This window comes from Ambystoma mexicanum, chromosome 8 (assembly GCF_040938575.1).
Source record: "Ambystoma mexicanum isolate Mex_15411 chromosome 8, UKY_AmexF1_1, whole genome shotgun sequence".
NCBI lineage: Eukaryota > Metazoa > Chordata > Amphibia > Caudata > Ambystomatidae > Ambystoma > Ambystoma mexicanum.
Genome location: NC_090929.1, coordinates 1381550337 through 1381694515, shown reverse-complemented (window position 1 = coordinate 1381694515; position 144179 = coordinate 1381550337). Strand labels below are relative to the sequence as shown.

Sequence of the window (144179 nt, the reverse complement as noted above, 5' to 3'; positions counted from 1 at the left end):
CTAGTCAGCACCACATTGAGCTCCCACGCAGGGGCAGGAGCCTTCACCGGTGGGAATGAGCGGAAAAGTCCTTTCATGAACTCCTTAACCAGGCGGTGTGACCACAGCAACGCCCACCCCGGAGTTCTGGTGTAGTGGGAGGTAGCGCCAGATGAATTTTGATAGAAGCGTGTGCCAGCCCCACCTTGGCCAGTGACAGCAAGTACAGCAGCACTTGAGGGTCCGTAATCCGTAGAGGGTTTATCTTCTGTGCATGGCACCAGATGGTGAACCTCTTCCATTTATGTCTGTAGCACTTAAGAGTCGAAGAAGCCCTGGCCTTGGCAAGTTCCTCATTGCAGTCCGCAGGGATCTCGTATCCTCCGAACTCTAACGCTGCCGGAGCCAGGCCTGCAGGTTCAGTGACCCCGGGTCGTGGTACAGAATCGCGCCTCCTTCCCTGGTGAGAAGATCTGCTTCCGCCGGAAGCTTGACTGGAGGGGACGCTGACATGTCCAGAAGGTCCGGGAACCATATCTGCCTCAGCCATGCCGGTGCGACGAGGATCATCCTGCATCGGGACCGTCTGAGTTGACTGATGAGTCGCAGAAGCAACGGCAACGGGGAGAACGCATAGAGGAACAGGCCGTCCCTGGGGAATGAGAATGCATCCCCCATGCTCCCTGGCTGGGGAAACCTGCTGACGAACCTCCGCCACTTGGTGTTCGTCGCCATCGCAAACAGATCGATCTGGGGATTGCCCCATCGTCGAAACAGTAGGTTCACCTGATCCTGCGGAAGCTCCCCATCGTGGCAAGAGCGCAGCTCCCTGCTGAGTGAGTCAACGACAGTGTTCTTCACTCCTGCCAGATGAAAGGGTACCAGGAACAACCCTTGGGTGACGGCCCAGTGCCATAGGTCCTGCGCTTCCTTGGAGAGAGCTGGGGATCTGGTGCCCCCCCTGCTTCCGAATGTAGGACATCGTGGTGGTGTTGTCTGTGAAGACCCACACCACCTTGCCCTTGAGGGACGGAAGGAAGGACCAGAGGGCCCAAAATACGGCTCTGAGCTCTAGGACGTTGATGTGCAACGACTTCTCCGCTGGGAGCCAAAGGCCTCTTATGTGGAGATTTCTGGTGTGTGCGCCCATGCCTCCAGGGAGGCATCCGTCATCACCATCTCCTGATTTGCTGGGGTCTGAAAGTCCATGCCCGCCACCAGAATGTGCGGGCGTCCCACCACCGAATCGCTCGACAGAATGTCTCATTGAGGACGATCTTGTCCTTGAAGCTTCCCGACACTTGTATCCAACGGGCGTCGAGGAACGCATCCGCAACCTGCACAGCCGAACGAGGTAGATGCATGATGACATCATGCCGAGTAGGGACTTGATGGACCTCACCCTGGCAACTTCCATGGTCAACAGCCGTTGTACCTTGCCCTGGATGGCTTTTATCCTGTCCTCCGATAGAGAAGCCAGGTGCGCCACTGTGTTGAGCCTGGCTCCCAGGAACCGAGCGTCCTGCGATGGCACCAAGCAGAACTTTGCATAGTTTATCGAGAATCCCAGTTCTGTGAGCAGGTGGACGGTCCTCGCTGTGTGTTCGACGGCAAGTTCCCTTGACTTCGCTCGGATGAGCCAATTGTCCAGATAGGGTTAGACGTTGACCCCCTGCAGGCGCAGCCGCGCCGCAACCAGTGCCAGGCACTTGGTGAAGACCCTTGGAGCCGACTTCAAGCCAACGGGAAGGGCCTTGAATTGATAGTGCTGTCCTTGGACCACGAAGCGCAGAAACTTTCGATGTCCCTTGTGTATGGGGATATGGAAGTAAGCATCCTCCAGGTCCAGCAACAACAGGAAGTCTCCCTCGTCCAGCTGTCCCAGCACGCGCTGAATGGTGGCCATCTAGAACTTTTGGGACTTTATATGTTTGTTGAGGCTGCAGAGATCTAGAATGGGCCGCCAACCGCCGGTGGTCTTTCGGATGAGGAAGTACCACGAGTATACTCCGGAGCCCCGGAGCCTCTTTGGGACGAGCTCTATCGCGCCCTTTTTCAACATTGCTCGAACCTCCAGAACTATTTGTCGAATGTGGTTTTCTTTCCTGGCCACAGGTGGAAAACGGGGACACTTCCTTTGGAACACCAGGGTATGTCCGTGGGCCAGGGCATCCAGCACCCAACGGTCGGTGGAGATGGATTCCACGCACCAACGAAGTTCGCCAGCCGGCCTCCCACCGGGGCGCTCGGGTGGGGGCCCAATGTCACGGCCGGTTCAGTCCTGCTTCGCCGAGGCCGTGCCACCTTGGGTCCCTTGGCGACGACGGCGGTTTCCTCCGGCCTTGCTGCGGCCTCTGTAGGCTTCCTGGGATGAAGAAAGGGCTGCTTGACGGTATGAAGAGGAGCTGCCATCGAATCCTTTGGAGGCACCCTGTGATTTGCCTCCGGGAGACTGAAAGGACGGCTGTCGTTGCTGGGTGCCTAAGGCACAGGTCGTCTCGGTGTCTGCATTGATGGCCTGCAGTGACTCGTCCACCGCCTTGCCGAACAAGTTGTCTCTGTCGAAGGGCGTGTCCAGCACCCCCACCTGGACGTCCTGATTGTTAGGCAGAATCCACTGCAGTTCCCTTGGAGAGCACTACAGCAGATTAAGACACACATCAGGACTACAGTACTATGGCACAAGGAAACACTAACCAAAGCTTTGTATTAAAAAGAATATATATATTTATTTTACACACTTCTAGTTCAACACATAAATCTCAATTATCAAAGCAAGTTAAAACAGTCAAGAAAAGTATACACAACTCCCTATTTAAATTATAGACAAGTTTGAGCCAGAGTGAAAACTGAGCAAAATGGCACAGAGTCAAACAAGCAAAAATGGCACTCTAGTCATTTCTCAAAAGGGAGGGAAAGGACAAGTTATACCAAGTTAACCTCTTAAACACACGACCAACACTTCCCAAGTGGATTGAGAACAAGTTAGGCAAGGTAGCACTTTAGCAATAGCAATACTTAAGTGAAAATCCGAGCAAAATGGCACTTCAACAATACTTAAGAGGGAAGGAAGAGTGGTTATAAGAGTTTTTGGTGCACCAAACACAGTTGAGGATGAAAAGCAATCTAGTGAAGGCAGTTGTAACAGATTTTGCCAGAGTCAATAGGCCTGTGCCAGAGTTAGTGGTACAGGGCAATGTGCCCAGGATCAAACTGTTCTAGTAGCTGCAGTCAAGGCTTTGGTTTAATGATTCAAAAGGAGGGTGCAGAAGGTAAAATATAATGTTAGTTGATAGGGGCGGCCAACCCAGGAGGTAAGTAAAGGATTTCAGACACCTTTAGCAGTACCTCGCTAAACAGGAGGCCTGGCGGAACAATGTACCTGAAAAAGTGGAAGCGGCTCCTGCGGTGGTTCCTGGCAGTTCCTGCAGTTCGGGTTGTCCAGCAGAGGAAGAGAGGGTCTCGTTGTGGAGGAAGGTTCGAGTTGCTGCACTGCCCAGGGAAGAAGCCAGCCGCGGTGATGCCGAAACAGATTAAAAGGTACGCTCCTTTAAATCGCGGTCGTGGTGGACGGGTGCCTGGCTATCAAACTAGTTGGCCCCACCAGCTCAAGGGAAGAAGACTCTTGCAGGTGAAGATCTTCTCAAGTCGTTGGAGAAAAGTGGTGAGGATCTGCAGCAAGGCTTCACCGGTGGTTCAGTCGTTGCAGATATCTTCAGCTTCTCTCCTCTTCGTTTCTTAGTTCCAGTGGCGACGTCTTGCTCCTCCAGTCCACAGGTCCCTGCTTTTATGCAGAAAATCCCCCATTCATACAGCCTAGCTGTCACTCACACAGTGGAAGTTGCCCACATAGGTTCCAGGGTGCCTACTCCCACGCAATGGGTCTACCCCAGACTCAGTGGTGCCGCGAGGAAGGCTTCTTGGCAGAAGCCTGCCAAAAGGGTGAACAAAGGATCCCCGATCTGGGTTAGGATTTCAGGGAAAGACACGAGAAAGAAATATTAAATTTCTGGCAAAAAACCCTACCAGATTAAAGTTAATAAAAATATAAACCGGCGGTTCGTTAGAGGCTGTCAGTAAAAGTGGTAGCCTCGACCAATGGGAAAATCCCATAGGAAAATATTTGCGGTCGAATATTTACGGTAGTAACCACTGCCACCAGCCCGAAACTTTTGAGAGAGGGATTGTACGGTACCCTCTCGAAAATGAACATAAGGGAAAAATATTAACCCTTTCCAGTACTTCCATTGTAAGATGGTTTGTACTGGTTTAGTTCAAAACTATTGACTAGCAAAGTCAATGGGGACTTTATATGCCCTGGGAGACAGTAGTCGGTCCCAGGGTATGGAGTCTATGTTTGGGGGTCACTATGACACCCCTGTGTTACTGCACTGAGGGTACTGTGTAACACACATGTATAAAGAGGGTTCCTATGAGTGTGAGAAAAACCCCATAGACATTAAACACAAAAATAGCCTAGAACACACATCAGCAATCTGTATAAGAGTGGGGAAAAAAGAGTCTCACTCTTAGCAGGAGAGAAAAACAAACCCTTCAAATCCAGCAAAGCTGCTGGGGGACTCTATAGGTAAGGGATATTAGCCATAGAATGAGAATTCTCCCTAACACTGATGGAAGTTGGTGGCCTTGAGCCAACCACGCCAGCGAAGGCAAACGCTGTTGCCCATCTGGCGGAACCTGGTGTCGGCGATGTCCGTGGCCACTGTGATGGCATGGTCCGAAGCCACCTCGCCTTCTTGTAGTATCTCAAGGGCCTCTGCCCTCTTTTCGTCTTGGAGGAAGTCCAGGAGGAAGGCGATTTTAAACCACAGCTCCCTATCATAGCGGGCCACAATAGCGAGAGCGTTGGCCGCCTTAATGGTCGTCGGCGCCGACGAGAGAACCCGTCGTCCCATGGCATCCAGCTTCTTCCCCTCGCCGTCAGGTGGGGAAGTGAAAGTCGATGCCGCTGACCCTGCAGATTTCTTCCTTGCCGCCGCGGAGACCACCGAGTCCGGGGACAGTTTAGCTCTGAGGCACATCAGTGCAGAGTCTGGAACACAGTATTTCTTCTCGTACCGGTCTCTCTTCGCCGGGGTCGAGGATGGGTTCTTCAGGAGAGACAGCCCTTCGTCCCAGATGTCGTCCAACAGCGGGACTGAGATTACGGTCTTCCTCTTGGCCTCTCGTCCCTGATAAAGGAAACCCTCCTTCTTTTCTTCGGGTTTGAGCTGGAACATCTCCGAAGCCCTGGAGATCATGGCGTGGAAGGATCCAATCTTATCAGGGGGAGAAGCCCTGGGTACCGACGACGGGGGATCTGTTCCGTCGCTGTCGTCCATACCCGTCGTCGCTGTATCCAGCTCTGTCTCGTCCCTCGACAGAGGGGATGGAGCGGAGGGGTGGTACGTGGAGGAGGATGGACTTGTCTGGGCCCCTTCAACCTTTGAGCAATAGTGAGCCACTGGAGATTTGGTAATCTCCACTGTAGATTACCTATGTTTCAAATGCACACATCACAGCTACCTGCTGTTAAGAGAAATAAACTATTTAAAAGAAACTCCTCTGCAAAGCCTTTAACTCAATGTCATAAAGTGCTACCCTGTATCCAATCTACAAGACTCCATTTCCGAAAGCCTGGCCTAGTTTGCTCTATGATGTCAACCAATAAGTGAGCAAATGACAGATTCAAAAGCTCTATTTCCCTATGTTGTAAGAGTCCCGTTATCGATGCTAGAGCATGCTAGAGAAACATTTTGACACTCATAGCTGCTTAGCTTCATCTTTTTTTTATCGTGAAATGTATTTCAAGGGGTAGAAGTCCCAACTCAGAACCAGGAAGTCCTGGCTGATAGAAAATGACAGGTTCAGTCGCAGGACTATAGCTTTTTAGAAAGTTAGGTGTCTCCTCCATGATGCCCATTTGTCTAGTGAAATATCTCTTCTCTGGAGGTGGCCCTCTTTCCATCGCCAGAACGCTCCACCACCTTGCCCTATATTGCCTGGAATCTTTTGCCCTGGGGCAGTCTCCCTTGCCCAGGTCTGCCACAACTTCAGTCTAGGGTCCACAGAGGGCCTTCTTTAGCAGTCCTGGTCCGTGCATGGCCGAGCTACATAATTGTAGCTCGGGAAAAGCCGCTACCAAGGGTCAGCCAGGATCTTTCTCCCTAGGGTGGTTACCCCTGTCTGGGACTGCCTCCACTGCAGTAAGGATTCCAATGCAGAGATATCCTTTGTAGTCCTGGTTTACATCTTTATTTACATTCTGAAACACTCAACGTTAATGCCATATGTTGTGTACGCCTTACGTCCCGCTACGCGGTGACATAGGTGCCATTAATAAAAGCCCCGCCCCCGCGATGTGAGGGCAGTTCCGGGCATGAAACCAACACCAGCATGTGCGCGTCTCTCTGCTCCAGCGCAGTGGGGCCTAGCTGCCCGGGGCCTGATCTCTCCTGCTTCCCGCCGACGCATCGGCCGGGGAGAAAAATACAACACTTGCGACAAGGTAGCTAATGCGAACGTCACACGCGACGCCCAGGGAATAAAGCCTTCAGCACGGTCATCATTTTTGGAACCACGGTGGGGGCCCATCCCCCACCGAAGAAGAAAGAAAAAAAAACACCATCTTTGGGGTCCACTTCACTACATCTTATGCAAATGCCATCTCCATGAACACCTGGATGCCCACCACAAACTCACAGCTTTCCTGAGCCCCACCATTAGGAGACACACTGGAGCCACGGCCCCACCTCTTTGAAACACGATGGGGAGACAAGCAAGGACGCACACGGCCTACCAAGGTGAGGGGGTATCTTCACATGTGCGCAGGCACAGGCACCAGATCCACTCACAACAGGCATCTCCACTCCCAGGCCCAGCACACCCTCCAGAATGGCTGGCAACTTGTCACCATCCACGCCACACGTGCGCTCGCAAGGAGGGACGGTGATGTCACTCAGCCCTTTCGACCTATACACCGACCCCTCTTCAGTTGGTCCTTGGTGGCAGCTGTGGATATAAAAATTCGAGATGGCCATTATCACTTCTCTCAAAATTAGGTCACACCTCCTACTTAAAGTCGGGGATGAGGTTCTACGCATATTCAACTCGCTGGCAATAGCAGATGGCTCTGACATCTACCAACCAACCAACGACACTGTCACAGCCCATTTTTTTTTACCCCAGTTAAATCCAGACTATGAAACATTCATCTTCTGCAGCACCATCCAATCCAAGGATGAGACACTTGACGCCTATTACATCAGACTACGAAAACTGGCATTCTCCTGCGAATTTGCCAACATTGAAAAAGAAATCCGACGCCAGATCATCAATGGGATACACTCGGAGAAGCTAAGGAGAATGGTGTTAAGTGAAAAAGGCATATCTCTAACCAGGATCTTGGAACTTGGGTGCCAAAGGGAGTTGTCACATGCCAGAGCAGCGCACAAGGGCACGACCCTGCAGAAACTCCAACCGGCACTAATGATGGCGACAGTGGCCCAAATCACAAACCGCCAATACACGAGGGACGAGACCGGCGGCAGCAACGACCCCCCCGGTGACAATCAAGAACCCCGGGACCCACCGAGAGCGGGTGGTGCGGAGGACCTCGCCATGGGAGACAAAATTGCCCGGCCCAAGTCACCACGTGTGGTGCATGTGGAAGAAAAGACCACTATGCAAAAGTATGCAGATCGTCTGCACCACCCCAATACCCCCAAACACCTCAAGACAAAATCACAGGGAAGAAGAAGAAACAAGCCAGTGCCTGCCGAGTGAAGACTGTCAACTTGTCAACTGACAAGGAAGGGGACAACGATGCACAACCTCAAAAAGAAGCAGCAAACGAGCAATGGAGGAAAGGAAAAAAGGTATACCTGGTCTCAGCACTGGACTACGGAGGCACGACGCCCACGAAAAGACTGAGAAGACGGAAATGCCTAGTGGCTATCCAAGGCCAAGAAACGCAGATGACTATAGACACTGGGGCATCCGTCAATGTCATGCCAATGACCGCATTCAAAAAAACTATGACCCACACCAATCCTATAAACGACGGATACGCTGTTGTTTGCATATGGGTGCAAAACTCCACTGCCCATAATAGGACGATTCCGGACGACCCTCAGCAGGGGTGACAAGTCACTGCAATCGAAAATATACGTCGTAAACGCAGCAATTGAGTGTTTACTGAGCAGAGACGCGGCAGAGGACCTGGGACTCATAAGCTTCATCTGTGATGTGACAGATACACAGGACATCAACAGCATTCTGGGGAAATACCCAAACCTCCTAAAGGGCATTGGATGTCTAAAAGGGAAGCCCATCAAACTTCACATTGATGAGTCCGTTCAACCGCAAGCAGTACGCCATCGATTAACTCTGTTCCACATACAAAATCAGGTCGAGAAAGAACTCCATGCACTCGAGAAAGCGGGCATCATTGAAGAGGTGACCGGACCAAAACCCTGGGTGTCACCCATGGTCGTGACCACGAAACCCAAACAACTGGGCAAGGTGAGAATATGCATTGACATGCGCCTCCCCAAAGCAGCAATAAAGCGGGAGAGACACATCACCCCGCCCTCGATGAGATTATAGCAGACCTCACAGGCTCGAAAATCTTCTCAAAAGTCGACAATGCTGGATACCACCAACTGAAACTCCACCGGGACTCCAGGTACATCACGATATTCTCCACACACATAGGGTTGCGCAGATACAAACAACTCAATTTTGGAATTTCCTCTGCGGCTGAAGTGTTTCAGCAGACCATCCAGGAGGTGATACGTGGCCTCCCGGGGGTACTCAATGTCAGTGACAACATTCTCATTCATGCAGGGGACAAGGAACAGCGCATATGATAACTCAACATGCTGCTCAGCAGGCTAGAGAGTGCAGGTTTAACAATCCACAAGGACAATTGTGAGTTCTTAAAGGAAGAGATCTCGTTCTTTGGATATACGTTCAACAGCGCAAGCATCTCTGCAGACCCTCAAAAAGTAGCGGACATCCGTGCTGCCTCACCCCCATCCACGCCGACAGAGGTAGGCAGTTTTTTAAGGATGGCAACATACTGCAGAAGATTCATCCCTAACCTGGCCACATTGTCAGAACCTCTGAGGGAACTCACCAAGGCCAGCACTAAATAGGTCTGGAGCCCCACCTGCCAGGAAATGTCCGAACAGATCAAAGCCTCACTCTCGGCAGACACCACCATGGCCTACTACGATCCCTCACTATCGACCGAACTATACGTCGATGCCAGTCCAGTGGGCCTAGGGGCAATCCTAATCCAAGTAGCTGCCACAGGAGAGTCGATGCCGATCGCATACGCCTCCCGCGCCTTGACACCGACGGAGCAATGGTACTCCCGCATAGAAAAGGAAGCAATCGCAGTACTGTGGGGCTGCCGCCATTTTCACCTGTACCTGTACGGCTGAAAGTTCAAGGCATATACGGACCACAAACCACTCCTCCCCATATTCCCAGGCTCGTCATCACACCCTCCAGCTAGAATAGGAAAGTGGCTAATGCACTTACAACGGTATGACTTTGAGTTGGCATACCAACGTGGCAGCAGGAACCCAGCAGACTTTCTGTCCAGGCACCCAAGAGCAGCCGCACCAGGGGAGATACACGTGGCTGAGGAAATGGAGGTACACATCTGCAACGTCGTTCACACGATGAAACCAAGAGCCATCGGCATCGAAGACATCGTGGAGGCCACGCAAGCCGACCCCTGATGTGATCTGGTAAAAGACACGGTCATCTCGGTTGAATGGAAATCATTCCTACGGAATATTCACAACCGCACGGCCGAAGCCAAAGAGTTCCTCGCTGGCATGTTCGCAGTAAGGCAGGACCTGTCAATCACAGAGGAAGGGCTCATACTGAGAGGGACCCGAATAGTCATCCCCGCAAGGATGCAAGACAGAGTCGTAGCGTTAGCACACGAAGGTCACCAGGGAATGGCAAGGACCAAGGCCCGGATCAGACACCATGTATGGTTCCCCTTTATCGACGAAAAAGTGGAGCAGCTCATCACAACATGCCTCCCATATCAAATCACCAGCGCCCCGCCGAATCCCAAACCGATACTGGCGGCAGAGAGAGGGTCCTCCAGATGGGACGCAATCAGTGTCGATTTCTGCAAAATACAAGAGGGCACGTACCTGTTAGTGGCAATCGATGACCACTCCAGGTACCCAGAGGTTGAAATCGTAGCCTCCACAGCAGCAGAGGCAGTCATACCAGCCATGGAAAAAATGTTCGCCACTCACAGCCTTCCACAGCGGATCCGGAGTGACAATGGACCACCGTTCCAGGGCGAGGAATTTAAGAAGTACCTAGCCGACCTTAACATTCACTACCATCACATAATGCCGAGATGGCCCAAGGCTAACAGAGACGTGGAAAGGTTAATGCGAACCCTCAGTAAAATACTGCGCCTTTCCCGTGTCAACTCAAGCCCTTGGAGGGTGGATTTATACAGGTTCCTAAGGAACTACAGAGTGACACCCCACAGCACCACGGGAATACCACCGGCAGACATAATGCATGGAACCATCATCAATTCATCCATCCCACACCACCCGAGCAGGGGTGCGGACACGTATGACAGGGCACGAACTCAACGAAGACGGACTATGGCGAACGAATGCATGAATATCAAGAGACATGGCAAGAATTCCAAACACTGAGTGGGTGATCAGGTGATAATGGTCAGAAGCCCATCTAAGTTGAAGCTGGACACCCAATACGACTCAGTTCCGTGGACCATAACACAAAGGCGAGGGACCATGATAACGGCCATGAGAGGACACAAGCAGGTGACAAGAAACACCTCATGGTTCAAGACAGTACCAAGAGAACTGTGGACGGACGGAGAGCAACAACCAATTGAACACGCAGTCCTGACGAACCAAGAGAAGCACCACTACCAGGAAGGTGAAGCAGTTTTAGACGGCGCAAGAGAAGAGTTGCCGAGCGCACCAGAGGAGGCTGATTCGAATAACGAAGGTGAGCAAACCAGTCAGAGTCCGGGGACAGCCCCAGGGTTGGACGCTATGCTCTGAGAACTGCTCCCAGGCCCCCTGAAAGACTCCGCTAAAGTCATGTTTTGAAATGCACCATGTTCTTGTTAATGTTTTGTTGGAAAAAAAGAGGAATGTTGTGTACGCTTTACGTCCCGCTACGCGGTGACGTAAGGCGCCATCAATAAAAGCCCCGCCCCTGTGACGCGAGGGCAGTTCCGGGCATGAAACCAACACCAACACCAGCGTGTGCGCGTCTCTCTGCTCCAGCCGGAGCTGAGCAGCAGGGCCTAGCTGCCCGGTGCCTGATCTCTCCTGCTTCCCGCCGACGCATCGGCCAGGGAGCAGAATACAACAGCAAATGTAGCTCCTGGTAACTTTTGGTTTTAAACTAACCAGGCTCTTCTAGGGTAGAAGCAGGATCTAAATAGTTACCAGAAATGTTGAATATTGCACCTATAGGCATCTTGGCACTCTCAACCTATACTATGCTCATTTCCTGCCTCCTTGATCTCCAATTGCAAATTCCCACCAGACACCATGGTTCTCTATTTATGTCAAGATAGGTCCCCATCCAGGTGCTCTTTCCATCCATTGCTAACTCCATTGAACAGTCCTTTCAAGACTTCAACCTGGCACTTGCTATCGCTTTCGAGCAAAACTATACTGCTCGGTCATGTACTCCCTTTTGTCCTCGTGCTCAACCCTGGGACCTGAGAATGAAAACGTTCCTACGCTTTGCTGCTGGCAGAAAATGTTTCCTTTCTCTCCTTTCTACCTACAAGGAATCCAACCACAATCTCTCTTCTGTCCTTGACCCTGCCAAGTCCTCCTCCTGCACCAACCTCATCTCTTCAATTTACTCTCACCCGTGCAAGATATCCAGCACGCACCAGCCCATGCCTCCCCCCACGACCACTCTCCATTCCTTCCACTCTCACAGCCACTGATGTCCTGACTGCCCTCCTCTCCCTCCCTAGCCGCCTTTTCAATCCACCAACTCTGCCCTCCTTGTCTCCATTCTCTCAAATTGTTCCCCCACCAGTCCGGATGGACTGACATACATTCTCCAGCTTGCTAACCCCTATTAAATTCCTGCAGAGCCGTCACACTGCTTACCTATCTCTTCCTAATACCCGCTTGTCATCTGCGATCTACCAAGCATTGCATATGTTTCTCCTTTCATGTACTTTACTTCTTGGCCTTGTGTCATTTATTGACGCAATATAAAAGCTGCTAAATAAAATAAGGTGGCAACCATCAAGCCCCTCAGCAACAGCTAGTGGGTGATCAAGGGGGCCAGAGACCTTGCAAGCTAGCAGATGTTGGACCCAGTAGTAGTATAGGTAGGGTCCCCTGGTAACTCCCAGTTCTAATGTATTCCTCCCCACAGATTCAATGATATCTATCTCCCAGCACAGCTGCTCTTCTGAACCTAGTCCTGCCACCAGGAGGTGCAGCACGGCTCTGCCTGAAGATTTCAGGCAGGTATATATTGATGCCTCTTTACCATGCACTCTGCTTGCTTCAGAAACGCTGCTTCGAACAAGCTTACAGATTTGTGCCATGCTCAGAGGATTTGTCTATAATGTTTGGGGAAGGAGCATGAATTGTAGGATGCACCCTAAAACGCTTCGAGAGCAGGCTGCAAAAGTATTTACCTTTTTCCACAAGGACAAACATTCTAGGCGGGGTCTTTCGAAGGTAACCTGGTGCAGAGCGTAGTATCAAAGGACGCCCCCCTGGCCCGTAAGGACAAAAAGAGGAACAGGCATTCAAGAAGTCTTGTTCACCTGGCGGTTCATACAGGCATAATTTGTCTTCCTTCTTGAATCAAAGAGTAGAAGTCACTGATCCAGGGATTGCTCAGAGAAGAAGGTGCCACAGGTACCAATCTCAACCCAATGCTCCACACCAGAGAAATGGGAGGCCTTTTGGCTTAAGATGCTAGACATCTTTGCCATGGTGGCCATAACTACGGGCTCAGTTCTAGTGGCGCCATCGCAGTCCATCATGCTCTGATGAGCCAGCAGAGACCCTACTAAGGTCCACAACTGTATGCTTGTGGGCCCGGCCATGTTCCCTACAGGGAAAGATCTGTCATTACACCACGCTGCTCAGTCTTCCTTCCACTGTCAGCTCCATCCTCCACGTTGCCACCGGCGTTGGGGATCCTTGAGCATATGACCTGCTCCCTAGGGATGCATTCATGTAAAATATGACCGATTGCAATGTGCTAAATGGCTTCTCAGGGAACGTTGCAAGTATTGTGACCGATATTATGGAGTGCGAGGTACAGCTTGATCCGAAAATGTGGCTTCTCGGCCGGATCGGACGTGACATGGAAACAGAGTCCAGATTCCTGAATATGTTCTCCATCATAGCCAGGCAGTGTCTTGCAGTGCACTCGGGTAGTAACCAGCCCCCAAGAACAAAAATGTGGCTCAAAGATTTGATATATGCCCAGGGCCAAAAGGGCAGATACTCTGTGATGCTCCCACTGGCCAATAGAACCAAGGACATATGGGTGCCACTGAGAAGATATCTGGGAATACAGACAGCAGCAGAGACACAAATGAACAAAGATTAGGGGAAGACAAAATATCTACAACTAATTGGTTACCTACATTTTAAGTATGAGATATAATATATGCAAACAGAGATTATTTTGTTTACCGTTTCAAATTAACTTGAACTACTATTGTTGTTGTTTCAATTATTATATGCAATGTGTAAAAATAAACAGTACACATTGCACGTGCTGGGAGAGGTGCAATCACCCACGACTGGCATTGTTGTTTGCTGTATTCTCCCTGCCAGAGAATGCTGTTGTTATTACTTCTCAAATAAAAGATTCAAGACCTTAAATAAAAAAGAATTCTTTGAGGAGGAGGGTGATCCACCCCCTTTGTCGGTAAACTTTTGTGGCCCAGAGAGGTCAGGGACTTCCCTCTGGAGTTCTATGGGGAGCATGGAGATCTGATGGTCCTTGCAACTGATCTACAGAAGGCAAGAGGGTTAGACATGAATCTACAGGTGGATCTCCAGAGCTGGACGTGCTTCTTTTCAATGCCTGATGGTTGCGGTGGTAGAGACCTTGGGGTTATCTGCCCATTCCACACACAAAGTACAATTTGATTTGCTGGACATTCTTGAAGGGCCACAAAGGGAGACCCTGCTGCCATGTAACCAACCAATCGAGGCCAGTGTCCTGGTATGGAGGACGAAGCGTCACACCATCCGATACAAGTTGTTCACCAGGGATATCGCCTCCCCATTGTTCAACACCAATCCCCCCCTCCACCCACTACTTGCCTCTGGACCCTCTCCTGTTGGAGGAGGTTTGTCAGCTTCTGTGAAAGGGTGCTATGGAACTGGTGCTCTGCTCTGAATGAGGCAAAGACTGGTACTCAATCTCCTTTCTGGTACCAACAGACAGGGGGTGCATCCTATTCTGGATTTGAGGCTCTTGAATCTGTACCTGTGGAAGGTTATGTGCAGGATGGTTAAACTGGCCCAAATCCTACAAGCCCTCAACCTGCAGGACTGGCTGATGTTGGATCCCCAGGATGCCTATTTCCATGTGTCAATCCACCTGAAACCCAGGAAACACCTGAGATTCACAGTGGGCAATTGCCACTGCTACTTCAAAGTTCTGCCGTTCAGTCTGTTAACGCTGATAACCCCTGGGGGCAAGGGGAACAGGATTCATGTTGTAATGATGCCATAAAGTCAGGAGACGACAGTGAACATCTATGGGGGTAATGGTTGATATAGGAGGAGTAAGGGGATATATTTGAATACCTGAAGTGTTATTAGTTACATATAATGCCTGCATGTTTATTATTTTTTTTAAAATCCTGCCGGACATTTGATAGGGAAATGACCACTTATTGGCTTTAGGAAATGCTTGCCCCAATGGCTCCTTAAGACAGACATGCGCTGTAGGACTGCTGAGGCAGCGCTTTCAAGAGCTCTCAGGTCACTGGGTGAAGCCCATGTTTGTTTCCATCTTGTATTCTGTCGGGTGAGACCGACTCAAGCAATGGGATCTTATTCTTGGCAGGAAGTGCGTCAGGTGGCAGTGGCCCCACAACCCTGACCTGAGGAGGGCGACACCGGATATCGTCAGATGGGAGCGACTGACCTGGAAGCAAACGATCACGTGATGATGGGAGACAGGATGGAAACAGAAGACAGACTATGGGACTGCACAAGAAGGGTCATTGTTATGCTTTGGGAGCAGGAGAGATCAAACTGATGTGATTTGTATTATGAGGTGACTATGTGGAGACATAAGGGGAAGGTGAATTGGAGGTGGGTAGGTTGCAGTTTTGTGGCAGGCTAATAGGGTGATGTTTGTTTATGTGGTTTGCAAACCAGTAATAAAGGATGTATTGTTTTGTCCATTTCTGAATTGACTTCTGTGTCCTCTTTCTTTTGATTCTATTTTCATAAGCCTTTCTACGGCACCCAGGGTCTTCACCAAGCTGCTGGCAGTGGAGCAGCTTGCCTCAGCAGAGAAGGTGTTCATGTTTTTCCCCTACCTGGATGACTGGCTCGTCGGAGCTTGCTCTCCCAGAGCAGGCATCAGTACCTCTGTTCCGTATGTGGAGCCTCTTACATAGCTTGGGCTTCTCCTTGAAATTCAAGAAGTCTCAGGTTTCGCCATCCCAGCCCTACTGATTTATTTGTGTGGCCCTGGACACTGGCCTGGGCATCACCTTTCTGCACAAGGACAGAGTGGCAAATGTAAGGTACCAAATCTTGGGAATGCAGTGCCCAGTCAGCCGTATATGCTGAGGTACAGTTTCCCGACAAGTCTCTTCTGCCTATACTAATAAATACAACTAACAAACTGGGTTATGGATTGAAAGAGTAACACGCGTTACAGTTCTTGTGAAACTGGAACACACCAATCAAAAAACGATGACTGGGTTTTTCAGTGTCAGTGCTATGCAATGAAAGCATACATGGCAACATATTGGGCTGGAATGGATTGTATGTTGGTTTGCAGGTAATACTAATTTATGAAATTGGGTTTACAGCCTAAGGAGTGTGTAAAAATGGGAAATGACTTAGAAAGCTTGTATGAATGCTCTTGTGATAAGCAGGGCTGGCATGCCTTGTCAGGGCAGCCAACACATTTCCATCGGACTCAAGTACTTTGTGCTTTGTCCTGGTGCTGAAACTGCTGGAAAATCTAAAGCCACAACTAAAGAAAAGGGGTGGGGGTGTAATACCGCTAGATCTACCCCCAGACTCTTATGACATGTGACGCTCAAAGGTGAACCTAGCTTCCAATGCCCTGATGGTGGCTGTTGTATTTTGAGGCTAGATATCAGTATTTGGGCATTTGAGGTCCTGCAGAGGCTGCATATGGCAGATGAAGGTAGACCCTGGGCATGCAAGTGCCATATCTGACTATAGGATGGCTGTACCTTGGCATACAGAATGCACGTGGCTTTTGATAGCATATGAAGCTGCATTTTGCTTATAATGGCAGTGGCTGGGTAGTCAAAGTTCTAATTGGCATACCATGGGGATCCCTCGTAATAGAAAGCCTGCCCCTAAGTAAATGATGTACTTACTATTTCAGAGTGAAGCAGCAAATCTGACAATGTATACAATGGCAGACAAGAGCAAGTACTAGACAGATCTGAATGATAGTGTACATTAAGAATCCATGACTGATATATGGGATGGGTGAATGGGAGCATTTCCTTAGCATCCTGATTTATTTTGGACCAAATCAAATATCTGCATTTATTGACTGCCCCAACCTGCTTTTTTGGGACCAAATTAGTGCTTTTAGTGAATAAACATGGCAGACATGTATGTGCTGAGAATCAATGTATTTATAGAACATGCTGAACTGCTTAACTTATTGTTTTAATGCTTTATTTATAATTTTCAAATATACTACAGGGCGAAACAAAGAAAGGAAAGAAGTACAATGCAGTTCTATCCAAATCAGAATAAGGCATACTATCAGATGCTGCGAGAACAACAGCAAATCAGTAATACAATAGGAAAAAAGACTGGAAAAATTCAGCAAATACGTTCTACTACAATAGAGGCCTCGAACAATGCAATCCGTACGAGGAAGAAAACAGACAGACAAAACCCCCAGAAACCCCCCCCAGTAAAAACAATGATCACAACTCTCATCTGTACAATTACTCAGCACTTGCTCCTCAGTCGTCAGAGCACCCTCGATATCCTTGGACGCTTTTCTACAACTATTAGTCATGCTCCATTGTCGTACCTCATTTTGGGGTCTTCTCCAGGTCACTGTCGAGGCAAGGCCCAGCCAGTGCTGTGCAGACATGCTTGTATTTATTATTTACACTATAATGTTGCTTACCGCTTGCCGGATGCTGCCCTCCCCCCCCATACCGGCCTGCACCGCACTGGTCTGAGACCACATGTTTGCCTCACCTGCACTGTATGCAGTGTCAGTATACATACACTCATCGCTCTGTGGTGATGAAGTCCAGGTATGGACCCAGCAGGGGGCTAAGTGGAGCAAGTGGGTAATGGGGATAATAAGCCACTTGAACTTTCATAAGCTAGTGCACTATTTTGGATGTGCTAAGGGAATGGAAGGGAAGATAGCAACATGCTTCTTCTCACAGCAACAGCATTAATACTGCATATACCATAGGGACCCCTGGGAGCTCTGGGAGGCAAACACACAACACAAAGGAAAGGAAACTGCAACGGAGCATGGACAGGAGTGTGCACTGGCACGCAGGTCCATGGGGGAAAGAGGCCCACTAACAAGGCCATACAGTACTGTCTCGGGTCACTGTCACCAGGTAAGAAGCACGATGTAAGTGAATGGCCTGTACTTATTTTCGGGGTGTTGAGCTGTGGGGTCAGGTCTTTGTAGCATTTACACATTAGCCTGCAGTGCAGGTCTAAGTAATTTCTCATTTCTGCATTCATGCAATACAGAATATTCTTTGTAGTCGACACGATTTCCAAACAGTCATCTCCCTATTATGGCTTTTTAATTCCCACAAGGCGCAGGTGGCGTGGCGGTGGTGGTGCTCTGACCTCACACTACACTTATTGTTCCTAAATCTGAATTCGAACTCTGCAGAGCCTAAACAAGCCCCACGCCAGTACCCGGTCCAACCGCTCCCTGCGACGCACACCTCCCCCCAGCCACAGCCACCACAGTACCGTAGTTGGGTTCAACTGCTTCAAATGAATCCACAGACGTGTGAGCACATCCCTTTGCTCCGGGTACAGCCTGAGGCAACTTGCATTTCACACCCACTTTTGTGGTCCTCACGAATGCTCTCATTATCGGGAAGACCACACTGCACAATGCTCCCAATTATGAGCTTCAACATAAACAAATAGCTTAATTTTCCAAACAATGGAGACCTTCCTTCCCAGAATAGTGCTCCAGTGTATGTGCTCCTGGTATGTCAGCACAAACCAGTTTGCCTGCGGCGACCTACAAAGAGTTCCACAAGCGGGTAAAAATCGGTAAATATTGAATCCCTCTGAGCTGGGGGCTTTTTTCTGAAGTCGCGTAGGTTTGCGATGCACTCGTGAGCATGTTGCGCAACACAGGGGTCTTGGGTGTTCATTTATCATTTATGTTCTGTAATGGGGCTATGCGAAACGTGAACAGTGCATGCACAACATCAGGGACGTATGTATTTTGCTCATCGTTTAAAAGTGCACATTGCATGCACAGAACAGCCCAATTTAGCACTTGTGTGCTGTTGGGTCACCTGCATGCAATTTGAAACCTTCACGAGGCATGGGACGAAGCCTGTCTTTTCCTGTTATCATGAAATAAAATGAGGGTTCGACCCTCAGGTTTTTCAATTCATGATGAAACATTAAGAGACCAGGATTCCCAAATCAGTGTGCAACACACTACACGTGTTTAGAAATTCTATAAATATGACATCGCACATTCCCCCTAATAAATCCTCCCTATGCTGGCCTGCAATGCACCTGGGAGAGGGGGGGCCATTTGACTTACCTTCAGTACGATAGCTGAGGTTTTAGGAGGTCGAGGAGTCTCACTCTGCCTCCCTCGATATTAACACACGGTGTCAGTCAGTCACTCTCAGAAGGAGCATGCCTCGCTGCCTGGCTTCTCCTTCGTTCTGGAAGCTGATGCTGGGCAGCAGTGCACTGCGCAGGGGCATGTGCAGTTCCCCGGCCTGAGCACGTTCCAAATGCACAGGCGCGGGGCACGCATGAGCAAGCAGCAGAAGTTCTTGTTTTAGCCTGCTGCTGCAGACAGTCTGAAGTTAACTTGTACTTTTGCACGCATGACCAGGGATGTCATTTCACCAAAATGCCAGGGGTAGCGGAAGTGACATCACACAACCCTTGACCTGTGATGACATCACAGGAGGTTATGTCATTTGACCCCACCGCGAAGTGATATCGCGTGAAGCGATAGAACTCAATCTTTCACCACCTTAACAAAACAGGAAGTGGCATCACATAGCATTGTTCCTAAGTACACTATGAAAAATATGTTTACGATCTCACTAGAATGTGATGTACATTTCATACAAGAATGGATCGCCATATGTATCATTAGGATCAGTGTGTATAGACCCATATTACCAAATTACTGTGAATACAAGCAGACGTCCATGGCCAAATGATTATGAAGTGTTATTATAGAGCACTTACGCATAAGCGCTTTATATAGAAAGAATATACACCCAATATCACCCGACCTGTGTTGGTACTCATTTATCGACCTCAGAAGGATGAAAGGCTGAGTTGAGGTGTTTAAGAACGGACTAAATCAGTGACTCACCCCTTGAAGTGTGCCTGAAATGAACCTTTAATGAGTCTAGCAATTATTGTATAGAATTCCAGAAAGACACATTATTTGGTTTTCCTATTCTTTCTTATTTAGGGTCAGTGCTGAAAGTGTTAAGACTTGTGGCACCCCTGTTCCTTGTTTTCTTCTTTTTTTAGAGGCCTGAACAAGAAAGCCAGCCACTCCAGAAGTAAAGAGCCACATGGTTCTGGCCACAGCCCAGGAGCTTGCATTACAAAAAAAGAAAAAGACACTTTTTTTTCTCCATTTCTTTTAGGGGTAGTAAGAGAGACCACAGGGGTAGCAAGGGAGACCTCAGAGGTCGCAGCTACGACCTCTGGCGACCCCTAAATGAAGTCCCTGCGCATGACATCTGCAGCCTGCATTGCAGGCTACAGACGTATTTTACATGCTGAAGTGACACAAATTCTGGGGGGGATAAATGACATTATATCCCCCACTTAAAATTGTGGGGGGGATTTGTCCCCCCCCCCCCATGTGCTATGCCCATGGGTGTCACGCCAGGGTCTTGCTTTGCTAGACAGGTACATTTCTGCATTGTAATGCCGTGCTAGGCTGGGTGGTAATGGGTGGGCAGAAACCATAACATGGGAAGTTAGGTTCTTATCCCAGCCTGACCAGGGAGTTTGAGATGACTTTTTATAATCTCGCTTTACAACCCTTTCCGCAAACCAAAATATTTTTTATCTCTGTTGGATGGTAAATGAGACTTAATGAGGGTCAACGCTTTTGAACCACAGTCCTGAGGCGAAATCTGCAGAGAGAAATATGTCGTGAATCAGTCATGTTCCCTGATGCATGCCTAACAAATCACAAATATAAACATGCTTTTGTAAATGGTCTATCCCATGCCTACATACACAAGGCACTACCATAATCTTACTACCTGGCAATAAGGTGGCAACTGCTGGAAAATGTGATTACATGGGTATATGAAAGCAGTACCTATACAGAAACTAAAACTGTTGGCTTTGACAATGCTTGCTGTGACCAGGACTTCACTGCAAGCAACAACAGATATAAATTAAGTGGCGGAAGGGACATTTGGTTGGGACATTTGTTTATGCACTGTTATGCCATTGCTCATGCATTGATGTCAAAAATATATCACGCCATGTTTTTCCTTACTGCGCCTTGTTATGCCTTGATAAACTATTTTACAGTATGTAATGCTCTCTCAAGTGACTATGCCATGTATTCTGGGCCAGATTCGGTCATTAATTGCCACAGACTGCTTTATGACAACCCTCTGACACTCCAAACCGCATCACAACTCAGACGTACATAGAAGCACAATACAATGCTTTCAGGAACTAGCAGCTGGCATAGCCAATCACACACTGTAAAGCAAGCGAGTGTCCGTTGCTGCCTTTGCTGCCTCCTTTATTCCTCCCTCAACTCCTGCTATTGACTCTCACTCTGACTCAGTCCTTGCTAGCCTTCACCTCTCCATTTCCAACACCCTTGACATCCTTGCCCCTGTCATGAGGATCAGCATGAAGCCTGCCTCCAAGTGTAACAGTTGGTATGATTCTGACCTATCCTCGCTGAAAAGCAAGTGTGGAGTTGCAGAACAGAAATGACTTCCCGCACGTCCTCTTGCAAAGTGGCCTGTCACCTGCTCTAAAGGCACTATTAACTCTCCATCTGGACCAAGAAGCAGGCTCATAATCGAGCATGCATCTCTGGGGTCACCAACAACACGGCTGAACTTAAAAAAATCTGTAAGGAACTTGCCAATCCTGCTGCAGTCTCAACTTCTCCACTTCCTTCACAGGCCCTCTGCATGGCTTTGACCTCCCTCTTCACAACCAAACTCAGGACATCCTGCCCTCACTCTCCTCTACTTCCCTCCCTCCTACACCTGCACTTAGGCCTCCCTTAGCCCCCCTCGCACTTCCTTCTTTCCTACTCTCCTCCTTCTCACCCATAGCACCGGCCAAGGTCACCAAGACTGTTTACTCTATGAAAGTCTCATCTAAACAGTTGTCTCCCTTCTCCTCTAGAACTATCAAGGACAATATTGATGCCCTTGCCCCCTCTTTGGCTGACTTCTCCAATCACTCTTTTGCCACTTGCTCATTCCCTTAACCCCTCAAGCACTCCCTTGTGCCCCGCCTCCAAAGAAAGCGGTCTGCCAAGCCTTCCTGCCTGGCTAACTACAGCCCTATCTCCACTACTCCCTTGTTGGGCAAACCTTTGGAGAAGTTGGCCAGCTCCCAAAACATCCATCACACTGAATCTGTTGGCTGTCTCCACAACCACCAGTCTGGCTTCAGAGCAGCCAGAGGCACAGAAACTACTCTCCTGAACAGCGTGACGACCTGCTCTCTAACCTTGACTCCAACTCACATTCTGCTCTCATCCTCCTTGATCTGTCTTTTGCCTTCGACAAAGTCAAACGTCCCTCGCAGGTTCAAATGGGCCCTTTTATCTCCTCTCCCTCACTTGCTCTACCTGTGGAATCCCTCAGGGCTATATCCTCTCTCTGTGGCTTTTTAACATTTACCTTGCCCCTCTTGCCCACCTGATCTCCACCTTCTCTCCTCACTTCCAGTGTTATATGGATGACACGCAGCTGTCCTTTAAGCTTCCCTCCTCTCTCACTCCCAAATGTCAGACTGCTATTCAGGCATGGTGTGCTGCTAAGGATCTCTGTATTAACGCCAGCAAGGCCGAGATCCCTCTGATTGTAACTCTCCCTCCTCGTTCCCCCTTACTCTCTGGCTGCTCTCCTTGGGCCCCCTCCCCTCACCCTCTTGCGGGGCAAAAAACCTTGGTGTCATCTACAACTTCTCTCTCTCCTTCTCACCTCATATCGCTGACCTTGCCAAGAAGGCTCACTTTCAGCATCATCTCCTCAGAGGCATTCTCCCCTTCCTCACATTCCCCCAGAAACTCAATGTCTCCAGAGCTATGGTTCTCTCCAGGCTGGTCTACTGCAACAGCCTCTTCCTCAATCTACCTCTTTCCTCCCTACACCCTGTTCAGCTAATTCAGAATAGGACTGCAAGACATTTCCTTGAGAGCGATTGGTCTGAAGCCCAGGGACCGCATCTCTCCAGCCCTAAAATCTCTCTACTGGTGTCGTGTGGCTGCAAGAATCAAATTCAAGACCCTCTACATCATCCACAAGGATTTCTGGGGCCTGGATCTTTCAGTGTCCATCTCTGCCAGTCAGAGCGGGGTTACATTTGTCACAGTTACTATTTTATGAATGTTCTGCTGTTGTGTGCAAGAAGTATGACCTTCTCTTGCTGGCTAGAGTTTCTGTGAATCTTTGCCATTTTCCTAATTCCACACCCCCAATCCCCTCGATTCCCAATTGCTTCAGGGTCGCTGAGGTCAAATTCTGCTCTTTGGGTAAGAGTCAGTAGAATGTGGAGGATTAGTTGTGGCGTCGAAAACCTAGATCTTGGACGGGACATGCTTGCCATTACACTGCCACTATTCACTATTGGACAAGTTGACAGTTGGAATGTCAGTTTGTTATGGTATATACACTATTACAAAATATAGAAAATATTGGTCCCATAATTGAAGTAGCTCATTACGCTCTCAATGCTATTCTTTACTTATGTTTGAGCAGCAAGAGACCGCGGGTGGGATGAGATCGCCGCAATTAGTATGGCTCTAGGTCCTCTTTGCATGGAAGAAAGTGCAAAGAATGTCACGGCACACCACCAATGATGTTAAGATCTGTTGTGGGCCCACAGTATCCGCAATGGCCAGATAACCTAACAGCCAATTGTATGGCATATAGGCCACCTTGGCTGACAAAAATGTATTTGTTTTCTGAACACTATCTTCTTGAATGGAATCTACACCTATTGTTTTTATTTAAGAGTTCACTGGACTAAAAACTATTTCGAATACTTAAGCAAATGTGTTGTATTTTAATAATTTTTTTCGGCCATGGTTTGCACTGGGAGATTTCACAGAAATTAAGTCATACTTTTCAGACTTTCACAATTGCGGGCCCAGCAATGTGAAAGGAGAACGCATTTAACCCTTTGAATATATAGTCACCAATGGCCGTGGGCAAGAACATTTTGCCAGTGAACAGTGGGACTTGGTGGGCACACAGATTGGCCCCTCAGAACCATGAATTTGGTACATGTACAACACATGGGCAGTGAAAGATTCAAGAGATGAACTGTGCATTGCCCTGCCTTCTGTTGCAACACATGTTTAGGTTTATTTGTTTATATTGCGCCGTAGCCTGCAGGGTGCACATGGTTACAGAATGGTTGTTGTATTACTAAACTCTGCAAACGCTAAAAATGATGTCTCAAAAGAATTGAGAACATGGAGGTGAATAATGCCCCATTTTATTTTTCTGTACAAGTGATTTCGGATTCATCCGCACAACCTAAACAGCACTATGTTGAAGTAAAAGTCTCTCTCGACTACTTCTATCACAGCTCAACTATCGCTCTACTGCTATCTGCTCTACTGCTATCTGCTCTACTGCTATCCACTCTACTACTATCAGCTCTACTACTATCTGCTGTACTGCTATCGCTCTACTACTATCAGCTCTACTGCTATCCAATCTACTACTATCAGCTCTACTACTATCATCTCTATTATTATCAGCTCTACTGCTATCCGCTCTACTACTATCAGCTCTACTACTCTCCACTCTACTGCTATCCCGAACTCTCTCAGTGCTTTGGTGGTAAGGGGCATCGCAGGATTCACCAGACGTGACGAGCCATTCGGGTTTGGCTGACATCACTAGACTTAATGTGGACACAGTGGTGGATGCCCGGTAGTACGTCCAGGGGTGTTTCTAGGTCTGGAAAAGATCTGGGGCTACGCTAATGTCGGGACTGTCGGGACGTGGGGCTAGCTAGCCTTTTGGTTGTAGCCCCTGAGCTTCTGTCCAGTGCTGCAAACAAAAGACCAGGGGGTATAGCCCCCTCAGCTCCCACCAGCAACACCAACGCCTCTGAGTAGCACAAGGTGATCAAGTGACAGGAGAGATATGAAGGCAGAGCACTGAACGCAGAAGTTGAACCAATGGGAGAACAAACGTGGAGGCCAGACAAGTAATTTAAGAACATGACAATTTCTTAAAACCGATGAAAATAGCAGAAACGATGAAAAAGGATTCACAGAACATGAAAGTTAAATAATAACCAATGTTTGGCCTCGGTTTCACAGTTGCCCTCATACATGTTATAAACGTTGCACACCCTTCAATTTTGACTTGAAAGTCATGGTACTTCTTTTATGCAATACCTGGGTTTTTTAACAGAACTTCGGTGAAGGGCACGCAGATCCAGTGGCTAAAGGCAGGCCTGGGAAGACGTTTGCAAAGTCTGATGGTAAGGCATGATTAAAGCGAGCTCAATGAGTTCCCATGAGCAGGAGTTTTGGGCAGGGGAGGTGGGAATGGGTGGCAATGACCATAGGGGTTAGCAAGGCCATGGGCAGTCAGTCAATGGATGGGCTCATAACCAAACAACACCTATAGACTGTGTGTCCCTCCTCCCATGCCATTCCTCCCTATCTGCAAGCGACACCTAATAGCCTAAACTAAAAATATAAACATGTTCACATAGATCAACAGAGCAAGCGGAATTAAAGGGCAATCGTGCTTCAGCGGAAGCGTGCCACTAGAACCCAAGGTTAGTATTTAAGGCCGGTGGAAGGCAGCAAGGTTTAAGAACATCGCAGGGAATGCCATCGTCGCATGGGATGCAGGGAATTCTCGCAGGAATGGCCGGGATGAACAAAAAGTGAAAATGTAGAACAGCACGACACAAAGCCCTTAGATAGACCTAAGCGCATCAGAAGTCATGGCTAGCCAACAATCATTGTCTGCAATAGGTTGAGGGAATAACCAGACCAGACGGGACACTGTGCTCTTAGCTGCAATCAAATGTTCGGTTTCTGTGTGAAATGTTCTGCTGTTCATTGCATAATGAATAATTTAACAATTGCAATAACAAAATAAAAGTACAAAACGAAGCATTTAATAAAAACAGATGAAAGAGTTTAATTGCCAATGGTGTGTTTTCAACAACAAATCAAATTGAGTGCCTTGCAACGGAGATTACAATATCATAACTATCCAAATAAAAAACTCAGCAAAAATTGCATCGTCTAATTCAATATGCATTTATCAATAAAAAAATTAACACTTTATGCTATGCTTACATTTCAGGGCCAGCATCCTAGGGGACCCAGTTTCGTGTTACACACGTCCACTGCAACGTTCAGAAGTCCTTGCCTCAGTCGAAGAACCCAGTCACTCTACAGTGCGTTGGGCCCCATATACCAACAGTGCCATTGGCTGAGCTTAGTATTCAAGAATACAAGCACTGTGTTTGTACTGTGGGCATAGGCACGGCGTGCTCAGGTGCAGCCTCAGGAATCAGAGTGTTCACTGAGGGGGGAAATAAAGTGTCCTTAGGCTGTCCACACACACACACACACATGGGCATTACATACAGAACTCTTCTACTGCAGGTGTACCTATCCAATCAAATCCTGCGGGATCCAGCATTTACCTTCTGCAATAAGTCTGTACAGCTTGAAGTCCAGAGGCTACCTTATAGCACAGCTTCAACCAATCATATTCTAACCTGTCTTTGCTAATTCGGATGTAAAGTGCATCCTGGAGGCTTATATGAAACTATACATTACATTTTATATAAATTCAATACAATTTTTTTAAAAAAACATTTTTCTGATTATGCTAGCTGGGATAATAGCGTGCCTCTTATCCCTTCTTTTGTCATTAAGCAAGAATCACACACATACGTGGCACCTGTCTGATTCAATATGTGCTTCCTAGATTTGATCCTCGGTCTGTGGTCGGTTTTTGTGAGGATGACATGGACCCCACACTAGGGGCGTTGCTAGGGGGGGGGCTAAGGGGGCTATAGCCCCTGATCTTTTAATTGTAGCCCCGGATAGAATCTCAGGAGCTACAGCAAAAGACTAGCTAGCCCCCAGTCCCAACAGTTCCGACATCAGCTTAGCCCCGGGTCTTTTCCAGACCTAGCAACTCCTCTGCCCTACACAGAGCCGTGATGTGGTGTGAGCTAGTGATTTCCACAGAAGCGAAGTAAGATGTGAATGCGCGTCATAGATGGCCAGATGTTAGAACTCCCCAATGGCGACACCAGCCTACATTACACGTGTGTGGAGGTGTGAAGCAGAAGAGGCGGTGAAGGAAGCATGACGCCTCGGTCTTTCGGGACATGGGTGCAGCATGGTGGGTGACAGGCGCTTGGCCAGAGCTGCCGTTTGGGAGTCTCAGTTTATGAAAAGCTGCAGAGGTTCAAGGCACAGAATGGAAACATCCCCAGTCCCCTCATCTCATCTTCAGCATGGAGCTGTGCACATTACAGACGTCCAGCCACTGCTCCGATATCTTTCTCCTCGGAAACAGACCGTTGTAGGGGAGTTTTGGATTCTGCAGCCTGTCCTTCTCATTGGCCACTTTCCAATACTCCTCCCCTTTGAATAGGAAAATGGCGCTGTGGGTGTAGGAATAGTAGGACGCGTCAATATTGCCCATGGGGTGGTTGCTTCGTGAGATTGCTGGAAAAACATCAGTAATCCTCCTGGGATACATTTTGGCCAATCTGTTCCGATTGACGTCAAAAGCAAACACCTACAAGAAGAAATTGGGAAAAAGTTATTCTTATGTTTGTTTACATGCATTGGCTAGTTCCGCTTGTGTATGTATTGTCTAGTGCATCTCACATTTGGATAGTCTGATAGTTAGCATCATAGTCTAATAGCTCTACCTGTATAGCATGTATTCACATATGACTCTACCTCTAACTATTTACCACAAAATAAATCGTGCAGAGTATTACAGGGGTCTGCTATCCAACTGTCAGTACACATGGGGAATGCATGGGTTTCCTGCGAGGCTGGGTTTGGGCAGCTAAGCGCATTGACAGTGTTTCCCCCACTGTAAAACATATGACCCACAGGTTTGGATAATGTATTAAACAGCGTCGACTGGTCCGAGCAATCTTTTGTTTGGGGTGGATTCTGCTTTTCAGGTTGTTCATGCTATTGCCACGAAAGGAATGAGTGGCTTCAACAATGTTACATACCAAGCTCCGGTCTGCAGGTAGTTTATTTTAGTTTAGGACATTTGTATAGCTCGCACATTCCACCAGAATCTTAGCAAAGAACTAAGAACCACCAAGAGCTCAACCAGGATTCTTTCATGGTGACTGAATGATTGCAAGATGTGCCAAGTATCACTTTTGGAAACTTTGATGATGGCAAAGTCACAGGGTAGGTATAAGGGTGAGGCATCCATAGGGTGCCTCCTGGCACCCATGTTGATCTGATACCCTTGTTCATTTGGGCAATGCAGTAAGGACAGCCCTTTCTCCCAGTGGAAGAAGGAATTTGACAGAGATGCATTGCACTGCCTTCTGTCGCAACAAATCACCTTAACCCTTCGGGTGCGCGTGGTTACAGAATGGTTGTTATATTACTTAACTCTGCAAACACTAAAAATGATGTTCCAGCAGAATTGAGAACCTGGAGGTGAATAATGCGCCATTTTATTTTTCTGTACAAGTGATTGCGTTGATAATCATCAAGAATCGGATTCATCAGCACAACCTGAACAGCACTATGTCAAAGAAAAAAGTCTCTCTCGACTACTTCTATCACAGCTCGACTATCGCTCTACTCCTATCCGCTCTACTACATATGCTTCTAACCCTTCCATCTGCCATCTCTTTCTGCAGTCTCCTGGCTGTCACTCTGCCTGCTTCCCTCTTTCATGGAACTGCTGCCTCAGAAATCTCTGTTTCTTATAACATTGCTATTTGTAGGGACGGGATAGGGAGGTTTTGCCACAGCAGATATGGTCGAATTCGATTAAATCAAATATTATTTAATGAATTTTGCTGCAAATATATGTTGGGGTGGGTTTAGGTGAATGCATAATGTAGTGGGCTTATGGGGGGCGGGGGCTGCCCCGGGGTCTCCCCCGGCATATATTTGCAGCTGCAAGATCTACCAACAAAAAATCTTTTTGACAAAATCACACAGAACCAGAGGGACCTGAGGTCTTCTCCTCTTGCCCAAATCGTAGGCATATTCCCCTAATCCTCTACCCCAGCCTATGTAGCTATTTTTAAAGGTGAAGCGCCTGCTCTCTAAGCCATTTTTACTTCATCATCCTCTCCCTTTTATTTTATTTATTTATTTAATTATAGAGCGCCAAACCAACAGGTATCAGAGCGCACAAAGACACAAAAGGGCTCAAAAGGATAGCACTAAATGAGTAAAACCTACGAGAAACTACTTTCCTCTAAGTATCTAACAGGTCGACCTGAAATGGTGTAGCAAAGGGGAATTATTTGAATAACATTTTTTTCAAACGTTTCCGGAAGCACAAGTAGTGCTTTTCCAGGCGCTGCTCTGTAGGAGGAGTATTACAAACCTGTGCTGCATTTTGGGACATCCATGCCTCCACTTGAACTAGAGCGAAGACCTAAGAGGCACATATAAAGTTTCATTTGCTCTTTAAGATAGATTGGGGCATCCCCATTATTGCACCTGTGAACCAACGAAAGGGCTTTAATTCTTATTCTGGCAAGCACTGGTAGCCAGTGAAGTTTCTTCCTTGCACAAGAGATCTATTCCTTCTTTGAAATTTCACAGATTACTCTGACTGCCTCGTTCTAAAGAACTTGTAGCCTCCTGAGGCAATTCTTGTTGGCTCTAATTAAGAGGGCATTGTAGTAGTCAATCAGAGGCATGATGATTGCCCTAACCAGGGTCTCTCGATTCTTAGGTGACAGGAAGAGTTGAACTTGTCTTAATACCCGCAGATGATATTGTGTGCTGCCAATCACCCCATCCACCTGGGCCTCCTCGTCGCTCCCTCTTCCATCAGTAAGCCTCTGAAAGTGACCTTCACAGAATATCAAACTATTCCAAGATCAACCTTGTTGCGTTTGTTAGTCTCAAAGATATAAGCAATGTCCTCCCTCACGGATTGATTTACTGGGCCCCATAAAATAAACCATTGCCTTTCCATCTGCCCATCCCTTAACCCATCCCTGAAAGAGCTAAATGAAGGACTACTATGTCATAGGCTCACTAGACTACTGGGGTACAAATGGCTTTTGAATCAAATATTGTTTGTCTTCCAAAACACGATAATCCCCAAAAGTATGAATGTGGTTCAAAGGTGTAAGCTGTACTCTGTGGATTACCCTCCTTACAGGCATCTGGCATCCATAAAGTTTCTAAGAGAGTTTGGGAACGGCTGGGTCCCCAATTGATAAGCTACCTTGTACCTGGTCAGCTTCTAAATTCAAATCCCCTCCTACTATGATGAGGTCCTCGGCTTAAGCTGTGATACTCTCTGTTGCCCAATCCAGGAACTGTATTTACCCCTGGTTGGGTTATAACGTGCACAGAGGGTGGGTAGCATGTCCTTTTTGCACCCTTAAAACATCAGATGGCGCCTTTGTGGCATCTGTATATGGCTGGATGTTCAATCTAGAAATTGGAAAGAGGAATTCCTGCCTCTGCCTTTTTTCCGTCTCGAAGCTTAGCATGATACACCCAACCTAATGTCTCTTGATCAATCTTTCCGGGTTCCAGACTATAACGAGTTTCCTAAATGAAAAAAATATCTAGTGCACTCTTTTTGCACTCCCTTCCAGAAGTGAGCACTTTGTGTTGAGTCTAAGCCTTTACCGTTAAACATGGCAATCAACCAACCTCCAGTTCTACTTTACATAATACCCCTGGCAGAGAAATGCATTCTGACACACTAGTAATTGTGCTGACACTTTGCCATCAAATAACCCACATGAGATTAACCTCCTTAATCTCTGTCTGCAAAGAAATCTGTCCTATTCCAATATGTCCTGCTGCCTCCTCCTCCCCGCCCCATTCAATTCCCTTCCCTCTCCCTAATGGTCAGAGCCTGGGTAGTTCATCTCCACCAAATAGAGGGAGTGTAAAATTTCATTATGGCTAGGATTATAAATAAATATAGGTTCCTTTCTGTTAAGGTATCTAATTATTTGCACATGTCCTAGAAATCCAATCCTGTAAGGTTTTTAGGTTTTAGCCCATGTACCGCTCACACACATGGACCCATTGGGATCCCATCCAACTGTACATTTCTACAATTTAACGCAAACATTTGATGGGTACAACAGGTATCAAGTTGAGCCCATTGGTTCACAGAAAATGGATGTATTACAACGGTTCAAATTCTGTACTAAATCACAAGAACAGTTACTGCCTAAGGAACGAGTACTGTATTGCTCTGCATGCAAACTTATCACTTTCCTTTTACAATGTGTAAATACTGAGAACCAATTACAATGTTACTTACATAGGAATCCTTGAAGAAATAGATGTGCTGATCCCTCCGGTCATAAAAAGCAGTGTCGATGGGACTGGGGATGTTAGGAAATCCTTCCGAAATCAGCTTGGGATACCGCTTTCCTTGAATGTCTTCAGTGTACGCCTGATCATTTTCACTGTCATATCTCCAGTACTGAGTACCTAATAGAAGACAAGCAGTAGCATTTTGAAACATTCTTTTAGTGACTGGCAGCTTCCATGGGTGCTTGGCTGAAGGTGAGCGTTTCGGGTTCATACTCATTACGGTTAATAGAAGATAGACGGTCCATCAAGGTCAACATTAGAACAATGGCTAGAATCTGGTCAACTATCAAGGTGAGATTTAAGACCTCATTGGACTCTTTCCCATTCCTTTTTCAAAGAGGGAAGACCACAGGACTTACTGTACCCAAACCTCATCAAATATTTTTTTAAGTATCATAAGCCGATGTCAGGCCTTAAACAAATCACCAAACCTGAACTTTGTCAGAGGATGGAAATACTCCTGTGCTAAAGGCCTAGGAATTCAAGCAGGGTACCCCTCAAAAGTCACTGGCGTGCAATTGGATCGTTTCACCTTCTTCCATGAGTTGTGATCATTTCTACCTCCCCATACCAACGGTCAGCCTCCGACTGTCAGTCAGATGTAGACACTGCCCTGATAATCATTCTCAACGTTCTGATCAATCACCTAAGCACTGAGTACTCTCCTCTCGTTCTCTCTATCTCTGTGTGTGTGTGTGTCTCTCACACACACATACACACAAACACACACACACACACACACACACACACTGTATGGGATTTATAACATGCCACAGGAAGATCTAACAGCATCAATGTGCATGCCAAGAACATCAGTTCTTGCTCTGCTTTATAAGCAGCCGAGTAAACTGCTTCGTTTGAAAGCCTCTGCATGAATGTTGTGTTCACATTCTTTATAAGCACACTCATGTGCTTACCTTGTTTTTGGTTTGACCTGTCCGTTATTAAACTTCATCACATGAACACTGGTGTGCCAATTTTCAAAGTGTATCCACATACACTTGTACTATTGCTGTGAACTTCTCTATATTTGCTATTTTACGGAGTTAGTTTTGTATCTTCAGTATAATGTATAGATTTGCCTCATATCCACATTTAGACCTTTTATGGGTATGTTAAAAAGGATTGGCCAAAATGTGGAACCACGTCAAACTCCACTACATATGTCACAGCACTCAAAAGCTGCACCATTAATGACTACACTATGATTTCCGCCTTCAGATCAGTTGTCAATCAATGTATATATCAAGAATACTTTTTGTTGTATCTTAGAGGGTATGTTTTTGAGCTAAAGTGCATACCCATAATGCATTGCTCGTTGGCTCCGAACAGGAGGCAAACTTTCAGTGATGGCTATTTGGTTGTGCTGCAGCATGCGTGACTTATTAGCTGAAAGTGTCTATTCTACTCTCACATTTCAGATAGAAGGGTTTTCTCATTAGCTTCAACAGGTACCTTTTATGGCAATCTAGCAAATGCCTTTTCAAAATCCAATCAAATATCCACTTTTCGACTGATTTACTTAAGTTTCTCAAGCATACTCAGAAGATTCGTTTCGGACAATAGATTATTCACATTCCATGTGATTTATGCTAATGATAGTCAATTCATCAAAATGTGCAGCGATAAGGGGCTGATTACAATGCTTTTTTCAAAAGTAAGTTTAATTTAATCATTGGAAAAACAGTATCTTCTGCACGAGTACGTTACTGCAAATTCCCAGAATTGTACTTATGAGTGATGCATATAAACTATTCTGAGATTTTTGTATACGATAAGCACATTTGTAGAACATAGGCATTTGTGTAACTTAATTCAAGACTAGCAAAAGTAGTGTGATGAAGTCCCTTGTCAAACCTTGGGGACCGACAATAGGGTCATAAAAGGGCTGTGGTCCACCCCAGGCAAGTGGATGCTGGACCCGGAGGAGGAATCCCAGCGCTCCCCAGACCACCCCAACTGGGTCCGGCACCAAGGAAGAGGGCAGTCACAGGAATACTCACACCCCCACGGACACCCACAACCACCAAGGAGGAAAAGAAGGTGGGGGAGTCGGAATCCCTTAAGGATAACCCTTACCATAAGGATAACCCTTTTAGAGAGTCCTTTTAGCTCACTAGCCAAATCATCAGCATAGTTTAAAGAAACAAAGTTGTAACATTTCAAAGTCACCATCAAGCAGTGAAATAGATTTATTTCTTTGGCACCATTGCTGAGGCACACATATTTCATTATGAATCATACTTGTAAAGACTGTTGTGGGCCTCATCACGAGTTGGGCGGTATCCTGGCGGTATTCCCGCCGGGATACCTCCCGCGCTTATAGCGCTATCACCAACCAGTCCGGCGCTAGCAGCGCCGGATCACAGGTTTGGCGGAACGGTACTTCCCCATTCCCCATTGGGCGCATTCGGGAATTCCTCATTACCCATTGGACCCAATGGGGAATCTTTGGCAGGATTACCATTGGCGGTATTACCGTGCAGTAATAACACAGAATATCAGTAAATTCCAGGCAGATTTCCCCCCATCTCAGAGCTGGGGGTAAATACTGCCAAGCCCGGGCTTTGGCGGACCCTTAAATGCGGCGGTAAAAACGTTACCGCCGCATTTAAGGGTTACCGCCCAACTCGTGATGACCCTTTGTAAAAGCCCTGTGGGTTTAAAATTGCACAGGAACAAATCTAAAACTAAATCGAGCTCTATGAAACACAAACAAAACAAATACCATTCTCCCATTACTGTTAACGTCACGATTGCTGCAGAATTGCAAATCCCCCGCGATGAAGAAGTTACAATTACATTCTGGGAAAGCAAAGGGGTGGGGAGTGAAGCACTGACTTCAAAGTTTGGGGGAAAGAGCCCTCCCACATGTCCATGGCAGTTTGGCAATCCAAGATGGTGGAAGGCCTTAAAGTAACCTCAGGCTAAGCCTCTCCCAGACCACATGATCCCAAGCACATGTCAAAGTTCCAGGACGGCACACCCCACAAAACACAGGTGCAATGTGTGTCCCAGAGTACCATCCAAGGGGTAAAGCAGCAACATTATAAAAATCATCTAATTCAGTCTAGGAGTGTGGGGCATTTGGAAAGGAGCTGGAGTAAGGTTTTTTGAAGCATGCTAGGTAGATAGAGGACTTTTGAGAGAGAGCTGGATAAGAGATTGGTGGTTATAAGAGAGAGTTGGAGGGAGAAAATCAATGAAGCATGTGGAAGAAAAGATACCATTTGAAGGAGAGGGATGAGGATTGGTGAAAGAGGACTGAGGAATTTGGAGGAGTTGGTAACACCTGGAGAGAGATATATTGAGGAGGTTGGTTGGCAAGGGTCAGGAGGGGAAGAGCAATCTGGCAGTGAGGTTTTTGGGAGAGCAAAGAACATGTGCCATGCGGGGAGGAGAACGGAAGAAAGCTATAAGGTGAGATAATCCCACTCTACCTAAGAAGGTGGGGAGGGCCGGTATCCCCATAGAGATTATGAGTAGGAAGGATTCAGTGGTTCATATCAGTCCAGGGCAGATTCCAGAGGCTGAAGGAAGTAAGACACAGTGCACTCTCACTGAGGGTCAGGGAAGGTTTCGTCAAGGACTGTCAGGAAGGAAATGCCCCAGGGGCCAGAATTTAACAACAGGGAGGTCGTTAGGTGAGCCCCCATTCCACAGATCCTAGGGGAGCCAAACAATGTGGAATAAGACCCAATATTACCCCCAAACGTGTGGACGAGACTACAGAGTGTTTTCAAACCCAAATGAAGAGAGTTTGTAAACCTGTGGAAATCTAAAGACAAAGATCAAAGAAGAAAACTGAATGGTGGAGCAGGGCAAGGACGAGCACGGAACTTTGTGATAGACTCTTTCTTTTGATCATGGTTCCTTTCTGGAGACTTATCCTGATTTTCGTTTCTTGTGTAAATACAACTTTATCCTCTTAAAAGCGATATCCTTGTCAGCCATTTTTGTTCACACTTGTGCTGTCTGTGACAGGCATTCCCAGGGGCATGTTGGGTGGGGAGTTGTAAGCAGGCCATGGTGGTGTCCAAATGGGAATGAGGAGCAGGTCCACAAACATGTAACTTAACATCTATGCAAAAAGCGTCAAAGTTGTGTTAGAACATTTTGCAAAAAAACTTCAGTTGCAACTGAACATTCCAGGTTGGATTTGAGGTGTGATAGTGCATGGAAGGTTATGCAAATGTGTGGGATGCATTGCGTATGAAGAGATATGTGCTGGAAAATATTTTGATGTGAGCCAAAAAAGGCTAATAAAGATTTTTTTCTTGTCCAACGCGGAACAAGTTAACTCAGAATAACCTTTTCTATTTTGGGCCCCACATTTTGTGTGAATCTCGTGTAACTATTTACCAACAGTAGCACATGTGTTTGTGAAGACCGCTTCCACGTGCAAGTTACACCTGTACCTGGCCCACGTATGCCAAATCCAGAATTGTTTGTGAATCAGCCTCTTTGTTCCGTAATAATGTTCTCCATATTTCTTTCTAAAACAGATGATGCTCTTCCTAGTCTGTACGTGGCCGGTTCTACTTTTATATATTAGTCGCAGACCAGCTTTCTACAAATCATCTGAGAAGACACCAGAGTTTTCAAATATGAAGTTTAGAGTCTTGTCAAAACTGTGGTTAATGTTTTCATATGCTATGTTGAAGGGCTTTAACAGATCACCCATACACCTGAAGGACCCTCTAAGTGCAAAACAATAGCGCTGAAAGGGACAGCCAGTTCCTGGCCTTTCTCCAAAAAGGCAAATGGTCCTGAATAATACATTTCCGGAAGGAGCGAGTGCCAGAGCATGGAACTGAGAACCAAAAGAAACAGCTTTAACTGAAGGAAAAAAGCAACAGAATTAGAGAGCACAAGCTTAACTGTGTGCGAATAAAGGATGGACTGGAGCTAGAAAACGGACATGTCACCCCTACACAGGGACTTAAAATAATGATCTTCACTAATTGGCAACAAGTGGAAATTGTAAAAGACGGGAGAATCCAGATCAGGATTATTCTTCCCCAAAGACAAATAGGTGGTTACATTATTAGCATGTTGCAGGTGGTTCATTAGGTATCGTGAAGGAAGTGGGTCCTCCTGTCAAACCATTCATTCCACACACAATCTTTCCTCAAGTGCCTTCTCTGTCTTTAGGATGGGCTTGCAGAATCATCTCGTGGGAGGTGATGGGTGGGAGGAAGGAGAGGAAAAGGAAGACCGGGGTACCCCCATGCCGCACAGAGAATGGTTTGGTCCTAGGATTGCAGGAGGAAAAAAGACTTTGAGGGCGGCATGCACCTGAAAAAATAAGTGGGGTGGGCGATCAGTAATGGGTGCTGGACAAGGGGGAGAGGCGCACAGGGCATCAATGGAAGCGGGATGGGCCGCGAAGAGCTGAGGAGCAGAAACATTGTTCAATGAGTCATGTACAACAGGAAGATCAGCCACAGAAACATGACACTGATCTAATGCGAAAATTTGTGGAACAGTCTGTCACCATAGCCAAACCTGGACAGAATGGGGCCAACCCCAACGGGACAAGAGGCCGGAAATTTAGATTTACAGGGAGAAGAAACAGCATTCATTTAGGAATTATCAGCTGAAAGAACAGACTTTAAAATAAATACTTATCTAGGGAATAAATAAGTCTCTGTAACCCAAAAGACTCCCAGATTCTCAATGGTATGCCTTAAGGAAGAACATGGTACAAGGGAGGACAAGCAGATGGTGGGGATCCACAAGTAGGGGGAATGCTCTGCTAGGTACTGTTAAATCTGACATAGGGATTTATGACATAACCCAAAACAGAATAATTTCACCCACAAGTGGAGCAATAGCACTACAAAATACAGTACCCTACTACACAAGAACCATAAGGAAGGGGTGCAGATTGTTTAGTCAAATGTTTTCATCCTGAATGTGAACAAAAGAAGCAAATTCAAATTCAAAACGAACAGCCAACAAAGATACAGCACTTAGGGCCTCATTACGGGTTTGCCGGTATCCTGGCGATAATACCGCCGGGATATCGGCAAACAGAAATACCGTTACCGGCACTTGTCTGTTGGCAATACCGGCAGGTTGCAAGTGCTGGTATTCACAGTAAGTCCACATTTCCACAGGGGAGGTTTTTCTGCAGTTACCAGCAACAGTCTTACTGTGCCAGTAATATAGACATTGTGTTGCTGGTAGTGGTCAGATTTACCTCCAGCTCTTAGATAAATCCATCCCCTCTACCAGCAAAGTTGGAGTTGGCCAGTCTGTTATTACCAGTATGCCTGTAATTTGTAGAAGGTTTTCTGTAAACCAAAACACAATAAAAAAAATAAAAGAAAATTACCAGTTCTTTTACCATCTAACAGCCAACTCTTTTTCTTTTAAATCTCTTTATTAGTATGTCATTAAATTAAATCACAGAAGAATCAAATGCAGAAAGGAATAGTTAACCAGAGAACACACACCAAAATCATTCAATTAAAGAACATATCAATAAACAAACAGCATAATCAAATGATCCCTCCGACATACTAAGATTTTCATTTTTGTAAACAATAAAAGAGCAAACTACAACAGTCAATAAAAACATCTAAGATAGAACATACACACAAACACCAACATCACACAGACACTAAACCAAATCCCCCAAAAAGTATAATAGTGAGAAGAAAAAAAATTCCTTCCTCTTTTCCCCTCCCCTATCTCTTTTCCTTTTCTCTTCCTTTTCCCACTTCATCATTTCTACCCACTTCTTATACTAATCCACAGCCTATATAGTCAATCATACAAGGCATTGATTGGACCCCAAAACAGATTGTACACCTCTTCCTTGTCTTTCACTCTAAATGAGAACTTTTCAAATTCGATAAGGTGCGCAAATCAACTAACCAATCTTCAACTGTAGGCTTCTTCCTAGTTTTCCAAACTCCAAGCATCAGTCTCAAGGCCACCAATAAAGCCTTATTTATCCAACCACTATATTTCAAAGAACGCCTACACTTACCTCGATGTAGAAATAAGATAATGTTCCCACCCGATCTTTGTAAAACTACATCCAAAATTAAATCAATCCTATCAATCACATCAGTCCAGAAAGTCCGAACTCTAGAGCAATCCCATAGAAGGTGCATAAGCGTACCAACATCCTTTCCACATCCCCAACATAGATTATGAGTTTGTAACCCCAGTTTATACATTTTAACTGGTGTCCAGTACACCTTACCCACCACCTTCTGTCTAATCAGACGCAAGTTCAAATCTGTACCCACATTGGCACTTACCCTAAGAATATCCTTCCATTCCCTGTCCGTAAAATACATATTTAGATCATCCGACCACACCATTCTCAATGTATCCCACGCAGCAACATGTTTATCTTCCAATTGCATAAAGGTCATATATGTACGTACAGAATATTCCTGTCCTGTAAGCAATTGACACAGTGTGGGTTTGATTCCCAATGAATTACCAATCATTCTTTTCCTAAGATGAATCAGGGAGCTCAAGTCTTCATATTTTCATCTTTCTCTTTCATGCAACCCATATTTCCTCTGTATGTCCCCAAATGTCAAAAGATCATCACCATCCAATATATCACCTATTGTCAAAACCCCCTTCCGAACCCAATTTTGCCAAATCAAACATCTATCGTTTAATTGTAAAACCTCATTGTGCCAAAGAGAAGCATCTTCGCTAAAACCATATGACTGGCTATTTTCTCCAAACCACCCCTGCAAGGTTTGCCTGGTTGCCACTATAGAGTTCAACTTTAATCTATTAGCCGACATATTGCCCATAGTTTAAAGGCTATTTAAACGATACGGATTGAAAACCCCTCTCTCCATGCGTAGCCATATAGCACCTGCAAAGTCATCATTTGTATAATAATAAGTACCCTTCTTAAGCAGGAACGCCTTACAGTACTTATATAAGTCAGGATATCCAAAACCTCCTTCATCCACACTTTGCATCAACATAAATCTAGGGATCCGTGGCTTCTTACCCAACCCCCACAAGAAACATTGAAAAATCTTTTCAATTTGCAAAACCTGTTTTTTGGAAATCAATAACGGAATCGACTGAATTATATATTACACTTTTGGTAATAAAATCATCTTTATCGCAATTATCTTTGCCCATAATGATAAATGAAGTCTTTCCCATCGTCTTATTGGATATATAATTTTATCCATGAGTTTATCAATATTATATTGCATAATTTTCCTCAAATCACCAATGATATATATACCAAGATATTTAACATACTCAGGGGACCATTTGCATTTCCATATCTTCAAAATATCCTTACTACACTCATTAGACAGCGGGAATATCTCAGTCTTATCCCAGTTTATCTTATGACCCAAAATCTCACCCACTTCTTCAAACATTCGTTTCAGAACCAATCCACATTGTTCAGGATTAGACAGAAGGACCAATATATCATCTGCATAAGACAATACCTTAACTTACACACCTCCAACACATAAACCTTTCATTTCCCCACATTGCCTAATATAAGCCGCCAAAGGTTCAAGCGCTAAATCAAACAAAAAAGGCGATAAAGCGCACCCTTGCATCATGCCCTTGGACAAAGAAAAAGACTCCGATATTAAACCATTTATAGTCACCCTTGCTTTAACCTCATAATGAATACACTTAATCATTTTCATAAAGGTTGGTCCAAATCCCATTTTTAATAAAGTGCATTCCAAAAACCTCCAATTAACTCGATCAAACGTGTTCTTCGCATCAAAAAACCCAATTATCCCTTTTGATTTTTTATTATGATGTATTCCAACTCTTAATGAGGGCCTATCACATAAATTATGACAAGAAATTTAAATAATGCAAGATATCAGATTGAGCTCTTTCCGTGTGCATTCCCTACTCCTGACATATTTATAACAAACCAACATGGGCCACAGGCATTATTTCAGAGGTTTAACAATCCAACACCCCCACACACCTCCTCCCCCCTTTTCCATCCCCCCAACACGCCCACACACCCCCCTCCTCCCTGCCCCCCAACACCCTCAAACATCAATGGCACTACAGGTGTCCAGATGCGCTGCCAGTTAACATGTGCAGGGTGCCCCTGCTACTACGGCCCCCCTTCAGAGGAGGGGGTTGCATCTCAGAGCACTGCATGCTGTGCAGGGACCTGCACACAGGGCTTGTGTGAGTAGAGCTGGCAGGCGTGGTAGATGATGATGTCGATGGTTGTGGCTCGGATGCCGCTGTATGCCGTTGCTCCATAGTGTTGGCTATTCTCATGAGGATCTGGGCCACAGCATAAAATCCATCATGGACCCGCTTAGAATTCCTGTTGATGGCCTTGATGATGGCTGCAGTGTTCTCCCGCATTGCACGGCATGTTGCCTCACCATCTGCAACATATTGTTTAACAAATCCGTGCTTCTCCTCTTGCCGGCCCTCCATCCTTGACAGACGTCCCTCAACGTCCCGTATTGCAGTGGTGGAAGTGGATGTTTGGTTTGCTGGTGTGGATGTGGCCAATACAGGGCTGTCCTCAATTTGTGACCACTCTCCATATCTGCCCTGTCCTTCAGAATCATGATGAGGGGTGCCCTATGGGGTGACCTGTGGGGTGACCTTGGGGTGTCCTGGGGGCTTGGGGTTTGTCCAACATCCTCAGACAAGATGCCTGCTACATGGGTGTAGTCATCATGGCACTCTTCCTCATCGCCACTATGAGGTGCGGATGCAGCTGCCTCCCCAACCGAGCTTGTGGCGGCGGACTGTGAGCCGTCATACTCAGTTTCCACAGATGTGGCCACACCCTGTGTAGATTGTGTCTCCAGGGGTGCAAGGGCAGGTGTCTGCTGGTCCTGTGTTGGTGGCTGCGGAGCTGGTTGGGCACTGGTGAGTGCCTTGTGTGGCACTTGGACCATCCTTGTTCCCCTCGGCGTGGATGGCCTGGTTCTAACCTCCCGGCCCCTGGGACTTTTGGCAGGTGCCCTGGCCTGTGCACCTGCATCGTGTTCAACGCTGTCTGCATCCGTGCCTGTGGGGGGACAGAGAGAGGCAGGGCATCGGTGATGGTAGTACTTGCATCATGCATGCATTGGTCTTTGTGCAGTAAGTGCCATGTGGGTCGTTGCATGCTTGTTGTTGCGGCAGACAGGGTGTATGTAAGAATTGGGGGGGGGGGGGGAGTATTGGAATCCCTCAGGTGTTGACATGTTCACCATGGTATCTGCTGTGGGGCCTACCGGTGTGTTGTGTCGCATGCTGTGTGATCGGGTGTGTATTTGGGTATGGGAGTGGCATGCAGCATGCATTTTGATGTAAAAGTGGTGGGGCCAGCATCTAGACAGGGATAAGTGAATCTGTGTATGATGGGCTATGTATTGGCTCGCATCACATTCACATTTGTTGGACAACTATGATCATTGGATGTCAGGTGTTTGTGGGGACATTCACCTTCATCTGCCGATGATGGGACTCCGAACTCCGATCAACCAACTCCTTCGATGGACTCCATATCAATTATTGTGCTGCAGGTCTCTTCCCACCTTGCAAATTTTATGGGTGAGTGGGCACCGCTGCCTGTTGCCAGCCCCTGGCTGCGATTGGCCAACAGGATGTTGCGTACTCGCAGACGCAATTCGTCCCACCGCATTTTACAGTCCTTCACGGTGCATGCAGTGGTGCCAACCGCACTCACCTTCCTCGCTACATCCTCCCATATCTGCTTCTTCCTTAGCTGTGCTGGTTAGCCTCAGGTCAGCACAGAAGACCACATCCGCATGCTCCACTAGCGTGTCAGCTAACATGTTGAGATCCTCATCACTGAATCTGGGTTTGCGCAAGCGGGCAGTGCCTTTCTGGGTTGCTTTCGACATCTTCTCCAAGGTGTGTTAGGGATTTTGCCTGCACAGGTCCAGTCTGTAGAGGATGGCAATGGATTGTGTTTTTGAAGATGGTTGCTGGAGCACTTCCCGTTCTCGCGCGATGACGTTGCTTCTGGTACCGGTATTAACGGACACGTTAATACCACTGTGTTAATACCGGTACCGATATTTAGGGGATGCCAATGGCGGAGGAGGGATCTGCACATTTCATGATGCCGCTATCGGGGGGTTTGAGGGACGTTACTGGCATGGCGGTACAATCGTTACTGGCATGCAGGTAATCGCGTGCTCGCACACTCGTAATCAGCCGCTGTTTGCGTGATCAAGGCTATATGGACATGTTGTTACCTGCATGCCGGTTATGATGGTTTTTTAACGCAAATCTCCTAATGAGGCCCATCATCTGGTTAGGTCTAGGTTATGCTGAGAGTGACACACCATTTTAGAAACCAACTGCCATTTTAGAATTGATGCTTAGTGCCATGCTGCAGCCAGGATAGTAGGCCCAGGCTCACAACATAGAGATAGACATGTGCATGCAGGGCCGGGTTGCAGCATAAACAGCAGTGAGAAAAACCAAACCCACAGACAGACATAAACCTCTCATTGTTTCATACTACTAGCATTCGTATCTTAAAAGGAATGCGCCCTGCAAGGCCATGAGGGGTCCGAGAGCCTCTGACCTTCACCAGTGCAAACCCTAAATTATCATATCCAGATACCCCCGCCCAAGACAGCCGACCATAAAACTGTTAGATCACCAATTTATCAGAAAGGTCACTGTAGAAGACCCTGGACCCCTGTGATTTGTGCTGCGAGGTGCCAGGGAGGGAAGTTCATGCATTTAAGCCCGTGGTGGGAATAACTGGAATGGCACCGGCGTGTCTGGGATCAAGCAGGGGTTTAGAGTTACCTCAAAAGTAGCCTATGCGCCCATGTCTGCAGTACTAGGTGCACATTAGGCCATAGATAGAAGATGCAGTGAATTGTGCTAATAATTGCCAATTAGGAGCTTTGAACTGAATGACGTGCAATGAAGAACCCCACGTGGAAGAAGCTGGACAGGAGAAGCTGGGACCAATGACCTTGCATCCCATATGGAGCAAGCCTCCTCTGTATAGGGTTGCACCAACCACCTACATGGATCTGTAACCTATGTGATGTATGTCAGTTGTGACGCTTTTTACCTTTATAAACTATCAACCATGCAGATTTCGTCAGAACACACTGTGGCAGCAGAGTCCACTGCTGGCCCAAATTTGTTTTTTAAGAGGATAAACCTTGTTTTCCTTGCAAGAGGTGTGCTGGGCCATTTTCCCTAGTGGGTTGTATTTTTTCTGGTGTAAGCGTTGAGGGGGTTCTCTACATTGTCGGGGACTCCAACGTGATCCCAGATTTTCTGCAAAGTCAGAGGCTTCCAGCCAGTTCAGCTGGAGGGGCCGGGCCACCTGCAGTGACCAGTCCAAAGGGCGCAATCCATAGTGGTGTACAGGAGACGTTTTCACAGAATTCCTGTCTGCTCTTTGGAGCGGGGCGCGGCTCCTAGGAAGGTGCAGGCTGTTATTGGGACCCTGTGATGGAGGAGCTCAGTTGAACACGCAGGTGTAATTACACCTCTTGCGGGCGACAACGGGGGTTGACACAGAGTTAGGAATGGGGGAACAGGGATAACGGTGTGTGGATTTGTGTGTGAAGAAGGAGTAAGGGGAGTGTATGATAGATTGGTGTATATTTGTTGTTTTGGTTTGTTGTTATAGTGCTTACATTTTTATTGTGCAGCAAGCGCAGGCCAAGGAAGGGCCTGTGGAAGAAGCAGTGTGGGTGTTGGGTGCAAAGCGTGTGATAGTGTGCGGGTGGAGGGAGTGTGCACAGGGGGCAACTGGGGAACGGGAACAACAGACTGGTAGCACCTTTATGGCAAATTGCTTTTGCTATATGATCTAACGTTTTTTGAATATAAGGAGTGTCAACATGGGGGTAGTTACTCCATTGTAATATATGTGTAGTGCATTGCTGTTTCTTGGGGATAAGATTGAGAAATACCACAAGCAGTGAGAGTCAGAGACACAGGAGAAATGTTCTGCCTTTGGCCAGAGCAAGGTATGAACAATTGAGGGACATTGGAACACATGCACACATTCTTAGCTGCTAAATACAAAGGTAAAAAACTTCAAAGGAGGAAAGAGATTTTAGAGTTATGGAAAATGGGCGAGGGCATAGAGGACAATGATGAGTGTAAATCCCAGTGTGGGCGCAGCTCAGCCCTGACTATGGTTAAAGCAACAGCACATAAAGACACACAGTCACTATCGCCCAAAGGGGAGCTTCATCTGCTCACCACCCTCCCTGCCACAAGATATAATAACATGACATATGTGCCCTCGCACACCATAGCACGACCCCAATCCAAACAAACCCCAACACTGCAGTGACTCAAGATGGGAAACCTCAGAAGGAACTAGAAGAAGGTTTGCAGGCAGTGCAAGCAGAGTTGGCACGATTGAGGGCCCTCCAAGAAGAAGGTGGTAAATCAGAGGGTGGCCTAGACGAATGGAGGACTGGAGATATTTTGTTCAGATTAGACAGCACTGTGATCAAGGATGTGCATATTGAGAATGGGAAGAGTAATGCGCGAGGAGCGGAGAATGTAGGTTATGGGACAGTGAGGTCCGACAGAGATATAAACAGAGACTTTCAGGAAGGAGTGTGGGACACCATGGATGAATTCTAATTCTACGATGAAGAAGATGCACAGATGTTACCTTGAGGGCAGCGAGCATGTGGGGTCCACAGTTGAGGAACAGATTTGGGCAGGTAGCAGTGGCTAAGAAAAAGGGAAGTGATAGCAGAAACAACAGGTTAGGAATGGGCACGCAGTTGCCATTGTTGCATAAAGGCCTAGGGAGGGTGCAGTATGTACCCTGGACTCAGATGGATAAGAACAACTTGTACAAAGTGCTCCCTCCCTTTACTGCGGGGGCTGGGAAATGGATATATGTGTTTGAGAAACAAACAGCTGGGATCCCTTTAGCTCTGGGGGACATAAAAAGCATGCTTGTAGCAGTAGTGGGAGACCATGCTGGGGTTGTTTGGGTTAAAGCTGAATACCCAGAAGTTAAACTAGATGATGACACACAATACGGGGGGCGCCATTTAACAATATTAGAGCACAAGTGTGGGATGCATTGCGGCAGGCATATCCTGATACACCGGTCTTGCAGTCCATAATGCAATATATGATGGGGGATGATGAAGACCCTGCTCAGTACATTTTGAAAAGTGCAAGAGATGTGGAGAGTGGAGACGGGGGACCAGTGGGACAGATCAGATCCTCTTTTCTATTTTGTTTTCAAGATGGGATTGCCCAAAAAGGTACAGAAAGCTCTTGAGAAAATAGTGGGCATAGAAACAAAAGGGTTGGCCATAATACAAACTATAATTATACACCACTACAAGCAGATTAAAGAAAGCGAAAAGGAAACAGCGCAAAGGTTGCAGGCTGAGGAAGTGAAACTGGTACAGAGGAAATGGGCAAAAATAGCAATTGAAGGGGCGGTAATGGCAGTTACTCAAACAGAGCTCGCAGAGCAGGCGGCAGCACAGCGGACACAAGCATAGCAGCATTCTGGCCAGGCGGAGGGCAAGGGCAGTGGAATAGTGAATCTCAGCCACAGTACTCTGAGTGGTACCAAGGAGTTCAGCAGCGGGTGGGGAAGAGGAGTATTTTGAGGAGGCAGAGGTGGATTTGGAGGGATGGTGCCAAGAGGGGGATCAGGAACAGGCCGGTGTTGGGTTTGTGGGAAATGGGGTCATTTAGCAAAGGGAATGCAGAAGTAGAATGGGAGCATTACACAGTCCATTTGACCCTGCTGTCTCAGTACAACAACAGCAACACTTCTCTGTGCCTCCGATGGCCAACTCCATACCATACGAAATACACCAGGCATACATGCAGTTAGCACCATGACCCCCACATGCGCAACTGCCAGCCCCACCGGGCACTCCAAACCAAGCGGCACCGATGAACCTATCATACGGCGCACCAGTGCCGGAAGTAATGTGGGCCCAAATGGGACTTTTACGGATTTGTGGGTGTGTTAGGAGGTAACCCTTTCACGTTCCCAGGAACAAACATATATCTTGACAAGGGCGGCCCACAGAGAACTCTTGCATGCCCAGTCCTGTCCATGTCTACCCACTCTGATGATGCGCCCTTGGTCGGCACTGAGATAGGAATCAAACAGTTCATCTTTATGGTCAACAGAGGTGCCACTAAATCATGCATCAGTGAAGGACAGTTCCTGTTATCGGGCGAAACACTCAACACTCAACTCACAACATACAGGGCTTCTCTGGTGCATGCACCCTTACTATATTCAGAAACATCCCCAGTGAATGAATCTAGGGTGCAACCTCCTCAGCAAATTGAATATGATAATTTCCTTCACATATCAGGGCATACTGTGTGCCACCCCAGAGATGCGTGCCATGAGTGCGTTGGTGATAATACATGCAATGGGAGGAGAGGTGGTGGTTCGCGGCATTCCTGTTGACCTTGACATGTTTGTATACGGGATCACAGTTTTGCTTGATGCAGTACCCCAGATTGGTAAAGTGTGTTGGCGAATAGCATCTAATTTCATCTTCAGGCCCGTTCTGACCCCAGAGCTTGTGGTAGGGACGATACTATCATTGGATCTGCAGGGGTTGGTGGTGCCCGCAAAAAGATTTTTGTAGTGGGTACGGATTCAGTAGGGTGTGAATGGTGTACTGTATTGTGTATTGAGCCCACCGTGCCCCTAAAAGAAGTCGCATACGCAGAATTGTTTAAGGATTGGGTCGATGATGGAGAAATAGTGTTGCCTATTTGCATCCCCTGTGAGATCATGCTTCAGTATCGAAAGGTGCAATGTTCTTTGATGTTCCTTGCCACTCCGCCCTCCTTCACTGAGAAAGATCTAGAGCAGGCCCCTGGGAGATGTAGGGCTCTTGCAGAGAGTGGCACCTGTACGATTCACACTCAGGCCAGGTGCAGTATTGCCTCGAGCAAAACAATATCCGTTGTCCAAAGAGGCAGAGGAGGGGATATGGGACACAATTATTGCACTCATAAAACAAGGGAACATTGTACCCCCCACTGCCCCAAGCAACACGGCTATATTCCCGATACAAAAGGTGAAAGGGGGAAGTTGGAGAATGATCCAGGATCTCCGCCCCTTAAACGACATTGTACAGGCAGAATTTCCCATAGTTCCCAACATCCTGAAACAGGCAACACATTTCACTGTGGTAGATTTGGCAAAAGCCTTCTTTTCCATTCCTTTGCATCCTGATTCACAATATCTGACTGCGCTTATGCATGGCAGACTGCGGTTCGAACACACAAGACTGCCACAAGCGTACTGTGAATCTCGTAGTAACTTCAATAGAATATTACATGCTGATTCGGGAAACATTCAGGTGCCCAGTACTATCATCCAATATGTGGACGATCTGCTAGAGTGCAGTGACAATGTACAACAGTGCTGAAGGGACTCTCTCAGTCTGCTGCAGCTGTTAGCAAGGGGAACAAATTAGACTAAGCAATGCTACAATATTGCCTTCAAGAAGTTCTCTATTTGGGACAATTGATATCTGTCCACGGCAGGAAAATCATACCAGAACGTGCTGCATCAGTGTGCAGTGCCCCCCAGCCAAACACTGTCATGGAAATGCAAATGTTCTCATGGTAGTGTAATTACTGCAGAGCATGGATTCTATACTACGCAGCTTATGCAGCTTATACCAGGCCCCTGTTGCAAAGCCTCAAGGAGGCACAAAAGAATGAAAACAAAATTGTCTAGACAGGGGACATGCTCGCCAGCTTCAATGACCTGAAAGGGGTTATTTCTACTGCTCCAGTGCTAGCAACCCATGATTACACTCAAGAGTTCTATCTGCTTTCACATTCCAATGGTGAAATGATGACTGCAGTACTCACGCAGAAAAGCACTATCGGCCACAAGCCATTGGCCTATTACAGTGGAGTGCTAGGTTTAGTTATGCAGGGTCTGTTCCCTTGAGAATAGGCGCTTGCTGCCGCTGTGTTTGCAACTCAGAAAAGCTCCACAGTTGTCATGGGGTGTTCTGTAACCCTGTACGTGGAGCATGCAATATTTGCCATTCTTGAGTGATCCAAATCAACCTTAACTATGCAACAGGCATCTGCATATGAGGTCATTTTGTCCAGCCCAAACATCCACAGAGTGCGATGCAAGTCAGTGAACCCTACCACATTATGCCAAAGAAGATATTGCAAAACATGACTGTGTGACTTTAAAAAGGGGAGGAGGAAGTTATACTAAGAGCAAAGGACAGCCTGCTTGAGGGAGTTGAGGGGATCTCTTTGTTGATGGGTCAGCGACTATTGACCAGGGGACAGGACTGAGGCATCCTGGCGTGGCAGTCATCCGCCTAGTGGATAGATAGTATGTGGTGATGGTGCAAAAAAGGCTACATCTTCATTAATAAGCTCAAGAAGCAGAACTCATAGCGCTCATCAAAGCGATTCTAGCATCCCATGGGTGCTTTGTTACTATTTATTCTGAATCAGCCTACGTTACCAAGATGGTGCATTCAGGCCTTGCAGGATGGAAAAGGAGGGGTTTAGAAGGGCTGGCGGGTCCCAAGTACAACATGTGGCATTACTGGAATGACTGATCGAAGCACTTTCCCAGATCTCCATGGCAGTGGTTGTGAAATGCACGGCCCATACCAATGACATAGATGAGGTTTCACTTGGTAACGCTGCCGTGAATGTGACAACCAAACAGGCAGCATATTTCCCTGTGTTCAGTGCTTCGGAATATCCAGTGATAGCACAGGGATGGGCGCAATTGCCTGAATCCTACAACTTGCACAGATTATTGAATTACAGGGCCGTGCCCCACAGGAGGTGAAAGACCTTTGGCAGAGAAGGGGATGTAAACAGTCCCCTACAGACTAATGATGGCGGCAAGAAACAACAGGCAAAACAGTTATGCCGAATGAGATCCTGCTGGTGGCTTTTGACGAGCTGCATCACCCACCCCGCGTCTGGAAAAAGCACATTGCTGCAGACTTACATGAGGACTGGTTTGTCCCCAATCTACAAGAAACACTGACTAAAATGGTGATTAATTGCACTACCTGTCAAACATACAGTACTGGCCACACCCTAAGAACTATCCAAGGTGTCCCGCCCGACCGGCCCATTTTGTGAGTTGCTCATCGACTACGCCAATATGGAGGAGAGGTGTAATGGGTGTTGTTACATGATTGTCATTGTGTGTCCCTTCTCCCGATGGGTGGAGGCAGGTCCTTGTGCACATCCAGAGGCTAAATGTGCTGCCAAATAATTGGTCAGAGAGGTTTTCCCTCGATGGGCAGTGTGCAATGTATTAAGGTCCGACAATGGCACTCACTTGTTTAAAAAAAATAACAGCGATACTTAGCATAAAGTATTGGATGTGCACAATTTACCACCCCCAGGCCAGCAGGATTGTAGAACGGATCAATTCTCTATTGAAGAGTAAACCTTCAAAGTTGTGCACCACGCTAAAGAGAAATTGGGTGCACTGCCTGCCCCTAGCATTGTTTAGCATGTGGATGCAGGCCTGTAAGGATCATCATTTATCGCCCCATGAGCTAGTAACAGGGCAGTGAATGAACACTCCCCTATCTCCCATCAGAAGAGCTTCAGATACTCACAGGGCTGGTGAGAAACCAGAAGGTATCTCACCCGCGATTCCCTGTGGATCTTTATCTCAGGTGGCCAGGGCATTGCCATCGCCTTTGGATCCAGACCCTGGGGTGGACTAGTGTGGGAGGATCACCTGGGTGAGGGGTCTTCAGAGAGTGGGAGTGGGACACCGGATGGTGAGAGACCGTATCCCTCTCCCTGTAACACCTATACCCCATTTTACCCGATGGGATATTTTTACAACTCAACCCAACCTCCGGTCCCCTTTCACTGTATGAACACTTTTACACTGTTAGCCCGCTTTGGGAGAAAACAGACTCACACCCGAGCTGTTTACCTGACATTATCGACAATCACTCACACCTGACTTCCATTACTCTTCCCCACACGGATAAAAGGCAGAGCACGAGAGCACACTCTGAGTGAGTCAAAGCACACAAAGGTACAGCAGTTTTGAGTCAGCAGCTTAACAAGGGAAGAAAGGCAGCAATGCATGAGAGGTTCATGAGAAGGGCAACACCCTTGACCTTTTCGGCAGGAAGCCTTACTTTCAAGAAACCTTCAAGGCAGAAAGCGTAAGACCAGGAAACCAGGCTGAAGAATCCTGTTTTGTGTGTCGGAGAAAACGAGGGCCCTCCAAGAACAAAGAAGCGACAGAGAACGAAACAGCCGGTGAGTTGGGGAGACCAATGCCAGACCAGTCTGTGTTGAACTCAAAGTTGCAAGCAGCAACAGTGTATAGCGAGTGTTGGAATGAACATTGTTAAACGCATGTTATGAAAGACTCGAGTAAAGCTAAATTGCTAAATTGGTGAATGTTTGAACTTAAGAAGGAAAGATACAATACCGTTGACAGAGTGGTCCCGCACCATACATTTGCTCAGTCGAAGATCTCTGTACGGTATCCTGAGAAGAGAAACTGAAGCAGAAGATTGATGTGAAATATAATTGTGTGAAGTTAATTGAAGTGGCCCTGCGACATTTTAAGCAAAACCCATCGCACATTGATAAGTCTTTGATTCTGATATCAGGAGAATCTGAGCCCGAACAAGGCGGATTTGTGGTCTGAGCTTGGATGAGAGAGACCAAATTGTGAATTGTGAACATTGTAGAAAAGGGGTCTGAGCCCGGACGAGGGGGCCACGTGTCCGAACCGGAAGGAGGGAGACCAGTCTTGGACTTGTGAATGTGAAAATCCTGACAAAGGAAAGGAACTTTTGTGTTTTGTTTGTTGCATCAGGCCCTCTGCAATAAGAGACAGTCATTGCAAGAGAGACTTTGGTAGAAGTCCCTGATGCCTATGTGTTGAACTGTTACCCCATGGCCAAGAAGCCAGCGTGTATGCGAAGACCACATGTTCTGCCTTGCCCCGTGCTGAAAATGTGGGAAAGGGACGCCAGCTGCTCAACTATCCTGACATATCATTTCTTGAACACTTTTCTTTTGCATACATTGTTATCCCACACCATTTTGTATTTCGAAGTAAGGATAGGCAATACATGTATTAGTGTATGCTCTTTTATTTTGACAGACTCCACTAGGACTGGTTATTATTATTTGTTGGTCGTAGCTTGCTTCCATCTTTAGATTTAGGTTTAGATAGGCGTTCAACCAACATATTTGAAGTTCAATAAACACGCTTCAACTGTGATCACTGGCGTCTATCTTCACTGTTTGATACCATGCCTTCCTTACAGCTGCGTCTGTTCTAGGGGATGAGTTTAGAGATTGGGCTCTATCAAAGCATTGGCGGTATCCCGCCGGTAATACCGCCGGGATACCGCCAATGCAAATCGAATTACTGCTACTCGGTCCAGCGCTGTTAGCGCCGGATCCCGAGTAGCGGTGCAGCAGTAAGTTCCCATTCCCTATGGGGCTTTTGGCACTATTAGCCCCGGTGCTAATAGCGCCAAAAAACAGGTGGAAAGTGGAGTACTTTACCTTCAGCAAAAGGCTGGAGGTGAAACTCCAAACTTTCTGCCCAACTCATGATTTGGCCAGCCCTTAAATGTGGCGGATGATCTTTCTGACTTAACAAAAGCAATACAATTTATTTCTCAACAGATAGCACCTCTGCGGTCTGAAGATCCAACCAGCACTGCAGCTACCTCGGTGACATCACCACCACTTCATTTATTCCCCGGCGACTACATCTTCATTAAGAATTTCGTCTGCATGTTTAGTGAGCCTAGACACAACGGTCCCTTCACCGTTGTCTATGCCACTCCCCTTGTGGTAAAAGTTAGGGAGCTGCGGTATTGGATACATCTTTTGGATATCCGGAAGGCCCCCCATGCCAAACCCCCCGCACAGGTTGAGTAGATGTTAGATGTGCAAGACCTGTGACACAGATTTAATTATTTTAGACTGATCGTTTTAGCACATCCAAAGTGCTGAGCTCATGTACATAACCATAATTTGCAACACAACACTGTTCTATGTTATCAGTTTTCCATTTGTGTTCTTATAACATGTTTATTTCTATAAATGTTTAACGCTGTAAGCACAATTTGCAATTTCATTCTATCTCCTTCTTTGGCTTCTGTAAATCTCTCTCTCTCTTTTACTGCTGTTTTATTTTCCTCTTTCTTTTTGTTATGACCAAAATGCAACCACATACACATTTATTTGGAAGAGAGATATATTATGTTTGCCTTAACACTCTGAAGTTACCACGTTGTATTCTACATGTACATGTGTCATGCATCCGGTCGCTGGACTATTTGTTTTGTCTATGTTCGGAGTGGGAATATATTTAGGATGACGTTTTATATGGGGAGGGCATGGAAAAAGGAAGGCCAACACTGCTAATATTTGGTCAACTACTAATAATTCTTCATCATACAGAGGAACTGGGAAAGCCAACAAAACTGTGTCAAACACAACTGTTATTAACACAACTACTACCTAGGAGCCAATGGGAAGTTTACCAAACTAGCTATGTCATTATTATTTAGTAATGTGTTTTTTAATATTACTGCAAATTTGAATTCTTCTTCTACTATGTCACACGTGAGTGCATCAAAACGTTTTAAAAGACAAGTGAGAAGAGCCAAATATGACGAGTATAGAGGCCTAGGTTTAGAGGTGATAGAAGATGTGCACCATCCAGAATTGGGCAATAGTTGGTACGCAGACATGAACTTGGTGGGGAGAAAAGAGGATTAATGTGAGTTGTTACATTTGTTGCTTGATACCACACGCGTCGGGCCCCCAAGGTATTGATGCCACAAGAAACTCCACTTTTGGAGGCTCAATGTTTGGTCCATCTGATGTTATGCAGATTGCAAAGGACTTTCCAGGCATGGAGCATACAACTCGTGCTGATGGATCCAGACCAACTGTAGTGTGCCCGCAATCGCAAAAGCACACAGTGCTTACAAAGACCATACCTGAAGCTGTGCAGTGTTATATTTGTGGCAAGAGACTACAATGAGCTGCATGGCGGGAGGCTTCATTGGATTCGGAGAAAAGGTAATCCGAAAGGTGAATGCTGTATGTCGAGAATACTCGAATGAGCATGTGGCAAAACTCACATGGATCGAAGCAATGGAAAAACCAGTAAAAGTGCAGAAGCAAGGAGAATATGAATTATGTTTCTATAACGAAGGAACAGTCTTTGTGGGGGCTAACAACAGGTGCAACAAGAAATTATACATCCCATACCTCAAAAAAGGGACAGCAGCAGTGATAGCCAATTACTGGGTCTAAACCTCCCGCCACTATAGAGGGGAACCTGCTTACTGGCCTCATTGCACTCTACTCTCCTGGTGGTCCCTGAAGAGCAGTTGATAGTGTGACCAGGCGGCTTGTCCACCCCAACAACAGCACCAATGTCAGATGTCCCTACCACAGTTCCGCCGCAGCAGCCCATATTCCGTATCCTACCAGAAAAAGAGAAGAAAGATAAACTGCGGAGAAAAAGGAGGTCTAACTACTTGTTTTAATATTCATCACAGCTGCTCAAAGAAATACCAGATCAATGCAGATTGTATAGCAAGGAAGAGACATTTTTCACACCATTGTTACTGCCAGGAGTCCAAACGGCTGCCAATGCCAAGAGGCTCCAAATTTTCTGCTGGGAGTTGATACAGCTGGCAAATGACACTGAACAGGGCCTCGATGCGATAAAGATGGAGATGCGAGCGATCAGGTTGATGACGTTGCAGAATCGCTATGTTCTAGACTTACTTAGAGTGATGGAAGGTGGGGTTTGCAAGAAGATCAGGGATTCATGTTGCACATACATACCCCAAAATGACGTTGCCAACGGGTTTCTCATGCACAGTATAGAGGCCCTACACACCCTCGCACCCACATGCAAAAAGAGGGCGGCATTCAGAGAAGTGACTGGTTCAACAAGGGCACCATCCTGGATAGGGGCAATCGTGAAAATACTGGTACCAGTAATAGTGTTCATGTTGGTGATCTTCTGCACCTGCCAGATGGGACGTAAGGTGCTTTGCCAATGCCTTGGGTGGGAAGAACTGGTACAACGCTGATATGTCTGGAATCGAGCAGGGGTTCAGAGTTATTTATCGTGACCTCAAAAGTAGATGCTGTGCCCATGTCTGCAGTACTGGGTACACATTAGGCCATGGATAGGAGATGCACTGAATTGCACCAATAATTGCTGATTCAGAGCTTTAAGCGGAATGATGTGCAATGAAGAACCCCACGCAGAAGAAGACAGACAGGAGAAGCTGGGACCGATGACCTGGCATCCCATATGGAGTAGACTGCCTATGTATAGGGTTGCACCAACCAGCTACGTGGATCTGTAACCTATGTGATGTACTTCAGTTGTGATGCTTTTTACCTTTATAAACTATTGCCCATGCTGATTCCGTCAAAGCGCTTTGTGGCAGCAGAGTCCTTTGCTAGCTGGTATTTGTTTTTTTATGAGAATAAACATTGCTTTCTCTGCAAGAGGTGCGCTGGGCCTTTTTCATTAGTGCGTTGTATTTTTTCTGGTGTGAGCATTGAGGGGCTTCTCTGCAGTAACAATTTATTTTATTTTAATTTAGCATTTATAGCAGCGCACCAAACCCTCAGGTATCAGGGCGCTAGTTACAGTAAGCAAAGAGAAGTATTCTTTCTTAAAAAGTGCAAGTTAGCATATGCAGGTTACAATAGGTGGTTCTTAGTAGCATAATTTGGCAATGATGTGGGGGAGCTACATTAGGTATACACATACACAAGAGACAAAATTAGAGGAAATGCACAAACTGGCAAAGCCACGCCTCATGGTGCAGATGGCTAAAGAGTGCAAAGAGACAAATGATAAAAGGCTAGAGTAAGTAGATGATTTGGAGACGCATAGCATTGTGTTAAGGGCGCAGAGTAGTTGTTAAAACAAAACAGGTAAGCGGGATTGGGAGGTAGAGATAAGGGGGTGGGGAGCAGTAAGCAGACTAGGTATCTAGGATAGCAAATTCCGGTGGGAGGCTGTGGGTACAGTTCTACTTGTGAGGTCTCAGGAAGATATGCGGGTCTAGACCCTGGACGCAGGGGGCTGCATCAGACAATACTCAGTGGCGCACAAGATGCAGTGAAGGAGGGGTGCTAACGGTCTGGTGTCAGAGCAAGTTTGAAGCAACGTTCGTTAGGCTGCAGAGTTAATAGGAGTGGTCAGTCATGATAGTGCCCTTAAGCATTGAACTTGAGCCTGTGGGTTTTGCAGCAGTTCAGCAGGATTATCCGCTAGCATAGGTGTCAGGAATAAAGTCAGTGTGGTACAATCGAGGACATGAAGGCAGGTGAATTAGCGGTGGTGCTTTCCTTACACTGCACAACAGTAAACGAGTATGGCGTTTTTTCTGTGGGAAAAGTCACCATACTGGTAATGATACCGTATATATATCTGCTCCAGTGCAATCTTTAGTTTTACATCAATGTTCAATGCTTTCTGCATAGTTGTCTTTGGAGAGCTACACTAACACTATGGGCCTCATTACGAGGTAGGAGGTAGCCATGGTGCTATTAGCACCATGGCTACCCCCTTACCGCATACCGGGTCTGGTTTCTCTGAATAGGTACTTACTGGGTCATTCCAACCTTGGAGGACCCGGTAAGTCCCCATTCTGGGAACTATTCCCCATTCCCATTCGAGCCCCCATAGGGCTCAACGGGAATGGGGAAGGAGTGAATAACGGGCCCGCTAATAGCGGGCCCGTTATTAACTCCCTGGTCCCTTAGCGGCGGTAAGGGGTTAACGGCAACGGCACCCTTACTGTTGCCGTTAACCCCTTACCGCCGACCTCGTAATGAGGCCCTATGTGTACAATAAGACTGACTTGGAAAGCACCAAACCACACGGTAAGTCAACTTGACAACAACAAAGTAAGATTCACTCTGAAACTGCAAATGATTACCCGATACATATACCTCTAAACAGAACTCGAAATGTTGTCCTATGTCAGGGTGAGTAGTCCATTGAGCGCTGTAGGACCCGCTGTAAACATGGAGGCAGATAACACTGGCAGTTGGAATGCAGCCTGGACTAGCAATGTGGTTTTTATGATGAGTGTCCTTTGGCTAAACTAAGAATTAAATCAATATGTCAAAGCACAAAAGCAGGCACTTAATGTAGTTCATAGGAAAGAAATACATCCATCAAAAATGTTAATGATGTCATCCCTTGCTGACAAAGATAAATGTCATTTCATCTACTTAAGTAAATGCTGGCATGACTATGTATGCATAAGAACAGTGCAACTAGCTTTTCTAATAATGGCATTCAGTGCCAGTTAACATCTCATACCCTTAGTTTAGTTGCAATACGTATGGCACAACCTCACGGGGCATTTGAGGATGTATGCTGCATACACTGGCAGCAACTGGACAGGTTATGTGAATAGGTATGAATGAAGTCATGCTGAACCATTCCGATTTACTTCAAATAATGCCAAGATTTCATTTATCTTGGGCGGCCTCAAGCTCTTCAAATATGCTATCAGCTTATCCAGTTTATAACACACGCAGAACAATGGGTCCTCCTCGGCGTCCAACGAATGCAGGACCGGCAGCACTCGCGTGTGATGCCCGATCACTGGGAACACATGGGAGCTCGTATAGTGGCTTCTGCCTGCAACTTCCAAAGGGGCCTGGAACTAAACCGGGGAGTGGCTGCTGTCCTGTGGGAGGCCTCGCATTACATGGGGCCTCGTTAGCATCATCGGGGTAACTTATCTTGATGGTGCAAGGAACGCCTCCTGTAATGGGAGAACAACGTGTCCTGGTGCTGATGACGACACCCCCTGAAAAACGAGGGTAACAGCACAGCTAAATTTAAAGGAAAAGAGATCTCCGAACCTTCAACAAGCTGGTGGGGGCTCATGGGGGCCCCCTGTCTGCTTTGGGGTGCCAGGAGGCCACAATAACACACTGCTCAATGGGTGATCGCTCGCCCTCAGTAATGCGGAATGTCATAATGAAATGCAGTGACATGCCATATGACTGACAGCAGAGCCAACCCCACACATTGGCAAGCCTACAGAAGTGACTGATTGATGAACGACATGGGGATACAATCCTACATATGATATGATATGGCATTTATAACGCGCCTATACACAAGTGTTTCAAGGCGCGACGAGGCAAGGGAGGGGAAACAGGGAAGACAGACAACGATCCTACTAGGCCAAGTGACCAGGGACGGTCTTTGTGTCAGGCAGTGCAGGCGGCTGCCTGACGTGTCAGCCTCTAGGGGGCACCGCACCACTCTAGGAGGTGCCGCAACAGCAGTTCCAGAGTCTGTCCAGGATGCTGCTGCATATTTAATAAAAAATGTAAGTTAGTGAAAAAATAAATGAATACTGTTGTGTTGGGCTCTACTCAATCACGCCTGGACATGTCCGTTTTCTTGCGTTGTGTTTGTTGCACCAGGACCATTTGCCCCATCTCTAGTTGTTGTTCTTTCACTCTCCGTTTGGTGTCGGCCCATTGCTTGGCCTTTCTCTTCTTTTCGGCATCTCGTTCTCTGATGGCTAGGTCTTCTTCAGGGGTGTAGTCCTCCCATCGGGGAATGCGTGTCCTGGGTTGGTACCTCACCATGAGCTCAGCTGGTGGCTTTCCCGTTGCGTCGTGTTGGGTATTTCGGTAGCTCCGAAGCATGCTGCAGATGGCCTTCGGGTGAGGCGTCTGTTCCGCTACTGCTTTTTGTCTGGTTAGCTTGATGGTGGCCATAAACCTTTCCACCATCCCGTTGGCTTGGGGCCAGAGAGGTGTAATCTTTTGGTGGTGGAATCCTATGTGGCTTGCGAAGTTTGCGAAATCTCGTCCTTGAAATGGAGAACCGTTGTCGGTCTTGACGACATTGGGGATGCCCCACTCGCTGAATAGTTCGTCCACTATGGGTGCGGTTTCCACAAAGGACGTTGAAGGCGTTTGCTTAACAAAGGGGAATCTCGAATATTCATCTATTACTACTAATAGATAACCCCCTTCTTCTAGAGGTCCATAGAAGTCCATTGCGACCTTTTGCCTGGGTCTTGTCGGGAGTGTGGTTAGTTGCAGAGGGTTTGGGTTCGGTCCTTTCACTGCCAGTTGGCAGGGCCTGCAGTGTCTGAGCATGTCCTCCACTATCACGTCCATGTAGGGGAACCAGACATAGTTCCTGAGAAATCGTTTTGTGTTGTCGATTCCCCTGTGGCCCTCATGTGCCAGCGTTGCTAGGGTCTTCCTTAGGTCCCTTGGTGCTACTAGCCTTCTCCCACGTAGCAAGAGTCCTTGGTCAGTAGCTACGAGTTCGTCGTGTATCTTGGCCAGCCGGTCAAGTTCCTTCTGATCTACATACTCCCCTTCGGTTCCTTTTGTGTGGCGTTCCCTCTATTTGTTGGAACGGGTGAGAGAGACAGCAGCTCTGAGTGTTGGGTCGGCTTTGCTCCTTTCTTCGAACGTTGCGGTCGAGATGGTCGGTGGCATGGCATTTGATGACAGGTACGAGATGTATTCTGTGGCTTCCTGGGCTAGGGTGCCGTCTTTGTCCAGTAGGGGGTGTCTGGATAGATAGTCTGCTGGGTTGGCGTCTCCTCCTGGTTTGTGGACAATGGAATAATCGTACTCTTGCAGTCTTATCCCCCACCGCTCTATGCGAGGCGGCATTTTCGTTTTGGGGTTCCCGAAGATTGATATTAGGGCTTGGTGGTCTGTTACTAGAGTGAACCTCCGGCCAACGATAAAGTGGTGGTATTTCTCGCATGCCCATACTGCAGCTAGGCTTTCCCTTTCTGCCTGGGAGTACGCCTTTTCTGTGTGTGACAGGGCTCGGCTGGCGTATGCAACTATTGCGTGATGAGCGTTGTCTGCGGTGTCGGTCTGGGCAAGGATGGCTCCTAGTCCTACTGGACTTGCATCGACCGTAATGATGGTGTGCCAGTCCGGACGAAAGTACGCCAGTTGGCGGTTGTTGGTGAGTCGTCCTTTTATCGTTATGAACGCTTCCTGACAGGGTGCATCCCATATGAATGTTGTATTCTTCTTTAGGAGGTTGCGGAGCGGGTCAGTTGTTGTGGCGTAGTTCGGGAGGTAACGCGCACAGTATCCCGCCATGCCCAGCAGGGAGCGCAGTTCTGCCGTGGTCGTAGGTGCCTGGAGATCGGTAATGGCCTTAATCTTGTCCGGGTCGGCTGTTATCCCTTTGTTCGAGAATATGTGGCCGAAGAATTTAAGGCTTGTCTTGTTGATGTCACACTTGGATTCGTTGAGAGTCAGTCTCGCGTCTTGTAGGATGGAGCAGATGGTTCTTAGGGCTCTGTCATGTTGCTCCTGATCTCTTCCAAATATTAAGATGTCGTCACTATAGTTTAGTGCGTTCATCTCCGATGCTATGAGGCGTCTGATGGTCTCTTGGAAGATCTCTGCGGCAGATGATATGCCGAAGTTTAGCCTTTTGTATCGAAATAGGCCGTCGTGCGTTGCAAATGTGGTGATGGGTCATGATTCTGGGTCCAGGACGAGCTGGTGGTAGCCCTGGTTGAGGTCAAGCTTTGAGAAGAACCTCGCTTGCTTTAACCTGATCAACATGTCCTCCAGGCTCGGGCCTGGGTGCCTTTCCCTCTGGATGGCCGTGTTCGGGATGCGCATGTCAACGCATATGCGGAGACGACCATTGTCCTTGGGAACTATTACTATTGGCGATACCCATGGTGTTGGCCCTTCTGCTTTCTCTATGATGTCGTTGAGAAGGAGAAGTTGGATTTCTTTTGATACCTGTTCCTGAAGGTGGAAGCCCACTTTGCGCGGGTGTTGTGGTACTGGCCTGATGGTATTGTCGATGTGTAGTTTGATGCTTGATCCTTTTAGCATTCCAATTCCTTCGAATAACCTGGGGAATTAGCTCTTGAGGTCTCCCTTCGCCAGGGGTCTGTCGATCATTGCTCTGACAGATTTGTGTGGCACTGGTAGTCCCTCTATTACTTCTGACTGGTCGTAGTGTAGGTCAATCAAGGCGAGAGCGTTGGCCGTGCGGTAGCTGAGGAGGCAGCAGCCGACGGATGGACTCTTTATGACATGTATCGTGGCAGTTACTGTGATGTCCCTGTGCCGTAGGTCACATTGAAATTTTCCTTTGGAAGTCATCGGCAGTGCTGCTCCCCATTGAAAGATGTGTGTCTTGGATTCTTGTAATGGGTACGAGGAGGCTATTTCCCGGTAGATGTCTTCATTCATGACGTTTACCGTCGCTCCCGTGTCGACGATAAATCTGTTTCTGGTACTTCCCATCTGTATTGTTACTCTGGGAGCTGAGGTGTCTTCAGTTTCAGCACTGAGGAGGCATACGTACTCTCTGTCGTAGCCATCTTGTAGGTATCGGGCCTGTTCATTCCCTCCCGGCTGATATTGTGGTGGGGAGTCGAGATATGGGTCTCTGCCTTGCTCAAAGGGGCTTGGGGTTTCTGCCTTGTAGGTCGCCTCGTGTTCCAGGCTTTGCATGAAGTCGCTCTGGTGGATGTCATATAGTTCATGATCTTTCCTATCTGGTTCAATCTGAAGCCCCTCAAGGGCTCTTATGGTGTTTGGGCGTTGATAAGTATTTGTGGGGAATGGCGCATTTCTGTCTGCCTGGCGATGTTGTTCCGTGTGTGTCTCCGTCATGCGAGTGGCAGGTCGCGGGCGTGTCGAGCTCCCTTCCGGTAGTAGTTCCTTGCACATCACTTGGAAATGGTTTTCCATACCACATCTCATGCAGCGTTGGCCGATGGCAGGGCACGGACCCCTGTGCGGATACTCGAAGCCACAGCGATAGCATTGGTGGTCGCTTTGTGTTCGTTGTGTCGGGTACCTCGGGTTTATCCTTGTCTGTGGAGCTGGGTGTCGGGTGTAGGGGTGCATTGCTGCTATAACTTCTCCTTTCTTGGGGTTCTCAATGGCTGCTGCCTGGATGTCCACTCTCTCATAAACTCTGGCTAGGTCCAATACTTCTTTTAGGGATAGGGGTTTCTTTAGGTGGTGTTTCCGGAACATCGAGGATACACAACCTTCTATGATGCGTAGCCTGATGGCCTCTTCGTCATTAAAGTTGTCGAAATCGCACTTCGATATTTTCCTTTGAAGGCGAATGACAAATTCTCCTATTGATTCGTGAGGTAATTGACCACATTGGTTGAAAGTGTATCTCTCATAGTCACGGTTGGGTGAGATGACAATCTTTTCATTTATGGCTTGCCGGAGTTTCGCATATGTGGTGCAGTCCTGTAGGGGAATCGTACGGATGATGTTTTTAATTTCTCTCCCTGCGACATTTGCAAAGATGCTTAGTATGTTGGGAGGTTCTTGTGTGCCGATGGCACCCACAAAGTCCTCGAATTCCTCTATCCACTCTTCCCATCGTTGGCCCTGGTCGTGGTGTGGGTTTAATGTGAATGGGGCGGGTCTCCTCATTAGGCTTGCATAAGAGGAGGGTGTCCCTGGTGGTGGTGGTTGGGCATTGGGATCTACTGTATCCTGGGCCGACATGATGTTGCTGCTTGGTATGCTCTAGTTGGTCAGCTGGCGCGTGGGCCCTGATCACGATTGTCTCTTGGCGCTGTGTCTTCCTGTGCACGTGTGCCCAGGTTGGTCTTGCTGTCCGGGTGCGGTGCAAGGCTCTGCGGTGGAGTTTTGCCTGGTACAGGGTTCCCTTCCCCTTCTCTCAATGTTGCTCGCTCCTTAGTATTTTTGGGTTCACTTGTGGGAGAAACGGGGTTTCTCTCCTTAACGTGGCCTTCCTGGCGTATGATTTCGTTAATGTCACGTGGGGAGACACGGGGATTCCCTTGTGCCGTGGCATGCGCTCCTTAAAATTTTGAGTGTCACTTGTGGGAGACACGGGGTTTCCCTCTTTAACGTGGCATTCCTGGCGTATGATAAATGTCACGTGGGGAGACACAGGGTTCCCTTTTTGCCGTAACTTGGTTCACCCTTAAGTGTGTTTTTGTGAAATGTCACGTGCGGGAGACACGGGGTTCCCCTCTGTACAGTTATCCCTTCCCGGCACCTTACTTGTTGTTGGCGCCGCGGACCTGCGGGTCTTCCTCACGGCTGACACTCTCTGTTCTTCGGTCCTACGGGCCTCACCCTCCCGACGACGTACGGGCCTCTTCCGGCTCTCCGGGCTTCCGCGTAGCTGGCGCTTCAAACTCCGGTGGGCACACGGGCCGCGGCTCGATGATGGGTGCGCCGGCCTTCCGAAGTTGCCGATGGGTCCACGGGCCCTCCTGGTTGCTGCTGGGCACACAAGCTCTCCTGCAGGGCTGACACGCCGCTGCACTTGCGGGGCACACGGGCCCTCCCGATCTCCTCTGGGCACACGGGCCCTCCAGCAGGGCGCACGGGCCGCTGCTGTCGCAGGGCACGCAGGCCGCTGCTGTCGCAGGGCACACAGGCCCTTTTAGGTGCTGGGCACACGGGCCCTCCTGCAGGGCCGACAGGCCGCTGCACTCTTACGGGCGCACAGGCCCTCTTACGGGCGCACAGGCCCTCTCGATCTCTGCTGGGCGCACGGGCCCTCCAACAGGGCACACGGGCCCTTCCCGACTGCTGGGCTTACCGCCCTCCTGCCACTGCTGCCGGCACGCGAGGAATCGCATCGGCTTCGTCGCCAGTGTTGGGCTCTACTCAATCACGCCTGGACATGCAAGAACGAGACGGAGCCAGCGCTGCTGTGAACTTCTTTTATTCACTCCCTTCCACTTTCTGCCCCCTCCTCCTCCAGCCCCCTCCCCTTCCGCTTTCCTCCCGCTCTTTCCCTGTTGCTCTTCTTAAAGGGGCTGTGTCCCTTTTGTTCATGTACAACATGTTGTGTAGTCACTGTACGTTTTTATTAATTCATTTCACTGCATCTCAGTCTGCATTCAAATTTCATGCTCATATGGTGCTCCTGTTGCTGTCCAGCAAAGCCAGGCACAACGTTGATTTTTATGATGCTAGCACTAGCCTAGCAGCCTCAGGCAACAGATAGCAACGTGCCCTCCTTCAGCAGGTGCAGTGACACAGGGGGTTGATTGATTGGGCTGGCAGCCTGCCCTGTGATTTGTCTGAGTTGGCGCTGAACTTAATTGCCGGAGGAATCGGGATCAAGGCCCAGCCGCCCAGCCAGGCAGGACGTCCAGGAGGCAGGGGTGCCCAGCCAGGGCAGAACTCAGGAGGAGGCCAGAAGCCACCCTTGTGTCGGCTGCAACTGCCAAGATTGACATTTGGCCTATCGGTGTTAGCCGTTATTGGTAAGCAAGATATTATGATGGGGGTTATGCTGGCTGCATCGATAGTAGACGTGCAAGGTCAGAATGTATGGGTCATGATGGTTCTCCAGCTAAGAGCTGTCTCGTCAAGGCCCAGTGAGCTTGCTCCAACGTAAATCTTATTCACAGCTCCCACTACCAGCAGCAGCACATTCTCAATGAAAATTGTTCAATATAGAATCTTAAAACATAGGCAATCTCATCATGGGTGTCAGTTAGAGCAAGTTCTGCATTTTCGATCTTGCGGGTGCAAGTGGGTCACGTGTCATTGCACAATGCCAGCCTTATCCTTAATACAATTTTCTGTTTGACTGAATCACTCAGAAACATTTTGGAGGTTGTATCTTATGACTGATGCATCCACTGTCACCTCAGCTAATTTATTTTATATTGAGGCTCTAAAGTCTGATATGACTGCCAACACCTTCCAATTTGATACATCTGTAGATGTAAGCTGTCTGCTTGAGGCAGCTTTGCAACAGCAGTGCTCATGCCAGGGTGCTGGGATGACTGTGTCTGTGTGAACTTATTAATCTTACGTTCCTGTGCGGTGACAGGCATTTATTGTTCTCCATGTTCCTTTTATTACATCATTTTTGGAGTGCCAATCTATACCAGGGCAGACAGTTCTGACTCCACAGCAGGTATACATGCCACTCATTGGCAGGGGGCCTGGCCATATTTCAAATAATCACAGACCCTCTTCCATAATTTCAGATGGAAACTCCAGGCCACACTGTTGTCAAGTACAGCATATAGCAGAGGTAAGCTCTCTTTGGTGTGTGGGTTTAACCAGTGGCCCCCTCTGAAATCCTGCCTCCTCCCATGCCGCCTTTACCCCTACCTCAGCTGGGTTACTCTCTCTGCACTGTCTGTAGTGCTGTGTCTGCCCACAGCGCACATGGGGCCAAAATTAATGCTCAACAATGCTCAACAGTTAAGTTCCCCTTGCAGCCCCTCCAATCAGAATGTAGCGCACAAAACAGCCAATGATGGGTCATTAAGGTTTTTATGGTTTTGTGCCTATATTCAAATGGGAGGGGAGATGCAGTGGTAGTGTTCACTGTAGGCAGCTAAGCTTCTCTGCAGGAGCAAGCTGCCTGGTGCTGGGGGCTGAGGGGTTACCTGCAAAGCTGCTTTCATGTGAACCGTGAGGGGAAATGATCAAATGTGATGCAAATTCTGCATTTTAAAGAATATTTGTTCAGCAAGACTGATCAAAACTACTATCCACATGGTGAAGAAACTTATCAAACTAACCATTCTTGCTACATATTTAAGTGATTTAGATTACAGCAGGATGTATTGTCCCAGTGTGTAGGGAAACTACTACAGTATGAACTGAATGACTTCTAGGCTCTTCAAATGTTGGCAGATAAACCACAGTGTGATAAAATGATGTGTCCAGGATCGAACACTGGAATTTGAGAGACCAACCTGTAACTTAGGCACGTAAGCATGTTCTCATGTCTAATTATTAGAAATGTGTGCTTAGGATTGGCTTTTAAGAATACTCTGTTGTATAGAAATGACTTGAAAAGTGCAACACAACAAATCCATGCATTACATATTTAAATATGTTAATCAAAAAGCCTAAGAAGGCTGTGCCTATTGGGACACTTGGAAAAGATGGGACCCCAGGATACAAAATCCTGGTTCTTCATGCCAAAGTATTCCTTTGAATCAGTTCTTCTGGGTTTCTGGTGAGTGGGTAGGGGGTGCTCACTTTCCTGCCCCTACTGAATTTCAGGGACAGACATTCAGTGTGACCCATTCCCCTTGATGATGTTCGGGACATGTAGATGAAATGTGGCGTAACACAAGGTAAAAAAGACTGGTCTGGCCTATGATAATTTGAGTTGTTTCTGGCATTTAATTAGCACATCACTTGCTAAGCCATTAGCCAAACATTCACAATCTCTGTTTCACCATCTTTATCGCGTGCCCTATTAACATTTGTAACATATCATTTTTTTTAGTGTAAATTTCGGGGGTGGGGGTGCCAACGATGCTTCACGCCTGGGGATCAATCTGTTGTAAAACTGGCCCTGCAAGTGACATTGAGAATGCCCAAGTGCAGGGGAGGGGGGAGGGCAAAAGTGCAGGGGGGAAAGGGGTGGGGCAGTGCAGTACATAGGATAACAGTAAAAAAAAAATAAAGACAATAAATAAGAGTGCGGCCAGCTGGTGGCAAGTGCAAGGGTAAGTGTAGAGATACAGGTGGCAAGTGCTAGTAGGGGCTGTAGGGATACAGAAACAGTTCTCGAGTGCAAGGGTTGCCAGGGGGTCAGTGTGGGTGTGCAAGTGGAGGGGGGTGGTCCTGGGCCTGGGATCAGAGGGTAGCCAGGTAACCAGTGGAGTGCAGTGCAGATGGGTGTCCCTTCACATACCATTGTAAGTTATGGCCCTATGTTTGGTTCTTAAAGGGTGACTCACAGGAGCTTATATTTCTATATTCCTTTATCAATGGTGTCTGTATAGAACCAAATAGATGGGGAGTTTGGATGCATCAATATGTCTGGGGACCATCTAGTGCCGGATCAATCATGTCCACTGTCTGCTGGTCAGTTTAAGGCAGGGAAGTCGTTCAAAATAGGAGAATGAATTTGCGATCATTTTGGATTTTTGTTAGAATTTTGTGAGTCTAACATTTTTCACCTAGTAGAAAACAAAAGTTTGCTTTAGAAAGACTGGTCTAAGACCGTGCTGAGCTGTCTTTCTAAAGCGACGTGTCACGCCCCTGGAGGAACACGAGTGCGCACTGGGGCTGACAGCGCGGCCGGGTTGGAAGGGGGAAGTCACGTCCCACGTAAGTGCTCTGTTGTGTTGTTTGTGCGTGTGTGTCTGTAGATGTGTGTGCTGTGTAGGGGGAGGGGGAAAGTTTATGATGGGGAGGGACGGGGCAAAGGCAGCTGCTGGGTAACTTAGTGTGTTTGTGTATGTGTGTGATAACCTTTTACTTAATCTTGTAATTCTCCCTGTAACCAGTCAAGCTTTTTTCATGTATCTTACGCCGTGAAACCTCTGGGTTTGGGCGTGTAACAAATGTTATAAATAAATAAATGTGTAAGTTTGGTGGGTGGTTTTGGGGGAATGCTTTGGGGGGCAGAAGGGAGGCGGCGGGTTAGGAAATGGGGCTGGAGAAGTAAAACCCCCTGATTTCTAAGAAATCCTGCTAGCACGGGAGAGGGTGTGGTTGGGCGGGGGATCAGCTTCTCGGATGCTTGGTGTGGGTGAAAACGACCTAAAAGTGTTAATAGATCCACAATTGAAGGCCGCACAAAATAGGCCCTTTTTTGTTCGGCCTTCAATATGCAGAAATATCACACAGAACCAATGTAACTGTTTAATAGTGTACGCTCTGTGGATAGTAATTAATGGATGTTTTTATATACAGGACAGTACACTGTTGATTTAAACCTGCCCTTTATTCTAATTATTGATAACTGGGAAAGAAAAACTGGCCATACCAACAGGAATAGGGGACAACCAACGACGCCATCCCTTTTATGATGCTGGAAACCCCTCATAGCTCAGAAAAGAATATAGTCAAGACGTTTTTGAATGGGGAATGAGTATGGAATAACACAAGGCAGCTGCCATAATGGTAAGGTTATCAGCAGGGGAAGAAAGACTTTGTGACATGGAGCATTGAAGAGCCACGTGTGCTGCAACGGCCTGTACAGGAACACGCATGACATCAGAGCGTGGGGGCCATGGTGTCTGCAGTTACCGCAGCATGATGGAGGAGTGGCATGGCAGTGGAGCATACAGGAGCCATGGCATCTCCGTCATTCAGCGGCATGAGGAACGCTGCAGTGTGATAGAAGAGAGTAGCTAAGGCGAATTGGGAAACCTTGGTGCTCACCTGTATGCGTGGGTAGAAGAGCTGCCACAGTGCATGGGTTCACTGGTGCCCGCCCACATGATTCGGGCTCCCACGATGCCACTGCGTGACAATGGCCCACTTCAAATATTTCAAAGAATATGCCGAAGAATATTGATTTCATTGAACAATTACTGTATTCCCCTTATAAGAAGATAATACCTGTTGTCAAATTTTTCAGATCCTCTTTGCATTGCAGTATTTGATCAAACGTAAAAGGTAATCCATACTAAACACCCTGCTAGAAATCTTATTTAGCAGATCACATTTCCTATGGTCCATGACAACTTGTGTGCTTAAACGGCCAACCTCTGGATGATCATTCTTGTGAGAGAGCGGTCCGTGAGTGAGCTAGATGTGTCTCTCTGGCACACTCGTTCATACACCGGATAGTTGAGGATATTTATTTATAGAAATCACAGAAAAGCAATGCATTTTTGGCATAAGACGCTTACAAAATGTAACATTGATAACAGAGCGGAGGACATGGGTCCTTGGCAATGGGGTGAGAGAATGGGACTTGAAGACCAGATTTTGCAGGGGGAGGTGGAAACATAAACCACAGACGAGGGCAGGACAGAATGATATAGGAACGAGATGGTGGATGAAGTGCTAAATTAAGGATAGAGAGGTGACGAAAAAGTGCTGGAAACAGGTTCTTCAAAAAGGTCGGAGCGCTGTGAGGTTGGATTTAAATATTGGTAGAGTTGGAGTAGTACAAAGAGGGAGAGGAAGAGCATTCCAGAGTAGGGGTTGCGAGGAGAGGGAGATAGCGGAAACGAGAGGGAGTGTAGGGGGCTCGAGTAGTGGCAAGAAGGTGAGCCGAAGATGATCGTAACGATCAAGGGAGAGATTAGGGAGTGAGATGGTAGGGTGGGGCAAGTGCATGGATAGTTTTGAAGATAATGAGAAGAAGTTTGTACTAAGCTTTTTGTTTCATAGATAGCCAGCCAATCTGGGGACGGGAAGAGATGGTAGAGACAAAGTGAGAAAGGTTGAAAAGTGTAGACCGCGAAGTTAAGGATTTTGTCCAGAGGTGAAAAAGCATAGATGGGAAGGCCATAGAGGAGACTGGCACAGTAATTCCGGTCTAGAAAGGACTAAGGAGGAGACTAGCTGATTAGCAGCATTGAAAGTGAGAAGATGACAGATTTTTCTGATCTAAAATCCGAGTGTCAGCGAAGAGTTGATAGGAGAAGCTGTAAGAGGATATCAGGGCACCAAGTGCTGAAGTACAGGTGTTGAATAGAAGTGAACCTGGTAGAGACCCTTAGGGAACCCCAAACGTAAGGGGGGTAAGTGGGGAGGTAAGGCTGTTCCAGGACACCTAAAAGTGACATGGGGAAAGGTATGACGCAAACCAAGCAAGGGGCATATCTCTGATGCCAAGGAGAGATCATGTAGAGAGGAGAGAATGGTTGACACTCTCGAAGGCAGCAGAGAAGTATTGAATAAGAATAGATGAACAGTTCACCTTTGAATATGTGTCTGCCAGTGAGATAGACCTGCATATGTAAGAAAAAATGTAAAAAGCAGATGCCTGCCATATCTTCATGTGCATGGCTCTCTTTTGAAGAATCAGGGATGCTGGATACCGAGGGGGATAGTGGCTCCTTGAGTGAAAGCAGCATCAGCATTATTCCTCATGCATCTGCAGCAACCATATAAAAAAAGCGTGAGTGCCAATTGATTATGTTTGCAGCTGATGCATAGCAGACAACTAAAACTATACAAACTGCTCTATGTCCAAAATTCACGATGGGGAGATATAGAAAACTGGCTGTTGGAGACTGCTTCAGGCTCGTAGCCCATAAGGCCAGTTAGAAGCACTCATTGCTAGTGCTAACACTATCAAGCTTTTATCAAACGTGTGATGCCAGGTGCCTACAGCTACTAAGCTCTGCAATAGTGGATGTTATTATTATCCATTTTAAAGGTATTCAATGTATGAACCTAGAAAGGAAGCTTGCTCACGCCACAATGCTAGAATTCAAACATGTGACTCCAGGCTGCACATAGCTAGAACAGGGAGTGGGTGCTAACTGACTGAGCTGTCTTCCCAGTTTATACTACGGTTTTCTGGGCGATTAACTGTTTTCTTGATTTCACCTGTGATAAACTCCAAACTGCTGTGTAGTTCATCGGCCGCCTTGGGGAACAAATTTCATAAAACATTCACAATGAAGACCACACTTTACTATGCCTGCATATCAAATAAACTTTCCTCTGACTCTTTGCAAACATGGAATTTTGCTCACCTTTGAAAAAGTAAGTTTCGTCTTTTGTCCATGTCCACACATGCACGAACGCATCAATGTCATTTGTCGGAATGCCATGCCACCCAAGAGCGACTGTGATTGGATCTCCATAGCGGGTCCTGTTTTTTCGATTCTCGTACAGCCAGTACCAAGTGTTGCGGAAGAAGTACGTATTGAAACGTAAAACTAGCTCGCCGTATTGATTCCTCTCTTTCCAGATCCAATCAAACACTGTGTCAAAAGATCCTGCACACGTGCCTAAAGAAAAACAGAAGATTAGTTTAAAGTGTGTTTTGTACAATGTTATAAGTACCCATGTTCAGGGCCAGACTAGGATTTGTGGGGCCCTGTGCATCAAAAGATGTTGGGAGGGTCAGGGGGGGGGCTTTATTTGCATTGCAGAAAATTATGTCCCAAAATGAGTCATTAATATCCGTGGGGATCAAATAAACTGACGTTCAATAACTGAATTGTAACTGTTAATATTACGGTTGTATCAATATCAGAAGTGAGGCTTATTTTGGAGTAGCCAACCGAGTGAGCAGAATCATTTGTAGAGATGATACCTCAAAAGAAACTACTGTGACGAGGAAGAGCAGGACACATAATAATGAAGATCACCCGTAACTAATTCAAACATACCTAATGTGACTGCACATTCCAAGGATGCAAGGGCAGGGATTGGCCCTGGGCCAGACAGGGCAAAGTGCTTTTGCTGCAGGATAGTGCAATCGTAACATAGCCTATGTACAGGGAAGGCACTGAGACAGTCAGAGTAAGCAATTCCGCAGGTCTTCAAATGTCATCAATAGAGCTCAAGTCCAGAAAAAAATGTGGGGGTTCATTAACATACACACAAGGACTGAACGTATCCTAAAGGGCACCAAGTTGAATCAGGGAGCACAGGGGACTAATCAGAGCGAAGGCAGGGAAGGGAGCAATAACACGGACAAGGGCTGCTAATCAGACCTTGCACACACCAAGGAGGTGCTTAGGCGCCACCACACAGACACCCCCCTCCAAGACTTGTCACACCGTAGGGAGGGGAGGACAAGACAATGGGTCACGGGCTGATGAGGCAGGCAGGAAGGGAGCCTAGGGCCACCTATGTGTGAATGGCCGTCTGCGCCAGCCGGCCAGGAGACAGGAAGCCTCCAAAGTGCGAATGCATGCCCTCTGGCATGTAAAATGGAATATAAGGAGAGGCCTTGCTGAGGAAGGCCAGTTCTCCTTGATACTCTTTTCACGCAGAAGACCGTTCTTCTTCTTCCCCAAAACCCACCCACCCTAAGGAAAGGAAGAAGAGAAAGAAGTCAGAGCAACGAACGGGGCCCACAAAGTTGTGGGAAGAACGGGTGGCATGGGCCAGGCAGATGCACTGGCTCCTTGCCCAAAAGATGACATTTTTGTTTATCAGTTTTGTTTATCATTATGTTTTGTTTGGATAAATAAATGTACCCAATTCTGATGATATTACCATGTCCAATAAAACACCACAGCCTTTTTATTGCCAACCACAAACAACATTGTCTTAGGTCGTTATTGCCCAGCCACAAGGCACAGGTAACCACCACACCAAAGGGTAACGGGTCCAGACGGCTATGCATCCTCAGATTATTGTCTTTCACAAAATGAATCATCAATACCTAAAGGAAAAAAAAACAGCTAGAGGAGATTTTCCTAGAACACTGCTGGCAAAGTATAAAAGGTGTGTACCTTTTAACCCAAAAATCTGGTACTGATTGAAAAGATAGTTTTCACTAGCCCGAATTCAAAGAAGATCGATTTAGAAAGACCGTTCTGCTACCACACAGAGTGGTCTTTCTAAATCGAACTGTCATGCCTATGCCGCACACAAATGCAGGCAGGGGCTGACAGGCACGGGAGAACAGGTAAGTGTTGCTGTGTGTGTCTATGTGTGTGTGTATGTGTGTGGTTACCAGTCATTTGGTCGAAAACCAAAGGATCGAATGCCATTTGATCGACAGTCAAATGGTCGAAAAAAATGGTCGATTTTTAAAAAAAATAATAATAATTTATGGGGGGTTCCCCCTTTACCCTCGTTTTCTTTATTACAAATATTTTTTAACCAACCAAAACTAAAAAAAATAATACAAATAAATAGAAAATTCGACCTTTTTTTTTCCGACCATTTGACTGTCGATCAAATGGTCATTCGATCTTTTATTTTCGACCATTTGACTGGACACCTATGTGTGTGTGTGTTGCGTGTTTGTATGTGTGTTTTGGGAACGGGATGTAAGGGGTGGTGAGGGAGGCCGCGGAGGGTAAGGAAGGGAGGTTCGTGGGGTGGAACCCGTGATTTAGAAGTCATCCGGGTAGAGAGGGTGGGGGCAAGGCAAGGGGATATTTTTGCTTTTGGGGGGCCACCTAAAATCGGCCGGAAAAAACAGTATTTTTGTTAGGCGACTGCAAAAAGCGAAAATATGACCTAGAACCAAAAATCTATATTGAAATATTCTATGGAAAGCAAAATGCCAATAAAAGACATGTGCTTTGAAGACACTTTTATGTGGGTTTGTGGGTTCAAATCCTGGTGGGTGAAAATTTTAGCAAACAAGCTTTTTTGGCAAGGGGGGATGAAATGAAAAAAGGGAACGGCTGCTGTCAACCCACATGTAATCTCAACTTGTACCATGAAAATCAGCACAAGGCCAGGTACAACATCTTCAGTTCTGCAACCTCTCTTCCCACATCCATGAACCTAGTAAATCATCACAACAAATTTGCCCCTGATCTTTTCCCCTGTTCACCATAACATTTGGCCTTCAACAATACTCTGTTTTATAAATCAGATTTGAAAAGTATACACATCATAATTAAGGTACTCCAGAAATATAGGAATCCTTCTAGAAATATGTTGAACAAAAAGAGTACAAATGTTGCGTTCACTACGAGTTTTGCAAGTACAGATTTTCACCCCATCTTGAAGACTACAAAAACCAAATGCAATTCTGCAAAATTATAAACAGTTGATTGTACTCTGTCTTTCAAGACTTAATCATAACAAAAGATAATGTGAATAAATTGTATTTATCACACCAAATGTGGACATATGAATACTATCGAGATAGTGCACAACTATTTTTTGTCAGCATATTTTAATTGTCTTCAAATAAGATAGATTTGGGTGGCGACTCATTTTTCTGTATGTGCTTTCAGAATAAAATACTTCTTTCAGCTCCTTGTCCAAAGCAAATGTTCTTAAATAGACCATTACTTTAAAAAAAAGAGCGTGATAAGCCCCAACTGTGAGGCCCCATGGGTCTGATGGGCTGCTGGGGGGTGGGCAGCGGGAGGCATTTGTCTCTGGAAGCGCATCACAGGGGCTTGGGAGCTGACAGCACGGCGTCGCTAAAACAGGCACAAGGAAAATCCCTGTGGTTGGAAGCAGGCCAGCCCTCGTTACTTCTTATACAGACGGCAGCAGGTAGCTGCGGGGCCTCCAAGAGGGCGAGACCTGGGGCGACAGCACATGCTGGCCATGCCTCGGTCTGGCTCTGCCCACGGCTTAAGTGGCCCATCACACAGCCGTCGCGATCGTAGTTAAAAGAAACAGGATCTCAATACTCACAATGCTTCCAAGTTCTCTTTCAGGAGTTCTTACAACTACATTGAGCCCTATTATAAGAACTCATAACATGGGTGAAGAAGGAAATGTCCATTCTGTGTGCCCACTGACCTGCTGCTGCAGCAGTTTCACCTTCAATCTGAATGAGGCAGACAAGGAGTCGGTTCCTTTCTCTGCTGCATTCTGTATGGGCTTTCTGCAAGAGGTGGGAACCCTGCAAGAAAAGTTCAAGTCGCATTCCCTGGGTAGGGGAGTTCCCTGACTGAGCAAGGAATATGAAGCCTCTGTGGTGGGACCAATATTCAGAATCCTGCCGTGTGGGGCCATAGGAGACACCAAACCTCACCTTCAATCTGAATGAGGCAGACAAGGAGTCGGTTCCTTTCTCTGCTGCATTCTGTATGGGCTTTCTGCAAGAGGTGGGAACCCTGCAAGAAAAGTTCAAGTCGCATTCCCTGGGTAGGGGAGTTCCCTGACTGAGCAAGGAATATGAAGCCTCTCTGGTGGGACCAATATTCAGAATTCTGCCGAGTGGGGCCATAGGAGACACCAAACCTGTGTAGGGGGGTTAGGGAGGACACTGTGGTGGCTGGTGATTTTTTTTCTAGTGGAAGAACATAAATCTTTTCCTGGAATTTGTAGGTGTGTACGAGCAAGTGCAGTGAGTGTACCCGAGCCAGTTAGACAGATTTGGGGTGTGGTTCGGGGGGAGGGGGATTGGTACAGGGGTTACTCAGGGAGATTTTATTATGTGATGTGTTGGAAAAAATACCTTTACAATACATGTTTAAAAACATTGGGTAAAAAAGCCATACGATTGGTAATAAACTCCAATAGTCCCCACACCAACAGTATATAGTGGCATTTATTAACACCTTTCATGCTGGCTGTGTTCAACAGTAAACCAGCAATGCTCTGTAATATCTTGTCAGTGCTCACATGGTATCCCAGTATTTCCACCGCAAGAATACTTTTTGAGGTTGGCAGTGACCGATATGTACCAGCATGACACTGCGAGAACCCATTTTTCGTGCTGACTGTGCCCAGGATATTCCAACATGCTACTGTCAGAACACAATAATGCTGGCTGTGCCCAATATATGCTAGTATGCTGATATGATTAAACGTAATGCTGGCTGTGCCCAATGTATGTCAGCATGCCGCTGTGTAAGGACACATTCCTGCTGGCTGTGGCTAAAATATGCAGCATCCCTCTGCAAGTACACATATTTAAGCTAGGTGTGCTCAATATATGTCATCTTCCCACTTTAAGAATGCATGTTCATGTTGAATGTGCCCACAACACATGCCAGCATTGCCAAGGTAAAATATTGTCATGTTGCCTCACCGGCCTCTCACAATATATGCCAGCATTGCCTTGTAATCATGATGTGTGCCCCCTCCAGTCACAAACTCTCCCACACACACACACACACACACACACGCCTGTCGCACACACACATACATGCACACACATGCACTCATATACACTTGCACAACTGTTCTCTTACTTTCACATGCTCTGATGTACATCACCTTCTAACCAGTCACCCATTCCATTCACCATCCCCACCGCACTGCTTGCACTTATCTCTCCTCGTCCATCACTAAACAGGAATTCAAGCCCACACCCATGGCTCTCTGCGCTGGCCAAGTAATGACCTCCTGTCAAACTCTCTCTCTCTACTATTCCATCAAACTTGCCTTTGTCAAATAAACACTGCTTTGGCTACTCACTTTGATGTTTTCAATCCAGCCTGCTCCTTCACTCTCTATCGCCCACACCCATAACTATGGACCTACCCAATATGATGCCCATGTCTTCCTATTACCTTATTAAAAACATGACAAATTCCTTTGGACAAATGTTAGGGGTCCAAAGTGCTGTTTTCGTGAATGTAAGGTAAACAAATATCCTAATGGGCAAGTGTGCCACTGAGGCAGTCTACTATTGTCCAGGCCTACTGCTCCTAATGTGTGCAACTAACACATGGGAAAATGATTTGACAGGCTGCCTCTAGTTGCAGTTCTATTCTGGACCTGGTGCACAAGCTATGCCAATAGCCAATACCACTTTTTTTTTAATTGAACTGCCTTTATTGGTTTAAACAAAGTTCAACAAAATGTCTGTTCTCCAGCCCATGCACCTCTTGCCAGGGGTGTACTGACCTATAGGCACCTCTGGAGTTTTCCCGGTAGGCCCCGACATCCTGTGCCTCTTTTGTGTGGTAATCTATTTTATTTCCAAATATTCTCATAGAAAAGGGTTTGCTGAAAATGTGTAATATGGGGCCACTCTGAAAATGATTTGCAGGGCCTCTTTTGGTTCCCAGTCCACCCCTGCCTCTTGCAGCCTTTACTCTTCACCTTCAGTGCTTGGAGACTGGCTGAGAGCAAAGTTAAGTGTTATGCAAACAACCAACATAACATGATATAACAAGATAGATACAGTTGAGGAAGGTTTCCGCAGCAGGACATCTGTGTCATTTTTTCCCACCGGGACAGAGAGCAAATAGCAAGACTGTACGGGGCTAGCGGTCCAGTAGTGCCAGGAGGCCGCCAGGCTATGCACTATACAAGACTACGTTACATTACAGTGCACAGTCCATTTTCATATCGAGCCCATAAAATAAATGAATGGTTTCTCGGCACTTGGATAATAGATGCAACTACTACCTCAGTGGTGCTCAGTGTGTCGACCCTGGAAGGAAGAAACCCCCAAAAATGTCTGCTGGGATTTGAACATACAAACAGACTCTCACACTCTAGGTGAGGCATATTACAGCACACACCAAAAACTGGCCTGTCAGATTCAAGCTAATCTCTGCTGCAAGTGCTCAAACCACTGAGCCATGATATGTTCTTGTTAAAAGATGCAGGGGCTAGCAAACATGGCTTAACTACAGGGAGAGTTCCCCTTGCTGGCTCCAGTGCTGCGTGCAGTTTTCACTCTACTGGTGCTGTTTTTTTTAATGTTTTTGATACATTTGGGAGCTCGGAGATTGCATTATACTCAAGTGAAGTGGATTTTGTGTCAGCAAAAAAAAATACCGAATCATGCTGTACAATAAAGGTTGTTGTATGGATGTATGTTTGTTTTTCTCAACAGTTTACATACTACCCAGCCCCATTTGTGCTGAACCATTAAAATGAGCTCTTGGGGGAAATGCATAGAATACATACAAACAGGAAGTCCCTTTGGGCTGAGTTTTCAGGGAATCCTGGCCACCCGCCTCTAACATGATTGATATTCCCCAATAATATAGAACATCTGACAGGTGTTCGCTGCATTTGGTGCTCCGGAGTGGCTCAAATACCTATTTTATTTACCAACCAGGTCACTGGTCCTGGACCTGCAGCAGAAAAAGGCAGGCACGTTTGGGTGTGGCACTCACAGGCTACTTCGCTCTGTCTATAGCAGGGGAGCAAGTAGAGTAAAACTTCAGGGGGAGGGGGAACTTGATATTTTGGGAGAGGGACTATCTTCAAAGACTGTGGGGGGGAGGGTCAAACTTACTTGTGTGGGACCATTCTCCGCCAGGGCATACTTGTGGGAATTAGTGTCAAGTTAGCAGCAAATTGTGCAATTCAATGCACATCAGGCAACTGGCACTGTCTCTAAACATGACAGGATTGAAGACTTGCCAGCATGCTTACTCTGTGGTGACAGGCGCGGGTGCTCAGAGTCTACCCCGTTTACGGTATCTGTCACTGCTGCATGCAGTAAATATGAAGAACCAGTGATAGTGGCAGTACCTCACTGATTTGCATATGGCTGGACCCCTTTTGCAATGGCGCAGACGGGCTAAAGAATGGTGGTGTGGAAGGTTCCCCAGAGCAATGCCAGTGGTACAGATTCATTCAAAACCTTCCACCCATCACTTTTGTGGTCACAGTTTGTCTCACTATGTGAGAGAGGGTATGCCCAGACGTGGGTCCCTTGCTCGCTGCGCCATAGGGAACCAAGCTGCCCCTCACTGAGGAGGCCCAACAAGGCTGAAACATGTCTGGGGTTGCTTGTGTTTCCATGCAGAGGGGACCTGGCCTAGCAGTTCGGGCTGGGCTGCTACCATTGGTGGCAGTACCTGACTGATTTGCATATGGCTGGACCCCTTTTGCAATGGCACAGACGGGCTAAAAAACGGTGGTGTGGAAGGTTGCCCAGAGCAATGCCAGTGGTACAGATTCATTCAAAACCTTCCACCCATCACTTTTGTGGTCACAGTTTGTCTCACTATGTGAGAGAGGGTATGCCCAGGCGTGGGTCCCTTGCTCACTCACCATAGGGTACCAAGCTGCACCTCACTGAGGAGGCCCAACAAAGCCGACACATGTCTGGGGTTCCTTGTGTTTCCATGCAGATGGGACCTGGCCTAGCAGTTCGGGGTGGGCTGCTATCATTGGTGGCAGTACCTGACTGATTTGCATATGGCTGGACCCCTTTTGCAATGGCGCAGACGGGCTAAAAAACGGTGGTGTGGAAGGTTGCCCAGAGCAATGCCAGTGGTACAGATTCATTCAAAACCTTCCACCCATCACTTTTGTGGTCAGACTGCCTCTAAACATGACAGGATTGAAGACTTGCCAGCATGCTAACTCTGTGGTGACAGGCGCAGGTGCTCAGAGTCTGCCCGGTTTACGGTATCCGTCACTGCTGCACGCAGTAAATATGAAGAACCAGTGATGAGGGCCTGAACTGCCCCCATTGCTGATTTCCGCTGTGCTCGTGTGCTGTGGTGACAGGCACGGGTGCTCAGGGTATGCCCAGTTTCCGGTACCTGTCACCGCTGCATGCAGTGAATATGAAGAACCTAGTGATGAGGGCCTCAACTGCCTTTGTTGCCAATTTTTACTGTGCTTGTGTGCTGTGGTGACAGGCGCGGGTGCTCAGAATCTGCCCGGTTTCCGGTAACTGTCACCACTGCATGCAGTGAATATGAAGAACCCGGTATTGAGGGCCTGAACGGCATCTATTGCTGATTTCTGCTGTGCTCGTGTGCTGTGGTGACAGGCGCGGGTAATCAGGGTCTGCCCCGTTTCCGGTACCTGTCGCTGCAGCATGCAGTGACTTTGAAGAAACCAGTGATGAGGGCCTGAACTGCCTCTGTTGCTGATTTCTGCTGTGCTTATGTGCTGTGGTGACAGGCGCGGGTGCTCAGAGTCTGCCCGGTTTCCGGTATCTGTCGCCACTGCATGCAATGAATATAAAGAGCCCGGTGATGAGGGCCGGTGATGAGTTTCAGAACTCATTACCATCCATAAAGTTCATGTCTGAAATTCTGCATGTCTGGCAGGACTGCGCTGCCCTAATGGCGACAAAACGTGCTATTTAGACAGACCCCCATGCAGAAAAGCGCATGCGTTAAGAGTAATTAGCGTATGCAGCATTTCACAGTGAGAAGACCACAAGATTCGTCTCGCGGTCCTTTGGTTCTTTCCGCGAGTTGTGCCAATCCCTTATTGGCTGAGGAGTTTACATTTAGAATGGCGGCCAGTCTGTGAGCACAGAGCTGTGCCGCGAACAGGGCCTCTAGCTAGGGTGGCCAACTGTCCCGGATTTCGCGCTATTGTCCTGCAATTAGGGGCTCTGTCCCGCCATTTGCAGAGTGGCTGTGCAGGATGCAGGTTGTTCCCACTTTCGTCAGGACAACCTGCCTCCAGCACAGCCACTCTGCAAACTGAAGAGGCCATGAACCCACAACGGCGCTGCCGCCTGCTGCTTTCTTTCTCAGGGCGGCTCTGCAGCCCTGGCTCCTTTTGAGCAGCAGGTCGAGCTGTAACGCTTGACACCTGGCTTCATTCAAATGCTAATGCTTTGTTCCTGGGGTCGTGATGGTCATGTTTGCAGTTAAAAAACGTGACCACCACCTCCCAAAGACAAACCATTTGCATTTCAATTAAGCCAGGAATTAAGAGCCATTAAAAAAGTGTAAATTTAAAAAGGGGCGGATCAAACGTGAATGACGTTGTGGCGTCATCGCCGCCTTGTGGGCAAGTGTCCCGTGAAATACTATCAAAGAGTTAGCCACCGTACCTCCAGTTAACTCAACGGACACTTTGCTGAACACGGCTTTTCTTATTAAGCCTTCTGCAGAGACACTCTACTACCAGAATTCCTATCGGCAACATTGCAGGGAATGTTACAAAGTACTTAATGCACCATTTAGTCTAAATGCAATGCATAGATTACGCTTTCATCGGGGCTGGATTTAGGCTTGAAGGACAGTAGGTTGTTTATAATAGGAATCTGTATGAATTAATTAGTACTTAATCCTTCTCCCTGACAGAGCACACTGAGCGCTGGCAGCCTTCGTTCTCGTGTCTATATATGTAAAGGAAAACAAAAGAGTTGATGGCTGGAAGGTTTAGAATAAATCTTGACCTCTGGCATTGCTCTGGGCAACCCTCCAGACCATCGTTCTTCGCCTGCCAAGCCATTACAAAAGGGGAAAAACCATATGCAAATCAGGCTTGGTCCCACCCCCAAAGGGGTAGTCCAGCCCGAACTGCTAGGTCACTTCCCTTTTGCACGAGACCACAAGCATCCCCAGACATGTTTCAGCCTTGTTGGGCGTCATCAGTGAGGAGTAGCGTGGGTCTCTAGGCCCAGCAGGCAAGGGACCCACGTCTGGGCATACCCTTCCCACTCGGGGTGACAATAGCAAAACAAAAGAGTTGATGGCTGGAAGGTTTAGAATAAATCTTGACCTCTGGCATTGCTCTGGGCAACCCTCCAGACCATCGTTCTTCGCCTGCGAAGCCATTACAAAAGGGGAAAAACCATATGCAAATCAGGCTTGGTCCCACCCCCAAAGGGGTAGTCCAGCTCGAACTGCTAGGTCACTTCCCTTTTGCACGAGACCACAAGCATCCCCAGACATGTTTCAGCCTTGTTGGGCGTCATCAGTGAGGAGTAGCGTGGGTCTCTAGGCCCAGCAGGCAAGGGACCCACGTCTGGGCATACCCTTCCCACTCGGGGTGACAATAGCAAAACAAAAGAGTTGATGGCTGGAAGGTTTAGAATAAATCTTGACCTCTGGCATTGCTCTGGGCAACCCTCCAGACCATCGTTCTTCACCTGCCAAGCCATTACAAAAGGGGAAAAACCATATGCAAATCAGGCTTGGTCCCACCCCCAAAGGGGTAGTCCAGCCCGAACTGCTAGGTCACTTCCCTTTTGCACGAGACCACAAGCATCCCCAGACATGTTTCAGCCTTGTTGGGCGTCATCAGTGAGGAGTAGCGTGGGTCTCTAGGCCCAGCAGGCAAGGGACCCACGTCTGGGCATACCCTTCCCACTCGGGGTGACAATAGCAAAACAAAAGAGTTGATGGCTGGAAGGTTTAGAATAAATCTTGACCTCTGGCATTGCTCTGGGCAACCCTCCAGACCATCGTTCTTCGCCTGCGAAGCCATTACAAAAGGGGAAAAACCATATGCAAATCAGGCTTGGTCCCACCCCCAAAGGGGTAGTCCAGCTCGAACTGCTAGGTCACTTCCCTTTTGCACGAGACCACAAGCATCCCCAGACATGTTTCAGCCTTGTTGGGCGTCATCAGTGAGGAGTAGCGTGGGTCTCTAGGCCCAGCAGGCAAGGGACCCACGTCTGGGCATACCCTTCCCACTCGGGGTGACAATAGCAAAACAAAAGAGTTGATGGCTGGAAGGTTTAGAATAAATCTTGACCTCTGGCATTGCTCTGGGCAACCCTCCAGACCATCGTTCTTCACCTGCCAAGCCATTACAAAAGGGGAAAAACCATATGCAAATCAGGCTTGGTCCCACCCCCAAAGGGGTAGTCCAGCCCGAACTGCTAGGTCACTTCCCTTTTGCACGAGACCACAAGCATCCCCAGACATGAAGGGACCCACGTCTGGGCATATCCTTCCCACTCGGGGTGACAATAGCAAAACAAAAGAGTTGATGGCTGGAAGGTTTAGAATAAATCTTGACCTCTGGCAATTGCTCTGGGCAACCCCCCAGACCATCATGCTTTGCCTGCCAAGCCACTACAGAAAGGGGAAAGACCATATGCAAATCAGACTTGGTCCCACCCCAAAGGGGCAATCCAGCCCAAACTGCTAGGTCACCTCCCTTCTGCATGAGACCACAAGCATCCGCAGACATGTTTTGCCCTCATTGGGGGTCATCAGGGAGGAGTAGCCTGGATCTTTCCCCTTTCTGTAATGGCTTGGCAGGATAAGAACGATTAGCACTTTTGGTTTTTTGGGGCTGTCCATAGATGAAGTGCTTAACCTAGGCAAAAGTCAAATCAAGTAAATTGTGAGGTTAGAGAGAATGGGGAACAAAAAGCAAACCAATGACATGGAAACCAATAACGACAATTGCATACAGACCAAACTATACTCGATCACCCAAACAGAACCAAATGAGTAACCTAACTACTGCCTACATTCATCCAACAGACTGTTGACATTTCCTCACTGGTCACTGTTAGGCACTGTGGGATGTATTGACCCACTCCGCTATGCTATGCGGCATCACCCTGCCAGTTATGGTGAAAGAAACAGCAACAATGGTGGCAAAACCCTTGTGCACGCCAAAAACCGCCAAAAACCTACAAAAAACGGTGTGCTTCAGCACACAAAAAGAGGGATGCACAACCTACCACTCATGATGCTTGTGCGGGGAAATAGAGTACACCCTGCAGAAAAGGTGCCAGTGGGCTCCATGACCAACAAACAGAGTGCAGAGAGAGAAGCAACACTTTGCAAGTGAAACCCCAAAATGTGCTTACACATGACATTTGATTTGTTGCTAAAAACTCCTAAATGCCGATACACAACACTTCCCCACATTCAAAATCTTGCCTGGTGCTAAAATTCATGTATCAAATGAAGCATTGTGAAACATACAAAGTCTGAAAACTGATATCATCTATACCAAAATCTGGGTGCAGTACCGGGACTACCTGAATGACAGCTGTCAGAGGAGTACTGAGGAAACTTTAAAATGACCTAAAACTGAAAAGTCTGCTGGATTAGCAAACATAAAATGGATTGTTGCCAAAAAGGAATACAGATTTTAGTTGTGTTTTTCCCACAGATTTTAAGGCCACGAAAGAAATGTATTTATGGTTGATGTAACAAATTTGGTTTTTGTTGGGTTTAAAAAGTTAATTAGCCAGGCTGAAGCTGCAAGAACTGGAAAAGCAGGTTTTTCTCCCAGAAGGAGGGCCTTCCTCTCAGCAGAAACTCACTGGGAGGTGTGCTCATTGCTGGTTAGCCCAGGACTGAACAATGGACATCCTCCAATCCAGGATATTGAAGGTGTGAAAGGTCGTAAAACTGCTGCAGCACAAGAAACTCCTAGCTGACAGAAGAAAATTCCAAAGGAGGGGGCTACCACATGCTTCAAGGAGTGACAAATACTGACCATTTAGTGTTAATAGGATATGTAATGGACATTTTTAGAAGGTGTATAACTTATTATCAAAAGGGGTGAAAAATCTGAAAATGGCAGATTAATTAACCTAATTTTTAGCACTATCTTTGAAACTTAGTACAACCGTGTAGCTTATTCTGAACAGGAATGGCATTAAATGTGGGTTTATGGGGACTGAATTTCTGCCAGAATGGTGAAACCTTATACACACATTTCCAGGGTAAACATGCATATTTGTGGAAATTTACAGAAATATTGGAACATGTTCTCATTACAAAATGGATGAAATTCTGCAGAAAGTCGAAACAAAGTCTCAGAGCTGTGGCATTTTGATGAGCAGATACTCCATAAAATATGCATCTGTGTATGTGATTTTTATAGAGGTTACACATGTGTAAATATGTATTTTGCCAAAATTAGACTTTGTGTTCCAGTGGCTAGGGGTGGATTCTCAGCATCATAAAATTATACCATAAAGATGACACTCTGTTTCTCTCCTCCTATCAAGGCAGAGAGTAGACTCTGACCCAATCACCTTTCACAGGGGCAAGCTTAGCTAAGCGGGCCCACACACCCCCTTTGTGATGTCATTTTAGAGGATAAATAGAGACAGCTGACAACACATAGGAACTCACTGATCCAGCCACTTTCCTGATTCCGGTGAAGCACCTGATCCATCATCCTACATCCAGCTTTAAAGGATAGTTCCGGGACTTTTTTTTATTGTTCCTATGGTTCGGCCATGTGTTTTTAAGCATAAATCGGTAGATTGTAGAAAACTTTCCTATGGACCTTACCCGACTTTTCGTCCATTAACGCACTCGAAAACATCCGCCATTTTATGATAATCCTATCATTTCCCCCCATCGCCCTGGCTCACCTGCTTTTGCGGCACTAAATCAAATCCCCCGCCCCTGAGCCTGACATCAGCAGACGCGTACCGCCCATTTCCCGTTTCGTGTCAACAATCGCTGCGCCTCAGCTAATGAAGTGTCGCCATGGAAATGGCAGGACGCCTCTTTCCTCAATAAGTATAAACACACCGTTTCACAACACACAGCAGCAGATTTTCGAATCCATTCCTCTCTCTGTGTTACTTTGAGTATTCTGTGACTCGTTTCTGTGCTCTGGCCAGCTACCTTCGTTGATTGTAGCCCGTGTGAACAGATACCAGTACCACCGCTATAAATTATTTTACTTTCTTTACCACACAATGGCTACAATAATGCCGTATATGTACGAGCCCGAGTACACCGAGGAAGAACTACTGGAAAGGCAAGCACGCGAAAACGATGGGGATTCGGACGGCAGTTGGGAGGACCAGTCAACGGATGAAGAGCCTGGACCATGTCGCATGGACGGCGTCTCCACCTGGTGCACGTGCAATCGGTGCGAGCTAATGCCAACTGAGGAGGAGAACTGCTGCTGCCGTGAAAATTCCGGGTGCTTGGCCTACATTTCGGAAGGCGAGCCAAGTCCGCAATGCATCACCGAGCTGCCAGAGTTCAGGGAAGCCTGCCTCTCACGGACCGTGTTGAGGATGATGATGGTGCTTATGCACGAACTTCGCGGCACTGCTCGTCCGCGTAATCCGAGTAACGAGTAAGTATACTCTGGTTGTGATGTCAGTGATGCCACTACTATGTCATGGTCGTCTCCCACATATAAAATTACATCTACATATCATTCGAATGCATGTAAATTGGTTCCATATTGTGCATTTTCTAGATAGAATTTTTTTCAAAGCAGAATGACATTTTTTACCTGAATCGACAGTGATAAGAAAGTTTTGTCATTTTAATACAGTTTGCATCTTTCATTTTCACAGGTGGTACAAGCTGGTGGCCTATCGTTGCTTCACTTGGTGGCTTCACGGGAGGCTCGGACACCGCGTTCGGAGAGTAATACCTGCCTGTGCGGTACTTGCCATTAGACAACATTTCCCCAGCGACTGTGGACAATACCGCAGATTTTCCCTGGGTGTGCTGCAACCGGAACTTTACAATGTGTAATGTTTATTATTTATGTTCAATTGAAATTAAGATCTAAAATAAAACCCAACATATATTTTAACAATGGTTGTTTTGATTTTTTAAATGAATCTAGTGTGTCTCCATTGAATAGTCTTCCTGTGCCTTGTCTTGTCACACCACATGTCTCCGGCCAGCATCCTCCCTCACGCAGGCCGCCCAATAAATCATCCTTTTGGGCACCGGGTACAGAGATGACCCCCTCTGGCCCGTGCCGCCCCGTGTCTCCTGCCAAGCATCCCCCCTCACGCTGGACGCCCCCCTGCAATCCACATAAGTGTGTCTCCATTCACGAGTCTTCCTGTGTCTTGTCTGCACGACCACCGCCCCAATCCACCCCCCGCCCTATCAAAGGCAGTTCGCACCGGGGTAATTGCGCTGGCAAGTGGGGCTGTCAGGGAGCGATAAAGGCCAAGAGGTGCCAAAGACCATGTACACTTCAAAGTGGTCTATAGAGCATGGGTTGTTGTTCCCATGTCTACCTCCAGACCCCGTGTCTCCTGCCAAGCATCCCCCCTCACGCTGGACGCCCCCCTGCAATCCACATAAGTGTGTCTCCATTCACGAGTCTTCCTGTGTCTTGTCTGCACGACCACCGCCCCAATCCACCCCCCGCCCTATCAAAGGCAGTTCGCACCGGGGTACTTGCGCTGGCAAGTGGAGCTGTCAGGGAGCGATAAAGGCCAAGAGGTGCCAAAGACCATGTACACTTCAAAGTGGTCTATAGAGCATGGGTTGTTGTTCCCATGTCTACCTCCAGACCCCGTGTCTCCTGCCAAGCATCCCCCCTCACGCTGGACGGCCCCCTGCAAACCGCATAATGCCACGACATATACACGTCATTCATTCACAAACACACCCCAGTTTCGAATCCTTTATAACCCACTTCATATTTCTAATGAGCACTTCTTTGCGCTTTGCTAGTCAACCCGTGAAGGTGCTGGTTATCTGCTCTTCGTCTCTGAACTTCCATGACCACTTCGAGGAAACTCCTCAGTTTGCAACCTGTGAACTGCTCCCTGTTCTACAACAAGAAACTACTCTGATCCCTGCATCTAACTGTTTGTTCGTCAAGGTAAGGCCATGTACCATAATCATTTTGCGTCCAATTTCTTTTCGTTCAAGACAGTACATGCAAGGAACTAGTCACATGTTCTGAGTTTACATTGGTATTCATAGAGAATTGTTGATCTTTACTTTTCAGAACTTTCCACAATGCCTGCCTGTTCCATTGGCGGTTGCCCTTCGAAGACCCATAATAAATCTGAAGGTACTATAATGCATGTTTTCCCTAGGACAATAGATCAGATAAGAGAATGGGTCCCATATTGCGGATATCCACCGTCTGAGCTTGAAAGTAGAGTCCTAGAAGTCTTTGCGGACAAGAGGGGTGATCGATACCGCATCTGCAGCAGGCACTTTACCTCTGACATGTACTCCACATCATTGCTAATAAAGAAGAACACACCGCGAGCGAGGCGAAAATTGCTCTCAACCGCTATTCCCACTCTATTCGTCCACATCCCTCCACTGGTGAGTGAAGTTTACGTATTTATCTCTCGGCCTTGCGGTAGTGTGTAGCATTAGCTAACAATAATTTCCCCATTTATGTATCCACTCAATATGAAGGCGGAAGATTCTCCATCCGTGTCGTTATTGCAGTCATCAGCCACTTCAAGCGCCTATCGGGTAATCTTACTTGGCTATTCTGCCACTGACTTGTTTTAGGCATGTAAATCAATAGTTTTAATTTATCGTGTAATTATTTTACCTAATGGTACACCCTTGTACTCGTCCTCTAGTCTTTGTTTTCAATTATAATTATTGTTATCCAAAATAATGCAAGTACTGTCTTTCAGGGAGATGCTGAGGAGTCCAACGTATTGACGACTACCGTTGATGTCACTCAGATGGTCGAGGTACGTTTCAGGACAGTTCCATCGATGGAGATCATCAGATCTTGCATTCTTGTAGCGTGATTGTTACACACAATGTTTCTTTCGTTTTTAGCCATTGATATGTCCTTCTGTCGTCGCCCTCCTATGTGTCTTCTTTTTTCAATATTGTGTTCATTACTAATGAAAGTCCTATGTTTCAGGGAGTCGATGGAGCATTAGTCCAAGAAGAAGGGGGAGCATGCAGTTACGGGTCGGCGCAACAGCTTGCAGAAGTGTGCACCGCAGTTACATCGTCCCTTGATGTTCTTATGCATTTCGAGGTATGGATACTGACAGTTCGATCAAGCGAAATCATATGACGTGATTACATCCGCTATACTTCCTTCTTTATTAACGCAAGTACTATGTTTCAGGGAGATGACGGAGCTTCTTCTACAAGAACATCACCCCTAGTAGTTGATGCAGATCTCTGGGTGGTGACACTTCCAACGATCGAGCAAATCGAATCATATTTACATATCCATTATTTATTTTAGACAACTGATCATTTGTGCAGGTCTATTTAGATGAGCCGTTCACGCCTGCACAAAGTTTCTGTTCTTTTTATCAAAATAGAAAACCATACTAATGCAATTACTGTGTTTCAGGGAGTCACTGAAGCATCATCTTCAATAATATCATCAATGGAAGTCTATGAGGAGCCCGAGGTATGGATCTTGACAGTTCCATCTAACTAGATCAACAATGCGTGAATAATTGTCGTTTGAATGTTCTACACAAAGCGTTCATTCGTGTTTTGCTATTGAGATGTACGTGGGTATTGGTCCCCAAGTACATTTTGTGTTTTCGATATTATTATACATACTAATGAAAGTTCTATGTTTCAGGGAGTCGATGGAGCGTCAGTGCGTGATGGATGTGCTTATCATGAAAATATAGTCGTTGCAGCGCAAGAGGAAGTGGAGACATGCACACACGAGTCGGAGCAACAGCGTCCTGATGTTGAAGTTTGAGGCAAGAAAGTTTCAAAGAAAAGAAAGCAAAAGAAGGTTAGTGTCCTGGTCACTATATTATGTTGTTTTTCACTGTTAATAGTTCAATACTGTAAGTTGTGTTTAAACTGAACATCCCTTTTCCAATCTGTCCTCTAGTTGCGAGTGGGTGTACGAACTAGATCTACACAGACAGTGAAGCGAACGAGAGATGTTGCTTGTCAAACCTTTTGGCAGGGACTTGAGACTGGAGATGCATCGTGCCAATGGGAAGAATATGAAGTGATTGACAACGGAGCTATACCACATCCAGCCATTGATAGTGAATGTCCTCCTGGTAGTTCGGATGCAGTCGGAGATAAATTCACAGAATCGACACCCGCAAAAACTATGACCGCGAGAAATTTGAAGAAATTGTCCTATTCACCCATTGCCGGAGAAGGAACAGATGTTGCAATGGAAGAGAATGAAGTGGACTACAATGAAACACCTTCAATATCACTGAACATAGCGGAAGACGATATCAGAGATTCTACCTTTCATGTGAGTGACATGTCCTCAACGTTACAGGCCGAACCAGCTGGGATGCAGAGTGACAGTATAAGGAAAGAGGCCAAATTCATTGTATTCGATAGTTGTTTGATTGATATTATTATTCTGTTGAAATGTGGGCATTCGGTAGGTGGGGAAGTATGTGGGGAGCCATTGATTAATGTGACTTGTGCAATTCGAGGCACTAACCTTAAAATACATGCCACCTGTACAAAATATCATCCTTTCTCATGGTCTGCACAACCCATGCTGGGACAACTGCCAGCAGGCAATCTACGTTGTGCAGCGGCTGCACTTTTTAGTGGTTCAAGTTTTAAAAAATTAGAGTCTTTCTTTCAGTTTGTGGGAATCCATTTCATTGCGAAAACTCAGTTCTACAAATACCAAACCGATTATCTATTTCCAGCCATTAGCGAAGCTTGGAGAATGGAAAAAATGTCTATTGATAGTACATTCGCGGGAAAACTGTTCAGGCTAGCCGGTGATGGACAGTGCGACAGCCCAGGATTTTCAGCCAAGTACTGCACCTACCACTTTCAGGACATGGAAAGTAAGAAAATTGTGAGTTCGGTGGTCGTGCAGGTGTCACAAAGTACATCCTCAGTGGCCATGGAGAAAGTTGGCTTTGTAGCATCATTGCAAGAACTACAATCGCGGGGAATGGTGATCGACCTGATAGCCACGGACAGACACGTTTCAATTGCCAAGACAATGAGAGAAGAGTACAAAAATATAAATCACCAATTTGACGTTTGGCATCTTGCAAAAACAATCAATAAAAAATTGTCGGCTGCAGGTAAAAAAAAAGATATGCAAGGTATTTCACAGTGGTCCAAGTCAATCAGCAACCATCTTTGGTGGAGCTCAAAAACATGTGGAGGGTCGTTGGAAATTCTACTGGAAAAATGGCGGTCAGTAATGCTACACTGTACAAACGTTCACCGCTGGAACACGAACCAACATTTCCACAATTGTGAACATGGCCATTTGTCCACAGAGGAGGCACGGAAGAAGAAGTGGTTGATTCCTTCATCACCCACTCACAAAGCCATTGAAAAGATTGTATTTGATAAAACTATAACAAAAGCTTTGAGGGGACTCACAGAATTCTGCCACACAGGAGATTTGGAGGTGTTCCACAATATGTGCCTAAAGTACAGGCCAAAACGATTGCATTTTGGCATGGAGGGCATGATAAATTGGACTCTTTTAGCGGTCTTGGCACATAACCATAATGTTGGCCGTCAACAAAGTAGGACGACCGGAACTTTAGGGACGCTTCGCTACAATAAGGCCTTCACTAAAAGAAGTAAACAATGGGTGATCAAACCAGTGTTTGAGGATATGCAATATGAGTTTATTGAGAGACTTATTGTTGACGTCCTAGATAGGCACATAAATGGAGTTGTGAACGAACCTGTGCAGGGGACAACTGCATTGCCACCCAACATTGCCTCTGTTCCATGTCCACCTAAAGAAGAGCTCATTGAGAAATACACATCACGGTTTAAATGATTGTAATTTGATTGTCTGTTCTCTCGAGTCTCCTCATATCGCAGGCCCATTGAATATCTGTATCTATCCAACCTTGTTCATTTGCGCATTAAATTAAACCAAACAGTAATATAAATCATTTTTCAAAAAATATAGAATGTCTCCGTATTTATGGTTCTGTGGGGCTGCAAAGCACGCAGACAAAATGCAAAGATGGAGTGTAAATTTCAAGTCCTGTGAGATGTTCTTACACTGAATGTAGCTAACTAGGAATGTGTGTTCGTTCAAAGTGAAGGTCAGCTGCTTTGATTTTTTCTCGGGTGCCAGAATGGCCCACTACTCAGTATAAGGTTCTATTGTTATTTGACCTTGACAGGCCGGGACCACGTAAGAAACGATAATGAATATAATTTCAGAAATGAAAGCCATTTCATGTTTGTTCATTAGAAGAAATAACGTCGGCATAGAAGGAGTGGTATTTCGGGGCTGCCCTACGCACAGACACAATGGAAAATGCAAATATAATGTAAGTAACTCTTTAGATGAGTTTATACCGCAATTTAATTACTATACAGTAGCTTTAAAGACGGGTTAAGTTGTACTTGTTCGTTCTATGTGGCATATTGTTTTGTACCGCACACTATCTTGGGGAGAACGTCTCCTTTTACGGAAGCACCTCAAAACCTTCCTCTTTGCTTCTGCTTTCTCTCTCCCTCTCCCCTGCTACAACTGGTCCACTGTCTGCGACCTCGGTCCTGGGCCCTTCCACTCTCCACCTGTACTCCCTGTCAACCCCTGCACTGGGGGACTGTCTCAGTATCCTACAGCCCCCCCTTGACGTATAAAACCCAGTTGCACTGTCCTAGCTATGAAATAATTTCCCGACCTAATATATAAAATGAATAATTTTAATAAAGATCTGATGGTGAGACTAATTTCATTTTTTATGTTTTTCAAACAGGTACATCATCCATTATTGTCTGTGGGCCTCATTACGACCCTGGCGGTAAGGGGTTTACGCCAGCGTTAGCTGCGCCGACCCCTTACCGCCAATTACGAGGTTCCTTAGCGCCATGGCGCTTTTAACACCTGCTTTTAGCAGGTGTTAAAATCCATGGCGCTAAGGGACCATGGAGTTAATTACGCCACCGTAATTTACGGTGGCGTAATTAACGCCTTCCCCACTCCCATTATGCCCTATGGGGCAAAAATGGGAATGGGGAAGGGTAAATGGGGATTGGGGACTTACCGCCCCGCCAAGGTCGGAATGGAGCGGTAAGTCCGCCAACCACCATGGCGTAAACGTAGTTTACGCCATGGTGGTAAAGTCACGGCCCAGGCGGTAACTTACCGCCTGGGTCGTAATGAGGCCCTGTGTCACGAGTACCAGACACCGGCGGATGGCTTCTATAATCGCCAATTGCTTCTCCGCGTGAACAACGTTAGCACCCTGAACATTTTGTGGGCCGATCGCCAAGTACAAGTATGCCCTTACGCGGTACTAAAGGCTAAATGCAACATACAGACCGTTGTGGTGGCCTAGTGCCTCGTTGTTGGAACAGCCATGCGATTATCAGTGCGACCGAAGAGCTTATTTTATCGTAAACCAACACCCTGTGTACTGCACACGAACATCGCTTGCCTCAAGACGAAATATTTTGGATCGAGAGCAAATAAAAATTCATTGATCTAAGACCCTGTGTACAGCAAAGGAACATCGTGTGCCTCGAAACTAACTTTTTGGAACGTGAGCAAATAAAAATGCAAATCGCTGAATATTCTCAAAACATTTGATGTCCAATAAATGTACTTTGCCAAATGTACAATCTTGCCGTTTGCTTTTAAACCACAGTTTCATATTCCGAATTGTGGCGCTGTATTGTGAGATGATCTAAGACCCTGTGTACAGCAAAGGAACATCGTGTGCCTCGAAACGAACTTTTTGGAACGTGAGCAAATAAAAATGCAAATCGCTGAATATTCTCAAAACATTTGATGTCAAATAAATGTACTTTACCAAATTTACAATCTTGCGGTTTAATTTAAAAGTACAGTTTCATATTCCCAATTGTGGCGCGCTGTGTTGTGTGAGCTCATCTGTGTTGATTTCCTGGTTCTGTGTGGAGTCGCCTAGAAGACGCCTGGGCGCGTTTGCCTACGCAGCACAGTCACGTCACGGATAGAGGCGGGGAATATGAATGTTTTGATCAAGTCTGTTTCAGGGGCGGGGGATTTGATTTAGTTCCGCAAAAGCAGGTGAGCCAGGGCGATGGGGGGAAATGATAGGATTATCATAAAATGGCGGATGTTTTCGAGTGCGTTAATGGACGAAAAGTCGGGTAAGGTCCATAGGAAAGTTTTCTACGATCTACCGATTTATGCTTAAAAACACATGGCCGAACCATAGGAACAATAAAAAAAAAGTCCCGGAACTATCCTTTAATATTCATCCAGATGCCAAAACTTTTGCCAGCACTGGAGAGCTATTGATTTCCAGCAAGCCCCAAATCCTCAAATGTATTCTCTCTACCCAGTAAAGCACTGGGTGGTGTGAGAAGGCCTTTTGAACCAGTATCCTGAAATCCTCTGACTTGCCACCACTAGGCTTGCCTGAGGAACTCGCTATCCAGCTGATTCAAATACCCAAAGACTAGGAGGGCAGATACTGTGCAAATCTGGCGACCGGCCTCGCTGATCCAGTACCGTGCCTGATGCACTGTCTTTCCTAGACCAGACCCAATCCATGACCACAACTGACGGTCCAATTTAAAAACTAATCCTGTGAGTATTAGTAGGAAGAACTGTGCTCCATAGTATAATTGCATTGTCTTATCCATATCTCAAACCCATCCCATCTTTCCTTCAGAACCAGTATTGTTAGAACCATCTTTGCGCAGGCCCATTTCTCATCTGAAGAAGTCGAGTTTCCTTAGCAGGTGGGTCACCCTGATCAAGTGAGTGTAAGATCCCTGTGTGGTATTCGCTTTTTCATAGTCATCCTCTAGTCTAAGCAATCCCATTTGTCATTTTTAAAAGTGCATTTCTGTTTTCCATTCTCGTGCCTATCTCACAAAAATTACCTTTACTAAAACCTCTATAAATCCCTCAGTTTTTGGGATAGAAACAAAGCATTTCAAAACAGTGCGATTCTCCCGTTATCGCAAATATCGAGCATGGTAAAGTTTGCCACGATTTTAAAAATATGAAAGGTTTAAATGTGTAAAATAGCTCTAAACTGCTTCCAACTTGAACTTTAAGATCTCAAATGTTTTCTTTGGACTAAATCATTGCTTGCGCTTGCGTGCAACTGTTCAAAGCAGCTCCCATAAGAATTTAAAACAATTTATGCATTTATTTACCACATTTGCTGTTTTTGCCCAGTCAGTTTTAAAGACAATAGTAAAAGCCATCTGACAGCAGAAAAGTCAATTTCATTTTTCTCTTGTGTTTTATGGGGGGAAGGTGGGACTGATATTCTGTTTGATTTGTGCTATTCCTTATCACCTGCTCTCTCCCCCTTATCTCTTTACATTGCCTATTGGGGATGGAGGGGTGTTGCAGGGGGAACCTCTAACCGTAGTGCTTTCAGATCTGAACCAACACAAAAGTATTCGTTTCTGTGCTGCATTTGTTTTTGTGCTCATTCCATACTTATTCCTAGTGTATTAAAGATATTCTTCAGTGTTTTGTCACCCAATTGGTGATTGTTGTTTATCTATTAAAATATATTGTGATTAATTTTTAAATACCTAAATAAATATTTACCTTTGCAAACTAGCCTGATTCCTGGTTCAGTGAGACCAGGGTGGGGTGGGGGGTGTTCCAGCAGAAGGGTGTGATATGAGTAGTATATCGTTCAGAATATTGAACTTATAGACAAAAATAAATAAGGATTTCAGTTGTGCAGTACATGCTGGGCTTTGACTTAGGTGTCTGCCGGATTGAATTTGAACTCACTTACAGCTCAAACCCCCTAGCTAAGTACGGCAAATCAAATCCTCCTCGGCCCAATGATCCAGCCCAGAAAGCACACAGCACCAACTGATGCTCTTAGCAAAAGCCCACTGAACACCCCCACCTTCAGTGTTTGGATCCTTCTCACACTTTAATATCTTAATTTACAAAAGCGCAAAGCCAATCATCAAAGACAAAAACACTGCTGATTCAGAGGAAAAAACAAAGAAATATTATTATGCAAAATGTTCAGAAAACTGGAGCTCTGGGAAGGTCAGTGAAAAAAGATCTTAGCATGACCAAGGGAGAATGTGCAGTCAGGTCTGGCCTGCAATACAGTCCCGAGTCACTCATGAGGACCCATGTTCTGGAATGGGGGCAAGAAGAAAGGCTGCAGAATGGTGGGGTGTACAGAAGCAAATGTCTGCTGTCCACACCATTCCCAAGCAAACTACTGACACAAAAAAGTATTGGCCCTTAAATTAGTTTTGGACACTGCCACATAATCCATTCAGGATTCCTGAACCAACCATGTCATATTAAAGATGAACATTGTATGGGGCACAGGCACCTCAAACAAGTTCAAATTGGCTAGAACCTGGGGTCTACACCCCTGTTCGATACTTTACATTTTATCTCTATTATTGAAATGTCCTTCATTTGTCCTTCTAGTCCATGCCCAACTTGCTGGCTTCTATGCACAAAACAGAACCCTACTTTTTTCATCATCATTAGCCAGTAGCATTTCAATGCATTTTCCATTTCTTTGTTACCCTTTATTCACTTATCCTTTGTATGTTGTTTTTACTTTCTGATGCTACAAAGGCAAAAACCAAAGTATGTTAAATAAATGCCCCCGGAAGCATGGTGGTCTGCATGTTATACTGGCTGCACTAGCCCACCATCACAGCTTACTGGGAGAAACTTCATGGGCTGCAAGTGAGCCGAAGCTGCAGCCCCTTGAATGGAGGGCTGTCTGGGGGCAGGCCTTCTTGCAGCACTCTTTTCAGAAGCTTCTCTTCAACAGTGCACAGAACGATAGACTAAATGTATGCAGGAGCAAACTGAAAATGTACCTGCACTTGGAACTCAATGGCTCCCTCTAGTCCAGGGGTGAACCACTCAGGTTTATTAATGGCTGCAAACAGGTCAGGTTTCAGGATATCAAAAATTAATCTTCGTGAGCTATATTTTTGTATTCAATGGATCCAAATGGGTGAATTATTGACATTTTCAGTGTTTATCCTGAAAACATGATAGGTTTGTGCTCTTTGGAGTCAGAGTTGATTGAGCACCACCACTTTAAGTACACAGACTCCTGGTTCCTACATTGACATCCGCCTGAGTAACAAAGCTCCGTAGCCAACCTCCCCCTTTCCTCTCCCCCAGACACCATCACCAGTTGAAGGTGATCTAATGCTGAAGGATGGGCTTGGGAAGGAGATCAAATATGTTATTAATATCAAAGGGTTGCTCAAATATTTGAGACTGCTGCTGATCAAATATGCTGAATTTTGCAATCTGCCTCCTATTCTCCTGAGATGCATAATGGTACTCTCAAATACGTCAGAGTTTAGTTCAATGTGCCAGCCTACCAGTTCATTATTAATTTGCATTCTGATGCCCACATTGTCAAGCCAATTCCAAACTTCCCCACTTAATCCCATCTTGTCATGCAAGTTCCAACAGCAGTATCCTAGTTTTGTCTTAGTTATTGAGAGTGTTATGTTAGTTTCTACATCCCCTCCAGCAAACTGTCAAACTTTTTCAATTAATGTAGATCCTGCGTAGATAATGTCAATTGAATCAGCCTTTATGCAGATTTCTTCTGTTTTTGCCAGTAGTTGAATGCTATGATGAATCGCAGATACTCGTATTTGTATTTGTATTTATTTTATTTATATAGCGCACCAGGCCCAAGGGCATCCACGCGCATCACTTAGTTTCAGGCATGGTACAGACAAAGCATTTGAACAGAATATACAAAATATACAAATTATACAGGAAATATACAAATGTAAAAGAGCAGGTTATAACAATAGGCCGTTAATGCTAAAATTATGACTATAGGGGCAATAGGAGTAGAGTCACGGCAAGTCATGGGCAGACAGCCAAGCTTTGGCTTTGCACTTGAAGGGCATGAAGGAGGATTCAGCTCTAAGCGGATTAGGTAACGAGTTCCATAGCTTAGTTGCTAGGACTGGGAAGCTGCATCCACCAGATCTTTGGAGGATGAAGCGCGGGATGTTGAGGCAGTTGGTTTAGGTACTTCTGAGTGGTCTCGCAGTGGTGTGTAGTGTAAATCTGCTGGCTAGGTAGCTAGGCGCTTGATTGGCTAGGCCTTTGTGTGTGAGCGCAAGTGCTTTAAGAGAGACTCTTTGGGAGACGGAGAGCCAACGAAGACTCTGTCTAGAGTCAGAAATGTGGAGGTTCCTAGGAATGTTTAGAGCTGCTCTGATGGCATTATTTTGAATGATTTGTAATTTTTTTAAATTGCATTTGTTGGTGCCCAGATAGAGGGCATTGCAATATTCAATTTTGGATAGGACCAAGGTCCTAGCTAGTGTGGTGCAGTTGGCTGGTGAAAGGAAGGGGCGGCATGCTGTGATAAGCTTGCAGGTGTATGATGCTGCCAATGATTCTGCATTGGTTTCCCTGGATAGTGAGAGGGTGGCATCGATGTACATACCAAGCGTTTTAGTATCCTTAGCCACTTTGATGGGGTTACCATCAATGGTGAAGGATTTAAACGATGAGTCAGGTTTGCTAAGTCTTTGGTGGGAGCCAAGGATGAGGAGCTCAGTCATTTAAGCACAATTCATGCTGCGCCATCCAGGCCTGGATGACTTGATAAATGGCGTTGATGGATAGAGAGTCGGTTTTGTGGTCTCCTGTAATGGGGATAAGTATCTGGGTGTCATCGGCGTAGTTGGTGTACGTGATACCCAGTAGATCCAAGATGTCAAAAAAGGGTTTTGTGAATACTTTGTAGAGTGTCGGGGACACACAAGATCCTTGAGAGACTCCACAAGTGACTGGTGAGGGTTCAGCAGTGGCAGTAGGGGAGAAAACCCTCATGGATCTATTATCCAGGAAGGAGGTGATCCAAGCTGTAGCTTTGTCGAAGAAGTGGGCGGCAGTTTTAAGGTGGCAGCATAGGATTTGGTGATTTACCAAATCAAAGGCCGCAGAGAGATCTAAGAGGAATAGGAGGGCCAGTTTGCCCTTGTCTTTTAGGTCTTCAATCTGAGTTTTAAGGTCTAAAAGAGCAGTTTCTGTGCCATATCGCGGACGGAAACCAGATTGCCTCAATCACAAGAGATTATTGCTTTCCAAATAATCTTGGATCTGCAGGTATGCAGCACGATCGAGAATTTTTAGAAGAAAAGGGACCATGGTGATCGGTCTGTAGTTAGTGGGTATGTTAACGTCCAAAGTGGGTTTTTTCAGGAGGGGAATAACCCAGGCATCCTTGAGGTTGTATGGGACAATCCCAGAGCTGAAAGAAGAGTTTATGAGTGTGGTGATGAAGGGGGCTAAGTTATGCGAGGCCTCATTAATAATGGCAGCAGGGCATGAGTCTCCCTGACAATTGGAGGGTTTAAGGTTGCTGATAATGTGTTCGACTTCAATGATGGAAAGGGGTGAGAAGCTAAATGGTTTCAAGGATTCAATGTTGCAATCGATATTAGCCCGAGGGGTAAAATGTTGCGGACTGGACTGCAAGCTGTTTTTTTTACTGTTCATTTTAGTTTGGAGGGTGATGATTTTTTGAAGGAGGACCTTTTGAATGTTGGCACACCAGATGCTGTCTTTGGAGCAGGTGTCTGGAGGAGTAGCAGGGGATTCCAGTTCCTTTAAGATTTTGAATAACTCCTTGGTGTTAGATTGGGCTAGTTCAATGCGTTTATTGTATGTCTCTTTTTAGCAGAAAGTATGGCTTCTTTGTAATTTAGGGTAGCTACGGAAATACTTGCTTTGTTGGCTTCCGTTGGATTGCTTTTCCAGCATGCTTCAAGAATCCTTTTTTCCTTGCGTAGGGTTCTCAACTGTGGCATGAACCAAGAGTTGAGATGGGCCCGATGTTTGGGGTTTCTTAGTTTGGAAGGCGCGATAAGATCAAGGGCTTTCAGCATGGTCTGATTGTACTTGTCTACCAAGACTGTAGGATCAGAGCATGAGGATGAGAGGTCATTGAGAGTGGGGAGGATGAGTGGGAGTAGTTTGGTGCAAGTTATGTTGCGCTTATTTCATGTGGTGGTGGCAGGTGCAATATTGGGAACTGAGTGGATGATTTTAGTAGGGATGCTGAAGGTGATTAGGTGATGGTCGGTCCATGCACATGGTTGATTGGATTCAACATTAGTGTCACAATTTAAGTCAGCTATCCAATCGAGAGTCCTGCCCTTGGAGTGAGTTGGCATAGTGACCCGTTGTGTGAAGCCTAGGTTGAGTAGTAGGTTGTTGACATCGTGGGCAGAGGCATCCTTAGGGTCTTGGTAGCATAGATTGAAATCACCTAATACAATGATTTGAGACTTGGTCTTGGTATTGTCAGTGAGGATATGGGCGAGGTCCTCGGCAAACGTGGATAGTGGGCCAGCAGGTCTGTATATAATGTGGAGTGTAATAGTCCGGTTCGGGGTGATGGATAGTTTAGCTGTGAGTAATTCTGCTGAGGTGATTTGGCAGGGAGCGGAGAGGCGGAGATTAATGGAGGTTTTGTGAATAATGGCCACACCGCCTCCTTTAGTTTGATCAGTGTTACGGTCACTTCTAATAATAGTGTAGCCTTCAGGGATAGCTAAGGCTAGAAGGGGTCCTGAGGCAGCATGGAGCCAAGTTTCAGTAATGGCTATGAAGTCCAGGTCATGAGTTGTGATGAGGTCAGCCATGTCGAGTGCGTGGGCCGTAAGTGACCTAGTGTTGATCAATGCAGCCTTAAGACAGGTTGTGGGGCTAAGCGGTTGGGTACTCGAGTCAGGAATGATGTCCAATATAGGTGGGTGCGTGGTGGTGGGCAGAGGCTGAGGGCTCGATGCGAGATGGTTTGGCTGGCAAGTTCCTTCTCCCCAAGTCGTCCCTTCTCCCCAAGTGGGAGCCCCCCTGAGAGGTTAGGGAGGTGAGCCCACTCCACAAAAGCCTCCCTAGGAGTCAAGGCAAGTGGGAACTCACTGGGAGAGACTCCCCCTTTGGGGACAAGGACTCCTGTTCCTGTGAGGCACTCCCCACACCAACAAATGTAATGGCATACATTGGACTACCTGATAAGCCTAAGAATGTGGTATCCTTGTCTTTGGCTAAAGTCAATGTAAGAGTAAACCCAATGGCACGAGAAACGGAGGATGTCTATTTAATTCAAAATGCATATATAACTGCACCGAGATGGAAGAGGAGAGAGGAACCTGATGCGCAGGGGAAGCACCCAAAATCAATACAGAGGCAGTAGGTGGAGCCAAGCAAGTTGCAGAACCCACAACTTGTGGAGAGGGAGATAACGTGAGGAAGAGATGCCGGAGAACCAGCATGTGCAGAAGCAGGAAGAGTCTCAGGTCGCCCAAGAGAGAAGCAAGCAACACGGTGGCGGCGTGACCACCACACGATGGCAGGACGTCCCAAGAACAATGCTGATACCGCCCATGGAGGATACGAGGTGCGCTTCTAACGAGCAGAACCCGTGCAAAGCAGGAGCCTGATGTGGACCTGAGAACGTGATGGCGAGAAGCTGAGAGAGAGAACAGTCACAACCGAGCACCTAACTCAACCACCGGCCTCTACCAAGTAAGAGGTACCTCGGGGACTGGGACAAGCTGGAGGCCCACAGGATTTCGCTATCACTCGGAGAAACCTTGCCCCAGTTACACAAACCAGAAAGCAGGTATAAAGTTATGTGATGGGAGTTGGAGACAAATAACGAGTGTCCAAAGAGGGAAGAGAGCTATTACATGAAGTTGTTACCTTATCCCAGTACAAAGAATGAGCTATCAAATATGCAATTTAGCCAAGTAAAAAGTGAAGAGCCTAGAAAAGAAGGGCTGAGTCCTCACAAGTGGTATATAACCAATAAGCAAGGAGATACTCAACCCACAGTTGAAAAGTCTTGAATAGAGGTGCTGAATCAATACAGCTGGGATATATTGATATGGGGTCACATTAGAGACATTATAAGATTGAATATTACTGATAATAGAAGCTTAAAAAGGGGTAGAGGAAAACCCCAACCAAGTACTTCCAGAGGAAAGACCTAGGGAGAAACTACTAAAAATCTGACTATTACCTTAGAGAACATTCTAAAAACGAGACCACAGAAAGCATGAGAAAGAAAAGTGTTCTTGAAGAACTACAAGAGTTGATCACAGAGACTATTTCTTCTACCAAGAAGACATGTAATTCAAGGAGTTATTGAATGAACTGGAGGGGAGACCAGACGAAGACAAATCATTAACTTGGACTATTTAAGTTAGCTAAAATTAGTGGCAGGGCCAGATACGGTAGTGTAGTTTCGGGATGAAACTACACATTTTCTAGGTTAAGTAGTTTCAGGTACTGAAAGATGTGCCTAAACCAGAGGAGACTAGGTACGCTGGGATTGCTAAGGAGATCTTTAAGAGCTACTCTATATTTCTCTAGTGAGGCGGATGACCATATTGGGACGCAATAAAGTAAGGGTCTAGTAATACTTTGGTCGTTAATGGGGATAAGTCCCAAATCCATACACAGTGAGATGTTTGGGGAGTTACTTGATACCCATAATAGTTTCTTTAGGAATTTAATTTTTCGATTACCGCCAGAGCTGAAGTTTTGCTATGGCCCCACATCTCTGCTCCATATAATGCGGCTCAGAGGGCCTCGGCAGGATAGACTTCTAGGGCTGGTTTAAGGAGGTTTTTCCAATGTTTAACATTCAATTATAGGTGGATAGCTTTCAAGTACAGACAGTATTCCACAGCGGAGTTCCAGATAACAACATAGACATCGCAAACTCTGCTCTTGTCTATCAGACATCACTCTGAACCCCTCTGTGGCATATATCCACCTAGCTGATAGGTACCTATCTATAATTCGTCATAATGTTTCCAACCCCAAGTACACCAGCACATTATCATTATTCAGGAGTATAAGGGCAGCACACATGTTTTTTTACATACGTTACACAGTTTGAGGCAGGAAGATCACAGTGCAAGATGCACAGTCACTTTTTCATCCCTTAATGTCTCTGAGGTATTTTTTTCACAGCCTAAACATGATCTTCAGGGCATTGTGCAAGTCACATTACTTATTTCCATCATGTGAGATGTAGAATTGTAGAATCTATGAATATGCGTGCAGGGTTTTGCTTATGATATACGCAATCTAATTTATATTCCCTTTCAACGAAAGAACTAGTGTTAATTGAAGGGTGGCATGTACTGTGTACTACCTGGTCAGTATAAAGGAGCTGTCTTAAAATGGCAGCTCGACCCCTGTGTTATGTTAGAGGAACCTATAGAGTGCACGTACGCCCAAAGGGACCATGGCGCTAGACAGGCAAATACAACTGACTGAAGACCTAGAACAGAAAAGTTTTAAAAGATTGGCGAAAAGACAAGTGATCAGAGCTAGCACGCATAGAGTAGGAGAGAGCGTTACAAGCTTTAGCCACGACAACTGAGAAGGCGCACCCACCGACACGATAAAGTCTGAACCGGGGGGACATGAACCAGAAAAGCAGACTGGGAACGGAGAAGACAACATGGAGCATAGGGAAGGAACTTAGCCTGAAGATATTCTGCCCCCACTTTATGGAAAGCACGATGGACGAAGCATAAGGGCTTAAAGAGAACACGCTTCTCAACAGGAAGCCAATGAAGCTGTCGAAGTAAAGGGGACATATGTGCACACAGAGAAGGATGAATAACAGACCTAGCTGCCGCATTCTGGAGGAGCTGAAGACGGTTCGTAAGATAGCGAGCGGTTGACCAGGTAGAGCGATTTACAATAATCAACTGCACTGAGTACAAAAGCAGCCACAACCAGAGCCTAAAGTTGGGCTGGGATGAAAGGGAGAACTTTCCGCAAGATTTTTAGTTTGAAGTGGCCAGCACTGCAGACAGACGCAACCTGATCCTCCATGGAAAGGGATGAAGCAATTTTTACACCCAGATCTTTTACCGAGTGGGTGGGCATGGTAAAGGGGCCCAAAGAACTAGGCCAGAACTCAGCCATCCAGAAGGACAGGGGGTTGGAGTAACAATACAGCTAGAAATATGGCTGATAGCCCTCTAGTTCTGAGCATGCATTTGCAGAAACAGTCTTCCGTGCGATAGCAAATGGCTTACCACACTATAAATGGCACCCCTCGTATTTACAAACTCCCTCTGTGTCCCGGAAGTTAATGTACGCAGGCACCACTAAGAAAGGACAGTGCAAGCTAGCACGGCAGCGGCCAGGCTCATTACCTGTCCTCATTACCTGTCCGTCAGGATGAAGAGCAACACATGCCTACTGCCGGAGCCCTTGCCGAGACCCCACTTATCCCACCTGGACCCCGCTAATGTGCATGAGGTGCGGTTAACTGTCCCTTTAGCCTTTCCTTACCGTATAGCGTTTGAATTGCCTTTCGGTCAGTCCAGTCCAATTCGAAGCCCGCTTCTTGCGGAATGTAGTTGGGTTGCATTATCGATCCTGTCTTGTAGATGTGTGACAGGCCCAGCACATGCCCAATTTCATGAACTGCAACCTGCAAAGAGAGAAACCACGCCAGTGAATCAATGTGCTATGAGGTGTAACCCAGTGTAGGCAAGCAGTGCTCTTATATTGAACGGATTTCCAATGCCCATTCAATAACTATAAATGTGCCTAGCATTCTTTTCATGTATGTAAATACTTAACATTTTTTAAAATCAATTATGGCACATAATTGTGTTATTTCATTCAACATAGTGCATGGTTTTATAGTTTCTGCACTCTGCAGCGAACTTTTAGGAGCCCTGCATAGGGTGCAATGAGGCAGTCAAAAAGGGATTTGAATTCCAGTAAAGGCGTTTTTGTCTTTTACCCTTGTGATGCAGAGACCATTCCATTCATAAACATGAAGGACAGCCGTATCCCCTCACACTTGTGCGCTCAATGTCAGTGGTTTTCCATCAATAAAAACGTGCAATTCCTTGTTCCGGAGGCTCGGATTATGCTTTCTTCCTTTACTCAAAAAATTTGAGCAGCATTATAAACATATCAATATATATATAAAATTAACACAATAAAAACTACATCTCCCAAGAAATAGTCTTTTTTTGTAGTCCATTTTTGATGATAACTTGAAAACATGTGAGATCTCTGTCCAAACCTCTCTCTGCTACTGCATAACCTTCATGCCCTTCTCTTGTCCTTCCTCTTTCTTTGCTGCTCGAGCAGCAGTTAAGTACTTTACTTTTACTACATAAGAGTTTGCGTGTGTATGGTAATTGAACTAGACTTATGTTTCACTTTTATAAGTGCAGGAGTGCAGGAACAAACAATTTGTTTTATAAGGTGCAACGCGTGGCAGCTGTCGGAGCATATCTGTGTGCCCGGGGAAGCAGTTGCGCCGGGCCTCTGTAGGGGTTAGGGTGGCCAACTCTTTGATAGTATTTCGCGGGACACTAGCCCACAAGGCGGCGATGACATCACAACGTTATTCACGTTTGGACCGCCCCTTTTTAAATTTACATTTTTTTAATGGCTCTTAATTCCTTGCTTAATTGAAATGCAAATTGTTTGTCCTTGGGAGGTGATGGTTACGTTTTTTAACTGCAAACATGACTATCAAGACCCAGGAACATAGCATTAGCATTTGAATGAAGCCAGGTGTCAAGCGTTACAGCTCGACCTGCTGCTCAAAAGGAGCCAGGGCTGCAGAGCCGCCCAGAGAAAGGAAGCAGCAGGCGGCAGCGCCGTGCTGGGTACATGGCCACTTCCGTTTGCAGAGTGGCTGTGCTGGAGGCAGGTTGTCCTGACGAAAGTCGGGACAACCTGTGTCCCGCACAGCCACTCTGCAAACGGCGGGACAGAGTCCCCAATTGCGGGACAATCCCACGAAATCCGGGTGAGTTGGCCACCGTAGTGGGGGTCCGGCGATGCAATTGTGAGCACTTGAGGGGGCGCTCTCACAGAGACACTGGGGAGCGACAGTGTTCATCCGGCGCCAGCATTGTGTCATTTCCGCAGAGCTGCTAGTTAGTTAGGAAGTGATTTGAGTTGTGAGGTGAAATTCACCAAAGGCCCACGCAGTATGGTGAGGCACGGTGAGGGGCATTCAATAACGCTGCAAAACGAACTTCACTCAATGCAGTGAGCGGTCACAGCGCCGCCTGATGGTGAGAATTAATTTACACGGAAAGTGTCAGGCTTCATCATCCACCTGCCACACAGGCAGGGGAAGGCAGCACTGCAGCACTGATAAGTGATACACTATATAAACGGGCACATACCCAGGTTAAACTGCAATTAATTAAACAAATTCAGACCCACATAAGCTGCGATTGATGGGTACAGGCACAAGAATCCTGTAAAGACCCACCAGTGCTTAGAATGCACAGCTGCAGCGAGGATTATGAGGCACATACTAGCAGGAAATGGTTAACCTCCAGCAAGGGGTGAGCCGTACAAAGTGTACTGGGCACAGGATTGGGAGTATTGTCCCAAGGAAGGAGCTTAGTGGAAGACCTAATCATTTTCTCACAAGGGATGGAGGCCCTGAGAGGAGAAGCCCCAGAGAGATATCAGAAGGGGAAAGGGGGAAGAAAGAAAGCCTGAAAGGCCCGCAGCAGGCAACCCCCCCCACCCCCCCCAGTCACACCACGCAGAAAGAGAGGTGGTGAGAAAAGAGTGAGGTCCTGGCTGTACTGTATGGGCCGTATTGTTGACGATTATTTTTCAAATGTTCTGAACACTGTTTTAGGCAGTTTCCCTGTGGTGTGGGCCTATTCATCCCGTGTTTAGGCCTTGTGTGACCCTCAAGTGTACATATGCTTACTCTGCTGCTAATCACTTTCTGGTAAATAAAGCTCATTAGTATTCACTTCTGCTGCAAAGGATTCTGGGTCAGCTTTTGCCCCAGCGGTGTAAAGCGTTGGGGGGCTGGTGCAGGAGTCCTGCAAGTTGTGAGTAGTGTCATTTTGGTGAAAAACCTGGTATAACCCCACAAAAGGGAGCTTACGTTCCATTCATGTGTTGTATTTTTTGGCATTAAGATGGTCTGTAGGAGAAAGAGTGCTCTGCTGCCACGTGCAGAGCAGCAGCCCCAAGAGCTGTGTGGTTTGAAAAAAGGCGATAGATTGTGGGTAAAAAGAAACTCTCAAGTCATACACGTCCGAAGTGTTCTTAATTACAGAAAGGAAAAAGGTTGAGGATCTTTGCATTAAAGCTGCTATATTGGAAAATCCTTGAGTGTTCGATTTGTATTGGAAATAGACCTTGGATTGTAAAATACATTGTGAAAACCTTTTACTAATTTTGTAACCCAGCTATGTATATAAATTGCAAATCTTCCCACTCTGTTTTAGTGTTACCCCTTCTGCTGTTTTGTGCAAACCTGTCATTAAAGTTGCTCAGATTTTTATTGACGTGCCATATTTGCTACTTCTGGAGACCAGTATTCATTTTTGCTTTGCCTGGAATGTGTATTCAGACTAGCATCTCTGCCATCCCAGCCGGAGGCGGAGTGACGTAGGCTGTGCGATGGCGGCAATCTTTCGGCTCCTCAGTGGCTACTCAACCTTATTATTGAAGGACCAGTCACCCCAACCACCCAGTGGCTCACCCTTTCCTTAATCAAAGACTTCCCCAATCCATTTACCTCACCTTGATAAAGACTTCGGTCGAAACACGTGTTGGCTCTTTCACATATGATCTGCACTATACATACTAAGATAACCATTAGCACTCCCGTGAACAATAAAAAACAAAATTGGCAACACACATAAGGTGTATTGATCTTCTTCCAAACCTATCTAGAACCAAGGATGCGAAGATAATACAGTGCCATTACAAACAAGGTTTACCCATCTACTCCTGTAACTTCTCGCTTTGGGAATTTCGGAGCTTGTCCCATACAAACCTTGTACCCAGCAGCAGGCCCTCTTATATCAGAATATATATAAAACCCTAAATTTACTTGATGGCAAATTGTTCTTTTCCTCGCCTTTGGAACGAGATAGGGCTATTGCTTTAAGCAGTATTGCTGCACGCTGGAAAAGTCATAACCCGCCTTGCAGGCGACGTTTCTACTCAAGTCCAGTAGTGCCATGTCTTCCAACAGGTTCAGACAACTGACTAGAAGGCGCGTCAGGAGATGAGCAGCAAAGGTCAACCAGCATCTGAAACTGAGAGGCGAGAGAGGCCACATGCAGCAAAGGTCAACCTTGAGCAGCATCCAGGGGAGCCGATTTATGAATTTCCCGGGGGGGGGGGGCCAAATACAGGAAGTGATATCACTGGCAGTTATATGACCGCAAATTTGCATGTAGTCGCCAACTTGGTGCAACGGCGCGCGGGGGGGGCGGGTGTTGGCGCGTACAGCGCAGAACAGTGGAAACATTGGCTAGCATGCACTGCATATACTAAAGTCAAGAAAGAAGGAGATTTAAGCCTTCGAGTTGCATTCCAGTAAGACATCACTGCCCCTACTCCACCGCTCTATAATCGTCCATCAACACAACTAGGATGGGAGAATGAAATGCTTGCTAAACAGAAGGTACAGCTGCAAGGTGGAGTACCACCACCAAAAAAAAAGTTCCCAATTCAAGGGAAACTAGAAGTAAAGACGTTTCCCCATTAAAAACTACCAAGCAAGACGTGTGTGGCGCCATAGTTCAGAAAAACATCAACAATTCAAACTTACAATAGTGCTGCTGTAGATTGGCCAGCCACAAGTGACATTTGCTAAGATGTTACCTCTGGGTAACCAGATAGAGTTAGGGATGTAGCTTAATCTTAAACCTTTCAGTGGACACATCAGATGTGCTGCTGAAGTATAATGCAATCCTGGCTGAAGTATAATGCAATCCTGGCTGAAGTATAATGCAATCAAGTGTGGTTTCAGACTTGGGGGGAACAGTGTTAACTGCTTTTAACATTGTAGTTTACCAGAAATTCTGGTAAAGTAATGTACAATGTTAAAAAGCAGTTACCCAGGCTCACCCTGCACCCAGGTGATGTTTGGGACTGATGGAAGCACTCGCATCTAAATGTTGTAGCCATGGTTGTCTACATGTTTTAAAAACTCCCACTTTCCTGGTCTTCAACATTCATTTGAAACACCCCTTATTAAAAAAATGAAGGAGTCAGTAAAAAGCCAATGCTGAAAGGCCTATTTTGCACAAGTAGTAAGACCCAAAGGGTAAGAGCGACTGTATAGCAGACTATGCCAATGTAGGATACTCCAGGATTACCTTCAGTCAAAATTCACCCACTGCAATGTTCCTAAATTCAGATTGCAGAGTAGTGTCTGACTGAACCTCAATCAGCTCTTCCTGGGCATCAAATGGATGATGCACCACCTCCTCTGCCAGAAAAGTCTGCATCACCCAGTCATTAATGCCAGCATTTACTTCAGGGAAGTATTCATCAAAGATGGACCTTAATGTTGCTAGGTGGCTTGCCCAGCTGCAACTGTTCTTTTGCAAAGGTCTAGCTTCCTCTTGAAGGCAAATACTTTTTTATTCATTCTTTCCTCTGTGTTCCCATGTCCACAGGAATGCCCCCAAAGGTGGGATTGGGAGTTTCTGGGGTGGTGAGTTCTAGTGGTCTTAGTTTCCTTTATAAAATACACAAATCACATAGTATGTCAACCAGACAATGTATCATTGTGTACAGCTTAAAGGGGGCCACCTGACCCAAAGCAGCACACTAGGAGATGTATTTTGGAACAATCAGCATTGTAAACACACCTCTAGTTTAAATTGTAAAGAGTGCTTGTGCTGCAATTACAAGCACCCAGTTAATAAAGTCCAGACTTAAAACACTTGATCAGCCTTCGGTGAGTAAAATAACCTTATAAAAACAAAATGCAGCTTTGCATAAAATTACAGAGAATTTTGGGATTATGGGGGTAATACCGCTGAAATCCACCATGGAGTCCTATGGACTCCAATTAATGGGGACTAACACTGCCTACCACCACTTGTAATCTGGCAGTAATACCGCCAGACCAAGTGGCAGTAATGGCAGTACAGTTTGGTGGTATCTCAGCAGATTTACAGGCCACACAGAGACATCACCTCTCTCCATGTTGTCTTTTATTGTAAAGTGGATTACCAGGTTTCAGGTGACTCAGACCCCTATCATTCCATCCTACATAAACTTGATGCCCCCAGGCTGTTCTTCTAGTCTACTTTTATTCTACCCATGTAGATCCAGGAACGTCATACTCCTGTTACTTTCATGGATTATTTTACTTCCTGTTCCTTAAAGCCAGGGGTCTTAAACATGTGGCTCTCCAGATGATTTGGACTACGACTTCTATGATCCATCACCATTGACTATGCTGGCTGGGGCTGATGAGCATTGTAGTCCAACACATCTGCAGAGCTAAAGGTTGCAGAACCCGGCGTCCAAGCAGAGGCCTGGAACTCCATACTGCCACAAGCACCTTATCTTTTGACTCTGGCTCTGAAATAGAGACTTTATACCGGCCGTTACCCACAACCACTGGTTGTTAATATTATACCTTGGAGCTGCACGCGTTAATAGCACTAGTGCAAGAAACGTTCAGGACGGGCGGTAAAAAGACTTCTGTGGGTCTTATGCGGCCTATGAGTTCACAGGGTTTGGTTGACCAGGGAATAGGACACGAGGCATGGAGTTGGGACAGGATGGCATGTTAGCTGCTGGAAACCTTTCAGGTGGCAACCGTAAACCCATGAAGAGGGAGCGGAGATGTGCAGTGCTTCTTTGCCCCCGTGATTCTCTGATTTGTCAGAGCTACATTTTCAAAGCTTCTCTATGAATGGAGCATGAGTGCATTCATCTCTCAGTTGACTCACACAGTTATTGTTCTGTCTGCGTCTTTCATTTGTTATAAAACAGCACCCAAGGTTGGTGGCTCTCAGGGAGTAGGGAGCCTGGGACGCTCCAAGGACAATGAACTGGCAGCCAGGGGGTTTTAGCAATGCGCTACTTTTGTAAACAAGATGAACCCCCCAAAAATCTTTTTTTTGTGACTGCACCAGTAAATCATCAAGAATCGATGACTGGGAGAGAGGCTGCAGGAGAGCGATTCCCCCTAATCTGTATGGTACAGTAGCACAGATAGGAGAAAGAGGTTGGTTGGCTCTCGACTTACATCTACCTGTTCAGTAGCACAACCTGGAGTGGGTAGTTGAACTGGCTTTGGGGTCCCCATTTCTCTGTGATAGCATACTCTTGAGGGCATACTTTTTTAATGAACATTTAATTGCAACTGCATGTGTATACCAAGTGCTTCATTTGTAAAACACTAGGTGCCTGTGCCCAAATATGTTCTAGCACTTCTGTGACACTGCCACCCAGGGTCGGACTGGGACAAGAAGTAGGCCCGGTCACCCAAAAAAAAGTGGCCCACCCCTCGCCTCAACAAAGTGGCCCAGCCCTCGCCTCACGACACTTGACCTCTGATGATATCACCGCAAGTGATGTAATTTGACCCCACACCAAAGTGACATCCCGGGAAGCGATGAAACACAACCTTTCACCCCTTGACAAAATAGGAAGTGGCATCAAATAGCATTGTTCCTAAGTAAACTACACTACGAAAAATATGGTTATGATTTCACTAAGGTGATATACATTTCACACAAGAATGGATCACCATACGTATCATTAATATCTGTGTGTATAGATCCATTTTGTCAAAATACTGTGACTCCAAGCAGACGTCCAAGGCCACATGATAATATGGTATTATATAGCACTTACCCTTAAGCTCTTCTTTATAGAACAAATATGCATACAATATCACCCAACCTGTGTTGGTGTACTTATATCGACCCAAGAAGGGTGAAAGGTTTTTGAAGAATAAAAACTGAAAAAATACATTTTAAAAAAATTAATTTTTCCGATTTTTTTTTTCAAACCGGCCCAAGCATGGCCTGAAACCGGCCCTTACTCCCCAGGGACGATTTCGGCCCAGCCAGGGGCCAATCTGACCCTGCTGCCACCACCCATAGTGCGAGAGAGGCCGGGCCTTTGTGGGGTCTCAGGCTCCATTAGGAGCCTATTCATGAAGACAAAAAAAAGCACACGCATTCTTTCGCCGTGATAACCATCATCAAGGCAAAAGAAGGTGTGTGCTTTTTCTTTTGTCTTCATAAATAGGCTCCTAATGGAGCCTGAGACCTCACAAAGGCCCGGCCCCTGTCGCACTAAGCATGTGTGGCAGGGGCCGTGGATCGGGCTGCTGCTTGTTAATGAAGCAACAGCCCGACCCTTTGGTCATTTATCCTTTTTTGTTTTTTTCAAACTGTGGATACGCGCCCCCCCAGTTTGAATACCGCTGCGCCTAAACCCTCCCCTCCAGGACCATACACCAATGAGTCCTAGAGGGGAGGGCTTAATAATCGCACATTTTCGCGATTATACCTGGCCCGAGATAAGTGATTCAGTATCGATGGAAAGGGCCATCGATGCTGCGTCACTTCTCTCCGGCCGGGGGGGACGGGGGGGGCTCGGGCCCCGGACCCCCCCGTACTCGCGCCCCTGGCAGCATCTGAAACTGAGAGGCGACAGAGGCCACATTTCGGATTACTGCCACCAAGCATTCTGTTAATTGGTGCTGAATGACTTACTTTCAGAAGACTGATGCCACGGTCGCTGCTTGGAGCTGTAAAATGTTCGTCATCGTCAAAGTGAATGTCTCCTAGAAACCAGGCATGCGCAAACTCCTGGCCTGAGCCATCAAAGGCGCGCGCACATCCCAAGTGCCGACCTGTGTAAAGGAGAAACAACGCCATGGTACAGTTAAACATGTCAAAGGCGGATGCCGTCACTCTATCATATATATTAAGTGGGAGACACTGCCCTCTCACTCTCTAAAAAAGGTCCATTCTTTGCAAAACCTCATCCATACACATACACTGTTATGACCTGGGAATAATGTAAATAACCACTCTTTCTTACCTGGTAAAGACTGAGGTACCCTCATTAACCCCTGAACTCTTAACATAGTGAGGGCTCATCTCTGCATGTCAGAAATTATTTTTTTCCCCTCGAAAACATGGTCTAGGTTTCTGCTGAGCAAGAGTTCCAACCGGAATGGACCGGATAATATATAATCTGGGGGGGAACAGCCATCTTGATCAAGGCTATCCACTCTATGGCTGAGAATTAGGCTGGCTTAAAGACTCGGACCAGTAATATGACATATGACTCCTCTCCATCGCGATACCCGTGCTCATAACAATCTGTTACCACAATTGTATACAGTATTTTATCTTTATCCCAACTTTGCAACTTCATCGTATTCTGGATTCTATACCATGCATCATGTAATATACCTAGACAAATGTACTACCGGCAAAAATGCGCTAGAGAACAGGAGGAGGTCAGAGAAAGGAAACTTAGGAAGATGGGATAACATCAAGAGAACAGAAGAAGGTCACGAGAAAGGAGACTGCGGAAGATGGGATAACATCAAGAGAACAGAGAACAGAAGTAGGTCACGAGAAAGGAGGCGGAGGAAGATGGGATAACATCAAGAGAACAGAAGGAGAGCACGAGAAAGGAGATTGAGGAAGATGGGATAACATCAAGAGAACAGAAGGAGGTCCAGAGAAAGGAGACTTAGGAAGAGGGGATAACATCAAGAGAACAGAAGGAGGTCCCTAGAAAGGAGATTGAGGAAGCTGGGATAACATCAAGAGAACAGCTGCAGGTCACAGGAAAGGAGACTGAGGAAGATGGGATAACATCAAGAGAACAGAGGAAAGTCACGAGAAAGGAGACTGAGGAAGATGGGATAACATCAAGAGAACAGAAGGAGGTCCCGAGAAAGGAGAATGAGGAAGATGGGATAACATCAAGAGAACAGAAAGAGGTCACGAGAAAGGAGACTGAGAAAGATGGGATAAAATCAAGAGAACAGAAGGAGGTCCCAAGAAAGGAGACTTAGGAAGATTGGATAACATCAAGAGAACAGAAGGAGGTCCAGAGAAAGGAGACTTAGGAAGATGGGATAGCATCAAGAGAACAGAAGGAGGACATGAGAAAGGAGACTGAGGAAGATGGGATAACATCAAGAGAACGGAAGGAGATCCAGAGAAAGGAGACCTAGGAAGATGGGATAGCAACAAGAGAACAGAAGGAGCAATGAGAAAGGAGACTGAGGAAGATGGGATAACATCAATAGAACAGAAAGTGGTCACAGGAAAGGAGACTGAGGAAGATGGGATAACATCAAGAGAACAGAAGGAGGTCACGAGAAAGGACACTGAGGAAGAAGGGATAACATCAAGAGAACTGAAGGAGGTCCAGAGAAAGGAGACTTGGGAAGATGGGATAGCATCAAGCGAACAGAAGGAGAACACGAGAAAGGAGACTGAGGAAGATGGGATAACATCAAGAGAACAGAAGGAGGTCACGAGAAAGGACACTGAGGAAGAAGGGATAACATCAAGAGAACCGAAGGAGATCCTGAGAAAGGAAACTGAGGAAGATGGGATAGCATCAAGAGAACAGAATGAGGTCACGAGGAAGGAGACAGAGGAAAAGGTGGTCACCTCATGATGAGAAGAGAAAGTGATAGTGATGTTAGTGGTGAAAAAAGAGAACAGGAGGAGGTGGCGATATGAAAAAGGGAGAGTGAACAGAAGAAGGTGGTGGCAAAAGAGACAGAAGAGGTTTATAACATCAGGAGGGAAAATTCAGTGGCGTCTCCAGTAATCAGATGTAGGGGGGCATAGTAGAGGTCACAGGCAACAGTAGGGGGGCCCACCTATAAATGGGCATTATGAATGCTGTTCCCAAATTGAAATGGGCAAAGTAGCCCAAAGTGACTCAGGTGAAATAAAAAGTATGCATTTCTACAGAACAATGTGTGGGGAAAGTTGGATTAAAAAAAACCTAGCAACAAGCAATTCTGATGCCAGGGAGTCAATTTTAAGTACAATGCCAATTATGCATCACAGCTCAGTATAATGACACCAGTTTTAGTATTGTGCCAGGACACCATGCAATTCACAGTGTTGGGTTTGGAAGTGCCAGCATATAACAGAATTAGTTGCAAGGTGTTACCATCAAAAGGCCAGGTTACTTCAAAGTATACCTTAGTGTTGCCAAAATCATGCAGGGTGCTATCAATTCAGGGTGACCCGTGCTGCTTGGTAATACAAACGTCAACCTACATAGGGTAACGTTTAAATACACCATGGGTCTCTTAAACACAGCAATGCTCCGCTCAATGTGCCAGCTGCTAGTTAAGCATAGCCCTGCCGGTTTTAGTGATAATTTCGAAAACAATAATGTCGAAAGGCATTATTTCGAGAAAAAAAATGTAGAAAAAAAAAAGTCAATTTTTTTGGATTATTTTTTTTGTTTTACCCCCTTTTTTTTACTCCCGGACCCCAAAATAAATATATAATTTAAAAAAACGGAATTCCGACATTTTTTTTTCCGACATTTTTGTCATTCAACCTTATTTTTTCGAAATTATGACTGACCACCAGCCCTGCCAGTTTCAAACAACTCTACTTAATCACAGTCAGCATAATGCCACTTCCAACCGTACCATGCCAGCCTTGCTGAAGCCTGCTCCTGTATGGCATCTGCTGGCATAAGTGCAGCCTCAAATTCGCCAATATAGGCCTGGTCAGTCACCATAAGTAATGTATAGCCTTTCAGGGGCTGCAATAATATGCCAAGTGCAGCTTCAAATGTGCCAATAATACCATCTTATGGCTGGTAGAGTCACCATGTGTAGATTATAGCCCCACAAAACCAAACTCAAATGACCCAACACCACCACCAGCCAGAGCACAAGCCCCATACCTGGCATCCTACCCACACTGCCAAGGGTGCAAGCTCCATGCCTGGCATCCTGCCCCCCCCCCCACACCACAAGGCATAAGCCCTATACCTGGCATCCTGCCCCCACCATCCTGAGCAGAAGACCCATACCTAGCTTCGTGCTTCCCACCACCAAGATTGCAAGCCACACACCTGGCATCCTGTCCACCACTATCCAGAACACAAATCCCATAGCTGGCATCCCGGCCCACACTACACAGAGCACAAGCCCCATAGATGGCATCCTGCCTCCCCATTACCCAGACCACAAGCCCCATACCTGGCATCATGCCCCTCTCCACCCAGAGCACGAGTCCCATCCCTGGCCTCCTGCCCCCCCCCCAGCCCTACTGCCCAGAGCACAAGCCCCATAACTGACATCCTGCCTCCCCACCAACCAGAGCACAAGTCCCACAACTGGCCCCCAACACTCAGTGTACAAGTCCAGTACCTTGTATTCTGACCCCACACTACTCAGAGCTCAAGCCCCATAGCTGGCATACTGTCTATCCACTACCCCGAGCACAGGCATCCTGCCCCCCAACGCCCAGAGCACAAGCCCTATACCTGGCATCCTGCCCACTCCCACCAAGATTGCAAGCCACACACCTGGCATCCTGTCCACCACTATCCAGAACACAAATCCCATAGCTGGCATCCCGGCCCACACTACACAGAGCACAAGCCCCATAGATGGCATCCTGCCTCCCCATTACCCAGACCACAAGTCCCACAACTGGCCCCCAACACTCAGTGTACAAGTCCAGTACCTTGTATTCTGCCCCCACACTACTCAGAGCTCAAGCCCCATAGCTGGCATACTGTCTCCCCACTACCCCGAGCACAGGCATCCTGCCCCCCAACGCCCAGAGCACAAGCCCTATACCTGGCATCCTGCCCACTCCCACCAAGATTGCAAGCCACACACCTGGCATCCTGCTCCCCAACAGCCAGAGCACAAGCTCTATAGCTGACATCCTGTCCTCGCCCACCTAAAGCACAAGCCCTATACCTGGCATCCTGCCCTCACCATACAAAGGACAAGCTCCATACTTGGCATCGTGCCCCCACTACCCATGGCACAAGCCACATACCTGGCATTCTGCCACCCATCACCCAGAGCACAAGCCCCATACTTGGCATCTTACCCCCCTACACAGAGCACAAGCTCCATACTTGGCATCCTGCCCCCCACTACTGCAGGACGCAAGCTCCATAGCTGGCATTCTGGCCCCCATTACACTGAGCACAAGCTGCAAAGCTGGCATCCTGCCCCCCACTACACAGAGCGCACACCTAATAGCTGGCATCCTGCCTCCCCACTACACAGAGCACAAGTCCATACTTGGCATCTTACCCCCCCCTACACAGAGCACAAGCTCCATACTTGGCATCCTGCCCCCCACTACTGCAGGACGCAAGCCCCATAGCTGGCATCCTGCCCCCACCACCCCGAGCACAAGCCCCATACCTGGCATTCTGGCCCCCATTACACAGAGGACAAGCCCCATAGCTGGCATCCTGCACCCCATTATACAGAGCGCACACCTCATAGCTGGCATCCTGCCTCCCCACTACACAGAGCACAAGCCAATACGTGGCAACATGTCCCCCACTACCCAGAGTACAAGCCCCATAGCTGGCGTCCTGCCCTCCAACAACCAGAGCACAAGTTCTATACCTAGCCCCCAACGGCCAGAGTACAAGCCCCTTACCTGACATTCTGGCCCCCACTACACAGAGCACAAGCCCCCTACCTGGCATTCTGGCCCCCATTACACAGAGCACAAGCCCCATAGCTGGCGTCCTGCCCTCCAACAACCAGAGCGCATGCCCCATATCTGGTATCCTGTCCCCCTAATACACAGAACAGAAGCCCCATACCTGGGCCCTTCTTCCCACTCCCCACCACAAAAGCCCTGCAGCATCCAGGCCATGACAACACCCCCTCCGAAACAAGCTACTTTGAGCTACAGTGGGCAGTGCTGGTTGAACGGCCTCATGATGTTGGTTGCGAGGTGTCAGCCTAGAAGTGCATTCCCCTTCTGTTCTGTTCTGTGCTGGCTATCTCCATGGAGAGGCAGCCAGCACAGCAAACCAGGCCAACACCTGCCACCTGGGGAGGGGAGTGGGACAAGGGGAGGCACAAAACTTTGTTGGGAAGGCAGGTGCCCCCCTGGCCCTACCCTAGAGATGCTACTGGGAAGATTAGATCGTAGGTACTGGTAACAAAAGGCATCAGAACATCAGGAGGTGGAAAGAGAAAAATGAGACGACAGGAAGTACAAGTGGAGAAAGAAAGTGGGAACCACTGAGCAGGAGATAAGGCCAGATAATGTGGTTTGCTCAATGGAAGAAAAGGCGCTAGAGGAGAAGTTGAGACCTAGTTGCCAGAAGGAGGGGTGAACTTCAGGCTCTTGGAGTGACAAAGAACCAACTAGGAAGAGCATGGTATGGAGTATGAGAGTGAAAAGCGGAGAAGACCACAGACTGAGGGTGGTCGGAGTCTAGCCAGAAAGAACAGGAAGGTTCAGGTGGGACAGGTTGGCGCTAGGCAGGACAAGAGAGCGGGAGGTAGAATGATACAGGGTGACAGAGGTTAACAACAGGACAAAGAGGAAGGAACCAAGGGTAGCTTCAAGCCAACCCATGAATCCTTCTCTGGTGCTCCCGGCCAACTACTATCAGTTCACATTACTTGGTATGGAGTTATTTGAGGGGTACAGTGCCTCTGAGAGCCTGAGTCCAGATTAGATAAAGAAGAGTGTTCAGGATCCCCATAAAATCCTCAAGGCGGACGAGGCGCGACAACTTCTGACAAATGCTAGAGAATTTACATGCATCTGGTGGGAAAGACCATTTCTTTGTGGGAAAACCATCCTTCACACTCTCATTCATTTATTTTTTGGGAAGATCCCAATTCTTGCATTTAACCTTACCCCAGTTATACGTAGTCCCAGAATAGAAATACAGAACAGACAATGCATGTACTTGTCTCCCTTCTTGATCCCAGGTGTCCTACTTGATAGTCCCTTATTCATATTGACCAACCATGCCAGCATGTGTCCCCCAATGTCAACTTCTGCATGCATTTTGCCATCATATACATTAAATCCATGCTTAACAAGTATATTTGTAGCGGTTTAAAGTGACACCATTTTGGCATTTAATTGTCACTGGTCTTAGGAGTGTTCCACAAAACAGACATCCAGGACTACTAGCAGGGACATTAGTTTCCTTACTTCGTAAGTCAATCCTTTTCTGATATCCCACACGAGGTGGATATGCATACACCTCTTACTGTCACGCTACAGACCTCCCAAATAAGTGCCCTTCTAATGCACGCATTCTTATTTTGCCACAAGTATTTACTACTGGTCTCTCGGTGTGTGTGTGTGTGTGTGTGTGTGTGCAAACGCAGCATCATCAAAAGCCTGCACGTTTAGGCTCCAATTGAGGCACACTGCCTCCCCTGGGCCAGACTGTACCACTACCTCTAGAGGAGAGTTAGCCAAGTGAATCCTGTCTAAATAGCATACCTTGCTAACGTCTGCAGTAGACACACTTCCGATTAAACATAAAATCAATTCTAGTAAAATGGATTATGCATGTTAGATGATAGGGTGCTTGGTCCTCCGCTTTTTCACTTTTGGATGATAATATTTTAGAGTCTGAGCCCTGCAAGGGATATCTACATTTGTGTCCATGGTGCAAATAAAGTCTCCCTACAATAAATAAATAAATAAATAAATAAATACAAAATAATAAACACTGGTGCCTGCCATCCGTCTGTAATTTGGTTGAAGAACCCATGGTCCTCTAAATTAAGAGAATACCTGTTGATGGAAAAAAAACATTCTTCCCCCACAACGAGATGTCCAGTGCAACACATCTACATGATGGATCTATGCCTGACCCCTATATGAATGTTCGAATTTGAGAACTGGTCCATATCAACGTGCCCCTACCTGAAGACGAAGAGCATGAGGCATACGGTGCCCCTCCTTTTAGGAGGTTAACTTTCTGCTTTATTCCTTAATTCCATGTATTTCCTGAAGAAAAGCCAGTTTTACAGCGTTTTGTGTAGATATGTAAAGATCCGTTGGCTCTGGATGGCTTTATTAGTACCCCTGATAGTTCAGGCTAGGACGAGCCACACAGTCTTAATCGTATCTTGCAACCCCTGTACATCATCCCATCCAAGCTTACGAAAACTCCTAACTGGAGGGATCACTAGGGCGCCTTTTGGGTATCTGTTCACACCCTCTACACCTCCCTGCCCGCCCATTAATTATTTACAGCCAAACCAGACGGTGCCAAAGTAACTGGTGATAAAGAAGAAATCTGATGTGAGGGTGCAGAAGTAAGGCTCAGACACAATGGTGGCATGTTTTTAGGTAGAAAAGGGGTGGACAAATGCCTCTCAGTCCCTAAAACTAAGAGGGGTTTCCCTGCCTCTAAGAAAAATAAGGAAATTGTGGAATTCTGCTTGGTGCTTGGGGACAAAAAGAACTAAGGGGGAGACAGTTAAGAGTGGAGAAACTGGAAATGGATGAAGAGGAGCAGGAATGCGAGGAGAGTTCAAGCCAAAGAGCCCTGATAAGGGTGCGGGCAAACAATGTTATTATTAAGTAGTGTGCTCCAAGTGGCACTAAAGGGTAGGATAAGTGGGGTAGACGATGACCTGAGCCCTTAGACGTTTGATGCTGTAAAAGGGGGTACACCTCCAGCACATTTGTGAATAGATTTTTGCAGTGCAGGGGGTTTACAATATGAACTGGCCCTGATCATAACAAAGGATGCTAGTAAGTGATCGCAGCATAGCTGATATTCTGTAGTTTCATTTGACTTGTGGGTCCAGGCTATACGCGCAGTAGAGCCCTGAGCAGTAAGTTCATTATCACAGAAGGAAGAAAAGCAGTCAACATTTTATGCGGATATTTCTTGCATGTAAACTTTAATTTAAAGGAGGAAAATATCTATGACTGTGTGACCTTTTCCCCACCAGTGATAATGAAGATGGGCAGTTCGCTTCCGATGAATGTCATTGATTTAGCTGCCTTCATTGTGTGTGTTTAGATAAACAGGCATAAGGCTCAGTTTCTCTGGCTTTAGAAACTATTCATGGTGATGTCAAATACAATTTCCCTTGTGTTCTTTGGCTGCCTGCTCTTGTGCCCTGACAGGATAGAACGTTTCCCTCACTTTTTTCATTTTGAATTGAGTCTGGCAGTTTTATCTCTGCCTCTTTTCACACACTGCTGTGCTTTCTGGCCTTTCTCCCATGGCAGGGAAGGGACAGTCAGGGAATATAAACCAAGTCGGCCATTTTAGATTATGTCAGTTACTCTTTGTGGAAGCCACCATACAGAGCTGCTTCATCTTGATAAGAAAATGTGTCTCTGCAACTGACCATTTTATGTTTTAGAGTTTTGGGCTCTTCATTGCAAAGAGCTACATTCTCTAACATTGTGAAGGAAAATGTAGTTCCTTTTTTGATCTACCCCACAAAGGAAAGGCCACACATGTTCTTCTAAACCAAAAGCCTGTGCTCTGATGAAACTGAATAACAGTTTGACAATGCCAAAGTGTATTGTAGTAAGAATGTATTTAAGTATATAATTTCAAAGAGAAATACGAACATAGACAAAAGACTGAACTCAGAGCTCCACTGAGGACTGCCTAAAGTAATACATAAAAAAAATATGTATTCTTTGATTTTTTAAGAAACCCTTTTTTAATTAAATATTTATCAACAAAGAATAACAGTCGATGCATTTTCTCACCCCGGCTGGTGAAATAGAATTTAAACGAAATGTCCAGTACGTTGACAGAGTCGTAAACTTGTATCTAGTCTTTTGGAGTGGATGTTGACTTTCTTGAAGATGACGTGCTACGCTTGACTCTCATTTGTTACGGATGTTGGAAGTGTGTTCTGTATTAAGTTGTTTCCGTTCACAAGTTGTCTTTCCCGTGTATAGTTTTCCGAGGGTCATTTTATAAAATACACAATATGGTTCAAACGAGTAGTAGTTTATTGCTTTGACTGGATGTTGCACCTGTTAAAAGCATTGGCTAAATATTCTCGTCTAAGTATATTATTGCAGCATGCACATGCCAAGCAAGGAAAGGGTCCTTTTCTTTAAGTTGTTAAAAATGCATGTTTCTTTCTTGGTACAAATCAGCTTCCATAATTCAACTAAATATGTTATTCGTGTGTTTGTATGAACATCGTGGTTGGCAGTTAATTGGTGCATTTCAGGGCTGCATTGTAAGATGTGTTATTGTGTATTATTATTATTATTATTAGTATGTGTTTAATAGAAGTGCATGCTGGACCCAATGTTAAGGGACAGTTGAATCTGAAAAAAGTTTCTTTCATAAACTTGGGTTGTAAAGTATGTGGGTCTTAGACATCACCGGGACTTATGGGCAGTGTCGCTAGATACTATGGAGTTCAGGCACTTTCACTGTGGACTCTTCTTGTCCATGCTTCTACTTGTCCACTGGTGTGCTTTCCTTCTAATAGTTCTGCACATTGCCTTGTCTGTGGTTCCTCATCCATCAACAGCCACCAGTCTAGTCAGCTATTGGCAACGCTGTTTCATTATACGTATGCTGTGGGATAGTTTTGGCGAGCTCTGTGCTGACAACTATTTGCATCAATTGCATTGATTGCGACTATGTTGCGCGCTTAGTTTCTGTTGAAAATGGTGTTCTAGTGGGTCATGGTTGAGGCATGTCTCATGGGTAGTTGCCGGTGGGCGTCGCTTGAAGACTTGCCATTACTTGGTATATCCATACACAGTTCGAACTGCTGCGATGAAGAGGGCGGAGTGATAATGCCCCGATTACCTTTGAAGTAAGGGATAGGATGAACTTCTGAGAAAATACTGGCCAAAACGAGGACGTTTGAATCAATTGACCCCAACGGGAGGACAGCATACTAACAAGAGAGCTAACAGGAGATTTTCTGTTGTTGTACGAAGATTTTGGAATGCGATATTTCATGGAACTTAAGAGCAGACTGCATCTCAGCAGTTATGGGAATCACACCTCTTATGATGATCACTCACATGACCATGGGTAACTAATCTGCAACAGCAGTGGCAACAACCCTCTTGCTTATCACAATCCAGATGTGGCTCCAAGTACACATTCAATGTGCGGCGAGAACGAACACTACAAATAAAAAAACATTCTCTGCAGGATGTACTTAAACCCCAAACGCTGCTAGGACCACTGCTGCCCCCTTTACCAGCATGCCATATCCATGGACACCACCATTCCAGGCCTCTGAGAGCATTGCCCCGCCCCCTGCCAATTATAAGGCAATTTTACAGTACTTATGGTGAGATTGTCGATTATTGCATGCTGACGCTCTGTTCACTGTCTCCATGCATTGGCATCGCTGGGACCTTGACATAGATCACGTCGCACAGTTTTGAGGTGAGAGGTACATGGAATGGGGTGCCCTAGATGCTGGCACTTTCGTGCTGATGGCTATGGGTACGCCTGGGCTTGCCATTCTAGTCACTTGCTCAGTTTACAGGCCCCGGAGAATGCAGGCTTTTTTCCTTCTGCAATGATGTGCATGCCCTGGAGGTGGGATACCTCTAAGGCCATGGAGTGTGGTGTCCTGGATCCTGTACTACGTGGTAGCAGGGTCAGACTGGGGCATAACATTGTATCGTGCACCAAATAAAAAAGCGTCCCACTGTTGCAATGACAACTCATGCCTATTGTGACAGACTCTTTGAGTACTACTCAAGGGGAAGCTTTTTGAAAAATGTGATGCCAATTGTGAATGTTTAAGAATAGTTATTCAGTAACAATGGCCATAACTACTAGCTGCATTTTGAAGTAACTCAACGAACTGGCCCACAGTGGCCAAAAAAGTGGCTCACTCTGACCAGAAAAACTGGACTGCACTAGCATTTTGGATTTGTGCATTTTCCTATTGCCCTGTAGGCCAGTCCGAGCTTGCGTGGTAGTGCGTCCTCTTCAAACTGTGCTGTTCCGAGAACATGCAGGGTAATTGGTTATCTAAACCCCTGCCTGCCGCATTTGAGTTAAGCATATGGGCAGCAGACACGCCCGTTTCTTTTGCACTCGGGTAATTTCAGTGTCTATTTCTTTTGGAGCCTAATGTACTTTTTTCAATTGGGTAATGCTTTCCTTTGTACTCTTTTCATTAGGCGATTTGGTTCAAATTAGGAACAAAACGCTGTTTCGGGTTCTAAATGAAGGGATTTCCCATCAATGACTCTGGTTTCTCCCTTCTCCTGCCTTGTTTTTACTGTGGAGAGGCAGTCAAGGGTTTTTCTATTGATAAATGTGGCGGCATCAACTGCCTGGACCCATTTCAAGCTCCAACAGAAAGAAACATGCTTTACATGCTTCATGGCCATGCCTCCCTAGACCTTGAGAGCAGGCTTGGCATATGCGTGACTGTTCAGTGGTTCTCCTTTCATTTGTTGTTCAAGATTTCAGTATGTAGGGAAGGGACGTCTTCTACGTTTTTCTCACATTTAGCATTCCCTTCCCTTGACTTTACCAGCCCAAGTGGGCAGGTGTGCAAGAAAAATCACAAATTAGTATATGGGTATGGCATATGGTTTGTGGACTGCTGGAACTCGAACAGGTTCTTTGTGGTTTCCATCACACACACACACACCACAAGTGGCATGTGAGTTTGTGGACTGCTGGAACTCGAACAGGTTCTTTGTGGTTTCCATCACACACACACACACACCACAAGTGGCATGTGAGTTTGTGGACTGCTGGAAATCTATCAGGTTCTTTGTGGTTTCCCTCACATACACACACCACAAGTGGCATGTGAGTTTGTACTAATGCTTGACACGTGTATAATAGGAAGCCTCTGCTCTTGCCATAGAAAGACTAATTCCCCTGAGTGGCGGGAGTGGGATGTTTCGATTCTATCAAAGATACATAGGGAAGTATTATACTTCCCTTCATCCCTCCCTCCATTCCTCACTCCCTCCCAGACTTTAGTAGCAACTGCTTCATCCCTTTAGGTTGTTATCTGCAGGTACCCAGTAGGAAGTATTGGTAGGGTTTTCCTATTCCAAAGCCTTTGACACAAACGATGGGCACTGACACGAAATTACATCTGCCCTGCAGGAGTAAAAGTGTGAGTAATCGCTAAAGCATCTAGACTGCACTCACACTGCTACAAAACAAGAACAACCCCAATCGTCAAGGTAAAACAGCCACAGTTAAGAGATATGCCTCCTTCATCTTTTGGGGTAACGTGGGCCGAGGGAAGGCTATGCTCTCGAGAGGTGGGAATGAGGTTCAGTAGGAACCCAAACAGCAATAGTAAAATATTACAAAATAAAGGGAATGTTCAATCAAGGTTCTATAAAAATAGATATACTTTAATGAAACACACCACCTGCAAAAATAACTAAATAGAAAACCACTGTACAGAGTGCACCCCTGGCGCAAGAACACAAAATAAGAACAGATAGAAAGATGTAGCACTCTGGGTCATGAATCAGGAGTTTAAGGCCAGTAAAAATCACAATGTTTGTAAAAGGATATGCCCTGGTGCAAGGAGGGAGTAAAGGTGTCCTAACCAGTCTCTTGGGACCAAAGGTCACAATCCTGCTAGCCATAGCAAGGGTAATCTGTCTGGGGGAATACACACATTCCCTTTCACAGCTGAGCTGGGCTGACCCATGTGCGATATCAAATTGCTGTGGCTGTAATAATTATGATGAATACCATCTGCCATAGCAGAACTCGGGTATGCTTATATTTTTAGATGTATCTGCCACAAGGATATTAAACTCATAATTACGGTGTTTTTGTACAGGAGTGCATGTCTTAAATGCAGCCCGTGCACTGCAGAGACTTGGCTACCACTGCTGCTGTCAATTGGGCACTTGTGCCCTCTGAACCTGCTCTCGCGCCACTGGTATAGCAGGTGCTGCAGATCAGGATACTGATGCAGCAGGGCACAAATACACACTATGCTTTTGGCAAGGAGCTTATGATGGGGGAATCAGATCAGCAGATTACCCTTCCAAAGCTGGAATTACCTGTATCACTTTATCCCATAATAGACATTGACACGACGGTTCTAATATTATAGTGTTGTTACCCTCCTCTTTTTCGTTCAGATGGCCGTGTTCTCCCTTCTTCCAATGCACTTTGAGAGTTCAGGAATGTGTTCACAGTCAACATGTATTTACAAATACTCGTCACCCCTTCCTTCACTCTCAATTGCTCGTGTTTTGCTCCCTTAGAGACAGCATTACCCTGTTCATGAGTTTGCAGAGCGTTTGCTTTCAAAGACTCTGGCCTGTTTTCTCAGAGTTACTCCTCTACACAGGAAATCAGTGTGTCCTGAATTTTACAGAATTTGTTACAGAATTTTGCAGTTGAGCAAGTGATTTGAGAGTGCACGTACACGAAAGCTGCCCAAATAGTTCAATTTACAATGTTGCGTTGTTATATTCCCTTCCAGGTTTGCTTTTAAGAGCAGATGCGACTAGGGTGAGTAACACCGTTACCTGCAGTCTGCCGCTCCCAGTCTGGGGCTTAAGCACCCACCGCCCCAGCACTTCAAAGTATTTTCAGACGCAGGCTCTCTTGGATTCCTTGCAGTCCCAGCCTCCTGTACTCGCTCGCAAAGGCATAGTAATGCTCCGGATCTCCTGTGAGACTGCAGATCATGTACCCTTTAGACGATGGATTTCCTCAACATGCTGCGATTAGCAAGGACATGAACGGACTCACCATTCATTTGTTGGTGGTTTTGTTGGAAAGAACAGATCTTCGTTGAACCCAAGGAAAGGATACCTCTGCCAAAACAAGGAATGTGCCCGTTTCCCCTTCCTTTGTCACTTGGAAGAAAAGGAGTACCTTTGTGGTTTTTATCCTGAGCTAAGGAACAGTCTCCCGACCACAAATTCACCTTGCTGCGATAAAAGTCACTTTCTTTACAGAAGGGTGGCATGGTTCTTTCTTTTTCTCAATGATGTCCTATCATTACAGTGTTCAAAATCACTTATCGATGCCTTGCTTTAAGCCAATAGGTTTCTCCATAGGATGTAACTGACTCATTTTGAATGTACCATATGCTTGCCAGATATGTTATGCCATTTTTTGGGCCTCATTGTGACTTCATGGTGTGGCAGCTTTTAGAAGAGCACCACCAATCAGTTCACATTGACCCCACCCTTACAAACTCAGAGGAGAAGAAACAAATTGGACTCCTCGCCATCAGATGGAAAATTGCCATGAGTAAGCCACGAAACAGATACCTTTAATGTGCAATATATTGTCATAGGTATTTTTATATTTGTAGTCATACTATGAATTAGTCTTTTTTAAATGAGCATATAGTGTTCACAAAATCACTTCTAGGGACTTCTAGTTTTGGTAGTTAAGGCACATTGTAATACAATGAGGATCACACTATTTAGTTAAGCGGTGAAACTGGAATTTGAGACCAGTCGGCAACATAAGCACTTGACCACGTCTTCTCAAGTGCAGTTCGCAATGTTTAGCTATCAAGAATGCGTCGTTTTAAATTGATGACTAGAAAAGTACACAACACATGATAAAGCAACCTGACAAATATACGAATCATTATAGAAATATATTAAGCAAAAATAGCATTCTCACAGCTTTCTTTTTGTTCCTCATATTGAGCTTGAATTTCCTCCTTTGGGTTTTGCGAATGGACTTTCAAGACTTCAGGGCATACACCAAAATATACTGCGTGATGCGCTCACTTGCTTGCAAGCATCCCTATATAGGAAAGCAAAGATTTAAATTGCAGTCCCGTTAGCTCACTTGTCAACAATTTCTTGTGGGGAGCAATATTTTAAGAGGTTTTTGCTAATCTCAGTGCAGAATGTGGGAACTTTGAAAAAACAATTCCTGGGCCAGTGTTGCTTCCCAGTCCACCCCTGGTAACAGGACAGTCCTACACTTCCATTTAATAACGATGCATTTTGGGAGTTGTAGTCTTGCTTCACCTCCACTGACCCATTGGGACCGAAGTACAACATAACCTCGACTGTTGGACTGGATGTCCCGGTGACATGGAGCCACCTGCCAACCCTTTCACAATGCCAGTGAGGGGGCACTGCTGCGTCCGGGTCTGCGTTCCCTTTTGTTTCCTTCGTGCACCCTGCCAGATCTGGCTTTTAAACTCCCCACCTGTTCTTTCAGTCTGCCTAATTTTCCATCATTACAAAGCCATTCATTCCATCATCATGAGGCTGGCCTGCCTACAAAGATGTCGTGCTTTCCGCGGGTAGGCCGTAAATCCGTTATTGCAGTAATCGCTCATTGCGCAGGTGTTCTAATCGGCCTTCACCTGTCTGTTGGCGAGGCCCTTTATGCTCGCAATGATTCTGCCGCCATCTGGGCCTATCTGCGCGCAGCTGCTCCTGTGACAAGCTGAGTGATGGCATGCCAGGGCGCGGATAAAGCGACGAGGCGGTGGCCAAGGGAGCAGGGGAAGCTGCCAGGGCTGTCCCGAGGTGTGCTGAGGTCCGGGCCTAAACATTTGGTGGGGGCACTCTTGCTATTCTTTGCACTTGCCCAGTGATGGTGGGCCCACGAGTATTCTCCTATGGATGGAGGAACCTGAATGTGTTTTTCTTGTTATCATGACTGCACATAAAACAAGTCCAGGTCAAGTCAGGCTACTATTTACATAGGAATGTCAATCGATAAACACCAATAACAATAACCAGTTGTTTCTAGGTAGAACTGGCATCAACCCTGTATCCATGGTAGTTTAGAAGATGCTAAAAACCCACATGCCACTAAATGTACCAAGTAAAAACCATTTGCAACTGATTGGCTGGAATATCCGCTGAGGTAAAATGGGGACCAGTCTCTGCAATAGAGGTTCACTCCAGCGCCATGGGTATGTGACTTTCAGGTGCCCTTGCCAACCCTGCTGCGCACCTGTCATTAAAGAGGACAGACCCCCCTCCTCGGTCACATAAGTCTCCGGTTTCAGGCATCCTCCATCCCTTTGTGCATATCAATTATCAACTGCACCCCCTAATGCCTGCCTCAGAGGGAGCATAGACCTCGTTTTGATCCAAATTGCCTCATTTTAGACTCTGAGGCGCTCTGAAGTTACTGCCTTTTGGCAAATTGGTTTGGCACTACACAAAACTTCGATTTAATATGATTAAAAGATACTGACCATAGACAGTAAGCTTCTTTAGCACATGTAATGTTTGGTCGCCCAATGGCATTGGCCGATTACTGCCAGTAGTATCCTTATCCCTGCTGGTGTAGTGGACAGGATAGAATCTTGGACATTGAGTGGCCGTGGACTGGCGCATTTCTAAATGAAAATAACGATCTCATTAAAAACACGCGTCATAAAAAAAAGCATGTGTGTGCGCTCGTACCACTCGGGCATACTGGTGGAAAAGGCATTTCAAAGAACAAACTGGGGGTAACAAATTCTGTGGTATGCTTTCCACAAAGTTGTTTATGGCAGAACTCTTTGAAATCCCAAACTAGTGGATTAACCAATGCTTTTTTAATTTGTATTTAGCACCAAGATGGTCACTATTTTCTACATTCCTAGAGCCACCATAACTGTTGCTAACAGCAACACAAACTAAGGACAGACCCATATCTTGCAGGGTAAGAGAGGGAGTGCTGTGATTATCATGGTCAAAAGTAGTATGACATCGGCAGCGACCGAGGCATCCCTTCTGGTGGTGACTGACTTGGTATTTGGAGACGTGCCTTCTATGGCAAGACCAGGCGCTTCCTAATATGCATTAACTTATTTATCTACTCCTCCAGCAGCAAAGAGCATTAAAAGGTTCCCAAAGAACCTGAAACGGAGCTCCTAATGAGCAGCGGTCACGACCCCAAGAAGAACCAATTACTACAGGTCCCAGCAGAGAAAGGTCCTTGCCATGAGTCCTTCTTCCTTTTCTTTGCTGCTCATCACGGCAGATAACTACTTGCAGTTTGTGTTCCCTCGTTGCTGCGTAATCGTGTTTCTCTTTCTGTGCTTTAAGTGCTATTATATATATGGTTACTAGCGTTATGTTACGGTGTGGATGTTTCCCCAAGTGCTACAGTAGCGCACTGGTACGTTCTGTGCATACTAAACTGGGCGGCCCTGTTTCAATGTCCAAACCACACGGAGATACGTATTCACAATAAATTAAGCTGAGAATACTCGTTGGTTGGGCGCTCAATAAATTGAGCCAGCAACCCTGTTCACCTGTGTTTCTTTTCTGAAGAAGAAAACCCTTTAGGTTTAGAGCAGGGGAGCCGTCTTATGAATTTCCCGGGGGGTGGGGGGGCAAATATAGGAAGTGACATCGCCGGCAGTTATATGACCGCATTTGCACGTAGTCGCCAACTTGGTGCAATGAGGACTGGGGGTATGGGGGGAGCAGAACAGTGGAAAAATTGGCTAGCAAACTAGCCATGGTAATCATCATGCTATAACTGGCTCCACTCAGGCAATCATCATGCTGTAACTGGCCCCACTCAGTGGCAATCATCATGCTATAACTGGCTCCACTCAGGCAATCATCATGCTGTAACTGGCCCCACTCAGTGGCAATCATCATGCTATAACTGGCTCCACTCAGGCAATCATCATGCTGTAACTGGCCCCACTCAGTGGCAATCATCATGCTATAACTGGCCCCACTCAGTGGCAATCATCATGCTATAACTGGCTCCACTCAGTGGCAATCATCATGCTATAACTGGCCCCACTCAGTGGCAATCATCATGCTATAACTGGCTCCACTCAGGCAATCATCATGCTGTAACTGGCCCCACTCAATGGCAATCATCATGCTATAACTGGCTCCACTCTGTCAATCATCATGCTGTAACTGGCTCCACTATGGCAATCATCATGCTGTAACTGGTCCCACTCAATGGCAATCATCATGCTATAATTGGCTCCACTCAGGCAATCATCATGCTGTAACTGGCCCCACTCAGTGGCAATCATCATGCTATAATTGGCTCCGCTCAGGTAATCATCATGCTATAACTGGCCCCACTCAGGCAATTATCATGCTGTAACTGGCCCCACTCAGTGGCAATCATAATGCTGTAACTGGCCCCACTCAGTGGCAATCATCATGCTATAATTGGCTCCACTCAGGCAATCATCATGCTGTAACTGGCTGCTATAACTGGCTTCACTCAGGCAATCATCATGCTGTGGCAATCATCATGCTATAACTGGCTCCACTCAGGCAATCATCATGCTGTAACCGGTCCCACTCAGTGGCAATCATCATGCTATAATTGGCCCCACTCAGGCAATCATCATGCTGTAACTGGCCCCACTCAGAGGCAATCATAATTCTGTAACTGGCCCCACTCAGTGGCAATCATCATGCTATAACTGGCCCACCCAGTGGCAATCATCATGCTATAACTGGCTCCACTCAGGCAATCATCATGCTGTAACTGGTCCCACTCAGGCAATCATCATGCTGTAACTGGTCCCACTCAGTGGCAATCATCATGCTATAATTGGCCCCACTCAGGCAATCTTCATGCTGTAACTGGCCCCACTCAGAGGCAATCATAATTCTGTAACTGGCCCCACTCAGTGGCAATCATCATGCTATAACTGGCCCACCCAGTGGCAATCATCATGCTATAACTGGCTCCACTCAGGCAATCACCATGCTGTAACTGGTCCCACTCAGGCAATCATCATGCTGTAACTGGTCCCACTCAGTGGCAATCATCATGCTATAATTGGCCCCACTCAGGCAATCATCACACTGGAAATGGCACCACTCAGTGCCAATCATCATACTATGCCTGGCCCCACTCAGTGCCAATCATCATGCTGAAACTGGCCCCACTCAGTGCCAATCATCATGCTATAGTTGGCCCCACTCAGTGGCAATCATCTTTCTATAGCTGGCCCCACTCAGTGGCAATCATCACACTGGAAATGGCACCACTCACTGCCAATCATCATACTGAAACTGGCCCCCCTCAGTACCAATCATCATGCTGAAAATGGCACCACTCAGTGCCAATCGTCATACTGGAACTGGCCCCATTCAGTGCCAATCATCATACTGGAACTGGCTCCACTCAGTGACAATCATCATGCTATAGTTGGCCCCACTCAGTGGCAATCATCTTTCTATAGCTGGCCCCACTCAGTGGCAATCATCATGCTATTACTGGCCCCACTCAGTGGAAATGGTTATGCTGGCCCCACTCAGTGGCAATCGAATTTCTATAGCTGGTCCCACTCAGTGGCAATCATCACACTGGAAATAGCACCACTCATATGCAGTGATCATGGTATGAACCACCCCACCATGGGGCAACAATCATATTATGGAGCACCCCAGCAAGGGGAAATGATTGTGGTATGACCAAACCCATGCAAGGGTAAGGGCCATTGTGTGACATTTGCCCTCCATGGACAATGGGGATGGGTTGGCTATTGCAACTCAACCCAATGGTGATAATCATGGTGTGCATGACCCCCGCAAAGTATGGTCTGTCCCCACAAAGACAATGATAATAATTAAACCTGGCCCCACACCAGGCGCAGTGATCATATTAGCCAACCCCACTCCACGGCAGAGATGATCATGTGATCCAGCCCGATGAAGGGCAATTATCTTGAAGTGCTCAAGCTTACCAAAGCTCATGATATGGCTGACCCAGTGCTCCTGTCCCTCTCAACAGAAGTGATCCTGGCAAGAGCAGTTCCCAACCAACAGCAGTAATCGTAGTTTGACTAATCCTTTCATACCCCAATAGGCAATGATCCAACTATGGCCAAACCAGTTTCAACATACCAAAAGCGTGGTCATGGTCTGACTGATCCCTCCAAGAGGAGTGATCATGTGTCCCAACCTGATGAAGGGCAATTACCCAAGTATGATCAAATGGACCCAATGTCATGTGGCTGAAATGTGTTCCTCTGCCCTTCAAGAGAAGAGATCCGGACATGACCGATCCTCCAACCAAGGGCAATGACCAAAACATGACCAAACCATGGCTTTGCATATGTGCCTAGATTTATTAAATCGTTTTGGGTTGGGTGTACCTCTACATCTCCACATCTGTGCACCCCTTAAGTGGGGTGCACAGATGTAGAGGTACACCCAACTCAAAACGATTTTTAAAATGGAGGCAAAGCAATAGGGGTGCACAGATGTAGATGTAACATTGTTTAACAGTGTTTTGGATTAGGTGTATTTGTACATCTGTGCACCCCTCTTGCTTTGCATCTTTGCCTCCATTTTTAAAATCGTTTTGGGCACCCCTTTTTCCAAGAGGGGTGCACAGATGTAAAAGTACACCCAACCCAAAACGGATGGAGTCACAGATGCAATGCAAGGGGGTGCACAAATGTAAAATACATCCAACCCAAAACGATTTTTAAAAATTGAGGGACAAATGCTGCTTTGCATCTGTGCCTCACTTTCTATAAATCGTTTTGGCTTGGGTGTACCTCTACATTTGTGCACCCCTCTTGTCAGGGGTCCACAGATGTAGAAGTATACCCAACCCAAAATGATTTTTAGAAATGGAGACACCGATGTAGAAGTGGGGGAAGGGAAAGGGGTAAACAAAATAATGGCAGTCGGGGAGAACAAAAAGTAGCAGGGAATAACAAAAAAGAGGGAAAACATGTAAAAAGGGAAGAAAAAAGAACATACCTGCTGCTTCTGATGCTGCTGCTTTTCCAGCGTGCTGGTCTCTGCTTCGGCTAGTGGCGTTGTGCCCCATGTGCACGGAAGCAAAACAACAGGAGCTTCCGATGGCCCCTAAGCCCTCCCCTCCAGGACCACCCACCAATATGAGGACTGGAGGGGAGGACTTAGTTAGAAATGTTTGCGGCTTTTACCCGCTGGGCACAAAGGGCCATCCATACTGCGCCTCTTCTCTCCGGCGGGGGGGGGGGTGCTCAGCCCTGATTTAATTATTCTGGTGGGTGCCTGGGCCCTGGAGTACCAGCGTACTCGGCGCCCCTGAGTTTAGAGTAGGCAGCTGTGATACTCCCGAGCAGTGATGTGATTAAGCTGCTCTACTAAATGGGCCCACAGCGTCTTTCTTAGAAGAGATTGACAACGTCTGTGGTGTTCCCACGCCGTGATTCAATTAGCCAAGTAATGGCGTCAGACATTTTAACTCTGCACTTCGGCTGAGTCAATGCCCCCCCCCCCCTCCACTCTGAAGGGCAGATACGCAGACGGAAATTATAAACTATAAAGCTCATGCTCCCAGCATACTCGATGGGTAGTTAAGCTCCCTCAAAGGGACAAGACAACAATATTTAGTTTGATATTATTTCTGCTAAAAACATTAGGGTTTCCTTTTCTGTGTCTTATACTCCACCACTGTTTATTCTTCTTCTTTTAAAAGATAGCGGAATAGGTGATTTCCAGGTTTCAAAAGGTTTATCATTGTGAGAACACTCTGTAATGAATTTACAGCTGGTAAATATAGTAGTTAATATTGTTGGGTAAACTTCCCACAAGTTTTTTCCTACTTCAGTAAACGACAATATTATCTCTATGTTTCTTCTCTTTCAAGATTTCTCATGGTTTTACTAATGGTGGGCGTTTCATAATTACTACATATCTATGTATTTTAAGGTCAAAGTATTGAGGACTCTAAGACTATTTGTGCCTCCCACCCACCCTGTTGTTTCTCTCTTCACTCAGGTACTAATTACTGAGAGGATGAAAAATGTTTCAGAGGCTAACCTTCCTGCTACATATTGATTTGGGCTCTGTTCAATGCAGTGGTGTAATACAAGTTGTTCCAAGTGCTAAAGAAGAGGAAGAAAGACTCATGACAAGGACCTTTATGTGCTGGGCCCTGAAGTGATTGGTTGTTCTGGGGGTCATGACCCCGGCTCATTATGAGCTCTGTTTCAGGCCCTTTGTGAATCTTTTAATGTTATGCACACATGCAGTCTAGCACCTACTCGATCATCCCATACCTGGACTCTGGTCCCCCAAGGGCGCTCAACCTACAGCGCGTTGTGACTGTACTAATGGTGAAAGGTGCTATACAAATGACACACTACTACTACTTATATCTAAACATGTCTTTATAAAAAGGTGTTTTTTTCTTTGCTGCTGCACTAGTAGATAAAGAGGTTAATGCATAATACTCGACTCCATGTTTTTAGTTTAATCTAAACTCCCATTCACAATAGCGAGGGGGATAAGCCATGTGTCATTGTGTGTCCTGCAGAACAGTTGCCAATACACTGAGAGTTTTGCAGCAGTACCAACCAATCAGTGGCCAGCAATCTAAATTAAATATTGCCTTGGTGCCCACAGTATAAACAGATTATTGGTTTTAATGTCGCATGACCCGCTACAAGCGTAAAGACATTTTGAGAGGGAAATCAAATGTTTTATCAGCAAAAGAAGCTACTAAAAAGGGGAATAACTTAATTGCACTAGCTTTGTGCACTGGCATTTTTTAACTGTACAAAGTTCTTGTAAAATGCTCATTTCTACTATGGAGTTTGGTACTGATGTATGACAGCAAGAGAATGGGAGAGTATTGCTGGCAGGGGTTGGAGTACGGATGTTGAAGTCCAGGGGCTCTGGCTCGAGGGGGACTGGATCTGGTTTGGCTAGGGGATCAACCCTAGGAATTGGCCCTCTTCTGGCTTGGGTAGAGATTGGGCATGTGCTGTATGTGGTACCACCAGAGGTTGGCTGTGCAATACCTTGCCTTGGCCAAGAATGGAGGTGGTGATACGTATCCTTTCGCCCCTTTCTTTCATTAAATTGTTCTTCTTTGCGCACCCTTTATAACTGCTTCCTTTATAGGAACTCATAAGCATCACACATACTGAGGGCATTTATCCTCAGCCTTGGGCAGCCTATTTATCTAGACCTTTTAAGAGCCACGGCCCATCCACTTGGATGATTCTGATCAACCATGCCCAGGATATGCTTAGGATGGCTCCAGCAGATCTCGGGCCCCTCGCGCATCCATACTTTACATATATATATTTAATAATAAATAAACAATCATCTACACCTATCTTTCACCCACTTACATAACTTCTCCTGCTCTGCACCCAATTTTACCCAATCACATCTTCCTCCTCTTCTATCACAACATTTTCTGGTCAATGTATCCGAAGCCAACTAAGGTCTTGCTGTCAGTGGACGGGCCTTCATGAACATTAACTCAGACAAGGTTTCCGCACTTTCAGACTACAGCAGTGGGGAGTTGCTGCAGTATAAAACACTAATAAAAATGATTAAAACATGAAATGCAGCTGCGTTGTTCTACAAAGGGGTCCCCTAATAGTCACGAGGTGAGAAATGCAGGATGGCCTGGTTTCTAAGGGTTAACATACCTTGATAAATGGACGTGAGGCAGGGCAGAGAAAATACAGCACCTCCAAGAGCCCTGTCAGATCACCTCTGGGACAGCAAAACATTTAATAAAATGCTCACTTCACCCTCACAGCGTGAACAACCTCAAAGCACGGGCTTCACCCCGACAAGTGCCTCTCGTGGCGGCCCTAAAAACTGCAGCACGTACCTCTTCCAAAACCTAGCTTCACGTCTATGAGAGACAACGGGGACGTGAGATCCTCTTCAAAGTCCAGGGGCATAACCTCGCTCCACATCCTGAATGCCATCTTGAAGACGTACCTCTGCTCGTCAATGGACAGCTGGCTACTGTACCCCTCGCCAACCAGTCTCCATTTCAGTAACTTTTTGGAGAATGCACCCTTCCCCGCTCCTTGCTGGGCACCCATGTCTTTGGTATATTGATTGGGCGATGCTAGCAGTTGCAAGAAACGCTTTTTTCGCGTTTTGGAAGGCGCAGTTCCATTTCCGGGACTTTGGTGGTTGGTCGCGTTCTGCGAGGTGCTCGAGGCACTGCTCGGGTGGCTTGTGGGCCCAGGGGGTGCCTTTATTTTCTGGTTGTCGGGGACGCCGCAGCGGGGTTTGTTCATTGCCGCCACGGTGGCGTCGTCGAGTTTTCCAGTGGCGGGAATGCCGTTCAACTCTTGAAACTTCTTAAGTGCGTCGACGAAGGCAGGGGCCTGGGTGGGTTCGGCCGGCAGTTCCTGGCCGTACCTTGAAATCGGGGCACCCTCCTGCATCAGGTCCGCGCCCTCATAGCTTGGCAATGCGGCGCTGCTCTGAGGCGAGGCCTCCTCCCATTGCACGGGCTCGGTCCAGCCATACTTCGATAAGAATTGCTGAATTAAAACAAAGAAAGCGTCAAAACAGGCAGGGTTCGGCGAACACGTTATACACATCGAAATAGAGTAGTATCTATCAGCTGAAATATCATTGGACTGATCCCTAATTCACGTGTGTCTTTGCAATATGGCCTCCACACCTGCCAGGGTTTAGTAGGTGTTTGAAACGTTCACTGTAGACAATATTTTGCATCATGTTGGAGCAAAACGATAACACTGGTTATTTTGCAGACAACTGAATGTTGAGCCCATGGTTTTAATCCAAGCGCCCACACTTTACTAAAGTATATGTGATTGTAGATAAATTACTTTATTTCCTGATGCCACACTTTTAAAATGTGTATTGTTATTTTCTTTAAGTTACTATCGAGTATTCTCCCCTCCCCCCACACTTGTATGTCATCCGTACATTAGATCCTGGTTTCTGCAAATTCGTTGCAATCGAAGCCCATTCACTATACAGTCCTAATGCACACAAAAGTCTGGTTCCAGACACCCAGTAGTATTGGCCTATACCAGTAGTAGGGGTGGCAGTGAAAGATATGTATTAAGTGCAGGCATATACCAGGGGAAAAAAATCTCATGGTACTGGAATGCAAAACAATGCACACGTTTTACAACAAAAAGAATACAAAGACACAGTTACAATGATAATAAATACACAATACAAACAAGATAAGGGAAAGAAATGGAAGTGCCACTGAGAAGGAGGCATTCTCGGCGTCCTTGGTGGCATGCACCACTGCACCACATGCAGTCACATGCAGCCACAATTGCAGTGATGATGCAACACGTGGGCAACCTCTAAAATGTGAACGGAATATCCCGACCACAAGTGATAACCATGTAACATTGGGAAGGCGAGGGCCTCAATATGAGGTCAATGCTTTGTGTGTGTGTGTGTGTGTGTTTTTTAAAGCCATACAACGGTACGGAAAGGAATGAAGACACAATACGTTTTGGGACTAGTAGTGACTGAGGCATGACATGAGTGAGTTAAAGCAGGCAGCTTTATGGGATGAGCGCTATGCCACCGACCCCCCCCCCCCCCAACCTTCCTGGGGCTTGGATGCTGCTGGCACCCCTTGCTAGTTCGCCTGTAGCAGTGGGCTCGTGCCCTAAGCACCATCTCTACCCCGTCTATGCGGAAGGGCTTGACTTTAGGGGGATCAGGCAAGTGGCCCCCAATAGACGCCTTTCCCCTATTCGTTTCTGGTGTTCAACCTGATTCATTGCCAACATCCAGGGTGAGCCTGTCTCCCACTAGTGGCCTTGGACACCTTGACCTTTCTGCAGAGAGGTGCTCTGAGGGCGCTCGGCGACGGCGCCAGCCTCGCTGTACCCCCCCTGCAGATAGATGCCGTTAGAAGGACCTGGGTGCATTGACTGCCTTCCTGCACCTCCAGGCAGATGTTTTTTTGTTAGAAGTGGGTGCAGCGCCCAGCCTCCCTTTCCTTCCACGCAGGGCAGTACGGCTAGAGGGCTGGGGTCTCTTGCCAGCCGCCCTAAGGGAAAGTGTGTCAAGCTCAGTGCAGTGTACATTCGCCCACTCACATTCTATCCATATCCACCCAAAACAATAGTGATTGAGAAATCAGGATACATGGCAAATGTTAGACGTTTCACTGGTTTTTAAATTACATCACACAATCTACAACTAGACGAGGGAACGCCAACAATCTCTTAAAATAAACACCTCAGACAGAAGACAAGTTTTAAGGATGTGTGATCCAGGTAGGAAGGCCTCTCTTCACCCCTCATTTGTATGTAACTCTGGAGACTTCCCAGTGGGCCTCTGCATCATTGGCCTTTATTTTCAAGGCCCGTGTACATGGGCCAAAGTGCAGGTTTTAATTGATGCTGTAGGAACACTGTATATCCTAAGCCAACAGCTCCCTCTACCGGTGACAATAGGCAAAGCTATTCGAATTGGCATTGTCTCTATATATCCCAAGGCAACAGCTCCCTCTGGTGACAACAGTTGACGCAATGCAAATGGGCATTGTCGCTATATATCCTAAGGCAACAGCGGTGACAACAAGCGAAGCTACTACATCAGACAAACCTACAGGGACAAATATAACCTATATTGTTAGATTATCTTTAGGGGAAAGGGTGGGGCTTGCTTAAATTGTGTAATATGGGGCCCTTTGGGAACCAAAACAGGTAGGTCCTGGAAATAATGTCCAGTCCACTCTTGGTAGTTAATGTTAACCGTGTATGGCTTCTGTGTTGCATTCTGTACACGGTTTCCAGTTGGCATAACCCGGAACTGTTCTAGGGGTTCATGGCGGGCCTGCCTCCTTCTGGCTGTGCCTACCTGTGCGGATTGCAGGTCTGTGACGAGCTCTGCCTGCTGCTGGGGGAAGGCCTGCAGGTCGGAGTGGTCCCGGCTGTGGAAGAGCTTCTCTTGGTGCCCGGGCCTGAGCGCCACCAGCAGGAGCAGCACCGTCAGCCCCATCGCAGCACGCATGACCTAGGGTTGCCTCTTCAAATGTTCCCTTACAAGAGCGTGTCTCTGGGCGGCCTGCTGCTGTTTTATAAGTAACTAGCACCTGCCCACGTAGCCCCCTCCCCTTACAAACCTATAGTGAACAACTTCCGAAACAGTGTTGACAAACACACACAAAAGTGTGTCCGGAGTCTGTCAACTCACATCCAGCACCCAGTGTGCTCAGGTGTCCCGCGGCTTTGAGCATTTATTGGGCCCTGTGTAAATGGAAATTCGAGCAGAGCGCGCCACGCCTGTGACTTCCTTGCTGCAGGAACCATTGCATTTTATAAAGCTACTTTGCAGGGACGTTTAAAATTGATGGCCGGATAAATGTCATGTGATTCACCCAAAGCTCATAATTTGCAGAAATCGCACTGCAGAACAGTATCGTAATGTCATATAAAAAAAATGGGACTTTATGTTCGTCCTTTCTGGAGTGCGGTGGAAAATGCCGCTGTGCCGTGACGCCAGCGAGCACCTGAATTTACCAGTTATCATAAACCATGTATGCAGCTCAGTTGTGTGAACATATGCAAGTGCGGCAGAAACAGCAAGAAATATTGCATTTCGCAAATGTGTAGTTCACTTATTATTTTTATCTTGGTTAACGCAGAACTGATGCCGCCAATACGGGGAACATAGTGCTCAAATATGCAAACCCAACCTTGTGCTGCATTAAAAGTTAATGACACACTTTTCATGAAAAAATTGTTGGTTGCACAATTTGTGCGCATACCTTTTTATTGGCCAAAAAGTCTCTTTCATGGGTACATTTCAACATTATTTTGTCTGAAAAAACAGCAGTGGCCTGCCACTGTAAGAAAATGTGATATTCTATAGTATTCTACCCAATCCTAACCCGCAGAATCTACCTCTTCTTCATCATCTCTCCCACCTGCCCTTTGCTTTGTGATGGGAGCCTGTGCTGCCTGCCTCCGAGCAGGGGCATGTCTCCCGCAACACTATCTTTTTTTTCTTCATTTGTATGCAGAGCCCTTTGGGCCCTATAACAAACTTAGCACAAAATAATGAGAGGCAGCGAGGTGGCAGAAGCCAGGCCCCACCCCCTCTCATTATTGCACTAGTAATAACACTAAGGTTTACTTTACCCTTAATGCACAGTTACTGTGCATAAAGGTTAAAGTAAGGATGAAAAGTGTTATCATGTGGCTAGAATGGCCTCCATTGCATTACATGTAGGCCAGTTTAGCCATGTAATAACACTTACTGTTTGCTTCATCCTTGATGCACAGCTACTGTTCCTCAAAGGTAATGCAAACATGACAAGTGTTGTCAATGGCCTACATTGAATGCCACATTAAGAAAGTGTATGCAGACTGGAATTACTATTGTCAGTCTGCATATACTGTCTTAATATGACATTGCATTTTATACTTGGCATCAAGGGTAAAGCAAACATAAGTGTTATTGCGTGGCTAGCTTTGCCTATGCTGTCCGTGTGCATTTACTTTCTTATTGTGGCATGGAATTTTTTACTTTTTACTTGATATCAAGGGGAAAGAAAGTCTGAGTCTTATTATGTAGCTAAACTTGCTTACATTAGTGGCTCCAGTCTAGCCATATATTCTGTGCATTATGGCACTTTTGTACTTTGTATCAAGGGTACAAACAAACATAGGTGTGATTACTTGGTACACTGTTCTATCTTGGTATAGCCAGTCTGAATATACTTCATTTCTGTGGCATGCCACGTTTTACTTAATGGGAGTCCGTGTATGGTAATACTGGTATATATTGGTGGGACATGCATGGACATGTAAGGCACAGCCATCATCAACATGTTTTATATATTGCCATTTGTTGTGTGCAAAGACAACATGAAAATGCATTGGAAAATGGTCCTGTGCACTGTTGGTGACTTGCATCTATTAGGTTTTTTCATGTGCTACCATACAAAATTGATTGCAACCCTCTTTTTTGGTTCGGACTGCGCTCAGTCGCTCCTGCATATTAGGCAAATACATTTATGCCCTTCCAGTTAAACAATTCACCAGGTGCCACTGGTTTGGGGCAGGAGAGGTATGGAACATGACGCAAGGGCTAAACAAGAGAGCACAGCCACTGAGGGTGGAGTATATAGATATGAACATATTCTCAGTGGTGGGCCACCACTATTGGATGGAGGAGGGGAGGCGCTGCCCCCTCGCCCGAGTGGCATGTCACCATTTCGCCCAAGTGACAGGCAGTACAGTCGCTAGTGTGCTTTATTTGCACAAGGAATTGTGATGCCTGCCTCTGAGCAGGAGCACGTGCCCGCCAAACACATTTTTGTTTGTTTGTTGCAGAGCCCTTTCGGCTCCACCATAAATGTAGCGCATAATAGTGGGAGGATGTGAGGCGGCGGAAGACTTGCCCCTGCACCACACATTATTGTGCTAGCAGCGTAGACACACTGCCTGCCAAGAGATGAGTCCTCTCCTGTCAGTCAGCATGTTCACGCTGCGGAGACCTGCACGTGAACACGCTGGCTGACAGGAGGAGGCCCCCTCTCCTGTCAGGCAACGTGTTTACGTCGTGGTGAGGAGGGGAGGGCCATACCGTCCTCCCTGTGGTGGCCTGAGCACATGTGGAGGGTACATGCAGGTAAGTTAAGTGTTTTGTGATGTAAGATTTATGTATGCATGCTTGTATTGTATGCATGTATGTATGTATGTAAGTTTGTGTTAGTTTCTATGAATGTGTGCATGCAAGGAGTTTTATGAATGATGCGTAAATGCGCAGATTAAAGTGTTTGTGTGCATGTGTATCAGCCTCCACCCCTACATTTAGGAGTCGGGTCTGCTGGAGGCATGGCATTCTATTTCTGCTTTACCCTTGATGCACAGTATAGCAAAATAAGTGAAGTGTTGGTATGTGGTTAGGCGGGACTACAATGAATGTAGGCCAGTCTATCCATATAATAACACTTATCTGTGCTTTATCTTTGATGCACAGTTACTATCAATTAAGGGTAAAGGAAACATGGAAAGTATTATTGCATGGCTATGCTGGCGTTCATTGAATGTAGTCCATTATGAGTTGTATACTTCACTGTGTGAACTCATTGTGGACCCCTGACGACACAGGCTCACTTATGAAACGAAGTCTTGACCACTCTCCACGCTTACCTTGATTGGGTTTGACTAATGTTTTGGAGTTCCCCTGTTCACTATAACTAGGGTGGCCTCTTGAAATCTGTCCACCAGGCCAGATTTTAGAAATCCATCTAAACAAAGGGTAAAGCAAGCTTGTCAAGTGTTGTTACTGGCCTACATTCAATGTAGGCCAGTCTAGCCGGGTAATGAAGTTTATCATGTTTGCTTTACCCTTGATGCACAGTTTCAGTGCAGTCTTTGTGCATAAGGTTTTTAACCCCAAGGTTCTTGACCTCACAGGATGGTAAAGGGAGAGGACCCAAGAAGGGCGGCCAGAGGGTGGGAGGGAATAGGGAGCAGTTGTCCCAATGAGAAGTATATCAGTCTTACTGGCATTAAGACAGAGAACGTTGGCTGTGCACCATGCCTGCATAGCGGCCAATCGGATGAGAGAGGAGGAAGAAGAGGAGGAAGTGGAGGGAAGCTTGAAGGAGAGTTGTGTGTCCTCAGCATAGCACTGGAAATGAGGAGATAAGAAACAGATTGAGTGGGCCAGTGGGGCAAGGTAGCTGTTGAAAAACCACGACGATAGGTTAGAGCCCTGAGGAACGTTGCAGGTAGAGGATGAGGGCGAGGAGAAGAAAGGGCCTAGTTCCACCTGTAAAGGTCAATTAGATAGGCAGGAGGTCAGCAAATCCAGTGCCAAGTCTATGATGTCAAGGGTATCATAGAGAAATTTTAAGAGGATGGAATGATTGACCATGTGAAAGGCAGAGAAAAGGTCGAGGAGAGTGAGAACGGAGGAAGAGTTGGAATCCAGATTTGAGAGCAGGTCTTCACGTGTTTTCAGGAGAGCAGTTTCCGTGCTACTGGATGCTCTGAAGCCAGACTTGTGGTCATGAAGACAACCAATAGATTCAGTGTGGTGGATCACTTGTGAGATGACCAACTTCTCCAAGAGTTTGCCCAGGAAGGGGGTAGTGGAGACAGGGTGCTAGTTAGCAGTGCAGGACGGGTCAGCAGAAGGCTTTTTTAGGAGAGGTTGCACAAGGGAGTACTTGAGGGGTAGTGGGAAGGAGCCTGTGGCAAAGGAATGGTTACCGAAATCAGTCAAGGCAGGAGCGAGAGAGGAGACATTGTCCTTGATAGTTCTTGAGGAGCAGGGAAGGACCTGTTTGGAAGAGACTTTCATAGAGCGGAAAAACGTTATAGACTTCATCCGGTGCTATGGGGAAGAAGTAGAGTGTTGGAGAGAGTGGGGGCCAAGGGAGGCCTGAGATCAGGAGGAAGAGTAGAGAGTGGGTTAGAGAACAGGGAGAACAGGATGTCCTGTGTTTTAGTTGTGAAATGGGAGGCCAGTGTGGTACAGAGGGCCTGGGATGGAAGAGGAGAAGTGAAAAATGCAGTAGGATTGGTGAATTCCTTACATATTTTGAACAACTCAGCCAAATTGTTGGAGGCACCAGAGATGCAGGCTTGGATATGGGCTCTCTTCTTGGAGCGAGCAAATGGAGAGATGGTATTGCCTTTGGAGCAGGCGACAGGCCAGTTTGTCAGTGGATGTGCGCGAAGTCTGCCACTTCCGTTCAGCAACTCTGCACTTTCGTTTCAGTGCGGCTAGGTCGGAATCATAACAGCTGTTGCACTTGGAGGCAGGCTTCAAGCAGATCCTCATGACAGAGGCAAAGATGTCAAGGGTGTTGGAGATGGAGATGAAGAGCTGAAGGTTAGTAAGGGCTATATCAGTGGGAGAGTCAATAGCAGGGGAAGGAGGGGCGGTGAAAATGGTGGTAAAAGCAGCAACTGACATTCCCTTCATCAGTGAATGACGTAGAATGACACTGGCAGTGCGGGAAGCGGCTTACCCAGGGAGCCCAGGAGCTCCAGGTGAGAGGAGAGGAGAGCATGATTAGACCAGAAGAGAGGTGTAGTGTGCAGGTTTGAGATAGGGATGTCTGCTGAGATGAGCGCATCCAAGGTGTGACTGGCTGAGTGGGTCGGGCCTGAGGAAAAAAGGTGAGGGAAAGAGAATCACAGAGGTTGCATAAGAGTACAGTGGCCACTTCAGGAGAGCTGAAATGGATGTTTAAGTCGCCAAGGTGGAGAAGCTTGGAGGTAAAAGTCAGGAGAGAAGAGGTGAGGTCAGCCCATTCAGAAAGGAAGAGGGAGATTGGACCAGGGGGACTGTATATGGTGGCGAGAGTATGTGAGAGGGTAGGAGTGACACCAAGCCTGCAGACGAGGTGTTCGAAGGAATATTAGGATTGAGTCGGTATGATAGTAGCAGGGACCCATTCAGAGAAAATAAGGGCCACTCCGCCTCCAGACCGGTTGGGCCTGGACTTGGAGAGGATCTTATAGCCCTTGGGAAGAAGAGTATCAAGAGCAGTAACGGACCTGGAATTGAACCACATCTTGGTAAGGGTGAGGACATCAAGGTCACAGTCTTCAAGAAGGAGACATATATCAGAGGAGTGTTTAACAGCAGAGCTAACATTGAGGGTAGCTAAGTGAAGCTTGCCACCTTTGAAAGTTTTCCAAGGGGGGGTACAGGGGTGTGGTACACCCATAAGAGGTGGTGAAGAGACCAAGGAGTGGCTGGAAAAGGGAGGAAGTTAATGAGAGACGGAAGACACCAATCAAGAAGGAGGAGGTTGGGTTGAGAACCCTGGGCTATGACAGTGCCATTCTGATAGACATTAATGATACTCCTAGAGGCGAGGAATTGTGCTGGTACGATGTCCTTTCATCGTGGGATGTTTTTTTGTGGGGTTTTTTACCGTGATTTTTTTGCCGAAAAAACTCATCGCATTTTTTGGGGGGGGTTAGAAAAATTATTTAAATTGGCTGTGGGTGTTCGGGAATATAAAAAAATGAAAGGGGATGGCGGTTTGTGGGGTAACCCCCCAAAAATAATAATAAAATAAATTTGATACGTTTTAAAAAAAAAAATGCGGTAAAAAACCCAGCGAAAAAACATCCTGCGATGAAATGACATGGAACCATTGTGCCAAGAGTACTTCTCATCTGGTTCCACCATCAATCAGCGAAGAAGAGAAAGGGGAGAGGATTGAGACCATATGGGGAGTCCATAGGTCCGGAGAGGGGGCAACAAAGAGGATGTCAGTGATAGTTGGTCTCGAGGAAGCGTTGAAATAGGTGTCAGCGATGTGCAGGCCTGGATTAGAAACCAGGAGAGCTTTCTTAAACCTTTTCCTACCAGGCTTCAAGAGAGAAGTAGGATAGGTGATAGAGAAGCAGTTAGAGTAGATAGGGGAGATGGAGAACACCATGGAGGCTGGGGGAAAGAAACAGACAGAGGAACTACACATTGCACAAGGAACTCACCAGGCTACATAGCAGAAAAGAGATGCCGATAGACAGGGGCAGATGGTGTCCAATCCTGCTTCTTATGCAAGCCACTTTAAAGCTCGTAACAGTTACCAGCAAAAGTTTAAGAATTAATCTGAATGCTGAGCTTCACTCCCCAGCTCCAGAAACACTACCGTTGCGGGCTGCGTCAGCTTTCCGACTTCTACTTCTTCTTTTACTGCTTTAGGGACTCTTGGGACCCACATCCCTCTTCAACAGGGGTGTATTTGGTCCTGCCACGCCAACCTGGAGTTTCCTGCATGCCTCTGTCCCTCGGCTTGCTTCTTCCTACGGGCCTCAGGCTTTATCACGGCTCTGCAATCACAGCCACTAGGCA

At 46.5% G+C, this 144179-nt stretch overlaps 1 protein-coding gene across 1 annotated transcript; it reads right to left on the bottom strand.

Moving 5' to 3' along the window:
- Positions 1-25867: 25867 nt before the first annotated feature.
- MMP21 (matrix metallopeptidase 21) lies at positions 25868-131557 on the bottom strand. The gene is made up of 6 exons (XM_069611507.1): positions 131346-131557; positions 110427-110566; positions 102223-102364; positions 69729-69986; positions 31214-31386; positions 25868-27490 (listed from the first exon to the last, which is right to left on the bottom strand). The coding sequence occupies exons 1-6, from the start codon at positions 131413-131415 to the stop codon at positions 27188-27190; spliced, it is 1086 nt and encodes a 361-aa protein (XP_069467608.1). The 5' UTR covers positions 131416-131557; the 3' UTR covers positions 25868-27187.
- Between the last annotated feature and the right edge of the window lie 12622 nt (positions 131558-144179).

Excerpts from the sequence above, each read along its gene's own strand:
- MMP21 (XM_069611507.1), bottom strand. The coding sequence starts at position 131,415 with ATGGGGCACAACGCCACTAGCCGAAGCAGAGACCAGCACGCTGGAAAA. Across the intron at positions 69,987-102,222 it reads GGCAATTCAAACGCTATACG|GCACGTGTGCAGGATCTTTT; the intron begins GTAAGGAAAGGC and ends GTTTTTCTTTAG. Across the intron at positions 31,387-69,728 it reads CGAAACTTACTTTTTCAAAG|GTACTCAGTACTGGAGATAT; the intron begins GTGAGCAAAATT and ends GTCTTCTATTAG.